Genomic DNA, 143,379 nt, shown 5'->3' with positions numbered 1-143,379 from the left:
GCAAATTTCAGTACTTAGCTCTATGCAACCAATCCTAACTCTTCTGTGCACAGAGCGAGGCTTTCCCTGGGCGCCAACGAGCAGGACAGGGAGACACCAACAGGCCCTCCCACAGCGCGGCTGTCTGCTCCTCTGCCCCTCGGTCGACACAGCTCTCAGAGAGCTGCAAACTTGGGATAGACATTTTAAAGACGCACTTCGGAGCATGCCATTCGGGTGACACACACACCTTCAGGATGGGTGCAGACGGCACATGACAAAAATCACAGTCCGCGTGGAGTTCTGTGTGGAGAGCGCACATCCGTGTGCCAAGTGAGCAAAACAGGTCAAGGAGTGGAAAAACATACAGCCGGGCCCCCACAGCCGGGCCCGGAGGCCTCTACACAAGGAACATTCCTTGAGCAGCTGGGGTGACCAGAGGCTGACACAGCAGAGTCTGCAAACCGAGGTGACAGCTTGGCGTGGAGAGTGGGCCACACAGTGGAATGTTCCGCACAGAGAACCCGTACCTGCGAGGGACCAGCGGAGACTGGCTCCCTTACCTCCTACGTTTCTTAAAACGTCAGTATCTCCCAGTCCTCCAGTCAAGAAGAGTCGCAAAGATTCTAAAACACATTCTCCTCCTTGCTAGTTTGTTTGTTTTAAAGCAATTTTTTATAGCTCCATTTTCCAAAGAAACGTGAGGAGGGAGCCCACAGCGATGTGTGTAAACCCTCGCAGGAAAACACTTTTGCCCCTTAAACGTTCCCGCGGAAGGCAGGCGAGGCGGCCGTCGTGGGACGTGTTGGCTGTGTCAGCTTGCTTGTTTAGCAAACGATTCCGAGTCTGACAGGTCACTCGGCCTTTAAAGACTCAGGGAGTTCATAAAAACCCACGGAGAGAACCCCAAAACCTTCCACGAGGAATATCTCTGTTTCTTCCAAGTCAGGCGATCGAGTTCAGGCCCTTTCCCAGCCGCCCACATGGACTGGCGGCGGCCGGTGCTCGGGTTCTGGGAGCACCGCCGCCCCCCGGAGCCGGGTCCGACTCCCGCCCCAGCCGCGAAGCGCGTTCGCCGCCGGCAGCCGTGCTCCGGGTCGGGGCCGAGCGACTCTGCTGTCCCCGTGCGCCTCGCGACTCTTCCGACACACGCTGGCGCGAGATCACGGACAAAAGCTGCCGCTTTGATCCCCATTTGTTACGAGGAAAACGGAGAATTAAAGAAAAATGAGGAAAGTTTAATATTATAGGGAAAGTGATTGATAACATTGTGTCACGTTCTGAGTTTTAATATTATAAACTGAGTTTTATGTTAATCTCTTATAACCGTGACATATTTAACATTTAAGATGGGCTATAATAACTTTACGGGGTAAAATGGATATTATTAGCTGATTATACCATAGTGCTTTGTCAAATTCTTGTATGTTAAGTATAAAAAAAAAATACGATAAACACAAGAGGAAATTCTGCAGGGATGTGCGTCGTGTCCTGTCCGTGGCATCGGAGAAAAGCCGAGACTTGTATTTTATCCCCAGAAATAATGTAAAGCCATTTGTTGCGGCTGCCGTGGCCCTGCCTGTTTCATTCTCCGGCGCCCCGTCCTCCAACCCTTGCTCCCCCCGGGCACGCGGTTTCAAGGCGACCTGGAGTCAGAGTCTCGGAACAGGCGCCCGCGGCCGGCTCAGGCGGGGCTGGCGGCGACAGCAGCAGGCGCTGGGGTGTCGGCGGCTTCAACCTCTGTGGAGATGCGAAAGAAATAAGGGGAAGGGGTCAGATTGGGGGACAGTCCAGCGCTTGGGCCCAAGCAGGGAAGACACAGGGAGGGTGTGGGTGTGAGCGCGAGGTCAAGGGCAAGGCTCAGACTGTTTCTGACTCCAGGCGTGGCCACGCCTCGTCCCCTGCAGCACCCGGTGCGGAGCTGAGCACCTCGGCCCACGTCCGCCGTCTCACCGTGTTTTTAAAGGAAGCGCCGACATCATCGCGTCGTAGGTTAATGAGACTCTGTCCTCTCCCCTTCCTTCTTGGCACCCGGGCTTCTGCTCCCTGCTCCCACGGGGCGCGAGTATCACCACATGAAGGGCTGTCTTCGGCTCAATGAGCCTGGGCGAGACGAGAGACATTCAGTCCTTTTCCTTTCCTTCTACTTTTTCAGCAAGAAGCTGCTTACAAAGAGGAGGGGAGATTAAGAAGGTGAGGACGCAGGAATAAAAACCGAAAACGAAACAGGGTCCTGCAACCCCTCATCTCCCAGGAGCTTACGATGTGGCACAAGCTTCGGGCTTGGCAGGAACAGGCCCCAAGAAGTAAGCGGAGCTGTGTTATCACAGGGTGGCGGCCCTTGGTTCACTTGGATGAAGGCACTGAGAAGTCCTGCTTGCCACCACCTCAGGAAGGAACAGGGCTGGGCCACGGAACGGTGCAGACAGAGAATCGCAAAGATCTTCCACACCCAGAATTCACAGAACATCCAGAGTTCACAGCCGTCAATCCTGAAGCCAGTAAAAGGGACATGCGACAATGTACCTTCCCTTTCAGATGCGTCCTAACCATCTTGTTACTTTTCTCCTCATTTTCTTCTATTGTCAAACGTATGTTCCATATCTGTGTCCCATGGATACAGAGTGACACAGGCCCAGGTCCAGACACAAGAACAAGTCCCAGTGTAGACAGAGACGCAGACGCAGGCTGTACGCAGGCATGGGCTGATGCTCTGTTGGCTGCAAGCTTTAGGCATCTGTGGCCACAGTGGCAGCCTAGTAAAGAGACAATCCAGCAGAAATCTGTCCGACACTAAGCACACCCACCTTGGGGCTGCTTGGGTCACATTACGTTTCCTGGGACCCTTTCAGAAGGAAAGTAGGCCCAGCGATGAGCCAAGAACGGCCCGTTGGACTGTTGGCCCCATAACGCACAGCGCAGACACGCAGCCACAGTCAAGTCTACGTGACGAAATTCACATCAGCAGCTGGACACGTTGACCCTCATTTCAGGGGCAAATGATAGATTTTGAGTGTGATTTATTACTTTGATAATTCAAGTTCTCTCATTCGCCTGACCAGAACTTAAAGGAACCCAGGCAGCCTTGCGGGACTCACGCCCAGAGCCTCGTGAAAATCCAACACTGAAATTAAAAGATGGTATGCGACCCCCTCGCCTTTTCTGTGTCGTATTTTGTTTCGACGAGGTCATGCCGGAGCGGTCCACATCGCCCCTCAAGACGGGCGTCTTTCTCCTGTTGGGGTGACGGTAGGAAGTGTGAGCTCAGAGGCAGGCATTTGCCTCCACTGCGCACTCAGGATCGAAGGGTAACCAGCGGGGATCAAACCTGACCCAGGGCAGCAAAACATCCGCACAGCGGCCTTACTTGAAAATTGCTCGGAAGGCTGTACGTCTGTGTTTTACACCCTCAAGTTTTGCCAGTGGAGAACTCTTCTCTTACTATTACGGGAAAAGGGTAACCAGGATGGAGCCAGCTCAAGGATCCTATATTAATGCCAGAGTTTTGACCACAGCATCAAGAAAGACGTGGGCTTGACGAAGAGTGTATTCCCAGGGCTCCCTTGTTGAAGAAGAGCCTTCGGTCCACCAGACAAAGACAGACGTGGACTCAGAACTTTGCATACTGTCCCCCTAACTCGGGAGCAGCCAAATGCATAAATCAATTAATAACAAAATTGAAGCAACTCGTTGATAATGGCACAATAACAGCAGGGGACTTGAAGACCCCACCCCCTGCACCGGACAGATCATCCCAGCAGAAGATCAGCAAGCAAGCACGGGCTCTGGGGGACACGTCGGGCCAGGGGACCGCACAGACACATGCAGAGCATTTCCTCCTAAAGCAACAGAGCACAGCTCTTCTCGGGAGCACACAGAACATTCTCCAAAATAGATCCCATTCTGGGCCACAAATCAGGTCTCAACGGATACAAAAAAACCTTTGCTCAAATACTTCTGTTGATATTTTCTAAAGATTCAAACTGTTGGACCTCTCAGTTACCCAGGCCTACTCAAAGTGGAATGATTTGAAGCTTCTAAATGGCTACATTTAGTAATATGAGTAAATGACTTTGCATTTGTGCACTGGCTTAGGATTTCCAGAAAATGCCCCATCAGAGGCTCAGACCCACCTTTTGGGAGGGGTAGGTTCTACAAGGTGACCCTCATTTTCTCTTCCTTCCTTTTTCTGCTCTTTTTATGGCTTTCCGAAATCATGGAGCGAGATGGAAAGAGCGGGAATACCCCATACAGAACCCTTCCTCTCGTCCTGCTCTGCCCAACTTCATCAGGACCCCTCGCACCCAGCTTTCTGGGGCCACTTCTCGGGAAGCCCCATTAGGCAGGCTTCCCATCCGTCCACCTCCCACCTTCCCAACCATTCCAGGGTCACAGCATGGACGAAGGACAGGTCCGCCTGTCCCTGCTGTTCTGGACTCTGGGCTCCTGGAGTCAGAAACCACAGCTGTCTTGTCTCTGTGCCAGCATCTTACGGGATGGCTGAGGCCACCTGCATGTACCCGACGCCCTGTGTCCATGTGACGCTCCGCATGTAGCGGGTGGCAGGTGCGCAGAGCCCACCAGCAAAACGAACAGTAAAGTGACAAGGCTAATGATGGTTGCATTGATTAACAACGCCTTTGATTTCCAAAAAAGCAATATTCACATTGTTTGCGACGGTTCCCTGTGAGCAGCCAGGCACCCTACAACACTGGCAAGACCGAGGTCTCTAAGCTCTTGTCCAGCCTGGGGCACCCGGAGCGTCACAGCTGCAAAGTGCTTCCGCGAAGACAATTCAGACAGACCCAAGTTCAAGTTCTGTTTCTGCCTCTTGTTAAATTGGGTAAATTTTGGCACGTTTGCTAACCTCTCTAAACCTCAGAGTGGTGATACTAGAATCTCTGAATCTCCTAAGTGTAAGTAATAGAATCATGCTCAAGAGGTAGATAAAAGCAAGATGGGTATACGAAGTGCACAATATGTTTAAGACCAAAATAGCTCATTAAAATGCCACAAGAAGCACGGGTGAGTGGGAAAGGGACAGAATGAAAAGTCAACTCCAAACTTGGTGAGGAAAAAAAAATATCAGAAGACGTTTAGTGATCTAACTGCACTATTATTAATGTTATTATTTATAAAAGCATGTTAAGTGAGTAAGACATTCTACCAAACACAGACAATAATATGGTCTCTATTTTTACTTAACAATTTCAAAGACATAAAACAAGCCTCCCAATGGTCTGGCCGAGTCAGATGTTTCGATGGCGCTTTAAAGCCAATGAAGAGCCCCATTCCTGCTGTTCGCGTGCCACGGGTGTGTGTCCGCGAAGTCAGTGAGTTTCCACACCCCTCCGAAGACCCGGAGCCTGTGGGGGCAAAGCGGGTAGGGAGACTTGTGGTTAGCTGAACCTTCGTCCCATGACTTCAAAAACAATACTCCAACTAAAATGTCAAGAAATAGGAAAAAGAATTACTATTCTGGAAGAATTTGGTAGAAATGTAAGTGTATCGTGTGGATGTAAAACCACGTCATGGCCAACGTATGGCGGGTGCAGAGCCTCAAAGCCTTGCTCCCCGCTGAGCCCGTGGGGGGACAGGTCCCCCGACCCGCCTTGGCCAGGCGACCCCATGGGCCCTCACGGACCTTGGGTGCTGTCCTGTCAGACCCATTGTCCCCTCCGCAAGGCTGCCACCTCCACAGCCTGCTGCGGACGGACACCGGCGACTGATCTCGGCTCCTGCCTGTGCTGAAACCTGAAAATATCCATGTCATAAAGGAGGGTGTTTATAGGGAGCACTCGGGTTGAGTTCCGAATTCTCAGAAATGACAAGGTAGCCGTCGCGACCTCGTTGTACCACCGAGCTAATTGCAGGGACCGTTTTATATTGTGACGCATTCGTGCCACAGTGTGATGGGGGCACACGGACCTGTCAAAACAAATAAACTTTCTTTTACTGAACTCTATTGCACAAAGCACTAAAACAAATCATGGGGTAGAGGCGGATGTCTACCACACTATCAGCATTTAATGCCTGGAGACAAACAGCGGAAACTTCTAGGAATTTGATTGAAAATGAATTGAATGCAAACGAAAGTCTTGATCAGGGAGACGAGGTTTTGCGAGAGGGTAGCCCACCCCGCAGGCTCCCGTACAGTTGGGACATCTGGAGTGGCACAGACCATCAGCACACAATTTACAGCTCGGATGGCCAATGACTCTGGGCAGACCCTCGGAAGAAATGTCCAGGCCCCGGGTGGCAAAGAGAAGGGAAGGGGGTAAGTGTCAGATTGTTGGGCTGGATTCACTCGGTCACTAGAATGCAGACATTGCTACAACATTTGAGCTGGTGCCTTCTACGTTTCAACCAACGATGAGAGAACTGGCCCTAAACCAGGGTGGCAATTAGTACTTGTCGTGGCCAATAAAACCCAAATGTCAAAGGATAGACACGAAAGACGGTGTTTGGGGAGAGAGAAGGCACAGGCATCCGGACGGGCCTGAGACACCCGACCCGAGCAGACGGGGCACGGGAGAGCCTTGCTGAAGGACCACCTGACAGGATGTTTGGGCAGCACTTTAAAAACAAGGTCGCCGTTTTGTATCCAGGGAACCTACCGGAGAGAGGACAGGATGGTGCACGGATGGGGGGAGCGAAGGTTCTCCTCGGGGCTCTGCTGAGATTAATCATTTTAAGTCGGATTCAATCTCGAGGCCCTTCAAAACAGAAGTGGGTGCGTGGATAATTGATCCACGACACAAACAGCTTTGCCACGACCAAAAACGATCCTGTAGAGAAAAATCTCTAAGCGTGGAAGACGTTGACATAATAGATGAAATAAACAGGTTGTGAACCCGTATGTAAAATGTCTCCTTTCGGAGAATACAGCGCGTTATATCCCACTGCAGTAGTTACCGCGTCACACTCCAACGGCCCTCGAGTCCCGCGGCTGGAAGCGCTATCGGCCGTCAGCAGGGGCTTTCGGGCTGTTACCTTTTCTCTGCCTTACTTGTCTTTTCTCATTTTTTAAAAACAGTAACCGTTTAGCCTGATGTGAAAGGGAAGCCATTTGGAATAAAAAGTAAACTGGAAAGGAAAACTGGACACTAAAAAAAAAAATAAATTAAAATTTTTAAAAAGGAAAGAAAAACAAAACTGGTTGCAAGTAGTGAAAGCTGAAAACATAAGCAGAAGCAGCAGCAGAGAAAACCAAACCAGCCAACCCCGTCCCCCAGCGGAGGAGGGAAGAGGCACGCAGCGGGGGTCGCTCCAGCGGGCTGTCCTCGTCAGCCTGGGATGGCCCCGGTCCACGCGTTTCCAGAGCCTGACGGTGAGCGCCATTCCTGAACCAAACAGAATAAAAGCCTGTCTGTCTGTCTGTCTGTCCATCAGCCGCCGGGGGACGGGAGAACGTGCCTGGCTTTGGGAAGCGCATCGCAAGGCTTTCAGAGTTCATGGTTGGCCGGGGAAGGGCACACGTAATACTCCACCCACTGGTTATCTTGTTCCTACCAGCTCATCTAGGAGAATACTGTTACTCCGTCTACACTGGGAGGCGACACCACCCGGACTGGAGTGACTCACTGGCCCCGCGGACACTGGCTGCGGTGACGTGTCCTGAAATAACCGGGGGCCTGGGGGAGTGGCGTGAAGGCGGCCACACGTCTACAAGACGGCTGCTGGCCGGCCGGGGGGATGTCCTGGTACCGGAGGCCGGACAGCTCCGTGTCAGAGGGACACCGAGTCACTTCAGTGGCACGGGGCGAAGGGGAGGCGCTCGCGATGGTGGCCTCTCCAACGACGCAGGGTGCCCGTCTCCCGGGGAACCTGGTGGCATCTTGGGAGGAACAGCAGAGGCTCAGAGCCTGCCGGCCCGGGGACAGCGGCCACCCCAGGGACACCTCGCCTGCCGGCCAAGCTCCCTCTGGTCACTGTTGGACCTCATCAGTGTGACGGCCATTTCCATGACATTTCTCCCCGCGAAAAGGATTTCTTTTTTTTTTTTTAGATTTTATTTATTTATTTGACAGAGAGAAATCACAAGTAGATGGAGAGGCAGGCAGAGAGAGAGGGAAGCAGGCTCCCTGCTGAGCAGAGAGCCCGATGCGGGACTCGATCCCAGGACCCTGAGATCATGACCTGAGCCGAAGGCAGCGGCTTAACCCACTGAGCCACCCAGGTGCCCCCGAAAAGGATTTCTTTCATTGACCTCATTTCTCCGTGAATCAAGTCCCCTGGGAGCAGGCGGGTGTGGCGGTGCTTTCGGCTCCGGATTCCTGCAAATGTCCTCCTTTTTTTTCCAAATCACTTGCATGGTTTTGGTGTTGCTGCCAAGACAAACCTATAAAAGGATCATTTTTCAAGAGAGAAAGGACTTGAATGGATGTAGCAGGGACTCGGCTGTGTTCCTGGGTGAGGTCCCTGGAAGCAGGCACCCGCTCCAACCGCTGGGCTGGGGGTCGGCTCTCGCCTTACACACTGGTTGTGCAGACACACGCCCTGTGTCACTCCGTACAACCTGCCTGTGCTCTCATGCACGTTGGCCAGCACCTCCAGCACCCCTGGAAGAATCGGCCTGGCTTCCTCCCGACCCTCACGCCAGGCACTGTTCCTGCCACAAACATGGCACCAAACCTTTTTCATGCAGAGAAACACACACCATGCCACTTAGGACATCATGTAACAGGCACGTACCCTCCAATACAGAGAGCAGAAGAGTTGTATCCATTGCTTTGCCCCTGACTTTTTACTTATCTAGAGTGTGTATCGGTGAGTGCCTCACAAGGAAGGACACACCATCTCAAAAGAATCGCAGATATCATGCAACGGTTTCTGGACAGCATCGCTTTCTATGGCGTGCCATCTCCCTCCCTGCGGAGGCACAGGGGAGAGCGTGTCTGTGGGTAGAGGGCGACCTGAGCGCTAACGGCAGGTGAACACGTGTCCGCTTCCCGGTGGGGGCTGCAGACAATGGGACCCTCCTCCCTCCTCCCTGAGTCTCACTGCCCCGGCGTCTGTAAGGCCCCAGATGCGGGCAGAGCCTCCCAGCCCACCCTGGAATCCCAGCGGAAATGGCATATTGGCACAGTGACTTCCAGGTCTTTACATAAGAACACAGAGCCCACGAGAGCCCAGTGTCACTGTCCACCCAGCCCCTGCTGGGTGCACCCCAGCTGAGGCGCACCCGGCAGCTTCCTCCTTCGGGGACCCCCTGCTCAGAAAGTGGCCCTTTGAGGAGTCAGCCTCGCACGTCCCTCAGCCAGGTCCCCATCCGTTACAGAATCTTGCCGTATCTGCCTCCCGAACGCATGGCCACACTGGCCGCCTCCTGCTCCTTCAGTCTCCTCTTATGCTAACGTGCCGGCTCAGGTCATGATCCCAGGATCTTGGGATGAGCCCTACATCCGGCTCTCTGCTCAGCGGGGAGCCTGCTTCTTCCTCTCTCTCTGCCTGCCTCTCTGCCAGCTTGTGATCTCTCTGTGTGTCAAATAAATAAATAAAATCTTTTTAAATAAAAAGTATATTCTGTACGAACAAATATGTAACACACAAAGAGGTCTCAGTCCTCCTAACGTCCAGCTCAGAGGGGCCAGATACCTTCCTGCCGTCCCGATATACAATGCCTCACCATTCTCCCTTGATTAATTTTTTTAAGTTTTCAAAGGGGGAAAAGCAGTTAGACTCACGATGCTTGTTTCAACAGTTTTATTTACTCATCAGCCATGTCCAGAATCCCGGTCATATGGCAGCTCCAGCGGCGAGGTGGAGATATGGAGGGGCTGTGACGTCGTTCCTCGCAAACTGCCTCCTGTCTCGGGCTCGCAGGCCATTTCTTTAATTACGTCTTCCAGAAGGCTACTCAAGTGTGTGCTCTGTGCGGATCTGCTTCCTCGTTATTTCTGAAAACCTGGAGCAACATTAAACCATTTCCTGGTACTTCCTCCATTTTCTCCCCCCCACTGAGATCACCGACAGTCCTCGGGTCAGCAAGGTGTTTCCGCATCTCCAGACGGAATCGATCTGGTGTAGGGCATGTAAGCACATTTCAGATATCTTCGAGACACTACAATTTCATTTTCCCTCCTTCCCTCCCGCCCCTCCCTACCCCTCCCATCCTTCACCAGGGAGCCCGTCTGCTGTGACGTATCAGACACACACACGGCCCTGCCCTCCAGAAGCTTTTCCCGCCACACTAGCTCATGGTCCTATAACCTATAATTTATCCACAAATAATAAACAAGCTTATCAATGCCAGCCATTTTATATTACAATCACTTACCTATTTTCCTTGCAATTATTTCAGTAAAATCTTTCAGTGACAATATAAAATCATCGCAGTACAACAGGATACATTGTCCTTTGCTTTATTGTGCTTGACAGATAGTGTGTTTTTCAACAAATTGAAGGTTTGTGGCAACCGTGCACTGAGCAAGTCTACTGGTGCCTCATCTTCTAAGAGTGCTTGCTCACTTGGTGTCTCTGTGTCACAGTTTGGTAATTCCTGCAATATTTCAAATATTTTCCTTTTGTAAATTAATTAATTAATTATTTGACAGAAAGAGATCACAAGTAGGCAGAGAAGCAGGTAGAGAGGGGGAAACAGGCTCCCCACAGAGCAGAGAGCCCGACACGGGCTCGATCCCAGGACCCTAAGATCATGACCTGAGCCAAAGGCAGAGGCTCAGCCCACTGAGCCACCCAGGCGCCCCATTCATACCATTATATGTGTAATCAATGGTATGACTCACGGAAAGCGAGGATGACGGTTAGCATTTTTTTAGTAATAAAGTATTTTTAATTAAGGTATACATACTATTTTTTAGACACGATGCTGTTGGACACTTCATAGACTAGTACTGTAAAAGTAACTTTTATAAGTACTGGGAAACCAGAAAGTTAATGGGACTCATTTTATTGCAATATTCACTTGACTGCAGCAGTCTGCAACAGTATCTCCCAGGTTTGCCTGTGGTTCCTGCAATGAGGTCATACGCCCCCTGCAATCTTACACTGTAACAGATGCTTCTGGGTCATTTCCTAAAGTAGTACGTACTCTGAGAAAAGAATCTGGAAATCTCCGATGGCAACACACTGCCAAGAGACCATTTACAAATCACAGAACTGATCTAAGTGGCTCTAAATGCATCCCTTTAACCGCACAGGTTTACATTCTAAGTTTCCAGCAAACATTGCAGAAGGGGCTCCTTACTTGGGTTCATTACAAGCTCTCAGATGTCCCACCGAGGGCCTGATGTCCAGGCACTGCACGGAGGCGCAAAGGCAGTTGCATGGAGGACATTCTACCACATCTGGGCTGCAGTAGGTGCGCTCCACCTAAGGGCTCGGTCCCCACTGGCCCGCACGATCCCTACCCTCACATCGATGCAGATGGGTCTCCTTGAAAGCACCAGGGCGTCATGGGAGTGGATGTTTGCGCGGGTCTCAGTTCAGCAGGTAATGCTCCCCTCCCTGGCAGCTCGGTCGGAACCTGTTGCCGGCTGCCTTCCTTCACTCCTGTAGGCGAATCGACACCTACTGATACTTTGACCACTTTTTTAACTTTTGTCTTTTTCCTTAGGGAGCTCCCACACTTTCCTGGCCTCAGCCGTGAGGACTCACACACAAAGCTTTACTTTCAATCTTACCTCCTCCCTGAATCTGAGTTCTAATGTTCCAGCTATTTTATTTTCTTTTAGGACACTCATTTACATGGGAGGATGACGGCAGTGATGAGAATGATGGTGGTCATGGTGACGATGGAGATATCATGACGGTGTTGCTGGTGATGGTGGCCGTGGTGGTGATGGTGGGGACGGTGGTGGTCATGGTGACGATGGTGATATCATGACGGTGTTGCTGGTGATGGTGGCCGTGGTGGTGATGGTGGGGACGGTGGTGGTCATGGTGACGATGGAGATATCATGACGGTGTTGCTGGTGATGGTGGCCGTGGTGGTGATGGTGGGGACGGTGGTGGTCATGGTGACGATGGAGATATCATGACGGTGTTGGTGGTGATGGTGGCCGTGGTGGTGATGGTGGGGACGGTGGTGGTCATGGTGACGATGGAGATATCATGACGGTGTTGGTGGTGATGGTGGCCGTGGTGGTGATGGTGGGGACGGTGGTGGTCATGGTGACGATGGAGATATCATGACGGTGTTGCTGGTGATGGTGGCCGTGGTGGTGATGGTGGGGACGGTGGTGGTCATGGTGACGATGGTGATATCATGACGGTGTTGCTGGTGATGGTGGCCGTGGTGGTGATGGTGGGGACGGTGGTGGTCATGGTGACGATGGAGATATCATGACGGTGTTGCTGGTGATGGTGGCCGTGGTGGTGATGGTGGGGACGGTGGTGGTCATGGTGACGATGGAGATATCATGACGGTGTTGGTGGTGATGGTGGCCGTGGTGGTGATGGTGGGGACGGTGGTGGTCATGGTGACGATGGAGATATCATGACGGTGTTGGTGGTGATGGTGGCCGTGGTGGTGATGGTGGGGACGGTGGTGGTCATGGTGACGATGGAGATATCATGACGGTGTTGCTGGTGATGGTGGCCGTGGTGGTGATGGTGGGGACGGTGGTGGTCATGGTGACGATGGAGATATCATGACGGTGTTGCTGGTGATGGTGGCCGTGGTGGTGATGGTGGGGACGGTGGTGGTCATGGTGACGATGGAGATATCATGACGGTGTTGCTGGTGATGGTGGCCGTGGTGGTGATGGTGGGGACGGTGGTGGTCATGGTGACGATGGAGATATCATGACGGTGTTGGTGGTGATGGTGGCCGTGGTGGTGATGGTGGGGACGGTGGTGGTCATGGTGACGATGGTGATATCATGACGGTGTTGCTGGTGATGGTGGCCGTGGTGGTGATGGTGGGGACGGTGGTGGTCATGGTGACGATGGAGATATCATGACGGTGTTGCTGGTGATGGTGGCCGTGGTGGTGATGGTGGGGACGGTGGTGGTCATGGTGACGATGGAGATATCATGACGGTGTTGCTGGTGATGGTGGCCGTGGTGGTGATGGTGGGGACGGTGGTGGTCATGGTGACGATGGTGATATCATGACGGTGTTGCTGGTGATGGTGGCCGTGGTGGTGATGGTGGGGACGGTGGTGGTCATGGTGACGATGGAGATATCATGACGGTGTTGGTGGTGATGGTGGCCGTGGTGGTGATGGTGGGGACGGTGGTGGTCATGGTGACGATGGTGATATCATGACGGTGTTGCTGGTGATGGTGGCCGTGGTGGTGATGGTGGGGACGGTGGTGGTCATGGTGACGATGGAGATATCATGACGGTGTTGCTGGTGATGGTGGCCGTGGTGGTGATGGTGGGGACGGTGGTGGTCATGGTGACGATGGTGATATCATGACGGTGTTGCTGGTGATGGTGGCCGTGGTGGTGATGGTGGGGACGGTGGTGGTCATGGTGACGATGGAGATATCATGACGGTGTTGCTGGTGATGGTGGCCGTGGTGGTGATGGTGGGGACGGTGGTGGTCATGGTGACGATGGAGATATCATGACGGTGTTGCTGGTGATGGTGGCCGTGGTGGTGATGGTGGGGACGGTGGTGGTCATGGTGACGATGGTGATATCATGACGGTGTTGGTGGTGATGGTGGCCGTGGTGGTGATGGTGGGGACGGTGGTGGTCATGGTGACGATGGTGATATCATGACGGTGTTGCTGGTGATGGTGGCCGTGGTGGTGATGGTGGGGACGGTGGTGGTCATGGTGACGATGGAGATATCATGACGGTGTTGCTGGTGATGGTGGCCGTGGTGGTGATGGTGGGGACGGTGGTGGTCATGGTGACGATGGAGATATCATGACGGTGTTGCTGGTGATGGTGGCCGTGGTGGTGATGGTGGGGACGGTGGTGGTCATGGTGACGATGGTGATATCATGACGGTGTTGCTGGTGATGGTGGCCGTGGTGGTGATGGTGGGGACGGTGGTGGTCATGGTGACGATGGAGATATCATGACGGTGTTGCTGGTGATGGTGGCCGTGGTGGTGATGGTGGGGACGGTGGTGGTCATGGTGACGATGGTGATATCATGACGGTGTTGGTGGTGATGGTGGCCGTGGTGGTGATGGTGGGGACGGTGGTGGTCATGGTGACGATGGTGATATCATGACGGTGTTGGTGGTGATGGTGGCCGTGGTGGTGATGGTGGGGACGGTGGTGGTCATGGTGACGATGGAGATATCATGACGGTGTTGCTGGTGATGGTGGCCGTGGTGGTGATGGTGGGGACGGTGGTGGTCATGGTGACGATGGAGATATCATGACGGTGTTGCTGGTGATGGTGGCCGTGGTGGTGATGGTGGGGACGGTGGTGGTCATGGTGACGATGGTGATATCATGACGGTGTTGGTGGTGATGGTGGCCGTGGTGGTGATGGTGGGGACGGTGGTGGTCATGGTGACGATGGTGATATCATGACGGTGTTGGTGGTGATGGTGGCCGTGGTGGTGATGGTGGGGACGGTGGTGGTCATGGTGACGATGGAGATATCATGACGGTGTTGGTGGTGATGGTGGCCGTGGTGGTGATGGTGGGGACGGTGGTGGTCATGGTGACGATGGTGATATCATGACGGTGTTGGTGGTGATGGTGGCCGTGGTGGTGATGGTGGGGACGGTGGTGGTCATGGTGACGATGGAGATATCATGACGGTGTTGGTGGTGATGGTGGCCGTGGTGGTGATGGTGGGGATGGTGGTGGTCATGGTGATGGTGGTAGATGTGATGATGATAATGGTGGTGGTGGTGATGACGGTGATGATAACAGGGCAATGGTGATGACAGTGGTGACGGTGATAGTGATGACGATGGTGATGGTGGTGATGACGAACGTGATAGCAATGATGATGGTGATGGCGGTGATGGCAATGACAACGGTGGTGGTGATGATCAGGACGGTGGTGTTGGCGGTAGTGGATACTGACGGTGGCAGGGGTGAGAGTGGTGACAACGACGGTGACGATGACGAGGACGGTGGTGACGGTGATGAGGAGCATGGAGATGATGATGAGGGAGGTGATGGTGGTGGTGATGGCAAGGGTGGGGGGACCACCAGGACCTCTCTCTCGTGGGAGTGCCTCTGAAGGGGGCATCAGGCCAGGAGCTGACTGCCGTGAGGACACATGCTGAGAAAGATCTAAGGAAAGAAGTTTCCAGAAGCACAAATGTTTTGTCAAGGATAATGTTTATCCACCACAAACAGGTAACATACTTCCCAGGGTATAGATGATGTTTGTTGCATGTTTACTGACGAGGATACGGAAAATAGAGGATTCGTGTTCGGTCACAGCAGGCTGCCCCAGGATCCTGGGTGTCGGCAGAGCCGAGTGCACAGAGCTGGCGGAGGGAGCGTCACGACCCTTGCCTGGCAAGAAGAACCGACGACGTGAGGCCCCGAGCCCCCAGCCTGGTGCCTGCTCCTCTTTGCGATCACTTGTCCTCCATGGCTGGTTCTCACCTTCCACCTTGAAGACAACCCATGAAGACAGGCCCGGCCACTGCCCCCTGTGTCAACTCTGCATTCGGTCAAAGGCGCCCTCACCTGGCTGCCGCAGGTCCTCACATCCCCCTTCGTAAGGCACCAAGAGCCTTTGGCAGAGCTGGTCCTCAGGAGGCCGACTCCAGGGAGGTGAGGGGCGCTGCTTCCGCCTCCCGCCATTTCCCCCGCACCGACCCTGGGTCAGAAGGTCTCACCCCAACTGTGACTGTAACTTGGGATCTTTGCCTGCCTCCCCCACCAGCGGGACTGAGCGGCCGAGCTCTGCACCCCAAGTGGCTGCCCTCCAGCCCTTGGTCCTCCTCTCCCTCAGCCTTGACACCTTCGCGGGGCCCATCTGATGTCTTCTCATGGACGTCATCCTCCCAGACTGGGGGAAACCGAGGCCCTGACAACCCTCCTCTGTTCTCTTCCTCCTGACCCCTGGCCTTTCTCTGCTCATTGCTGTCCTCTCCTTCTGGGGTATGTATGCCTTTGGCGACCATGTTTCCCCAGAAGAACGTAAAAGCCCTGAAGGGACAGGAGCTAAGCCTCTGATGTGCCCCTGCAACCCGGGGGCCAGACCCAAGCGAGACACGCAGCGGGCGCTCACGTCAGACGAAGGCAGGAAGGAACGCCATCCCTGCTCCTGGCCAAGGACCGCGCAGCCCGAGCATCTTTACCTGCCCTCACGTCGGAGCTGCCCGGCCAGCAGCCTGCCCACACTCCGGCACAGGGCGCGCAGGGCACGTTTGCTGCGAACCACGATGAAGGAGGGATGGCTCTGAAATGGGATTATTTTTCGTTCATGTCTGACCACCAGCCACCATCTAGTGGTGGGAGAGGGCAACTTCAGGGCGATTGCTTCTACAGAAGCACCAGGGAGAGGACGGAGGCAGGGCTGTGGCCGCTGGGGAAGGGCTGGGGCTGGGGGGGTTCCAGCACTTGCTCTGTGACCACATCAATTCAGACTCCGGGGTTCGACCCCAGAGCTGCACCCTGCCTGCGACTGAGGGAGAGCAAAGGACAGCTGAGTGGGTACGAAACCCCCGAGAGCCACGTGGATGAGAGCTTCCGGGGCCGTCCGCGTGTTCGCGGGACGTCGGATACGTCAGAGTGACAGTCAGGGGACTTGCATGTGGCTTCTGACGCCATCAGAGATCAGAACGGCACAGAAGCTTTAACTGGAGAACACAGGAATGCTGTGTTTCCAATGGCCTCAGGACACCCCGAGATCACTTGGGGGGAGTTAAAATAAACTGAGAAGAGTGAGGAATGCAAATCTGAGGGGAGAGGCAGGGTAAAAGGCAGTAGAAATGACAAAGACCCCCGAAGCATGAAGCCAGAAAGACCAACACAACACTTACTGCCTAAGATCACAAAACCCAATAAAACGGCAGACCCCCACGGCTGGCAGTCCACAACCCCTCCAGACCGCTCTCCAGCAGGATAAACAAGAACTTTGGACAACACAGGAAGTAAGAGGTTTTTCAACCTTCAAGTTCTTTAAGAGTCTTATTTTAAATTAACTTCAGGCAACTCCCCAACCCAAACCTGAATGTAGCCTCATAACAGGGACTCGGCTTTTCACAGCGTCCTTGAATAAATGTTTGCTTTCTTGCTATAGGGACCATCCCAAACCGGAAGGTGGTGACGGGGACGAGGTGGGACACGGTTCAGGAACGTGCCAGCCTGTACCGAGCTTCGTGAAGACCTAACAGAGCTTCAGCAAAGCTGGAAAACACATGGGGATCTGGGCGGTGGGGGTCCGCGAGCAGGGCTGGCAGGCGACGGGCGGCGAGCTTTCCCGCACAAAGGCGGGCCAGGCCGCGCAAGGTGGCCGCCACGTTGCATCAGACAGACGCGGAGAAGCACTTTCCGCAATGACCCACCCGCCTGTGCATTCGTACATCCCAGGAATCTACCGGACTTCAGGCCACAAAGACCACCATGGGACACGCACCACTTTTATTCTTTGGGAACTTAGCAGGAGGCGGTGGGGGTTCTGAGCTGCCTGCCCTTCCCCCGCATGCCCAGGGCCACGCTCTCAAAGCTGGGCGATCGCTCACCTATGTGCTGGTGCTGGAGCCACAGAGCAGGGCCATCTCCTACAGGTTCCCTGGACGGCCGGCACTCAAAGCCTCTGAGGGCATGAACACAGCCCCCAAGGTCACTTTGGCACCCTCGCCCCCTCGGCCCCTCGGCCGGCCCTTGTCAGCTTGTACGGCCCACCTCGCCCCACAGCCGCTGCTCTCTCCACAGCCCACCCCCAAGCAGAAGCACATCCAGAAAACAGCCACACCTGATGCTCCACAGCCATGTGCACAGAGCCCCCCGGGAGCTGCACCCAGTCTCCCCTGGGACGGCCCAGCCCTTCCTGTCCTTGATAATGAACAAAAAAGCCTTTTCCTAGCGTCTACCACTGTTGCTGAATGACCAAGAACCATCCAAAGTGGTTTGGTTAACGTACAAGCCCTCGTAAGAGCTAGCTCACTTCCGTGTGAAATGTGCAGAAATTAGTTAACCTTCTCCCTTGAGCAGCCCTGTGAAGGGCCTGATGATGGACTGCCCCACAGCAACAGACCGGACGGCGGCCCGGCGGCCCAGCGGTCCTAAAACACGGATCGAAGCCCCGAGACTGTTCACTGGGTGTTCGTGGAGTGGTTTCTGTCTACAGAGACCACAATCAGCTCTTCCTTAATTATCATTTACGAATGTTACTAATAGAATACATTGTTTCATTAAGAGTGTGATCAGCACTTTCACTGGGGTTAACCTTTGTGGCTACAAGGAATCCAGCTATCTTTCGCTGGTCAAAAAACTTTGTGAGCGCGGGAAAGTGACCCACTTTTAAGTGTGTCAAATAAGCAGTGGAAATTTCCTGATGCACAAGGTCAATACCAGGTTTTTTTTGAAAAGCTGGTACATAGAGACCATGTTACTTAATGACGATTTTACAGAACTGGAAAAACACTGCTATGTAAATTGCTTGGAAGTAATTCTGGCGCGCGTTTATGAGTCACATGAGAGGCTAGAGCATGCAACCATCACACCATTTGATGCGGCAGGAGTAGGAGGGAGACGGGACTGAGACCGATCACCCTGCACAGCTGTGGAACTGAGGCACACCCTGTTGGGTACGGGCTGAAGAACTGACCACTGGGGCTCCACCAGGGGACCTGGCTTTAAGGCAGCCCAACTTCTCTGCCTGCCAGCAACTTGGCTCATGGGGAGAGGTGGAGGGGACCTACTGACTCCCAGACGTCACGCTACCTGCGGTGAGGGGATCCCAGCATGCTGCAGGGGACCCGGAGGAGGAGCAGGTGCCCCACCGGGGGATGCGACGGAAGGTACAGGAAGACAGGGTGGGCCCTGCACAGGCTTCCTTAGGGGTGGGAGGAGGTCTTGGAGGAAAGCACAAAGAATGTGCGCAAGAGCCGGCACCTTCAGGAAACGCTAGTCAGTTGGTATTACAGGAGGCTTTCCATGATGGCACACAAAGGAATTCACCCTTTTTCTCAAGGATATAGAAAATTACTGGTGAATTCAATCAGGAGAGTAGAAAGATCTAACACGCATTCCAGAAGATTCCTATGGTGGCCACAGAGGGAGAGTAAACTGGAGGGGAGGTGATCCAAGGCAGAAAGACCAAGGTCATTGTCCCCAGAGCTCAGAGAATAGTGCGGGGGAGACGGTCTGTGGATTCAACAGGTGTGTGACAGAGAGAAAAGTCAGGACAACCCCCTTACTTTTGGCACGGTGACCAGCCGGCAGGTGGCTATGCCATTTACTGAGACGGATTTGTAGGAGGAAGGGCTGAGAGGAGCGAGGGAGCCTGTGAAGTCCCGGCACCCTATTGCCGGCTGAGCCCAGGGCGGCTGAGGCTCCTGGCACGACGCTCACCTTCACTGCCCAGGCAGGAGGCCTGTGTCCCAACCCTCGGTGGGTCCAGGGTAAGAGACGCATACAGGAGCGGGATGCTGGCCAGGAAGACCAGGGTCGCCAGGGCGGGAAACCAAATGCGGAGGTGGAGGGGATCGATTGAAGAAGAAATCCCACGGAAGCATCACGGAGTGCAAAGAACACAACACTCCTGTTTCGTTCGTTGAAAACACATCACTCAGAGATCAAGTAGTCACAGTGCAAGTATCAGGATGTCTGGGAATGTCCTGAAATATTCCAAGAGAAAACAGCCATAATAACAAAGTGAGGTGTAGCAACAAACTTGGCAAAATGTTGTATGTTTTATGAAAAATGTACATGTGTGTTTTTCAAAGGACATTTGAATAACATGTAGAATAAAAGGGGGAAAAATCATGATTCTAACCAGAAAGGTCCTTCATGATCTTAACAGGAGACAATGCAATGAAGTAAATGAAGTAGGTGATGGTCTTCAAAGCTAGAATAGGGAATGGTAGAGGGACCGCGAAGCACCTTTTTTGGAAGACCGGCCTTAAAAGGCAGGACAGGACATACGGGAGGGAAAGGAAGCAGAGGACCAGAGGACCAAAGGTGGTGGGGGTTTTGGGAGCGGTGGTGGGGAATAGGATGTCTCGAGCATGAAGGAAAGAGCCAATAGAGAAGGAAAGACCAAATCTGGGAGAAACTGGCCAATGGATGCCTGTGTTCCACCTAGGACATACCACAAGTCCTACCCAGGCTCTCAGAAATCCCAATCGGTGTTTTCCTCCCTCCGTGTTCGTAACTTCCGGGAAGTCCACCTAGAGACTCTTCGACCCGGAAAGAAGAACTCAGGAGTCCGGAGCGTCTGTTTCTGACCCAGTGGTCGCCTGCCTGCCTGCTGGACACAGGGGCTACTGTCTGCACCCTTAGTTGCAGGATCACCGCCGTGGTCCGCGGGGTAACGGGGATCTCAGAGCTCTGGAAAGCGGGAACAGGTCTTGCAGAGATCATCACGGTTACTCACCCAGCTTCCTTAGGGGTGGGAGGCAGAACACGCCGAGGCAGAACAACAGTAGCCGGCGAGCCCACAGGCCCGGCCCCCAGCGGTGTGTCCGCAAGCTACTGCTTGTGTCACTTTGAGCACGGTGCCCTTCCAGAACCTTCTGTGTTTTTGCCCTTAAACTAGACTTAATGATGCCGGCTTTGAAGGTGCAGGAGACTTGCCGTACGGAATGGCCTTTCCCAGCCCAGAGCCTGTCCTCTCTAACCTCCGCTGCTCCTTGGTTCTGAATCCAGCTCTCCAGACCGAACCAGATCCCACTGAGACCAGTCATGGTGCCAAAGTGCTGACCCAGGTCCTTCTCAACCCTGTTCTGCCTCGGGCTAAGGCCTCCCTCAGTCAACCGCTGGCTTCTCCGGTTCCTCAAACCCGCGCGGTGGCCCATCAGTGACTCGGCACAGACGCGCACGGTTGCTGGCCTGTCACAGCGTCGTGCCCACAGAGACCCCTGCTCTCTCTCTGCCTGACGGCTCACTTGCAGTTAATGTCCCCAGCGATACCTGGCCGTGGCGTCGGTCCCTGTCCTCGATCCAATCTGACAATTCAAAGTCTGTTCTGAAGGTACGGTGGGTATTTCCCGGAATAGTCCTCTTTGGATTGTCGTCACTGAAATTCCCGGGTCACCCTTCTCTCCCGCATCGAAATCTGCTTGGAGGCTACCCAGGTCCACGAAGGTTTGAGATCAGATGCCCATTTTAACTCTAAGTCATCACCCCCACCGTTTTATAAAATTGTTTCTGAAGTTTCAGGTCGGTGCCCCTGGGTCGTGGTAACACAGAAGCGTTTGGCTGGTTTAGAAGATCCTTGTCCTCCTCCCCCGCCCAGCGGGCTCCTGCCTCCTCCACCCACGCCTCGCAGCCCTGACGTGCCCTGCATCAGGTCAGCTCGAGGATGTCCTCCTGTCCCCCTGTGGGACGCAGCCATGGGCAGGCTCGCGTCGCCCGGCTCTCCCACCCGGCACCTGGGGCTGCGCTGTGCGTGGCAGGAGCCCCGGACTTGGGGGATGGATTTATAAAGTCAGAAACGTCCCGTACCATTTCTACAATTTTAAAGCAGTCTGAAATCTTTGGATGAGATGGGCACGCTCTTCTGGTTCCAATTTGCTTCGCTGTGCCTCCCGCCACTGAGAACGGCTCTGAGGGGCAAAGTCCCCATAGGTCTTCACTTGCTCCTTCTCCTGTACATCTCCAAGACCTCACAACCACTCACCTGAGCTGCGTGAAGGTTTTCTTCTTTAAAAGACGCCCCCGAGGCGCCTGGGTGGCTCGGTTGGTTAAGCAACCGCCTTCGGCTCAGGTCACGGTCCCGGAGTCCCGGGATCGAGTCCCACATCAGGCTCCCAGCTCCGTGGGGAGTCTGCTTCTCTCTCTGACCTTCCCGCCTCTCACGCTCTCTCTCTCAAAAAAAAAAAAAAAAAAAAAAAAAAATTTAAAAGACGCCCCCTGTTTTCGATTCCTTGTCCCCTGTCCTGCACATGTTCGAGTTCGAGTTCACCACGCTTTAAAAGGTCATTTCCCGAACTGAAATGAGCCCATCAGGAGATACAGTGAAGCCCCAGGTCAGGTGGGGACAACGTTTCTCCTGCCCTGAGCACGGATCCTCCACTGACAAATCCGGGTCCAGAGAAAGGTGAGTTTCCTTGTCCCCTCTGAAACTCAGAATGCTGGCCACGCGCTCGGGGGTCCGTCTGAGGCCCCCTGCAGAGACCCGGCCTCCCGTCAGGAGAGGCCTTGGGAAGAGACTCCCATACTAGCTTCTTCCGCTGGAAAAAGGGAAAAGACGGTGCTCTCATTACCATCTTCCTTTCACTGTTTCCTCTTCCCTCAGAGGAACCCGGGGGTGTGCCACCTGATGTCCCCTGCTGCCAGGTCCCCGTGGCCCTTCCCCAGCCACGAAGCCCTGCCACAGCCTCGTGTGTCCACGGGCAGGGACTCTCCAGGAACTCATCACAGGGGCCGAGACCAGAGCACGTCCCATTTTCCTTCAGTCCTTCTGCTCATCTCTTGAACGAGAACTCACCTTTTCCAAGTTCCGACGGGGAACACGAACAGCCAGATGAGGCGCACGTCGTTTTCAAACGGCAAGAAATCAGATGCAGGGCAAGAAGGTGCCGTCACAAGCGGCGGGATTTGTTTCTCAAGCATGTGTGTTCTGTGTGGTGTGGGGGGGGTGTGCGTGCACGCGTGTGTGTGAAGCATGGCCACGCCCAGCCCCTGCCTCCAAGGTGCTCCGTGGCAGATGAGAGCGCAGGAGACAGTCATGGCCGTCCTATGCCATCTTCTCCCAGTGGCCAAGGAGCCCCCAGCCCGTGGCTGTCTGCTGTCTGGTGACCAGCAGGGAGACAGAAGGAAAGCACCTTCCTGGAGAAAGGACTGTGGCCACCTGGAGAAAGGCCAGGGCCGGGGAAGGTGTCTGTCCGGGCGTGAAGTTAGGAGCTCCCACGCCCGTGTCCTGTGGAAGGAAGTCCTGCATCGGGGGCACAAGGAGGTCTGGGCCAGGATTTCTGCCGGATACCAGCACGGACTGTCAATTCCCACCTCTTTTTACTGCCAGTGGAGACACAGTTAAAACTTCTCACTTCAAAACACTTCTCAGCTTTAAACTGAAGTTCCCTGAGGGCCTCAGAACCCCACGCTCTTGATCCCGTCACTTCACCTGACTCGGGCTCGCTCTGTGTCCGTCCTGCGCACGCCGCGGGGCTCGGGCGGCGAGAGCAGGGACGGTGTGTGGGTTTGGTGAGGGAACAAAGGGGCGCGCTGTGGGAGAACACGAGCTGTGCGGTCACCTTCCAAAAAAAGAAACCGTGTGTATGCCCTGGAGTCGGCAAAAAAATACAAAAACAAAAACAAAAAGAAGACACTCTGGCCATCCGACATGGTCGTAGATGAGTTATCTCGTGAGTCACGCTAAACCCTTCTGCTTCTAGAAAGAACTCTACACTTGGCTTTGTGTTCTGCCAATGAAAACAGGAAACCGCAGATCGAGACGAAGGTTAGGCACCTCCTGGGACCGGCGAAGAAGGTCTTAACGAGTCTCAGCAACTCCAAGATCTTTTTATTGATTTCAAAGTCCAATAGAATGAATATGTTTTATCTAAATATTTTTTCACATAACTGAAACACTGAATTATTTTTTCAGAAATAGAGTTAAATACATCCATCTAGTTACAAATCTAATATAAAGAGTACAAAATATAATGTTATAAACTGTATTTAAAAAAAAAGAAATACAAACTCTATGGTCTTTTGCATTTTACTGCTTCAGAGTGTAATTAGCGCAGTGGATGAAGAATGAAGCCCCCTCGGTCCCGTCCCACGGGCGTGCAGGGGCCCGGCCTGCACCGAAACCACCTCCGGGAGCCCTGGCCGTGGTTCCCTTTCACTCCGGGGACAGAAGGCTCCGCACCCGGAGCTCAGCGACAAGAGACAAACACGGCCCCGCTCGCTCCGCGCCACGGACACCCTCAGGGCTTGAGAGTCAGCATGTTGGCTTTAGAGCAGGGGCTGGTAAAGGGAATCTGGGCACGAGAATCCCGGAGGCACAGCGTCTCTGGGGCACAGACCAACAGGTGTCGTCCCTGCAGGATCGAGGCGACACCCGTCCCACGGGCTCCGAGCGCTCTGGCTGTCCCGCTGTCAGCCAGCGGCTCCCCGTCCGCGCCGCACTCGAGGCTGCGCCCGTCCGAAAGCGGGGCTTGCTTACCAACTGCTGTGCGCGGGCCCTTGTTCCGGATGTTTCCGGAACATTACGTGACCTGTGACAGAGCGGCCACGTCTGAACGTGGCTCCGGACACAGAGGGCAAGAGCCACGTCCCTCACCCGGCGCAGGGGCCACAGGCCAGGACTACCGCGAGCAGCTTCCCGGGCGCGCTTCTTGGGAAACCGGTGTCTTTCTTGATTTCGAAAATAAATGAGTATCAGAGGAACCGCTCCGAGTATTTCATACTTTTCGAAACTAGAAAGGCAAAATCCCCGAGCCCTGCAGGTCTGCGCTGCGTTCGGACCGGCGGGAGACGGAGCCGTCGGAGAGGCCGAGGGACCCGCCCGGAGCAGGCGGCGGAGCGGCCGAGGCGGGCTGCGTCCTGGGAGGGGCCGGCGGCGGACGCTGCGGAGAACAGACGCTGCCTTCTTCGAGTTAAGGAGTGTGAGTGAGTGACCTGAAACGCTCCTCAGCTCATCGTCACTCTGTGGGACCGGACGGGGACAATGAGGAAAGACGTGAGCGGGGAGGAGAGGGGGCGAGGACAGCCAGACCGACAGCCGCCCCGGAGCAGCGAGGGCGCCGGCGGGGCGGGGAGACACACGGAGAAGCTGCTGCGGTGTAGACAACCAAACCCTTTATTGTCTAAGTTACATCAGACGCCAACACTGTAAAAATCCTGTTAGGAAACAAGGAAACAGCAGGTCGGTAGAGGTAGTAGAAAGAGTCTGTAACAGTCAGAAGATGACTTACAGGAGAGATCACGTGGAAATTACCGTTCGAAAAAAAGCAAATCAAAACATATTGGCTAAATAAATAAGAAAACACAAATCATATTAAATACTATGGTCAAACAGACAACAACGCATGAACAGACCCAACCACACTGCTGACCAGTGAGAAGGAAGCCACAGTCCAGCCCCAGACAGCGTGGCTTGGAGGGCAGCCTCCTCCCCTGCTCCGTGCCGGGGACGCCGCCTTCTGCACGGGGCCAGGCACGCGCTCCCGCAAGCCGACTTGGACTGCGCGCTTTGCCCGCGGGACCCGGGGTGCACCCCTCTCGCCACCTGGCCATTCCGGCCGCTGGCGGGGCTCCGGGGTCGGGGAGGGGGGTGGGGGGAGCTTCCAAAACAGGAAGAAGGGACAGGACAGCTCCGTGTCACTTTGGGGACAGAACTGCTTTTAATCGCTAGAACACAGAGAAAGACAGGACCGGGTCTGGAGCCCCTGTGCGCCCTGACTTGTCACTGTTCACTTTTAGCCGAGAAAATGAAAGCCGGAACTTATCACTGTGGGGAAACTATGGAAATGATCAAACAGAAGTCAACAGAAAGGCATTCTGATTTCTAACAGAGGAATGTGTCTCTGCAACTTTGCTCAAAATACAGAAACAGTCGATCACAGCTGCTCGATACAATCGGCGTGAATGTTCCTAATTACGCCAACACAACAGATCGTTCCGGTACAAACCTGGTGTACGAGGATCCGGAAAAAGTGAGTGAAAACATCGCGTGCACAGGCATACGCGTGTGTACATCCATACGTAAAGAGGAGCTACCCAGTTAGATCCCACTGTTTCCAAGTGCTGCAAAGTAACCGGAACCTCAAGTAACTTAAATTCAGTAACAAGTAGAATCCAGAACCAAACATTAACTAATAACAACATCAACAATAATAATAATATAATAATTCAACAAATCATTAGAACAGGAAAACCACACTTCAGGGTTTGTGTCTGCGCGCGCACAAGTTTAAACAGATCTTTGTATCAGAAGCCCATTTTCTACAAAAAACTGCGCTGATCCATTACTGTATTAAGTAAACTGTTGCTCTCACCAGTATTAAAGGTTAGGATAATTTCTGTACATGTAAAATTATTGCTTTTTTGAAAAATATATTTAGCATGCTCGTTTTTAATCCATTTCCTGCCTTTACAAAATGTCACAATTAAAAAAAACCTAGTAAAGCTTTTGCAAAAAATTTCACAGAACATTGTCATTCAAGGCAGCAACTTTTGATAATGCATAAAATCATATGTGCAAAAATCTGAAACTCTCAGAAATATTACCATCGCACACAGTGCCACGGTAACAGGAAAAGAAAATATTTATATCTGTGGAATACAATTTTAGCTGCGTACACTGCACGGTTTAAGATCCTTTGTTATGGGCCTTAACCCCCCACCACAAAAACTTGCATTTGCGGGACTGAGGAAGAGGTATATGAAGCTGCCCCCACCCAGGGGCCAGGGGACCTCCACGCCCCGGGAATGAAGGGACTCATCCCATGGAGGTCCCCGGGCCCGAGAAGAAAAGACACCTACTAGCTGGGCTGGTGGGGGGGCAGCTGGGAGGGAGGGGAGCACAGGTTTCCAGAGCACCAGGGCCCCCGGATCTGCTCAGGGATGCTCCCGCCATCACTGAAACGGGTCTAGACCGGGGCAGGGAGTTTCAGTGGCTAGAGAATTTACGGGCAGTCTTCCTTGGGGAGCAGTCGCAGAGTGTAGCCCTGTTACAAAAAGGTCCTGAGAATAAACAAAGAAGCCTGCTTGTCTTAGTGTTCAACTAGCTCTTTCCCGAAGCAAATATACGCACTCCCACGGGTGTGGGTCCCCTGCAGGCTCGCTGAGCACAAAGGACGGGAAGGACGGGAAGAGCAAACGGGAAACACCCACGGCCCCCAAAGGCCACCAGTTAGGACCACACCGTGGCCCCACGCCACCGAGCCTGCTTTCCGCAGTGCCCGGCGCTCCCTCCTTCCTCTCTCTCGTGGACGACTTTAAACACCCGCTACGACACAGACGGGCTGCGGCACTAACGCTCCACCAGCCGCCCCACCACGTGTCCTGGCGTTACCCGACTGTCCTCCGAGCGTCAGCAGCTCCCGCCGGCGCCCGGCTCTTCCGTCTCTCTGACACGCACAAGAATCTCTCTCCAGTGTCTCAAACGTGTCTCCAGCAACACAGAGGCCTGTGCTCTGAGCGTACCTGCCAACAGCACGGTTTATGGTAAGAAAATAGGGGACGGCGGTCGATGAGCCCAGAGCTGCCCAGAGTATGTACACGGGATCCTGGAGGAGACCATCTTCGTGTGCTCCGAACCGTTTCCCAAGGCGCAGAAGCATCTCCCTTCGGCCTGCGCTCCAGCACGGCCGCGCCAGGGTCGGGCCAGGGTCGGGCCATCCGGTCGGGGCTCCTGCAGCTTCTCCTCCACGGGGGGTCGGGGTCACTGCCGGGACGTCCGTGGGGGGCTGCGAACGGCTGTCACGGGGCACCAGGGTACGCCGGCAACGAGTCTCTAGGTTCCCTTTCTGAGAGGCACTGCTGGACGGGATTGGGGTTAGAACGGTCTCTCCCCTAGATGAGAAAAAGCAGACAACAGAGAAGCTCATTTCTGCCTTTTGATATCTACGTGCATTTTCCCTATTAATTTTCTTATCAACACCCAAGAGCAGGGCGACCTTGAGGCAGCAACCCCGTCAGGTGCGTGGAGACCCCTGACTGCTGCAGGAAATCACTCTGCTCGAGCAGAAGAGATTTTAAACTTTTTTTTTTTTTTTAAAGATTTTATGTGTTTATTTGAGAGAGAGAGATCACAAGTAAGCAGAGAGGCAGGCAGAGAGAGAGGAAGGGAAGCAGGCTCCCTGCCAAGCAGAGAGCCCGATGCGGGACTCGATCCCAGGACCCTGAGATCATGACCTGAGCCGAAGGCAGCGGCGTAACCCACTGAGCCACCCAGGCGCCCGAGCAGAAGAGATTTTAAATGGGCCTTCCTGCTCTGCGGGGGCAGCTTTAGACAATCATTTGCACGGATTCAGAGAGGGTGGCTGGCCCTCTCTGATTCACATACAAGAAGGCAAACAAGTGTCCAGACCAGCCCTGGAGGTTAAAAGGTGGCAAGATGGAATTGGGGGAGGATTCCCAAAAAAAGGAGAATTTTGTAGCACAACGCGGATTGACAGGTGAGTGACAGCTCCGCGAGATTCAAGCCAAGGCGGAATCCGGGGGCCATACAGACGGTCAAAAAAGGACAGCCCTCACATTGGTCCGTCGGAACCGAGAGTGCTTCCACCGATTTCCATAAATAATCACCACGTCGGGACAACAGAAGGGGTTCTCTAAAGTCAAGTGCACTGCGAGATAAAAATGGGGAAACGTGTGAGCCTGCGGCTTTCAGAGAAGGCTCTCCAGTGACATTCGAAGCATTGCTGTTTGAACAACGGAGTTTACCATCCGAGGACAAAAACAACAGGGCGAGATTAATCTTACTGAACCGCATTAACCTCCAGCTGCAGCCCTGACGAAGAGAGACCGATCACTCGACATTAGCACGCACGCGGACGCTACAGCACTCAGCACGATTCTCACTGGTTTCCCGCTGGGCCTCCGGGAACCCCAGAAATCGTGGGGGGAGGGGCCGGCTGACACCGTGCATTAAGCGCTTCTCTTTAGTCAAGCTTCTGAAAGCTCCTACTTAAAACCAGCCCCACGTGCATGACGTCCATCAGTCAACACTGGAGGCGGCCCAGGAAGACACTGGACAAAAGTTCTGGGGGGGCTGGGGCGGGTACAGTGGCACAGGCAGGAATTTATCGGACGCGTAACAGTAACTCCACATCCTCGGGTAGACGGCGCATTCCCCGCAGCGAGCGGAGAGCGAGGTTTTACATTTTTGCACAGCGACCTCACACCACGGAGGTTCATCAACAGGGCACTTTCCAAACTGCTTCTAGATACATTCAAGAAAGGAAAATGGCCTTTGTGTTTGCCAAGAGAAAAATGAGTTATTGTCAGTGCTTAGGTGAATGGCCTGGAAGTCTCCCCAGAATGACGATATGTAGCAAGTGAACTCGCCAGCGATTCTGAACAGTGTCCACTCTGCACATGCGACAGTGACGGCGCCCCTGACCGCCGCCCGCACCTCATTTCCTTGGGGCCAGAAAACACAAACTTGCACAGGGCAGATTAGAGAGGGAACAGGAGAACGCGCCTCCCTCCATGAAGGACAGAAGTTTTGAACTGCGAAGCTCAGGAAGTTTTAAAAATGATTCAGAAGGACTACAAAATCTGGTAACCCTAGCCACCAGGTTGTTAAATTTAGTCCATAAATCTAGACACAGTAATGTCTATTTTTGGTTTGGAATTGAAGCAATATGTTCAGACAGCATCTCATTCTTTAAGGGAGTCATCAACATTTTATTCCTCAATACAGTGACCTACAGGCTTTTTAGGAAATGAAAGAAATTCATTTGAGAAATCCGCACATGGGAAATGCAGGCTGGGAAGAAAGGAGTCACAGAAATATGCACGTGCACACCTAGGATTTTGAGTGCACACATGCTGCTTTCCCCCCGCTATGAGATAGAATACTCAGATGACGAGAAACATGTTTTTAGAAAATCTGTGGGTTTTCTGCTGCTCTGTGAATTGCGGGCTTTCCAGTAACAGTAACACTAAAGAAAATAATTATCTTCCTTAATGCACTTCAATGTTCTAGGGATGGATACTGACTTCCGGAACTTCATGAGGTCTACTTTTTCTCCCTTTTGTCTTTATAAGGTAAGGGGATGTACGTGTACTCCTGTGGGGAGGGGTGATGACACAAACCCCTCCCCAGGACACACGCGAACCTGTCGGCCTTCAGAGCGAGGGGGACGCGACCACATCCGTCACACGTGGTGTGGTGCTCTAGGCCTGAGGAGGTCACACGCAGCACCTTCCTGACGCGACCTTCACTCACCACGCCGCAGGCGAGGGGCGGCTCTCAGGGCCGTGTGTCACTTTAGACAAAGCACGCAACCTGTTCACAACTTTTCATAGAACGTTTGACTTCAGAGAAAGGCGGGTAACGTGTTTTGAGATGTCTGTTTGGTTTTACCAATACGGAAGCTGCTTAGAGACCTGAGCGGGACTTTGCAATCTGACACGCGACGCTGAGACTCCAACAGTGACCGGACACCAGACTGGGCGGCTCCACGAGGCTCCGTCACCCGCGTCCCAACATCCAGAGCTAAACCAGGCCCAGTTACTTTTTCATTTCCCTTATTTTGATTAATGGAATTATTTCTCTGGCTTAACTACTTTAACATAACATTTAGAACAATAAGAAATAAACTATTAATCATAGTCTTAAAATTTGGCAAGGAATCCAAACACGCTGGGAACACCAGATTTCCTATTTCAGCAAAAGTCAGTCTGGTTTTTTAAATCCAAAAGCCAGGGGACGGCACGGAGAGAGGGTCCATTTTTCTTGGTTCTAAATACCATTTCAATTTCTAACGTTTAAACACATAACAGAAAAAAAAAAATTTCTTCACAACACACAGACAAAGCCACCTAGAATTCCCCCCCCAACACCAGTAGGACAACGATACCCATACTTCAGCCTATTATTTTTAAAAAATCTTGCTGATGATGAATACCGGTAATGACTAGGAACTAAACATTTACTCAGTCCTGCTGAATCTATGACAAAGCATCTTGGAAATGACAACATGCAGGAAGCCCTCCTTTCATTTAGAATTTAGCTTCGAGCATCAGCTACCCTCACGACTGGACTTGGTGCGCTTACGCGAAGCACAAACAGTGGGGCCTTCATTCCTGAGGGTGGGGACAGTTCGCCCAGAGCCATGGCCATGCCTCCCGCGGGATGACGCTCCTCCCCTCCAGCACCCATGTCCTGCGAGAGTAGACACTGCAGAACACATGCCGTGACCACGACTCTCCTTCTAGAAGCTCGACCACGGAATCCACGCCTGTAACTGGTAAGGGTTCGGCGACCCTGTCCACTCCAGCTGTGGGAGGAATGCCTGCTGACCAGCGTACGTACGGAGAAGAGAGCGCAGCCACAGCACACAACCGAAGAGAATCACTTCACTTCTCCAAGTTGCTTTCATTCTGACCTAACAGAAGCAGATCCATTTTGGCTCTGGGCCTGGACCCCGTGCCTGATGGACTGTCTCACCCGGAGACCCGGGACATCATGATCTGTCTGAATTAGCTAACGCACAGACTCTGGATGCTAATTCGGCAAGTCAGGGGGCTGCTGCGTGGTCGCCGGCGTGACACGGCAGAGAACCAAGGCCCCGGGTCTCGGCAACAAAAGGCACAGTGCTGGGCTCTGGCAGCACCAGGATGCCCAGGAAAAAGAACGGCCATCGGGGATGGTTGGCTCATTCAGTCTGGGAGCAGCATCCTGCCTCCACATGTGCCTGGATCCCAGCGGTCACGGCCGGCAGCGGCAGACTCATCCCAGAACGCGTATGCGGCCCACGGTGTCTTCACGGCGAGGGTACGACGTGCTCCTGGGGTTACTACAGACGCGGGCACCAGCAGAAAGTCCCACACCCCAGGCAGGGCGGGGGGGTGGGCAGCTTCCTACTCAGGAACCCAGGGTCTCAACAGTTCAAAAGCGGACCTCGCTCACTCTCTCAAATAAATAAAACTTTAAAAAAAAAAAAAAAAAAAAGCTACTTTAAATGTAACAAAGGACAAGAAGCACGACCAGGGGCCATGACCTCCACCTAGGAATTAAGCAAACCAGCAGCTCCAGTGGGAGGGGCCGGTAATCCAGCACAACGCCAGGGTCACAGGTCTGAGCGAGCGTGTCCCAGGGTGGACAGAAGGACAGCTGACCCACGGAGGGCCTGGCTCCGAGAGCGAACGGCGGCTTAGAGCACGTAACGTGCATCCCTGCGGACAAGAAGCCCACAGGTCAGTCGGTTAAGGACAAAACTGCAGAACTTGAGTCCACAGGCCCAGAGAAACATAAACCATCTTTTCTCGGTCACAGCCCAGCACGGGTACCAACCGTGACGAAACCCCAACTAAGTACCGTAACAAAGCCACAGCGTGAGACACAGCCTGTGACGAGGCTCGCTGACCGGCGTGTCCTGCGACAGGGGCACCCGTGACAGGAGGCGGGGCGGAAGGAGCGCGGCGCCAACACCGGACGCGCGGCCCCGAAGGACCTCGCCACGTCCTGGGGGTCCGCCGGGCCTCGGCCGCGACACCGAATACTCTCTGCGGAAAGCCACGCCCTAGGGAGATGCAAGGGTCGCCTGCGGGCACGGACGCTCTGCCCCGACGCCAGCTGGGACCTCCAGCCCCGGTGCAAGCGCGTTACCACGTCCCGCAAACGCCGCAGCGAGTCCCGCCGCGAGGGCGTCCTCGCCCGTGGGAAACGGCGGTGCCCAGGCCACGTCTGGGCCGAGATCTGTTAACTCCGCATCCGGAGAGACGTTACTTAGTCCCAAACGGTCACAGCACCGCCAGGTAAGTTCTTTCTATGCTAAAACAGCCCGTTTCACGGACAGACAGAAACCGCTGACTGGAAAACGCTACCACACAACGGGGCGTTCGGTCGGTGACATGAAGATCAGGCTTTCTAGCAGCCGGCAGACGCTCTAAAATCGCAGTAAGACACAAGCACCAAGTGCAGGACAGGCCACTCTGGGCGAAGGTCCACCCCGTGTGGCAGTGGCCACTCCCCCGACGGCTTTGCGGCGAAGCTTCCCTTCTCGAGACACACACCGGGGCTGACGTCACCGTCCCCACCCTCGGCAGCCCAGAGTCCCGAGGACGGTTACGCTGGTCAGATGGGACCCACGAGCGTGCGCTGACCCCGTGACAGGGCCCGGACACGTGCCCCGGCTGCAGAGACGCCGCTCCCTTTACAAAGGGGACAGCCAGCAGCTACAGAATCCCGTCAGAAAGCGAGAATGTCAGCGGAAAGTGCCCGTGGGAGGAGAGGGCACAGGGATGTTCTGTGCGGGGACAGGAGCGGGGAGAGCCCTTAGCCCAGGACGACCCGCAAGGCCACTGAGGACGGTGCGTGTCCTGAGACAGGAGCTCACACTGAACCCCGCCGACGGCGCAGCACGCTGTGGGGATGCGGAGCGGTGAACACACGCAGGCCACACGCACTGGCCACACACGTCAGGCCATGCCCACAGTGCCCGTGCACAGTGGCCATGCCAGCGAGGGTGCCAGGCAGGGAACCAGATCCTGGCGCAAACACCGCCGCCTGCGCCACAGCCCGCCTGGTGCTTCTCACGGAGGAGGACCAACACGCCAGGACAAAGATGGCAGAACTCGTTCCCGAACAAACCTGTGCAAGAACAGCCCGGGGGGGAGAGCAGGCGTCTCTGGCATGGGGAGGCGCGGCCACGCCCAGACCCCAGCAAGAACGAGAGCCGCGGCCACACCTGCCCGCCGCATCCTTGTCGCTCGGGGCCGCGACGGCCATTGGGCTTTGTCGAGTGCCCCAGACTGCCCTGAGGGGCAGCTCCCCACCAAAGCAATGCAGTTCTCTGCGCGTCTGGGGATCGGAAAACGGCCGGGGGCTGTTGTGCTGAGCACCACGGCGCGTCTCTTCCCCGCGCCACAGTAAAGCCCGGCGTCCAGTTAACCGGAAGACCGGCTTGTTCCGGGCGTCTGCGGAGGGGGCGTGGGTCCGTTCAGCACCTCGGGGGTCAGGACTCCAGCACCGCTGTGGGAACACGGGGTGCACTAGTGCAGCGCGAGCGGCCCCCACATGACCCCGTGCCGAGCAAGGCCATTACAGACAAAGCCCTTGCACAAAAAAGATGCCAGCGCCGAGCCCGTGGCCGGAAAATCCCAATTTGCACCCACACTTACTGTAAGGGATGGGGCTGGGGGAGCGCCCGGAGCCACGACTGTTTGTACTAAAGACCGCGCTGCCCAAGAAAGCCGTCGCTGGCAGCGTTAATTACCGGCGTCCGCGTGCAGGGACGCTCCTCCCGCGTTACTCACCGTGTGGCCTCTGTCGCTGTGCGTCCCGCGGCCGCCGCACGCGTGCTCCCGTGCCCACACGGCGCCCCCCCACCCCCAACCCCCGCTCCCCGCCCACGGCTCTCGGCCCGCACCGTCACGGGCGAGCTCCGCACACACAGGCCAAGGGCTTCTGCCACTGGCACAGGCCCGTGCGGGGGGCCCCGTGAAATTTGTGTGGTTGTAGGGAGGGTCTTCTGAGGCAGAAATCCCGCTCAGGCTCCAGGAAGACAGAGTCCTAGATCAGAGTGGGGCCCGCAGTTGGGAGACGCAAGGCTGGCCCTGAGGGCAGAGGTGAGAAATCCTGCCCCCATCCACGTATCCTGTGGGGAGTAGAGGACGGCCACCCCAGGAGCCTTCTCTTCCCCAGATAATCTCATTTTAGCTCCATGCAGCCAGCCCCTCTTACACTCGGAGCAGCAAGGGACAAGCTCGCTCCCAGCACTGAGGGTGTGTGTTCAGCCCCAGGGCACTGAAGGGGCCTTCTCACCAGCACCCCCTTCCCCTTCTGGGGGATGGGTAGAGTGTGGCTGTGGGCAGGGGGACCCTGCACTTAGGGTGGGAGGCTCCACACACAAGGGGTCTCCCCGGCAGGCGTGTGTCCAGAGCGGCCCTGGGCGGCGGTGGCCGTGGGTGGTGTGCAGGTGGGAAGCGGCAGGACCGGGGCCAGAGGAAAACGTCCTGACTGTGTCTAGTGGGGTGACGGGAGCACCTGCAGGCCTGGGGGGCGACCAGGACCCCTCCCCCCAGGCTCTGCCAACAGCCGGCACACGTGAGACGGTGAGGGAGTGTCAACCACAGTGAGCTAAAACCCGCGCCACGGCCCGGGGTGGGGGGTGGCTCTGTGGGGACGGCCAGGTGCGGGGGCAGGGAGGCCGCGGCCTGGCCACCAGTCCCCACCACACCCCCAACACCGCCCAGGTACCTGGCTCCTTACCTGTGTGCCCACGCACCCTCTGGGGCACAGACGGGAGACCAGGGAGTCGGGCCAGGTTGAAGGCCCTACCTGTGTTCGCTTCGGCGAGAACGGCGGAGCACATGGCCCTCACCTACCTGCCCCCGGCCTGCTCTGGGGCGTCCTTCTGAAGAAAGGCTAAGGCTCACATACGGGGAGCAGCTCCAGAGGCCTCCCCGAGCCCCACTCTCACAGCTGGGCACAACCGGAACTCAGCGGAAACACAGCACAGAAACACCAACCAGAGCAAGTTCTGCCTGGAGCAGCGCGCTTAAGTGAGGCTCACGGGGCTGAGTGTGTCCCAAACATCGGGTCCGCGAGTGTAAACGGCAAACAGAAAGGATGACAAAGTCTCTGTCAAAGTAGCTGAAACCCAATTCTTGTCCGAATTCAGCGTACATTGACAGATGGAAAGAATATACAATTGCTTCGACACTGCAGACAGTGTATGGACACAATCATCCGAAACACGCATGTGACGGACGGCAGAACTCGTCCGAATCCTCACCGGGCGAGCCTCGAACGCGCGTCTTAGAGAAACCGCAGAACTCACCCACAAGGCCCTGCATTTCCCACCGCCTCGTTCAGGAGGACTGAGGACGAGCAAGACCCTTTCTAACCCACGCGCGCCACTGTCCCCAATGAGACAGCGGGACTGAGGCGGGCAGAGTGCCCAGGCACTGAACGGGGAAGGCACACTCAGCCAGCGTCCTTGGCGTAGGCCTCACCGCCGCCATATGCGTCCCCAAGCACTGCGGGGACAGGAGGCCTGGCAGCCTGGCCATGACGGCTGCGCACGGCACGGGCCCCACACCTCCTGGTTCTGAGCACACATTCCCAGCGTGGCAGCTTCTGCCAAGAGCCACCTAATCACGTCTTTAAGGAACATCTTTCCTTCCTCTGAGTCTGGCCCGGGAAGATCTCAGCTTCTAAAGCGTTTCTGTTGCCTGTTGAAGCACAACCCAGGCTCATCCTATGAGAACCTCCCTGGCAATCGCCTGGGCTGTGCGGGTTCTCCCGGGGGTACGGGACGGCTCGCCCACGTGGATTCTAGAGGGGCCCACGCGGGACACCCGCTAAGGACCCTGAGGAAACATGGCACTAGGGTCCTCACACACTACGTCGCTTCGGTAGTCTCGTAGGGAGCTCCTTCAGCTGCCTGTTGCCCATCCAAAGTGGCAGCAGGAAAACGCAGCACTTCCGTTGAGCCGACGGCACGGCCTTGGATCAAGTATGCGCCGGCACGCACACGCACGGACACACAGACACACGCTGTTCTCCTGTGCATTTTGCCACATCGTTTTCTCTTTACTCTCTGAGAAAAGACCGTTGCCCTTCACGGTCAGTAATATCGGGCCCGAGCTACCCGGAATTCCGAGCTCAACATGAAGGTTACAAACTTCATTTGAGCCGAAGACTGGCTGGGGACAAAGCGCTCTAACTCTCTGACCTGGACACTAGAGTTGTGCGGCAAGGAGGCCCAGTGAAGGGCAGGGGCCTCCCCGAGGCAGGTGCAGACGCTCCCCAGCCCCGCACACTAACGTGACCCGATCATGCCGCAACACACGTGCCCGTCCGCAAGGGGAAGAGGAGCCCAGACACCTGCGGGGACCCCCGACGGAGCCCGGCGAAGGAAGCCCACACCTCGCATCCCCGTCACATCGAGTGTCTGTGTGGCGGCAGCGGGGCTGGGCGGGATGCGCCCCTGCACGGCCCGGGGCGGGACGGGTCTCGGGCTTGTCCTCGGACAAGGGACTCTGTCAAGTCCCAACAACAGAGACCTTACATCTCATTCTATCTAAAATCATCTCGTCCTGTTACCTTCAAGCTTCATTCTGAAGCCCATACTCTCACCTAACATAGGCTGACCACGAAGCGTGAAAACCCAGGTAATGTATTATTTTTCTATTCCATCAACAGAACAGTCCTACTCTACGGATGGAAGTTTCCAGACTCGCCAGCCACAGAGCAGACCCTGTGTTTCAGGCTTCAAGGGTGGTGGTCGCAGTCCCTCCAGGAAGCGACGGTCTCACGCCACAGAACGTCCTTCCTCCCCTGGCAGGGCCTCCCCACAAACATCATTCCGTCGCAACACGTGGGGAGACGGCCTCGGGGAACTCTCCGCCCCGACGTCTGGAAGGACCCGATGTCTCCGAGGCACCGCCCGACGGCAGGGCCTCTGTGTGAGCAGAACACGAGCCCCGACAGAGTCGCACTGGCCCCCACAAACACTGCACGTGGCACAGACGGCCGCTCTTCTCAGAAGGTTCCCTTCGGCAGCCTCTGCCTCCCCCGCAACAGCGCGAGGCCGGGAGGTGCGTTCCCGCGGCCCGCGTGGAGGAGTTGAGACCTTTACCCTACAGGGACACCCCCGAGAGGAGGCTCGCGTCCGATCCGAGAGGAGGGGGATCTGACCACGGGATGGGAGCCGACCAGCACGGGCCGACCCATCAGTGGCGCAGGCCAGAAAGATGACTTGGAACCGAAAGAACTTAATTTTCTAGATGCATGATGTGAAATTCAACTGCGTAGCACACCAAAGCCACGGACGCCTGGCCAGTGGAAGACAAAGACCTCGGGAATCTGCGTCAGTGGCACCTTCAGAAACGCATCAGGGCGGCGATCTAGGGCCACTCGCAGCTGCCGGCGGCACAACGGCCGAGGGCCTCCCTACAAGAACCGTCAGCCCCCACTCTCCTCTCGGCCAGGCCACGCCTGCCACGTCTCCTTCCTATGCAACACCTCAAGGGCCATCCAGAAACATCCCAAGAAGGAGAAAGGAACCAGCAAAGGTCCCGGAGGGGCGGCCACAGACGGGACACGTGGGCAGGGCGCGGACAAGCCGAGGAGTTTGAGGAGTCCACAGGCGTTCCCACGGGACAGCCCAGGCCCGGCCCCAAAGTCGAGCCCAGAGCCCAAGGGGGGCCACAGAGGGGAGGGCCATGCAGGGGGCGTCCCGTCCAAGTGCACGGCCACCACACAGACAGCAGCCAAGTGACCGAGAGAAACCGATCTCTGCTCTTCCCTAAACCCGGGAAACCATGGTTCTAGAAACACACTTAGTATATTACAGCTGAAAAGTTGAGGATCTGCCCTTAAGGAACCCAAGTCGGCGTGAATTTAAACGCCCTAAACGCCATTAATCCACGGAGCTGTTATGTCCATGTGTACACGGGCAGACGACCCAAGAGAAGCACATGCGTGTGAGGCACGATTCAGCGTTTCTCACATGTAGAGTGTGGAACCTCTCTTAAGCCACGCGCACGCACACACGTGCACGCACACACACAGACACGCACACTAAACCCTGAGAACCATTTACAATTCTTAAGGAAAAGGAGAACATTTCCGGCTACTGCGTACTTCCAAGCTGTCATGTGAAATTCTCAACTCTGAACTTAAAACGGACTTCTACTTTTTGGGGGCAAAAGCAATGACAGCAACGGCAGCGCGACGGGCCGTCCCAAAGGAGGGTCGCTGTGACGTCCCAGGTCTGGGCGCTAACCAGAAGCCACGGACACAGTGACAGGCGTCCCGGGTCTGGGCACCCGAGGCCACGGTCACCGGAAGGAGTGGACAGCGGGTCACGGCTGCTGGGCACACGGGTACCCACGGAAACTTGCCCACTGTCAGTGGCCTATGACTTCTCGGCTTTGAGACCCACGGAAACCAAACCTAGAGCGACGGGGCTGCCCCCAGGTCTAAAGGGCGCCCACGCACTGTGACTCGTCTCCCAGCAAATAATCTGCATGCCTGGAAACGTCCCTGAGACGTGCAAAACTCACAGAACTAACTGAAACCTGAACGTGTGAACACACCAGGCCACGTGCCGGCTGCCTTCTACCACCCGCCACAGCCTGGCGCAGCGCCCCCGGCCCGAGGGCAGGCGTCGTGGACACAGGGCCTTCCAGCCTTGCCTCCCAGCACCTCGGTGATGGCGCGTCTCAGCGACCTCTGGGCTTCCGTGCCTTTAGCTTCATTCTAGAAAGTTCCCAGGAAGGGTGGGCTCTAAGCAAAAAGGAACAGATGCCAGCCTCGAATGAGGACCCCACTGGCAAAAGTTCCGAGACTGTGGGACCCCGAGCGTTTCCCACCGTAGTGTTCCCGGGAGCCAAAGGCACCGCGAGCCACGCCAGGACGGCTCCAGCGTGCCCAAGGTTCCGAAGTCCCTGCGAACGTGGACCGAGACCCGCCTTCTCGGCGAGGCACCCACAGCCACACCACGGGTGTGGGACGCCTCGCCGTTCACCCAACTGCCGCCAAACCATGAACCACGTTCCCCAAAAGTGCCTCCACCTTGCTGGAATTTGAGGGGCCTGAAGGCAAAGGTCACTTCTGACGGTGACCTGCTGTAGCAACAGGTGTGTGAACACTTGAGACCAGAGAACGGCAATGGACAGAGAGAGCACCGCAGGGTCTCCAGCTGCTTGATCTTTGGTTTTTAACAGCAAATCCTTCGCTCTCCTTGTGCTCTGTTAAGGGAGAGCCCCCACAATTCACGCCCAAGGAGGAGGGCGTCCTATCCGGCGTGTGCCTTCCCTCGCGGGTCCTCGCAACAAGGTGTCGATACCCAGACACCGGCAGAAATTGGCCACTAACGGTCTGTCTTTTCTCAAATGGCGGCACAAGCCAGTCCCCCAGTCGTCCTATGATACATCCATACTCCGCAGGGTTTGCTCACTAACACCACTGAACTACGCGCTTTTCAATTACGTACGTACAGAAACAAAACACTTGCTTCTTCAAGTGAACATTCCCACCTATTGAGAGAAAAGGGACCATGAACATCTACTGATTCTATGTTTAAAATGACAAAGGAAAGGGCACCCAGCTGGCTCCGTCAGGAGAGCCTGTGACTCCTGATCTTGGGGCATGAGTTTGACCCCTATGCTGGGCAAAGAACTTACCTAAAAAATTTTTTAAAAATTAAAAAACATAAAAAAACAAAGGACGTGAGGGGCGTCAAGGCTGCCCGCTCCCGTGAAACGTCCGCATTCCCGAATTAACAGCCCCAGGAGGGAAGGCCTGCGGGGCCAGCAGGCTCCCGCCCACGCCCCAGCCCTGGGCACCCGAACCCTGGCAGGCAGAGCTGGGGGGCAGGAGGGTGCACGGGCCCCGCGCTCTCCGCTCGGTGCTCAGACGCACGGCTGGCCGCCGGCAGCTGCCGCACCCCGTGGTGCCCGTGGGGAGAGGCTGCCGCGGGGCCTGCAGAGGACCGTTGTGCCAGTGCCCGCAGGGCAGGGTGGGGGCCGCCCGTCTTACCTCTGTGCTCGAGTGCAGGGCCGCTGGCACCCCAGCTCTGGTACAGAGAAGCGAAGTCCTTTGGAATGTACGTCTTAAAGACACTGAGGATGTCCAGGCGTTTCTCGCGGCCGTCCGCTGCGGGCTCCGGCTTGCTGGCCTGCACGGCCGAGCTCCCCCTGGGGCCCGCTCCGCAGCTGGTGGGCAGCCGCAGCTCCTGGCCGGCCTTGGAGGGGGGCTCGCGAGGAGGTAGAGGGGGGCCCCCATCGCCTTTCCCGTGCGGCGGACCCTGAGGATGAGGGCTGAATTTGGCTTTCGGAGGGTCTGGGGCACTGTGCTTCTGCGGGGGGCCGAGGCTGGCCTCCGTGGGAGGGATGACATACTTGTCCCCCGGCCTGCTACCTGTGGGGGGCTGGGCTCCTGCTCGGGCGATGACGGAGGGCGTGGGGGTGGCACATCGGCTGAAGCCACCGCCGCTTGCCGCGGGCCCCGCTCTCGGGCCAGCCTCCTGCCTGGGCTTCGGCAGGGACGGCGGTGCGGGGGCACCATGTGGCTCGGGGCCGTGGCCGGCTTTGGCCTGTTGGGGCCCGTCAGGGCCGGCTACCCAAAGCGCACAAGGGCCCCCGGAGTGGCTGTCCTTGCTCTTAGGCAGGCTGGCGGCTTTCGTGGCCACGCCCAGGGGGGAGGGGCCGCCTTTGGGCCCCGGCACCCCACCTGGCACCTGAGTGCGTGTGAACCGGGCGATGGGCAGCGGCTGGCACTCTTTGCCCCCGAGGGCAGGCGGGGGGCCCGTGCGTCCGCTCCGGGCAAGGAAAACCAAGTTGTTCCTGATGCTCCTGTAGCCATTGGGCTGGATCCACTGGGGGGCCACGGAGCTGCAGCTGACCCTGTGCCACACGCGCTCGTGCATCCACAGGACCTCGGGGTAGTAGGTCTTGTGGTTGCAGTAAGGACACGGGTGAACGGCCAGCGCGGCCTGCAGAGACGAGGCCAGCTCCTTGTGGCTGGGGTCGTCCCGGCTCGATCTCTCGCTGAGGTCCAGGGGCGCCAGGTCTGGGGCCGGCCCCCTCCGGCCCCCTGCAGCGTGCTCCTTCATGTGCAAGTCAGACGGCTTCTCCTTCAGGGGCTGAGCCGGGCTCGTGGACAAGAGCGGCAGGTCGGCTCCTTCGGGGAAAGACTGATCTGAATGGAAAGGGAAGTCGGCGGCGTCCCTGGAGACCACAGCCTCCTGCTTCGGGTGAAACGCCGGCATTTTGACGCCCACGGAAAACCGGGGCTGCTCTGCTCTCTTGGAAGCGTCTTGGCTCCTGCTTCCGAGTGCGGACGCAGAGGCTGCGCTCCCCACTCCGGGCTCCCCGGTGTCGGTGTGTGACGCGGCAGTCCGGGGCGCGCGACCCTGGTCTCCGCTGGCGAGCGCGGTCGAGGCTGCCTCTTCAGAAAAGCGGAAGTGGAGAGGCTTTCCCCCTGGAGGGTCAAACGTAAAACGTGAAGTTACCACTTCTCATCAGAACAGAAGACGCACAGCAGCACACCCCAAGGCACTGTGGCCCTCGCGCGCAGAGGGTGCACAGGTCCTCGGGAAACAACGGGGTCTCGCCACAACACCCTCAAAAGCGGGCCAGCTTTAAGGGCAGAAGGATGGTATTGGGGTGGGGTTTCTTTCTTCGGTTGATTAACTCAACAAACTGTCAGGAGAAATAAAATCTAGCTGCCTGCAACCCTGCGGTTACTCGTGAACAGAGGGTAATTAGTTGTATCAGACACCAAGAAACACTTGCTCCGTACTAGCACAAGCTTCCCATGCCTTTCCGAGAACTCTCTAAATGCAGCACAGTTAGGGACCCCGGGGACGTAAGCCAAGAGGACTGCAGGACCGTGACACGCAGCCCGCGGTCACACAGAGGCTGGGCCTGAAAATGGCTCACTTTGCCCAGGGGATCCCGTGACTGCCGCAGAAGTGTCTGGGCTACAGGTCAGCTTCAGACTGATCCAGAAAGGGTCCCGAGTGACACTCTGTCTCAAGGTCCACTCCTCCGGTCCAAAGCCTCGACACGGGAAGATTCCCTTCAGAGGCATGGGAGGTAAGTGAGGCCACGCATCCCTGCCCTTCCCCAGAGGGGTGTCTGGGACGGGGACCCTGAATGCTGCCCCTGCGGTTCCCGCCCGCAGTGCTCCTGCAAGAGACACCCGCGTGCGCCCGGAGGCCCTGCCCCAGGGAGGCCGGCCTCTGCCCAAGCCACGCTGCGTGGAGTGCTCAGCGGCCGGTGGGAGCGAGGCTCCCTGCCCTTCAGGCCCGACAGGCGAAAGCCTCCGCAGCCAGGCCAGACCACACCCCAAGGGGATGAGCACAACCTGAGAGAAAGTGCACTTCGCACTCGCACGGATGAGCTCGGGTGCAGCGAGCCCAACAGCGGGAAGGTGTGCGATCCTTTCTGGATGTCTCAGAACTTTCCAACACAGGTTCTTCATTGTGAACACCCGCCGGACGCCCCTGCGACCGCTGCCGGGTCAAAGTGTCGGGTGCCCACTGACGGCAAGGCCCAGTACTGCTGGTCTTTAAGGATAGTCACACCCTTAAATATCTGCAGTGAAACGTAGGTACCTATTTATAAAAAAATGTTCTTTAAAATTATTCTAAGTATATTTTGGGGGGTTAAGTGTCAGAAATCCCATCAAATAGGTTTTTTTTTTTTTAATGTATTCCAAAGGGATCTCCATGAAGGCAGGAGGGCAGCCTTCAGAGAACGGGTTTTGACAGAGATCAGAAGGAGCACAGTAACAAATGTGCAGTTTCCATTAGTAGGTAGTGAGCCACTCTCATGCAATTTTAAGGGCTTATGACTCACATAATACGTGACCAGCATGTAGTGATGGGCAGGATGGGTGAGGAGATAAGAAGACGCAGAAAGGATAAATATTCCTGTCTGCACCAAAATGCTAACATGTGAGCCACTCTGGGGTATGTGTCTGTCCTAAGTACAACGTCCTGTTCCCCGGAAGGCACACTGAGCAACCCGGGGAACTTCTGCTGACAAGAGGGTACCTGACCTGGGACTAAACACGTGGAAACCTCGGGGCCTTTGTTCAATTCCCACTGATGCTCAGAATGTCATAGTCACTTTTAAACTATCCAGAGAAAGAAACACCGGGGGCTGGGGGCCTCGTCTTTCCTGTATTAAAGGAATATGGATTTATGAAAACACATGCCAGAGACTAGGAGTTGAATTCCGAAACTGAAAGAGAGAACCGCGTAACCTGACACTGCACATCTGTGGAGGTTTCAAAGCAATCTGTCCAAGGCCCCACATCTTATGCTCCCAGAAAGGATTTTAAAACATCACAGCGTGACTTCAATACCCCTGACCATGACACTAAATCACAAGATGAGACGTGACACGGGGTCATCAGAGCCATCGATAGCACGGCAGAGCTGGGGTCACAGGAAGCTGGTTGGGAGAAAAAGGAGGGACTCCTTCCCAGAGGCCGTCTGACTCCTGGAGGACAGCTCAGGAGGAGACGCCAACAATCCACCATCAAAGGCGGGACGGGGGTGCTGCTGAGGAACCAGGTGCTTCTTCAAACCCAGAACCTACAGCGCTCACGCCCTGGAGCCCTTTCCTTTGAGAGGTTCCCTACTACGGGTCTGAGGAACCCCAGCTCACCGCAGAGAAGCACCTCCAGCCCGTCCCATGAAGCCAGGGAGCTCACTTGAGGCTGCCAAGCTTCAGGGCAAACAGGCCAAAGCAGGTGCGGAGGGGCCGCCCATGGGCCCCATGCTCCTGGGTTCTTGAGTGCCATTTCCAACTTTGCTGACACGGGCAAGTCACCCACGGGGTAGACTTCAGGCGCACTTCCTCAGCCACCTGCTCCGTGAGCACATGGGGAGCTCATTCCAAGCAACTGATGAGGCTTCAACAAAGGGGTTGCTGAAACCCAACACTGAGTTTGGGGCCTGAGTTACTCTCCAGCAACAAGTGTGGGTGACCCTGGCCACAAGGCTAAGTGTCTGCAGGTAAGACACGGGCTCTGAGAGGCAAAGCAAGTCAGCGTCCCTGCAGGAAGCAGCCGCCGTGCCGTCTGGCCACAGCCCCTACCCCGGAGCCGGTGCCTGGTACAGAGCAGCCAGACCCGCACAGCCCTGGGAACCACAGCTGAGTCACCACCCCACATCTGCACATCCAACAGGGTGATCACCACCACACACGCATGTGTGCACATGGGCGTGTACACAGGAACACACATGTATGCACACGAAAACATGCACATGTGTGTGCACTGGAACATACACGTGGACACATGCACACACAGGAAGCGTGCATACACGTGCGCGCACACAGGTGTGTGTGAGCACACAGGTGTGTGTGCGCAAACACGTGTGTGCACTGGAATTGTGTGTACACACATGGACACCTGTGTGCACTGGAACACGTGTGCACACATGGACATGTGTGTGCACAGTGTGTGCGTGTGATGAGGTGTGGGCGTTTGAAAACATACCTGCACGTGCGTGTGCGTATGGAACCATGCACGTGAGTGCACACATATGTGGGCACACACGTCTTCCATGGCCTGCCTCTCCTTGGCTCGAAGGACAATGTGTGTGAAACCTGTTTCTCCCTCAAGAGGACCATCCTGGCAGCGCTGGGAGGCGTGCGGCGCTGATCCAGTTTCTGCAGCTGACACCTGCCCCACATCTGCAACTGCCCAGGTCACTGTGCATGCACACGTGCCGTCCACGCACACACGCATGCACACACAGCTCCCTGCAGACCCCCAGCCGCCCCAGAAGGCCGGTGGAGGAGGGGACGTCACCATTGGAAATGTCCGCAGCAACCCCGTACACAGACATGCACACACACGTGAACACATGCATGTGTGCGCGCGCGCACACACACACACACACACACACACAACTACCCTGAAACAAGATACAGTGGAAAGGCACTCGGTAAGAAAAATTACTCCCCTTTGACTTTTTCTTTCTCAATTTTTTTACTGTGGTAAGACATCCGTAACAACAAATTCACCGTTTTCACCATCCCTCGTGTCCCCTTCCACCCTGATGACGGATCTGATTTTCACCACACATCCCTGTTTTCATTTTTATACCCACTTTAAGGCACTTAATTCTCTGTGCCTATTACCGCCTCTTTCCCCCTCCCTGCTCCATTAAAAACCCACAACTGAAAAGCAGGCCTGTGTGCTGTTATGTCTCAGAGACGAGCAGGCCTTGGACATGGCCCCATGGTGCCTCGGACTGGGGTGCCATCCTTGCCCCGACACAGGGGTGCTCACCTGGGCGTGTTCAGTGTCTGTGCTCCCACCGTCATTTCTACCAGGGCCCTCAATGAAGAAATGGGACTAGACAAGTTTATCAGATCCAAGACTGACACTCAGCTAGGAGAAACAGCCAAAACCTTCAGTAACAAAACAAAGACTCAAAAGTTTTCAACAAGATATAACAAAGGCTGAAAAATAACGGGAAATCCCATGAGGAAAAACAGAAAGCACAGAAAGTGAAAGGTCTGGCTTAAGAGCTGTGTTGTGAAAAAGACTCCAGGGTCCTAGAGGACCACAAGCCCAGTATGTTAGATCAAGAAAGCGTCCTCAGGCAGACATCTAGCTGGAAGAGCCCAGCCCCGGCTCTGAGCCACACACCAAGAGCAGAGAAGATGAATGGGACCATGTCCAGAATAGGCCTACTGGGGAGAAGCTTCTGGAAACCAAGCCATATGAAAAAGACTTGCAGGATCTTGGACTCCTCTACCTAGACAAGGGGACTGGTGGCTGTATACCTCAGACATTCATTCACTCAGTATGGGATGAACAAGGGGATGACTTCCTCATCAAGGGCAGTGTTCTGATTACACCCTAGAATCACCCAGAAATACGCAAACCATCATGGGTGAGAAATTCCCAAGCCTGGACCAAGAGCCAGTCTTTCAGGGGAGGGGCCTACCCTCAGCCTTTTCTCCAAAAACCTTGGGGTGATTCAAACTGTGGCCAAGACCAGGGAGCAGAGGAGTCAACACAGGGCGAACACCTGGGAGTCACAGAGGACCTGGCGGCCGGGGAGGCCAAGGCGGACATGCAGCCGCTCCTCCTGGGGACAGGCACGTGGAAGCCTGAGTTGGCTCCCAGGAACCAAGTGACCGAGTGTCTGCGAGGCCAAGTGACTGGCACCCAGTGACCTGCACCCAACCACGAGGTTCTATGGGACCCAGTGACAGGGGACCACAAGCTGCTGGTGTCATGTGCTTCTCTGGCACCCCCGTTCCTCTGAAAGAGTCCCTTTTCTGCACACTAAGTGTCAGCAAGGTTCAGGACAGAGCCCCACCTTTTAAAAAAAGCTTTGTCACTGTGTGAGCTGCAACCTGAACCCCGGCGCGTGACGATTTCTCCCAGCATGCACTCGGGGACGGCCGAGTGACAGGGGGACGCGGTGTCTGGGTGGGGCAGAGCGGAGTGACAGCCCCGACTTCTAATCCCCAAGTTCTCCTAGTGGCTGACTCGTGAGCTCGGGCCGCCACACACTCCTCTACTACGGGACTCTGGCTCTTTGCTTCTTTGCAAGTTCTTCATAATTTCTATCTATTCCTTCCTTCCTTCCTTTCTTCCTTCCTTCCTTTCTTTCTTTCTTTATTTTCAGCGTAACAGAATTGGTTTATGCATCACACCCAATGCTCCATGCAATACGTACCCTCCTTAATACCCACCACCTGGCTCCCCCAATCTCCCACCCCCCCGCCCCTTCAAAACCCTCAGGTTGTTTTTCAGAGTCCATAGTCTCTCATGGCTCACCTCCCCTTCCAGTTTCCCTCAACCCCCTTCTCTTCTCCATCTCCCCTTGTCCTCCATGCTATTTGTTATGCTCCACAAATAAGTGAAACCATATGATAATTGACTCTCTCTGCTTGACTGATTTCACTCAGCATAATCTCTTCCAGTCCCGTCCATGTTGCTACAAAAGTTGAGTATTCATCCTTTCTGATGGAGGCATCATACTCCATAGTGTATATGGACCACATCTTCCTTATCCATTCATCCATTGAAGGGCATCTTGGTTCTTTCCATAGTTTGGCGACCGTGGACACTGCTGCTATAGAACATTGGGTACAGATGGCCCTTCTTTTCACTCCATCTGTATCTTTGGGGTAAATACCCAGGAGTGCAATGGCAGGGTCATAGGGAAGCTCCATTTTTAATTTCTTGAGGAATCTCCACACTGTTCTCCAAAGTGGCTGCACCAACTTGCATTCCCACCAACAGTCTAAGAGGGTTCCCCTTTCTCCACATCCTCTCCAACACATGTTGTTTCCTGTCTTGCTAATTTTGGCCATTCTAACTGGTGTAAGGTGGCATCTCAATGTGGTTTTAATTTGAATCTCCCTGATGGCTAGTGATGATGAACATTTTTTCATGTGTCTGATAGCCATTTGTATGTCTTCATTGGAGAAGTGTCTGTTCATGTCTTCTGCCCATTTTTTGATATGATTATCTGTTTTGTGCGTGTTGAGTTTGAGAAGTTCTTTATACATCCTGGATATCAACCTTTTGTCTGTGCTGTCATTTGCAAATATCTTCTCCCATTCCATGGGTTGCCTCTTTGTTTTGTTGACTGTTTCCTTTCCTGTGCAGAAGCTTTTGATCTTGATGAAGTCCCAAAAGTTCATTTTTGCTTTTGTTTCCTTTGCCTTTGGAGACGTATCTTGAAAGAAGTTGCTGTGGCTGATATCGAAGAGGTTGCTGCCTGTGTTCTCCTCTAGGATTCTGATGGATTCCTGTCTCACGTTGAGGTCTTTTATCCATTTCAAGTTTATCTTTGTGTACGGTGTAAGCAAATGGTCAAGTTTCATTCTTCTACATATAGCTGTCCAATTTTCCCAGCACCATTTATTAAAGAGACTGTCTTTTTTCCAATGTATATTTTTTCCTGCTTTGTCGAAGGTTATTTGACCATAGAGTTGAGGGTCCATATCTGGGCTCTCTACTCTGTTCCACTGGTCTATGTGTCTGTTTTTATACCAGTACCATGCTGTCTTGGAGATCACAGCTTTGTAGTATAGCTTGAAATCAGGTAATGTGATGCCCCAGTTTTGTTCTCTTCATAATTTCTCACGTTCCCACTCTTCTGGTTCAAACAAAATAGAAACTTCTCACTGAGCACAAACCCAGGAAAACGCCCCCTGATGGCTGGCCTCCCTCTGCACAAAACAGCCCTGACGGACCCTTCCTGGTGATGCTCTGGGCCCCGCAAGCAGCTGTGTGCTGAGGGCCTTGGCAGATCTCCTGCACACTGACCGGCCCCCATGATCCACAGTCTCCCCTGTGCCTCACCCGAGGGAGCTCGGCCATGAATCCGGAGGACTGGCTCGGAGCCCAACACCAGTGGATCTCACTGGACATTCCCTGCTACCACCATCCGTAACAGAAGCCCACAAGTGGCAGTGTGGCTGCTCTGTCCATGTACCACATCACCGCCCTGCATCAGCAGACTTTCCACGAAGCCACTTCACCCGTGTCGGGGAACCACTGGCAGCCAGGTCAGCTCCTCACGGCCCCCCAGCCAGGCTGCCCTCGGGAACAGGACTAAAGGCGCAGGAAGTGGGCAGTGCCACAACAGGGACAGGACAGGGACACTCTACCTCATGGCAGACCGTGTGTGATCCTTTGCTCTTTGTCCCCAGGAACGAGCAGCAGGACAGAGAAGCAGAGGGTGAGGAACTCCAGGGTCGAGAGGAGACAAAATTGCAGACCATGGGGAAAAGGTCTCGAATCTCTTGGTCAGCAAGACTCTGGGGGGACCCAGGGCTCTTCACGCAGAAGCCAGCCTTCAACAGGTTCAAAGTGGGCTCTGGGGAAAGCAAGCTCCCCTGGGGGCCGTGGAGCACAGGGAGAGCCTACAGCTCTGAGCAGAGAGCTGCCGGTGTCCGGAGGGAGTGCTGATCCACAGCTTTCCACGGTCCAACCACCACGCTTTCCCCCAATAGAGCTACGGGCCATTTGGGGGAACTGAAACTCTATTCCACGTCTGTGTGTCTGAAAGCCTCCCTCCATCCCTTTAACACGTTTCTGCCCTCAAAAAATATGTGAACAAGTGCCCGGTCACCTAAGGCATGGCAGGAATATTTTAGAAAGTACGTAACAAAGTCACTGAGACGGTCTGCAGAACACCTCCTTGGGCCATACTAGAACAAGCATTTGACCGTAGGAGGGAAGCTCTCATCTGGCACGTCCACCACCCGGCGGCGTGGGCTTCCCACACGCCCACAGCCACTGTCCCCCCAGGCCCAGGCTCCACCCCCTCCCTGAGGAGCACGTCCCTGACCACCCTTCATTAAATAACACCCCCTCACACATCCGTTCCCACCTCTTGCTCTGTCTGCTTCGGTGCTGTGTGTGGAGGCACGTCCTCTCCGCCTCTCCCCAAAGCCTCTGAACTCCAAAAACACACAGTAACCAGACACTGTTCTCGCCAGCATCTGGCACATCTGGCACGAGGCAGACGTTCCACGGACACACACCGAATTAACAAACAAGTAAGACAAGTCATTCAATGTGCACGGGTCATGTGTACAAGACGGAGCACAGGAAAGCACCCCAAAAAGTATGAGGTGAATTATGAACCGGTCAGTTCAGCAGATGCTTCTCATGGGTTGGAGAGACGGAAAGTGAAGGCTGTGCGGGTGGTCGCGAGGCCCTGCGGTCCCCGCACCGTGCAGAACCGCCAACACAGTTACCCACCGTGGTAGCAACCCAGTGACCCAGCGCGGGTCGTGGAACTGCTGTGAGGGCCCAGTCACGGCAGTGGGGGCAGGCCCGGCGCTGACACGGCTCACGGCGACGGGGTCCCCGCACTGCTCAGACCTGGGGAGCTCCGAGGGGACCCGCGCTCTGGACTCCTCGGCCCACGAGTGAAATCGGACGCCCGCTCGGACGCTGGCAGGACAGGCCCGGCTGGGGCAACACCCTCCGTCTCACTCTCGCTGAAGCATGAGAACTTCCCATTATTACCGCCGCCCTCCCGCCGCCCGGTTCCCACAGACCCGAGAACGGAACCCTCGCTTGTACCACGGGCCGCCACGCGCCTCGGGCCGGTCCCGCCGCGGACTCCGTCAGCGTCCTCCTCGGGCCGCGAGAGGGCACGGGGCCACCCCAGCCGCCAACCAGCTCCGAGGGCCAACTGCTGAGCAAGCCACTGCCTGCGCCTCTGCTGGTCCCCAAGGCCGCCTCTTTGGAAAAATAAACACCATTTCTGCAGCGAACGTGAGCTGAACGCGGAAGACGGAGCAAGAACGGTCTGTTTCCTGCGTCCGACAGCGGCCGAGGGCAGGTGCACAGGCTGCAGAGCGGCGTGCGGGACCAGGCCGCGCTCGGATGATGCAGCAGGGCGTCCCCGGCCGCCTCCTCGCTGTGGCCGTGCACCTGCTGGAGGAGCAGCAGAGAGACGCCACGCAGGGACAGCTCGGTGTGGCTTCTCCTGGGAAGGAGCCCCATCCAGGCTGGGTGCACTGAGGGCGAAGCACGGGCCTCACACGAGCGGCAAACCTCCACCGCTGTCTACATGGATCCCAGATGCTCTCCAGCCACGTGGTTCTAGGAGAGGAACTTTGTCTCCAAGACAGGCAGCCTGAGCACAGGGCGGTCCAGGAGAACTAACAGTGATCGCACGGAAACACAGGTCAGCCGCGACAGCCCCAGTCTGGGCGGCTGCAGCAAACGGCGGCGGCAGCCCAGCGGGCCTCCTAGGGTCGGTGGGCTGCAGGGACAAGGCCCCACGATAGCCAGCACCTCCCCAGCACTCCCCGGGGTCTGCGCCAGGCGGCCCGGAAAGCAGGAAGAGGCAGCTTCTCCAGGGCCCTCTTCCCACCCGCGGGGAGTCCTGTGCCACCCGAGCATGGGATCCAATCAGCAGCCCCAAGCCCTTCATTAAAATCCAGACGTACCATCTGCAGGGAGGACCCCCACCGGCGGCCGTGCTCAGGCGGACAGCAAGCGCACACGCAGGTGCCCAGCTGGCCCGTCCCAATGGCTGTGACTTAGGAGATCTTCATATCTCACCTATTTGCTCCTCTTTCCTGAAAAGATCTGCAAACTAATTCTACATATGGAGGAATTAGGGGGCACATGGGGGAAGGTTCGTCACTTGAGGCAGAAATAGTTTCTATCCTAAACTGTACTGTGATGTGAGCTTTCCACGGCACATGGCCCTCCTCCGAGGACATCTCAAGCGCTGTGAGCCTGAAGCAGTCTACTGAGAACTATTGGATGAGAAGTAAGTTTAGGGGTGCCTGGGGCTCAGTCAGTGAAGCGTCTGCCTTCGGCTCCCAAGGGATCAACCCCCAAATCTGGCTCCCTGCTCAGGGGAAGCCTGCTTTTCCCTTGGCACAGCCCCCTCAACCTGTAGGCTCGTGTGTGTGTGTGTGTGTGTGTGTAAAACAAATAAAATCTTTTTTTAAAAAAAAGAAGAAAAAGAAAAATAAGTCTAACATATCAGCAGTTAATTTTAGTATTCATGAGTTTCTAGTAACTTTTATAATAAACATCACCAGTTATAAAAACCTTGATGTGACAGCGAGAACGTTGCAGCTCGTAAACGGTTCTCGGCAGGTTCTTCTCTTATCTTCTATTTACGTGTCTTACAACAGGACAGCTGGTCGCCAAAACCAGGCCAGAGGGAAGGGAACACGTCTGGGGAACCACCCGACATGGGGTTCTCGTCGAAGCCTGGGACCTCCTTGACAATGGACGCGCGAACATTAACAAAGAGAAAACGGCACGGTGTCTGAAAAAAAAAAAAAAAAAAGTGCCCTGGAAAGATGTTTCCACGAGAAAAAGCTTGGACACAGGCCACTGATTCTCTGTGAAACGTGATGGCGTAATGACGATCTGGCCCTGGGCCTGAAAGGAGCTCCAAGAGCTTTCCGGCCGTCGAAGGTTTTAGGTCGGACCTACGGGACGCGCAAGACGGCTTTCCGCTCCATTCCCCACGGGGCTTCACCGTTAAAACACACAACTCCGGCATCCTGTGCCAGCGATGCCGAGGGAAGGCAGGAAAACACTGCCACGGGCTGGTTTAACCCGGAAGCTCACCTTCCAGAAAGCGGGAAAATAACCAGGAGCCCGAGACAGAGCTGGAATGTGCGGTCGGCAGAGGGAGGGGAGCAGCGGGGCTGCGGAGACGGGGCAGGACCAAACACGGACGCTGCGGAGACGGGGCAGGACCAAACGCGGAGCTGTGAGGCCATCCAGGACCCTGAGCCTGGGACTGAGCACAGAGCACCAGCGGGGTCCCTCCACTCACCCTGAGACCTCAGTCTGCCGTCTAGCAGGTTCGGTGCGGGGGCCGGAAAACTTCTCCTAAGTGTTCTAAACTCTCTCACGAAGGTCATTACACCCACAACATAAACTACAAAAAGAAGAAGAAAGCCTAAAGATAAGGAAAGTGCCAGTAGCTAAAATAATGGGTAACAGCTAATCATATTTTCCAATTCTTACAAATGAACATGTCAAGTTGCTCGGCTTTTTCTGTGTGAGTACAATATACATTTTCATTTTATTTTTTTTTAAAGATTTTATCTGAGTGAGTGAGAAAGATTGCACAGCCGAGGGGATGGGCAGAGGCAGAGGGAGAAGCAGACTCCCCGCTGAGCAGGGAGCCCGATGGGGGGCTTGATCCCAGGACCCTGGGATCATGACCGGAGCCAAAGGCAGATGCTTAATCAACTGAGCCACCTGGGTGCCCCCAAGTTTTCATTTTAAACAAGTCATCTATTAACATAAACAAACTGCAAAACTAACTAATTTGCATTAATAGAAAAACAGTTAAGAACCTTCGTACTTTGGGAGCCGTACTTTGATTTCTGAAGAAAAAGGGTTACAAGTTAAATACTGGCTTTCTGACTGAACAAATGAACCAGCTCATACGAGAAAACCTAAAGCTTAATATCCGGAAAAGAACTATTTCAAAAGTTTTCTTACTCCTCAACTACAAAATCTGGTTTCCGAGGCTAGTCAGACACCTTGGGTCTCCACAGAGCTTCAGCCCCTGCCCCGCAGTCTGTCCCGCCGTGAACACAACTGCGTTCTCGAAATCTCGAACTCACGAACTGCTTCCTGACTCAACCATGAAAACACAACTCCCCGGTGGCTGCTGTGTATGTAACAAAAACCCCACTGCTGCTGAAGAGAACAGAATCCGGGTCTGTTTTCATAGCAGCGATCCATTTAACACAACCCCCTTCACTCCCAAAACCCAACTGCAAAGGACAACTCATCCATTTGAAAAAACACAAACAAATGCACAAAGAAATCACGGAACAAAGATTTGCAAACCGTGCTCTGAGCAGCAACGAACATTCCCACCCGGCACAACCAGCGGGAAAGTAAATCAAATCTTCCACAAACGGTCAAAGGAACTGCCGGGAAGGTCCTTCGACCACGTCTGGGTCTGGGAATGTCACCACGGGAGGAGAGCGGACGGAAAGGCACAGGACAGCTCAGCACCGGACGCCCTTCCCCATCCCCCTCGGGTGGTCCCGACCTTGCTCACGGGACAGCAGCCTAGAGTCGCTGTCGGGGGCGACCGAGAAAATGCTCCTGAGCTCCCCTGCTCCGTCTCACACCAAGTGTTTCAGGACCCGGGAAGCGGGAAGACCGAGAAGACGGCGGCGTGGCACAGCTCCCGCACGCGAAGGGGACCACACGCACAAGCTCGCAGGCACGCGGTTTAGAAGCTTCCCCCTGCTTCCTTACCCCAAGAATATAAAACCCAAATGCTGGGTATTTCCAAAGAAATTATAATGATCTTGTTTTTAAAAAATCAGATTATCTACTGGCATCATCTTCAGACCTACAGACCGACCTGGGGAGGCAGGCGCTATGCGGGCCGCCCGCCACTAGATGGCGGCTGCTCACAACCGAAACACTCAGGCTCCTGCCGACTCCCTGGGTGGTCCCCGGAGCCCAGAAATGGGACCTAGAGATAGAGACCTCTGAACAACGGAATTTATTAGCAACAGATGCACACCAGGAGCGCGCTTTCAAGTCTGGTCAACATAATCGTGCCTGTTTCTTCTGAAAGGGCTTCATCAGCATTTGGAAGTAGTTCATCAAAAGGTCTTCAAGCATCTTACATCTGCGTGTGTTTGCTCATCAGGACGGGTGGCAGTTAGAATGCAGAGGGCTTTCACCTGCTGATGCACTCGAACGATTTGGCAAACACGAAGTCTAACCAAGTAACGTTTTTCTCTGCCTTGGACTCTGGGGGACTGGACCTGTAAATGTCCAACGTGCTGGAACTTAATAATCTAGTGGCTGATTTGAACGACTTGGGTCCTTAAGAAAATGACTTGAAAATCTTCATCAGCAGATATTTTCACCCTGACTTTGAAGCAGTTCCCTCCAAAGTTAAAACAGAAGCTGTTTCTAGGGGTGCGAGTGCCGGATCTTCTAAGAAGGGGGGAGCGGCTGAGTCATGACCCTCTAGACTCAAGTCTGAAGGCCGAGCTCTAGTTGCAGGATCGCGGCGTCTCTGAAAGATGTTTCCTCATGCAGTGGGAGACCACTCGGCCACCGCCCTCGTTCAGCAGGTAAGGTCTGCACACCTGTCCGTGTCCCACAGTCTGCTCTGTGCTGGACACAAGCTACCGGCGCTGCGAGCCGGAGGATCAGGAATCGTCATTTAACATTGTGTGTAGAAGGGAGGTGATGAACTGGAAGCAACTCTACAGCTGCTTGGTCCTAGTCGGGTCCCCCAATGGGGCTTTCCTGCACCTGCTCAGGTGACCACCACGGAGCACCTGGGAGAACCGTGACCGCACCCGGTGCCATGTGGGACCGGAGCCAAGCCGCCACGTTTCTGGCCTTTCCCCACCCACACTCACTTTCCAGCAGCAGGAGGGCTGTGTGGGCAGCGCTGCAAGGCCAGGTTCGGGGGAACGGCCTGGGGCAGGGGTGGGGGGCACCTGCCATAGGCACCTAGTAAGACGGAAACACTTCAAAGGACAGCATGGTCCCCGGGATGCGTGGCACGGCGGGATCTCCTTTGTCCTTCCACAAACAGAATCTCGTGTCTAAATTAAAATCACTCCCTTCTTTGAGTGATGTCCTATGTATCTTCTGACAAGATGCGCCAATGAGACCTGGGCACGGCTTCTTCCGAGCACTTGCCAGGATTCGCCCTCAAAATGCCCACCAAGTTCAAATGTCACTACTCGTGAAGGTAAATATATAAACTAAGTATCAAGCATTCCTTCTCTCACAGCTTTAGTGGATTCCCGACACAGAGAGCCGCTGCCGAGGACGAAGCAGGACCCACAAGCCAGGAGCAGCGAGGCGGCCGCCAGGAAAGTTAACAAACCGGCCAGAGCCTGTGTGGCCGGCGGTCTCGTCCACATGGGGACGCTCAGCCGGTGACCTGAAGCCGTTCATGGTTACGAATGCATACCTGACAGCCAAACACATACAGCCGTTCTAGCTCGCCCCGAGAGCTCCAACCGTTACGTAAATACTGCATCTCAACAGTCTCACTTCACCAAAGATACTTCGTGGCCAGAACTGTTTCGTGTTTCACGTCATGATTTAGGCAACTCTTCCCCAAGTCCGTCACTGAAGTTTTCTGGGGTCTCAGGCAGGCTGCCGAAGCCCCGGCATGAGTCGTGACCATGGGATCCTAAGGAAAATGTTCTTCGTTAAAATGCAAAAAGGAACAAAAGAGCTCATGTGCATTCCTCCTTTGTGAACTTCTCCATCCCCGACTTTTCGTTTTTTCTCGTTTCTGGTGACAGGCGGGAACTACGCCCCCTCCTATGGCTCTTCAGTTTAGCTCCGGAATGACGGCTCTCGCCAACCTGCACAGTTTTTGAGTCAAGACAGAGTCCCAAGCTTGAGGGAACAACGGCGCTCAGTCGGGGAAGCCCCGATTACTCCATGTATTTTCCTCTACCATTTCAGTCCTACTGCTATTTTGAGAAGAAGTTGCAAAATAGGATTTCTGAGATTGTTTACTAGGAGCTGGGTGACTAAGCCAGCGGCCCGAATCTATGAATTAAAACTTTCTTAAAGCTAAGGAAAGCTTTGCCATCAAATTCTGCTGGCTGAACCCAAAAGGACAGGCCTTGAGCTCTGCCTGTCCCCCACTCTGCCTGGCGTCCCCCCGCAGAGAAGGCCCCGCAGCGGCAGGCTCACACGGGGGCCAGCCCGGACCGTGGCCCAGCGCGGACGCCCACTACTGGGGCCAAGGGCAGGGGCAAGCAGGCCAAGACGCAGAACAGGCTCCGGCTTCTCACCCAGCCAACAGCACACCGCCACTGAGCTGCTCCCACATTCAGGAACACGGCCAGCTCTGCACGGGCACCCAGAAAAGCAGTATTTTGGAGCCCTGCCTCTGTGCAGGCAATTTCCAGATATTGACGACGGCACGCGTGCAGATACATGTGCATGTGTGTGTGTTGTGTGCACGCGTGGGAGCAGAAGGGCAACCGGGGGCTTCTCCGAGGATATCCACTGTGGGCACGGGTCACACCTCAGCTGCGTGCTCCTATTTGCGAGAGACACCGTGGAAGTCAATTCTAAGTAACTAATTTATCTGCTCTTTAAATAAGCAGCTCAGGACTCGCCAGAGATCCCCCACGGACTCAGGAGTGAGCCAAGCACACACCGCTGTCCCTACACAGGCGATGGGAGCTGATCGGATCAAATGGGAACAAACGGGAACTAGCAGCGTAGACGCTGCCCCGATCGGCCGTGATCTGAGTGGCGCTCCAGAGCCTGGAAGGTTCTACCAGCTCCCTGCACTTCACCTGTCCCATGACGTCTATGACCCATGGTCAGGGTCCCGAGTGACCCCCGATGCTCCCACGGGGCCACAGATGCAGCAGAACCAGACCCTCCCCAGGGCACGGCGAGCTGCCAACTGCAAACGCGAACGGACGCGCACATCCCCATCCTGCTGTAGGTCCCCCGAGAACAGCGAGCTCCCACCCCCTCGGCCGCTGTGTCTCCCTGGCCTGGAAAACAGCCTTCTCTGGCTACCATGCCCCCACCCCATTTGTAAGCTCCTTCTCTTTCAAAATGCTGGCAGCTCACAGTTCCATGCAGGCCCGAAAAAGATCCACTGGTCGTGGTGGCAGAATTGAAGCCATAGGGTTGAGAGCCATGAGCCACGTCTAAAAATAGACTGTGTTCACGGACGTTAATTATCCGCAGGCCTGCTGAGTCATCCCTTCGCTACCCTGGAGATCGCCAGGCCCTGCGAGGCCCAGCCGGAGCCAACCTCTCCCCACGGTGTCTGCGTCTGCCTGTCTGTCCTCACCCTGAGCTCCCCACACACATGGTTACAGGGCGACTCGCACACCGCGTGCACGCGCACACATACACACACACACACACACACACACACACACACACACACGACCTCCCATGACAGAACCACAGCGTGCCCGGGTCAGGAGGACCACAGGGGTCAGCAAGTACCCAAACTGATAATTACACCTGCGACCCTGAGTCCTGCGAACATGGACATGTCCCCACAATTACAAAGTCCAAAACTGAAAACCCCACCATTCTTTAAAAGGAGAAAACGTGTGCTGAGGCCATTTTTTAAAAAACTGAGAGCATCAATCCAGCCCCTTAAGGCCATCAGGAGACTGACTGACCTTCAGCGCCACCAGGACCTAAGGGCCCCAAATACAAGGTCGCCTCTCCCCACCTTCGTTCACAGACTTCTGTCTACTTAATGGTTTACAGAACACACCACACCACAACTAAAACACGCAACTGCAAAAAACGAAATGCTTATTTTTAGCATCTGGCTAAAACTCTACTAGTCACATGCAATTGTCCTGTTGCTTTAAAACCACAGCTCCAACCGGCCGGCATCCAGACGGGTCCTGAGCGGCCCTCTGCGCCCTCGCTGGATGGCTTCCACTCCGCGGGACTCACTGGCCACTGGCTCGCAAGTTCCCACACCGGAGCTCACCAGCCCTGGGACAGAAATCACAACGTTTCCACGCTGTGGTCACATTAACGAGGGCCTTGGCCTTCCACGCACCGCCCCCCCGCCCAGGGGCTTCTGCAAAGCACCCAGGGGCCAGATACCAATTTTTGGTGCTGAAGGTAAGTTACTGAAAAGCAGCTGAGCAGATGCAGGAGCGAGGTAAGGGCCACTGAGGCAAGCCGCCCTCCTCCGTCACCACAGAGCCAAGAGCGAGGAAGACAGTTTGGGGGGCCCGGTCCCCCCGTCCTGACTCCCCTCCCTCCAACCACCACCGAGCCCGTGTCTTTGATCGCTGCAGTGTGAGTGTGCGTGCGTGTGTGCATGTGTGTGTGTGCGTGTGCATGGCAGGGGGTGTCCGCGCAGACATGATGGCGTCCAGCAGAGCACAGTCTGGTGAGCCACGGAGAACGCTGCACCCGCCCTCCCAGCGCCCGGGCAGCAAATCCCGGGTCTCTGTGCAGCAAGGAGAGCACACCGGGCCCTGCAAAGGTTCCATACTCACAGCTTGGGCATCCAGGGCAGGAAACACGATCAACAATCCTAACTTTCCTTGAAAGCACCTCCTGCAGTGGCTTCCCTGCACCACGGCACGACACAAGCCAGCAGCTCCCAGGGGACACGGGTCCCACAGAACAGGGTCTGCAGAGGCACGACAGGCCAAAGGACACCTCAAGGCCTGACCCCCACTTGCTGGACAGCCTTTCAGCACGTTCCAACGGGGTCTCAGTGCTGCTGAAACGTGAGCACTTCATCTGCTGAAGGAGTGTGTGTGCACGGGCACTGCCTAATCACGGACACTCTGGGGTTTGGGTACAAATACGAGGTGCTCAAGGAGTCTTCAGAGCGGCAAATGAGATACCTTCCAAGGGAAGAAAGGGCACAGCACAGCGTCCCTTTGCTCCACCTCCTGCCACGCGGTCTGTCTTAAGCTACTACACCCACACGGTGGGTCTCGAGGATGACCCAGCCCCGGAGCCATCTGGCAACATCTGGAGACAGTCTGGGTTGTCTCTGGGGTTGAGGGCTGCTGGCCTCTAGGGCTGCGGACCAGAGACACTGCGGAACACCCCTCCGAGCCCAGGACAGCCACCAGCTCAGAAGTAAACAGCATGAGGCTGAGAAGCCCTCGGCTGGAGCCCAGATCCCCCGGCCAGCGCCTGGGCAGTCCCTGCGGAATAGGAGCCCCCGCAAAGGCTCAAGTGGTCCCAGGCAGGCTGGCCTGCTGATGGGGGACAGGGGGCCCACGAGGCCTCCAAGAGTGGTGAGACACTCTCCAAGCATCCAAGAGTGTGGGCCAACAGCAGACCAGAAGGGGACAGTCCCCGGAGGCATGGAGACCGGGAGGGCAGGCGTGAGGACGGAGGAGGCCGGCAGCCGCAGAGGTGTCCGGACGCGTGGGGCGGGGTCGGCTAGAGGAGCCGGGACAGCCTGACGTCCACGGGCTCTCGGTCCCCTTTTATCTTCCAGACACTCAGGCATGTTGTGATGATCCAACAGCGGGTCTGGGTCGGCACAAACTGGACTTAAAAACCACAGGGAAGGCTTCCTCGGTGACACAGACAAGCCCAGGCATAAACCCCTTTGTGTTTTCACAGAAATCCCGTGTTGGTGTGTGACACATGCATGTCTTACTTTAGTGCCTCGTCCTCACCTGGGCAGGGGACAATGGCGGACCCTCTCCCCGCTCAGCTAGGCTCACAGGACAACGGCCCGTGGTTTGGATGCCCAGCTGTAATCCCAGTGGGGGACGGGCAGCAGAGGGCCGTGTCCATCTGACGGGCCTGGGGTCCATCTGGATGAGTGGCATCCACTCGAGCTGGACAGCATCATGCACTGAAATCTGCTTAGCAGCCCACTCCTATGAGAAGCAGCCAGTGGAAGGTCACCTCTAGCGCAAGCCTACCCGATGCAGGACACTCCTGTCCCTCTGTGCTGGCCCCTCTGTCAGGGCGGGCATCACCCGCACACGTGCAGGAATGGTGACAGCGTCCGTGCCCGTGGATGCCGCCGCCGCCACCTGACTCGAAGCTGTTGCATCCTCCGAAGCCTCCAAAGCACGCCAGAAGCCTGTGCAGACAGCTCTCCCGGCTTGGCTGGCCTTTCCCTTCCGACATGACCCTTCTCGGCTTTGCCAACCCGCCTGCATCCGTCAGGGCTCAGGGTCGGCCGGCAGCTTTCCGTACACCCACGAGACGGGCTAGTTCCCAGGAGACAGTCACATTCCCCTTCACGCGAGTCCCAACAGTTTCACTGATGATCCAGGAACAAACGGGGTCTCCCTCTTAGAGACGGAGGCACAGCGCACACCTGGGAGCGTGCAGACGGCTGTCGGCACCTCCCCCCGCCCGGGTCTCGCACCTGCCCGGGGCAGGCTCAGGTGCAGAAGCCGGCGGTGGGGGTCTCCCGGCTGCAGACACACCCGCCAGAACCCTGGTGCTCTCGGGGCAAGCAAGGAGGGCGGGTTAGTGAACTCTGAGCCCCTCCAGAGAGCAGGTTACAGCCCGCTCTGCCGCGTCAAGAGTAAAATGCAACAGAGCGCGGGACCGCCAGCCCCGCACACAGCCCGGGCCCGTGAATGCCGCCGTCGGGCGGGAAAGGGCACCCCAGGCCGTGCGGCTGTGCCCCCTTCACACTCGCGGCCTCTGGACGGTGAAACAAAGCACGGGCAGGCGCAGAAAATGAAACCAGAGCAGAGTCGAACAAAGTCCTCTGAGGGAGCACGCCTGGGACCCCGCTCGGGTCAGGCAGGCGCCAGCGGCCGAGCCAGGGGCAAAGCAGCACGTCCCCCCGACCTGGTCCCACAGCAACGCACATCCTGGGACCCGTCATTGTGCGTGCCACCCGCCACCGGGGACAACCGAGAGTCCGAGCGCACCTCGCTCCGCACAGCCACACAGCCCCGGCAGCAAGGAGCCGACCCGCGGGACACCCCACGGCGGGAAGCGCACCCGTTCCTGGGCACGAGCAGGAACCGGCAGCACGCTGCCCCCCAGGGTGTGCCCAGCGGTGCCCCCGTGACTCCGGGAGAGCGAGACAGCGGGGTCAGGACACACGGGACACGGAAGCGGGGCCTTTCGAGACTGGCAAATGCACGGGAGTCCCAGGGGACTGTTCTCTGCTCTCTCTCGCGCCCAGGAAGCCGCCACACACGGCGCCGGGATTTCCCGTGAGGCACCAGCGGTGCAAACGTTCCTGACAGGTGCAGGGCGACATCTACAACGCTTGGAAGCGAAGTCAGCCTAAGCTCTGGGCCTCCAGGGGCGCGGGGCCGGCTCAGTCCGTGACACGTGCGACCCTCCATCTCAGGGTCGTGAGTTCAAGCCCCAGGCCGGGCGCGGAGCTGCTCACAAACCCCAACAAAACTGTGGGCCCAGAGACACCGGACAGAGTCCTGCTCAGAGAGGGCTCACCTCCCGGCCACCGGCCAAAGCCAAACCCAGGAGCTCAACACACCGGGCCCACCTCGCTTCAGACGGGAGCGAGAGCTGCGTGACGTGACGCTGACAGAAGGTACCATCTGCGGGACGCACGCAGCCAGTGGACGTGTGTACACGTACACGCTCCCAACACACACACACACACACACACGCGCGCACACGCACGCACACACACGGCCAGGAGACGGGAGCCCAGAGAAACGAGTCCACGAAAATAACGCCGTCCTTACCGTGTTTGTTCCCTGCAGGAGTATGTACTGTAAATTCATGAAAACTCTATACTTTTGTAAGATCAGAAATCCCAGAATGAAACCCTTGGAAGACCAACATTCCACTGTCAAATTTAATTAATGATGAGTATTTCATTATCAAAATTAATAAAATCCTACGACCTTCAACTTGTGCCCAAAAGACCGCAGGGAATCGTACAGTCCACACAACACTTCCACCAAGTGAAATTTAAAAGGAAAAACGAAGACGACTATTTTGAAGCAAACAGTCAAAGCTAATTCTAAGAAACAAAACACGAGGCGCTTGAATTTCACCTTAGGAAAGATGACTGTGCCAGTAGGAACGCTGCCATTCATGCACCGGAATTCATGACAGGGCCAGGAGGACACAGCTGCTCCCAGCGGGGCAGAGACACCTGCTGCTGGCTGTACTGGGAGCAGGGGTCAGCCTCCGTCCACTCCGGGAACACCCGGGCAGCCCAGCGGTGGGGCCGGTGTGTGCCCCCGTCCTCCAGTCAGGGGCCCCGCCTGGGTCTGGAGAGACAGCATGTGGCCGGCTCCATGGGCAGGCCAGCCGGCGAGGACGTGGCGCGTGGGCCCCCACAGCTGGCCCCGTGGCTGTCTCAGGAGTGGCCAGTGGCAGAGTCCCCCGCTCTCAGATCCAGGCACCCATTCCCCTGCGTCCAGGGTTTCAAAAGCAGTTTTAGGACTGGGGATGCTGGCTTCTTTCTGCCAAGGAGACAATTCTGGATGTTCCGCGGGCCACCCCAGGAAGCCTGGCCCGGGCCACCCCAGGATTCCATAAGCCCTGCACTACGTGTGTCTTGCCTGGGACAGGGACGGCAGCTCCTGGGGCCTGAAGCCTGGCAGGTAAAACTGCCTCGCTCCACAGGGGAGGAAAAGCCCGAGTCCTCGGAAAGCTCCAGCTTGCTTGGAGAGAAGGGAAGCTCTCCTGCTCCCGGCCGTGGCTGTCACTCTCCTGGGTGCCGTGTGAGTCAGGACGGGCAGCGAGGAGGGGTTCTCCCCCCGGGGCTCCCGGACAGGCTCGCTCAGCGCCCGGAGCCTACCGACAGCGACGGTGCGGGGCTCACACCCGCGCAGCAGGCCAGACACCCTGCGCCAGCTCCCGCCCGCCTGGCCGCGCTCAGGCCACTGTCCAGCTGCACTCCCGGCCCTCCCAGCGGATCAGCCAGCGGAGCGCGCACAGCTTCCGGCGAACACCAGCTTTCAGGCGCCAAAGCCAGGAGAGCAGCTAGAACCCTAAAAGAGCACCAAGGTCGGCAGGGGGTCGCTGCGATCAATCCGTCCATGGACCGAGAGGCAGATCCTAGGACCAGAGTCAGAGAAAAGTCCCTTTTCCACACAATCACATAGGCACCGGTGAGCTAAGCTCACTTTTCAGAGTTGTGTGAACAAGACAAAGGGCAAGTTTCTAAAACCCCGAACTGTAGGATGACGGGAATTTCTTTTTTTTTTCCTTTTTCTTTTTTTTTTTTTTTTTTTTTTTTGTATTTATGACAGTAATTTCTAACTGCCTTGAGGTCTCCTGTATTTCCTACCATTTTGGAGGCATTCCCAGGTTATTTATCCTTCTGAGTGACACGGGTGTGATTTATCCGCTCAAATACTCCACCCACCCACCTCTCCCGTCCCCACCCTGCTGTCCCCAGACGGGTTTTATGCCCAGAGAGAAAACGCTTCCCCAACCTGACCCACTTCTGGCAGGAGGTCCACGTGACCGGATAAAGCCAGAACTGAAACGGTCTTTAAAGACGGACCCAAGCACACGGTACCGTGCGCAAGCACAAGGCGTCCGGGAATCCCGGGAACAAAAATGTTCCGACACAGTCTTGATGCACTGGGAACCACGGGAGTCGGGCTGTTCACAAGGCTTCATTACCCGGTTTCTCAGACTGATAAAATATTGAAGTTTACAGAACTACCAAATCACTTAAAGAAGTTCACATCAACCTTTATTTCTGAAAAAATGAAACACTGAAACCGGAAGGTTTTTTTTTTGAGAAACTCCCGATGCCATCAAAACCATATTACCCTTTGCCTTTTCTCTGAACAAATGCGCTTTAACATTATTTCTCACAGGGTTGTAAAGACTCACGTGCACATCGACACATATTGCCAAATATTTAAATTAAAGAAGGTAAATCATTCACTCCCTGCTGTCCGGCTGCCAGCACTACGAACAGGGGCTTCCAACCTGCTGTGAAAATCCTACTTGTTCTGGAACCAGCTGCCTCTTTCTGGGATCGCGCACTAGCACGTACTTCAGTGAGATTTCACTGAAAAATCACCTGATTTGAATACTAGCACACTACAGTGATTTTCCTCACTTGGGGAATTTTTTTTAAAGTTTAAGAAAGGTTTTAAAAGTTGGCTGATCGGGGCGTCTGGGTGGCTCAGTGGGTATAAGCCTCTGCCTTCAGCTCAGGTCCTGATCCCAGGGTCCTGGGATCGAGCCCCACATCGGGCTCTCTGCTCGGTGGGGAGCCTGCTTTCTTCTCTCTCTCTGCCTGCCTCTCTGCCTACTTGTGAAAGAAAAAAAAAAAAAAAAAAAAAGTTGGCTGATCCCAGGGCGCCTGGGTGGCTCAGTGGGTTGAGCCGCTGCCTTCGGCCCAGGTCATGATCTCAGGGTCCTGGGATCGAGTCCCGCATCGGGCTCTCTGCTCAGCGGGGAGGCTGCTTCCCCTTCTCTCTCTCTCTGCCTGCCTCTCTGCCTACTTGGGATTTCTCTCTGTCAAATAAATAAATAAAATCTTTAAAAAAAAAAAAAAAAAAAGTTGCCTGATCCCAGAGCCCACCCTCTCCCGCCCTGTCTACCTGCGGACAGCAGAGGCCGGGGGAAGCGCGCCATCAGCCTTCGTGATCTGGTGACCTCGAGAGGGCACAGGGCTTGAGCCGCGACCGACAGCCCAGACTGACGGAGTCTCCCCGACAAAGCTGTCCCTGGGGCTTCTCCGACTTGTCTCACCTGAGAAGGGTCACCTACTTCACAGCACCGAAGCTCTTGAAGGACTTTCCTCCTGCCGAACTGGCTTACTCAGAGTACTTACGTGAAAGGTCGAAGGAGGGAGTGAAGTCTACGTCTGCTCTTAAATCACAACGTTAATTTCTTTTCACCGACGTGTGATGAACGGGACGCTGGGAACCACGGGACTCTTCGTTCCCAGCAAATATTCTGTGCTCAACTACACCACGGGTCAGGCCCTCAATTCAGTCTTCAAGTGAAATGACACGTACGCACACACACATGTACAAACCCGCGTACACATGTATATGGACAGATACATGTACACTTATATGGACAGATAATCACGATCATCTTCACCTGCTGCACATGCACATACACAGGCTCTCACACACACACACAGGAACACACACACAGGCTCTCTCACACACACAGGCTGACACACACACACACACACAGGCTCTGAAACGCTTCACCACCATGGACCACGTTGGTGACCGAGGACCACATGCACTTGAGCTTAGCTAGGTGGGACTTGGACACAGCAAAACTGGCCCCGAGTGGTGAAGGCAGGAGTCTGAGCTGGGAGGGCGGGGTTGGCGCACCCCATGCTCACTGCTTCCCTGATGACAGCAAACCTGTCTGCGGAGGGTCCCATGGGTCCTGGGCCACGGCTCCTGAGGTCTCAGACTCGGAGGAAGGTTTCCATGGCAGGAGTCAGGCCAGTCAAGAAAAGTCGCTGTGAAAGGAAGAGTCTTCTGGACCCTTGGAGCCAGGGACCACCACCTGCCCAGGAAGGAACGCCTCAGGGGGGCGTATCGGGAGCGTACTTCTCTCGTTTCAACTGCACAGAGAACCTGGCCGAAAGGGCCACGGGAACATCCGTTCTCTGTCCCAAAGACCAAGTTCACTTCAGAGTCGCTGACTCGGCCCAGACTCTCCTGACTCGGCCTCCACACCTGAAGCGGAACCTGGATCCTTGAGCAGAAGCGCTTCTGGGAAAGCCAGCATCCTTCCGCCCGAGAAGGTATGCTTTTAGCAGCCGTTTTGGGACCAACCACCGACCGGGTCAGCTTGCAAACGAGTCAGTAACATACCGGCAGCAACCCTCTTCCAGAACTGTAAATTAAATTCACCGATTTATACAAACAGAACAGATTCCTTCCCCCGCGACAGCCTTCCCCAGTCAATGTGGGATTATTCTGAATAAAGGTCACCTTCTAGCGTTGCACACTGAACCGCTACTCCTTCCCGAAAGAGAAGGAGACACTCTGGAAAAAGACGAAGGTCAACGCAGGAGAGTGAAAGGCAGCCCTACAGGACCACCTTCCACGGAAGCAGCAAAACCGTCACAGTAGGAAGCCGCGCCCGAGTCACGCAGAGGTGGCCGGTGTCCCAGGAATAGCATGTTCTCGCAGATCACACCTTAGAAAAGAACCACGCCACTGCTTCTCTGTTTGGGCAAAGCTGTGTGCTGACCCAGATCCATGGTCAAGGGGCGGTGCGTCCAACCCTGGGCACGGCCATCGTGGGGTTCCCTGGGCACGGCTGTCACGGGGTTCCCTGGGCACAGCCATCACGGGGCTCCTGGGCACAGCCGTTGCGGAGGGCTGTGCTTTACCTGGCGTCAGGAGCCATAAACTTCCCTCTCGAAGACCACAGACCAGAACTGCCCATTATCCAGACTTCCTGCTTGCAGGCTTTGGGGTTTTAGTCAATATTCAATCCTGTTTCAAATCCTCAAACATAACCAAGCACCAATGCCAGGTGAAAACATGCACATTAGTTCTCCTGTAGACCTCAAGAAAGAGAAACCAGGCGTTCCCGGATGTGGACCTCACAGAGTCACCTGAAACATCCCAACACCTGAGCGGTAAACAGGAAGCTGTCTTTAATAAGTCATAACCACACACCTGAACCTCTACTGTAACCGAGAAGAAGGTTTAAAGTCTCATACGAACTAGAACTTTATCGTTGAGGGAGGGGGGGGACCTTTGAAAACACGCGTTTCCCTCCTTTTCTCAAATCCTGCCTCCTTCCCAGGTTGCCTGCAAATACACGTACTGGGATCTCGATGCGTCACCCTTGGTTCCTCCACGCTCCCTCCTCCAGAGTAAGGCGGGGTGGGCTGCCATCTCAATTACGGCTGCCAGGAAATCTCCAGCCCTTTTCATGCTTAGCCAACAGCCCGAAAGACCCCATAAATAACTCAGAGAATACAGGCTCGGCACGGTCTGTGATACAGAGAAACACAGATTCTCCCAGCACTGCTCAGTGGAAACCATTTGGCGGGACTTGGGACGTGCTCTCTGCGAGGCGCCTTGGATCTCGGGATGCGTCCCCCGTGGAACAAGTACCGTGTGGTGCGTCTGGTCCCCGTCCCCAATGTCAAAGAGCAGGCTCTCCTTGTCCCCGAAGGGCACCAGTCTGGGGTCACAAATTTAGCCCAAAACCTTTTACGTGAAGCTTCCAGCCCTTTCAACGTCTCACTAACCCGTGAAAACACGGAGACCAGAGCCAAAGGGTGACTCCAGGCACCTCAAAAAACTTTCAAACTCTGAAAACTGTCTTCACAAAAGTATGAAAACAGTGATGACTTTTTGTTGTCACCCAGCAGATCTGCCAATAAAATGGATCAATTTCTCCACCACGTTCTTTGTCCAAATAGTTTAAATATGTGCATAAGAGGATGATGAGTTCATGAAATTATCTTCAGCAATCATCTGAGGTTAGCTGCATTCTGTTACCTCAAGGTTTATCACTGGATTTTTTTGATGCTTTCAGCCAAGAAGTAATAAAACTGGAAATGACTGTTTTCTTTTTTTGATGTAACTAATTATATTAACTTGATAGCCTTCCATTAGAGAGACTACTGCATTAAACAATTTATTAGCCCTAAAAAAAGTTCACAGTTCCTTTTATGGAATTACTGATGTCACTGATTTTCTGCAGACGTATCAAAAACTCCTTGGTCAGAATGTGCACCAGCTCGACCTCTGAGAAGCAGTGACATATAAATACACAAAAGACAAAAGCGTGGTCACCTATTAAATGTGAAATCCTACAGTTCTGCTAGCTATTAAGATGCAAATCAGCCTAACAGTCAAATATGACTGTGAATTCCTAAAATCAAGTTATATATAGTTTCTGGGTATAATAAATGTATCACTAAAATACAGTATTTTAAAATTTTTCTTCTCAGTGCTTTTGGGAGAGGGTTGTCCCCACTATTTCAGCACAGGGCATGTGGTCTTTCACTAACAATAACTCACCCTGATCACGGATTAAAATAAATTCAGATATGAAAAGAAAAGTAGAAACAAGATTATGTTTCCCGGATGCATCTTATACGTGGAAAAAAACCAAGATGGAAACAAAAATCTTCGAACAACAGCTTCATCTGAAATGTAATTTGTCTCCGCTTTCCCCTTGGAAACCTACAGTACAGGCTGAGCAAGACAAAGACGTCAGCTGAGGAGCCCAAAGTGACCAAGCAATGGCAGACCGTTTGCTGGTGAGCGAGGACAGAAGAGCCTTCCTCCCCGCGAGGGACACTGTAAGCACGTGAGCGCGGCAGAGGATGGTGGGGACCCGGACACCCGCTTCCCCAGCCCCCAGCCCAGCGCCTCTCTCAGGGCCTCACGATGAAAGCCCAGCCATCCTCTGGGAGCAGTGGCTGCTCGGTCGCCGCCATCCTGCCCCGCAAACTCGGCCGTCACTCTGTCACTCCGACAAGTGACGTCTCAGCTTCCCGAGACCGCGGGGGTCCCGCGTCCCGCGCTGCACTCTGGGCACAGAAGCTCGTGACGCAGCGAGTTTGAGAAAGGTCTGTAAAACCGTCCTTCTCCAGATGCACGCGGGTGTGAGTGCAGACACAAGCTGCACCACAGGCGGACGAGACAGACCACGGACAGGCCTGGGAAGGAACAGCCAGACCCGAACCGCGAGCCCGATCATCTCTGAGCTGCGGCTTTCTCCTTCCTCATCCGCACCTCCCACACGACTCTGGGTCAGGGACGCCCATGGGGCAAGCACAGTAAAACCATCCGTCCTCCCATACACCCTGACCCGTCCGCCGTCGTTCCTGACCCCATTGCCGGGGCGTCACTGCTGGGCGCCAGGCCCGGTGCACAACGGAGCTGTCGGGGAAGGTCCGGCTGACCGGGGACGGAGACGCAACCCGTCTCCAGGGGCTACGACGGTCTCGTCCATCCTCTGTTCGACCCCTGAATGTGTGCAGCCCCCGCTGCTCCGGGGTCAGTCTTCCTGCTCCACGTCCTGACACGTGCGTGGGCTACAGCTGCGGCACACGTGCTGGGGACGCGGGTCAGCGGCACCCCTCGGCGGCCACGGAGCTCCTGCCGGAGCCCCCGCACCATGGCCCGCCCGCTGCTGCACGGACACAGGCCACACGCCGGAGCTCCAGAAAGGTCGCCTGGAGAGCCTTGAGTGGCGGGAAAGTGCCAGACCCCTGCGGAAGGAACCCGCCCCGTCACGGCCACGCGTGGTTCTCAGTTTCCGTGCAGACGCACCCCTGCGGGGACTGGACGGGGGGCGGGCACGAGCGATCCATCCCATCCTGGAAATCCGCGGACGCCTGCGGCAGTGTCCTGCCCCTGACCGAGGATGGCGAGAACCCGGCCCCAAAGTCAGCTCCTGTGGCTTCAAAGTCTCTGCTTCCGCGGCCTTTACCGCATGTCAGAAGGTGCGTGTAGCCGCGCCTCCCGAACGTGTTATGTTCTTTTCTCAAGAAAGCGTTTACAAGCTAGTTATGCAAAATAAAAATGTGTTTTTTTATCGGAAAATTTTATACCCTGCCGTTGAGTTCCCAGACAAGTCCGCAGACGGATACGTGACCACCCAAAAGTAAACCGACAGACGGCTCCACAGCTCCACAGACGGCAACCTTGTGACAACCCCGGTCGCGGTCACGACACGAGTTCGTTTTTCAAGTGACGAACTGAGAGACGTCAGAAAACCAGCTAAAGCGACTCTCCTCTGTGCGGATCCTTTTAACAAAGCAAAGATAATTCCTTCCTGTGATTGGTTCACGGAGTCTTACCTACTGACAGAAGACAAGACGTCCTCCCACGATCCTACTGACTCCTACCAAATGCCGCACCGCCGGCCGCCTGCAGCCTGCTTCCCGCCGCGAGCACGGGGGCTCTCGGGGAATCCTGGGGGTGGCAGGTGCCCGCCAGCGCGCAGCACCAATGGGACTGGGATCGGTCACAACATGACGCCCGCGACCACATTTCCACGCGGTCTTTCCAAGGGAGGAGATGCCTACGAGTCCCCAGAAGGAAAACAGCTGTGGGATTTTTTTTTTTTACAAGGTCCAAAGGGAAAAGTCGCCCAGAGCAAATGCCGGGACGGCACGCACGTCCCCACTCGTCCCTACGGGTGCGAAACGCAAGGACCTGGGCTCGGACCCCCCGTGCGTGACACGGCGGGACAGAACACAGGGCAGCAGGTAAAACGGCTCGCCTGGAAGGGCCTTCAGGTGACGCGGGGACCAGCCGCCGGCCCACACAGGCCTTATCTCAAAGGAACACCAGCTTCCAGCACCTTCTATTTCAATGACAGACCAACCTTGTAAAACCAACTCCAGATCTCTCTGCATGTTCTGAGAGGCTGGAGGCGTACGAGGAGCCCCTGGTTTTCGTCAAGTTGCCTCTGTGCCCTGGAACCCACGGCTCGTGTCAGTCACTCGTCACCGTTCAATCAGGGACAAGGAATTCCCACGGGAACAGTGATTCGCCATAGATTTCTTTTTCCACACATATTTACTTAGTGTTTGATTAAACCAAAACTAAGAAAGGACAGATCATACACAGATAAAACCAACCGAGAACCAGAAGAAATACGTACCCTAAAAACGCCACAGCGCGCGGATGTCCTCCGACGACACCAGGGGGACAGCGAGTCGATCCTGGCCGTCACTCCCTACTGTGAAGACCACAGCCCAGAGCGCGGGGACCGCTGGGACCACAGAGCAGCCCTCCGTGGGTCAAGCACGATCTAAGGAAGGGGTTCTCGGGTCTCTTTTTATTTTGAATTAATGTGAAGCCCGTCCACGTGACCTCAGGTTCAGCGTTTAGGGCTCGGGTCTTCCAGGAACAATGCACCCCGCACAGGGTTCGCCGACACCCCGAGTCCGGACAGGCTACAGCGCGTACGCCGCCCCAGGGACCCGGACATTCCCCACAACAGTGCCGACATGAGGGATGCCCGTGGGGCCCCAGCTCCGAAATGTCACCTACAAAGTCCTCGACAGGTCAGAACCTCCCAGCTGAGGACGGACGTCCGTGCGGGAGGGGAGGCGGCGGCACCAGATCCTGCAGGGCAGCCCCGCATCCCAGCACACCACACGCCATACTCGGAAGCGGGGGCCTGTCCCGATTCGAGAAACTTGACACAATCGTGCTTGGCAGAGACTGTGCGGTTCATCGAGCGACAGACGAAGGTAGCTTTATTTTCTCCCGAATCCCGTTGTCGGCAAGCACCGCTGCGACCCTCAAGAGTGTGAACACACGAGAAGTCACCGGCGAGCGGGAACTGTGCAGCGCGCACACCCCGCCGAGGGGGCCTCCCTCTCCTCCGCAGCACGTGAGTCCCGGGTGCGCACGGTGGGGGCGAGCAGCGGCCGGGCCTCGAGGGCAGCAGCCGGGGCGCAGGCCGGGAGCCGGGACTCCTCCCATGTGCTGAGGGCGACATCCGCCCCAGGAGACTTAGCCCAGAGCCGCTCTGCAGGAGAAACACGGCGCATCAGGTAACCCTGACTTCAGACACACGACGAGTCATTCTTAGCACAAGGGAGTCTCCAGCACTACACGGGACACATGGAGACCGAAAATGTACCATTCACGGCTTCTCGCAAATGCACGTCGAACAGGTGACCCCTATTTTTACTCACCGAGTCTGGCGACTCGACTTGTTCTCTTATGTGAAACACATGATCTGAGTGAATTACCTCAAAGCAGCACAGAGCGAGTGAGACCCCCGGCCTGGAACAGGTAAGTGATGCAAGAACACGTGAACATCACACATGGAGAGAAAAATTATTTTTCATTTATACGCAGTGTCATTAATTCACGGCCAAGCGGAGACTCTCCACAGCCAGTGGAGGAGAAGCCCGTAATGGCAGGCGGTAACGGGACGGGGCCTCTGGGACCCGGTGCGACTGAAGGCCCCGCACGCGAGCAACCGTCCACCTGCGGGACCCGGCCGGGCTCCCTTCATCCTCCCGGGGCAGGCTGCAGAGAGGTTCTCCCTGAGCCCTGCTCGAGGCCCTCCTGAGGCGGGTGAGGGGTGGGGAGTAGCTGGAGCACAGCGTGGGTATGAAGGGGAAGGTCAGGAATTCTCAGGACTGCCCGGGCGCCAAAGAGAGCTCAGCCGCCGCTCGAGGGTGCACGGCGCACGCCCCATTCTCTCCTCCTCTCCTCTTCCCGGCTTCCCGCCCCGGCTGGACGCTGCAACGGAACGAGCTCTGCCCCAGGACTCACGGGCTGGCTTCGACACGACTGTCGGCACGAAAGTCTCCTGAACCTCGGAACCTTGGAACCTCGTCTGGATGTGAAGAGGAACATGCGCAGCCTTCCGGCGCCCGGAGGAAGACGCCGGCCCACGGCCTGTACGTGGCGAGGCTGCTGTTTCAAATCAGCAGAAATAAGACGCTGAAATAAAATGATGCTGGAAAAACGGGATAGCAATAGTGGAAAAAATTAAAAACACCTCACAGGAGCTGCCAAAAGGGCCACGTGGATTCATGCAACATCGACTAAGCACACGGAATAAAGCAAACTCACTTCATTCAGTGAGAACATCCGAAGAGCGGGGCCGGGAATGCCTAAGTCCTGGGTAAAAACCATGACGGAAAAATGAACAGTTCTGACTTTTGAGAGCTTGTACGCTAGAAGACTTCACAGAGCCCAACACAAAGTGAGAAGAAAGTAAAGCGAACAACAAGATTCATTCCCAAGCTGTACCGAGTTCCTGTTAATTAAGAAAAGGACAAACACCACATTATAAAAATGGACCAAGGGCATGAACAGGTCAATCCCTCGAGAAATGCAAATGGCCAGCGATCCTGCAAACACACTCACTCTCACAGGAGCCAGAAGATGTAAACTACGGCAGAAAAAACATGAAGAACATTCTCTTCCTTCTGGTAGGCGAGTGCAGGAGATTTATGATCCCTGGCACCCTTGAAAGTGTGGGCCGATGGCCATACTCGTGAGCTGCTGGTGGACATGGGGACAATCATGGCCTGCCTGGTGGTACCCACAGAAACAGAACACATGCAAACCCCCAAACCAGCCATCAGGTACCGAAACAGGTCTCGGCAAACTCCCAAGCGTTCTCAACGGCCCGTTACTGGCAGCTACAAGCAACGCTATTTGTAACGAAGCAACTTGAAGGTCCGTCAACAGGCAAATGAATTACGATCGTACTTCACTTTCAGACGGCTCAAGAGTGAAGCAGATTCCTTTATCGACATGGACGATTTCCGAGACATTATATAGAAAAAGAAACTTTCAGAACAGAACAAACAGGATAATCTCATCAGGTGTCCAAACAAGAAAAATGTACAGACGCGGATCTACTGACACATGTAAACACATCTGAAAGGACTGAAGAGGACAAGAACCCAAGTGTCTCCAGCACACGAGGGAGGACAGTCGAGGAGGGCGGTTTCTCACGCGCACGTTCAGACACCGCGGATCAGCTGCACTTGGCTTGCGTTCGTGAGACCTGCTGACTTTCAGGAGGAGAGGGGGCAGAATTTTAAACTCAGCAGCATGGGCCTGCACGGTCTGGCCCAGGCCGTGTGCTGGCTCCTCCTCTGCCACCTCCCACTGCTGGGCCCGTGAGGGACACAGGGCCAGGGAGGCAGCCTCGGGAGGAGGGAGAGCCTGGGGAGTGTGGGGTGAGCGGTTCTAAGGCAAGAAAACCAGGTCCAGGGTCCCTGACCTTGCCCCCAAGACCTTCCTCCCCACCAAGGGCACCAGGAGGAGCAGAGACGTGAGGAGCTCATCTTGCATCCAGGGCAGAGGGACGGGCTCTCCCAGGAGGAGGCTCAAAGGGCGCTCCATTCCTGGAGTTTCTATGGCCAGTGGCTGCAACCTGGGATCCTGTCTCAGCCCCGGGACAGAAGAAAGAAGGCAAGCACAGGTGTCCTCCGCGATCAGACCCAAAGCCCCAGGGTCCACTGCTCCCCAACACCATGACTTACCGTGTGGGGTACGTATTTGATGTTATGTGATGCCCTGTTTCCACACTACCCTTCACCCGCCCGACTGGAAGGGGAGGGAAGAAAGGAGCAAAGAGCTCGAAGGGAAGGAGACGAGCAGCAGCGGGCCGGTGGGCGACAGGAAGTTCCCCCCAGTGCCCCATCCCCACCCAGATGTGCTCCGCCCCTCACAGGTGTGCCACAGGTCTGAAAACTGCTGCCAGCAGCCACAGCAAACACCCCCCCTTAAAATTGGATCTCAAAATTTGAAGGAAAAAATCTTTAACTCAAGATTGGGGGAGAAGGAAGCAAGCAAGGAAGACAGGCAGGTAGGTTGGCTATTCAATCCTGACCTAGAATGGAAAAGCAATGTTCAGAGCACAGGCTATTGAAAGGTACAAGACTCTAAGGTCCGCCAAGGGTGGCGGGCTCGCAAGGCAGTTCTGCAAAAGCAATTTTATCTATTCGTAACTAACTTGCAAGCATGATGCCCTTTTATAACTGGGTTTCGAAACAGTATCAAGAATTTGTTTCTAAGCTGTGTGTGTGTAGGCTTATCACCATGGAAACTGCAGACACTCTGCAGAGAACCTAACCAGAACCTTCCTGTTCAGAGTTCCCAAAATCTGCTGTCAGAACTTCACAATTCCTTTCACACCTAAACCTCAGGAACCCCGCACGTCGTCTCTTGGTGACACACTGAACGGCTCCCTGAGGCTCTCACCAGTAACTTCACCACCCGTGAAGGAGGTTCACCATAACAACTCCTAAGTGTTTACGCCTTGTTTCCAAGTGCCGACCCTTCTAGCACACTGCATCATTTTTGAAAACACGGTACCTGACGTCTCCTTAAAATGGAAATGTTCAAGCCACCCCACTACTATCAATTTCGAATCTGAGGCCAAAACCGTCTGCAGAAGTCCTATGCCATGAACTGTGTTGTCATCAATGTTTCAAAAACCAGCAATATCATAAACGAGTCTTCTATCAAAGGAACTACGGTAACTAGAAAGGACAACTGGAAATGATCATCCTTTCCGTATCACAACGTTCTCCAGGTGTCCAATCCAATTAACAAGCTGAGCCCACGCCGCTCACGCGCCGAACAGCCTCATCTTGTGACCCAGGAGGAAGCTGACAGCCCCTGGGCCTGTGTCACAGGCACGCACGCGCCAGATCCTGGGAGGAGGGCCGACCCCACCAGAGGGGACCACTCAGTGATCCCTTTACATGGGGGATCTGAAGAACCGGTGAGGTAACAGACGGTGCTGGAAGTAAGTATTTTGCAGAAGAAAGAAGACGATTAAGACTCGGATGGGGCACGCTTTCACAAGACTGGAAGCCCAAATGCCTTACTAATCTCTGAAAATACTCGTCTCAAATCAACGCCTGCCTTTGTAAATACAACAGGAGCCGAGACATCCTGCAAATGGAAAGGACTGCCCTCGCCTCCCGCAGAATCAAGTAGGACCCCAGGAAGGAAGCTGTGACCTTCTGACCATCCGGAGAAGACCATGCCTCACTTTTTAATTCTAGTAAAATACAGATCTTAAAAAAAAAAAAAAAAAAAAATCTAAAACCGAAGTCTGTCTGAAGACCCAAAGGCTTATGCAAATCGGGTATGCAAATCCTGATGCTACCAGCAGCCCACAAAGGTTTCACCCAGAACCGGCCTCAGATTAGGTCCAGCACACAGGCTATTAAGGAACATCAAAAAGAAAGAAAAAACTAAACTTATAAATGAAATGTTATGATTCTGTGCCAGAGAGGGGCACACAAAACAATCACCAAATGAAGGCTCAGTGCTTGGAGAAGGAGAGGCTAACTCACTGAGGAATTCAGCTTGCCCGCCGCGCTCAGACCGCCGAGGAGGAGGCTGAACAGGAGAACCCAGGGCCCACGGGCAGGCTCCCCGCCACGGGCTCTGGGCCGTCCTCTTCCCGGGCCTTCCAGACAACCGGGGCTCCCTGGTGGAACCATGGGGGATCGGGAGGGCCCTGCCTGTCCCGGGCCACACGGGTGAGCAGTGTTTTGACGAGTCACCACCTGCACGCACAGGATGGCCCCGGGAAGGGCCGGGCTGAGGGCGCCAAGCCCACCAACTGTGCTGACTGGCAACTGCTGGGGACACAAGCAGGGAGGTGGGAACCACATGGTGACCTCAGTCCCTGCTTCCTGAGATGCTGGGTCGGGGGAGCATGGGCTGTGTGTCCTCCGGCACTGGGGATGGGACAGGCCCAGTCCACTTCTGCTCCCCTGCACACAAGCGACTCCCAGGAGTCCTGAGAGACACAAAGTCCCAAGCTGATCCCAAGTCTGGCACTGGCTGGCTACGACTGGCAGTAGCCCCAGAAACAGCCAACTCCTGCCGTGCCACGAGGCCAGTGTGCTGGGCCGTGTGCACAGGATTCTAAAGCTCAGGCACAGGATGATATGAGTATCCGCTCTCACCCGAGCCCCACTGTCCGTCCACACCACCATCATGGGCCACGGGCCTCTTGAAGCCGGCAAGCACACGCTCCCCCACGGGAGTCAGATCTCAGCAAGGCTCACTGCAAACCCGAGGTGCTCCTGCTCCGTCCCAGGGCGGCTGGCAGCCATGGCTGGAGTCGTGCAGGCCATGGCGCAGCAGGGCTGAACGAGGCAAAACCTTACCCTCAGTGAGATCACAACAGCGGCAGGCGCGGGAGGTAAAGAGGACAAGTGGTACAGGAGGGTCCTGGTACGGAGCGGGAGTGACGCGCGCGGGCTCCGGGATGACCCAGCAGGGAGGACAGGACTGGCCACGGGGCCGAGAGGGGCTTCCCAGGTCCAGGGCACACTCAGGCCACACAGAGGGCACGTGGGGGTTCTAGACGAGGCCTGCGGGGTGTGGCGAAGGAGCACCAGCGGACCGTGGTCCCAGAAGGCCTGCACAAGGAACGGCGTGCCTCCACTCGCTACCTAACGGGTGCCCGGCCTCCAACAAATACCTGGAAACCGTGTGAAGAAGGGGACGCGGTGACAGGTGCCACATCACCGCCTCAGAGGATAAGCAACTGGCAGGTGTGCAGACGCAGCAGGGATGCCTGGCCCACGTCTAGGACGGCCCTGCGACAGGCAACATCTTCAGGGCGATGCCACGCCCGCAGATGCCACCCCCACTGACTGGGTGAGCCCCTCCTACAGAGCTGACCTGGAACTACCTTACCCCAACGAGCAAATGCGGATTGTCCAGAAGCAAAACCAGGTCAGCCTGCTCAGCAGATACTCCCAGAGCGGACAGGAGCCAGGCCTCCCCGCGGACCCCCTGTGGACGCTCCCAGACCTGGTGAGACCCAGGCCTCCCCGCGGACCACCACCCACAGGGCTTGGGTTGGAGAACCGGACGGACTTCTATCCCGTCGATGCACAGAATCCATAAAGAGGGCCCCTTCCACGTCACGTCAGGAGGAACAAGCTCAAGTCGGAAGCGGAGAAGACCAAGAGCCCTTCTTTGTGACAAAATGACAAAGAGGACACTGAAACCCAGGATGATGCCAGAAACCACGGCCAGCATCATGCCTACAGCAGGGCGAGAAAAACTGCATCCAGCAGGACAAGGACTGAAACAACAGAATTCAGGACGTGAACCAAAGGCAGAGGAGGTGGAAAAGCGGTTACACATCAGCTAAGACTCTCTACAGACCCAGCGCGTCCATGTTCATTAGGATGCAGGGACGCAGATCATTCTGCCGGGAGAGGACGCCCTCTGAGTGCCCACCCCAAACAGGCTCCCGCGTGACAGACGCCCGGCCTCCACCCCTCGGAGCCAGCCTCCAGTCAGAACTGGGGATCCAGAACCCCGCATGGGGTCTAGGCCACCTCGTGCCTCGAGCGACAGGGCAGCACAGGGACCCTCTCCAAGGCTGGAAACCAGATGCTGAGGCCCCAGCTCGGATCAAGAGCCGACAAGAGCTGTGCCCACAGGACACCGACCACAGGCCAGGCACCCGAGGAGCGCGGCAAGGACAGCCTGAGCAGGGACATCGCGGCCCCCATGGCCACTGGGGGACTGGACACTTGTGGAGCTCCAGAGTGAACACCACGCTGCCCCTCAGTGCAAAGGTGACTTGCGACCTGGCATCTGCTGACCGGGCTGCCCTCCGCAACGCACGCTGCCCGCTTCTGGAAAACCAGAATAATTCCTATAACCCAGTCCCTGCCCTGATGAAACCGGGACAGACTCCTTTCCGACTCTAAAATCCTGCAATCCTGTCTTGTATGACGAAGTAAAAGGAGAGAGATCAAACAGAGCGCGTGAATGATGCCAGCAAACCCAACGTTTGCCGGGGCCTGGTGCATGGTTCTGGGAACCAGAGCCCATATGTGAGTCTCGGTGAAAGGAAGAAAACCCCAGCATCTCGTCTCCAGAGTCTGACGCCGTTCGTGCTGCAGTATATTCGCTCTGGAGGTCAGGGGACGCGTCATTCTGCTCAAGCGGACATCAGCCTGCAGGCCATGCATAGACACCCACATCGGAAAAATCAAAATACCAACAAACATACTCTCGTCGTAACTCAACGTCCTCCAGTAATTCAGAGCGCGTAGCGGGATGCTGGCTGCGCGGGGGCAGGCCCCCTCGTGGGTGGACGTGTCACCAACACTGATGCATGCAGGTCCCGGCCGCTAAGACGCGGGCTGAGACCACAGGGCGCTCTGCTTCCGACGGCCAAGTACACCTGAGCTGCTTTTCCGAAGACCTGCCCTGCGTGTTCCCACCAGACAGGACATGACGCGGCGGTTTTCCAGCTCCACCTCCGTTCTCTGACTCCAACGGCGAGAGCTGCCTCTGCTCCACGGAGCTGGAACGGCCGGGCGTTCCAGGACACTCTTCTGGAACCCGGAACAGCCCGGCTCTGCCATCGTCTCCGGCTCCAGGGAGAAGGGAACGACCCGGCACTGCTGGGAACAGGGCCTGGCACCCGCCACGCGGCCGAGCGCGTCCCAGGTTTCCGGCCTGGCACCTGACATCCCCGGCGGGGCGTGCCCCCGGGCCCTCCCGACCGGGCATCGGCCCGTGTGGACGTTCATTTGGTACTGCTGAGGGCGACCCCCAGGTCGCTGGAGCGGCAGAGAACCTGGACAAGGCAAGCCGAGCAACCTGCCCGCAGCTCAGGAGCCGGACCGGAGGAGTCCTGTTACCAGTTCCGCGGGCTCACCGAGGACAGAGGGTGCCGACCAGCCAGGCCCCCGCTCAGAAGGACCACCTGCTGTAGCCCCGTCGGGCAAGGCTGTGGTGCTGGGATGGAAGCGTCCCCAGACATACTGGCTGTCCCTCCCCGCAGGGGCAAACAATAACCTGTCGCCGGTCTGCACCTGGGGCTCCCGTCCACCCTCCTTTCTCCCTTTTCCCTTCCACACCCCCACCCCGGACACACCGGCTCATGCTCAGCCCCTGGGTGGGGCCGATGCCACGGTCCCTCCCGCTCACTCCGTCCGTGTGGTGGCCAGAAAACACAGGGTCTGCGACACGGGTCCCAGCTTCGCCACTCAGGACACGCATCTCGAGTGGATCTGGCCAGAAGCGCAGTGAGTTCCTTCTGCTCTGCACTGAAGCAAACCCTGAGACAAGCGATCGTCAGAGCTCCCCGTCTCGGCAGGCCCAGCTGCCCCGGACCAGCACCGGTTTGCTAGGTTCTCCTGGAACCCAGGGACAACGGGCGGACGGCCGAGAACATGCTCTCCCCGAGCCGTCCTGAGGATCGTCTGAGCTCTGAGAAGCGGAAAGAACGCCTGCTGGACCTCCGCGGCCCTGCCCCAGCACGGCAGGCCCTCCTCCCCCGCCCCTCCCCGAGCACCGGGGCCTCCTCCCCCGCCCCGGCAGCACCGCGGCCGCCAGTCGCACAGTCTCGGGGCGTGCGTGCAGGAGAGACGGGGCATCCTCCTGCGTAAGATGGACAGGAGAGAGCCGTGATGCACGAGGCTGTTGGCCTGCGGGGCGGGGGGGCAGGGGTTGACAAGCAGAGTGAGCCCGGCACCGGGGCTTCCAGAAGGAAATCCCGTTCTTCTTCCCATTCCCTGATGATACCGTTCAGTGCTGGAAACGCTCTCCTTAATTCCCCAACCTGCGTATCACACCGTGGCCCTTGTTCTAAGACCCCATTCCTCTCTGTGTGCAGCAGACACTTTAGTGGGCCGGAAGCAAGGATCTGCGCTCTCGCAGGACTTCATCTAGAACTCGTGGTTCTGCCACCGTCCAGCCGCACTGAGCACGCAAAGACGTACAGAGAGGCAGGCGCACCGGAAGCTGGGCTCGGAGTGACAGCCGTGCGGAGAACACCCAGTGGTCCAAACCGAGGCAGTCACGTAAGTCTTTGCAGAAACTAGACGCAAATGGTGGGAATGCGGTCCTTGGCATTTTGCCCGAAGGCAGGAAGACACAGCGTGATGGCCCCAGATAGGGGAGGCCACCCAAAGGTGCTCCTCACGATGGCTCGGCTTGTGAACCAGCCTGTGCAAGACACGCTCAACAGAGGTCCCTCATTCTGGAACTGCCCACAAGCTCTTTGGGCAGAACCCATGTGGGTTTATTGGTCAGCACTTCTTCATCCCCACGGTGACCTCTGCGTGCCCGGACTCTGCTTTGTGTTGGAAACGCTCGTTTTATAAACCTGAACTGCATCCCCTCTCAACACTTCTCTCTTCCCTAACTCAAAGGTTTCCTTTTTTCGTGAGCTCCAAAAGTGCCCCTTCTCTGCCAGGGCTACACCACCGTCTCAGTGGAGGGCTGAGATCCAGCTCAGGAACACATTCGATACTTGATTTCTATTCACAGGTTGCTCTTCTACCATTTTTAGTCAGTAAGGAGGGCTGCCTGGACCCAGTTTTCCATGGAAATAAAGGGAATGTGACAGAGCTTTTCAAACAAGCACATGGCTTTCATGGCGGGGGGGGGGTTCTTTTAATTAATCTGATAATGCAAAGTTTCTCCAGGGCCAAAAGCAGCATTCAAATCCATTCCTGGTTGTCAAAAAAATGTCTGGGTAAAATTATGGCACAGTGGGGACTTGCTGCGCAGGGTCCCAAAGACGGAACTGTACTGTCGACTTTGCTTCCACCAGAAGGCACATTCGTCTCGTGTGACCTACTGTGTGTGGCTCTGATCTCACGCTCCACATATTTCCTCTAACAATTCTGGCCGGGCACCCCACCCAAGTTCTTCAGAATGGTAAGGTGCCTGTATGTGTAAGATGTAATTCCTCTGTTAGGAGTAGCAGAGGCACACTGCAGATCGAGAAATGGGATTCAAAATACTCGTCTGCTTTTCCAAAGTCTTTAGCCAAACCCCGAGAACGGAGTGTCTGTGGGGTTCCCGTGGACTGTAACGCACGTCTCACTCCTCAAAGAACACCCATGAAGCTGTGGTTTACTGCCCACACTGGACCACGGAGGGCCTGCTGTGCTTCCCAAGTCTGTAGTCTTTGGAGGAAAGAGTCTGCTCCTCAGAGCCACAAAAGGTACCCATGCAGACCCACAATGTTCTTCAATACTTTATGCCACTGTCATGACCTAAATTTCCGTTTCTGGTCTCTCAAGGAGCTAGAATATTCTGTCGATTCTACTGTGAACTTGCTGAACTAGGACATGAACACATGAACTTGTTACAGAAACATCTGATATATCAGGTTTCTCAAAAAAAAAAAAAAAGATCACATATAGAAAATACATATAATGTCATTACGAGGGAAACAATGATCTCAAAGTTAATGAATCTAAGATGAAAAAAGTGAATTCCAATGTATAGTGATAATCACTCAATCTTTTCAACATTTTCAAAGTACTATTGAATTAGATTATTAATCATTTGACCAACATCACCACAGATGAGAGAAAGGCTCAAGAGCTTTTTTAAATATTAAAAATACCAACCTCCAAAAAAAAAGACTTAGTTGTAACCTAGTATTATCCAACGCACTCCAAAAACAGTTATAGTGCTATTGGAATATCATCAGTAAAATCATAATTTTCAAAACTTTTAAAAGAGAAAAACCAAGAATTAATCTTCAAAAACCCCAACCAAAGGTCGCAGCTGGGTGGCCCAGGTTTTAGGACGACTTGGAGAAGGAGCGGTGGTTTGTTTTCAGAGAGGAGCGTGTTCTGCTCCTCCCCACAGGTTAGTAAGAAATGAAACGGGAAGCAAGGGTCAGTGTGCAGTGTGCCACTGCTCGTCTTGGACGGATCCTTAAAAGGTATATGCAGGGGTCAGCACGGGCTTCTCTACAGGACTCGAGAAACAACTCTCTTCCACACTGTTCCTCAGTACATCTGAGGAGAACACACTCTCATATGACACACAGATAAACCTATAATGAACCCTGTGCCAGAGAACGGGCTAGGCCCCTCAGAAGGAAAAAAAGGACGCAGATTTTGCTTTGGAGGAATGCACGCGTGTTGTTTTCTTCACTACCAATCGTAAAGAGCCCTCCTGAAGCTCCTGGGTTTCTACACCACAGGCCTTTCAGGTACAAGCAACATCCACGAGCCAGTTTCCAGGGAGAAGAGAAAAACACTCCCAGTGATGCAGGGAAAGTTATAAGTTCTGTCACTGGAACAACCCTTTCCACTAAAAAGAATTACCCAAAACAAAAAATAATAATTAAAATATCAAAACGCTTAAGATGTCTAAAAAGTAGGAAAATGACGAAAACAAAGTCAGCAAAGCATCTTTAAATATTTACCTAGCTGCTGTTTGGAAAGTCATCTGTTCCAGTGAGCCGTCCCTAAACCCACAGGGTTACTTGAACCCGAGGAGATTAATTAGAAGAGCACACCGATTGGAAGTTACTCCTTTACTCGGCTGTCTGGTGCAAAGGAGAAAGGCAGAGGCAGGGGTGTGCGTGTGTGTGTGTGTGTGTGTGCGCGTGCGTGCGTGCGCACACATGCGCGTGCCGCCTGGGGAGGGCCAGGCTCTGGGACTGCGGAGAAAGAGAAGGGCACGCCGTGGACGTGTCCCATCACCTGTTAATTGCTCAGAAATGACTGATGTCCCAGAGAAACCATGAATTCAACAGACCAACGTTGTTAATTAATGCAAACACATCTGGGCAAATTAGCGAGAAAGGAGCGTGAAGTGGCGCGGACAGGCACCTGTGCCTGCACCCAGCAGCCCGAGCTCCAAGTATGTACCGGCTGCCTGACGCCTCGCGGGGGCCACCCGGCCGGCAGGGTCTACCCGGGCCTGGGAAACCAGACCCCCAGGGTGCAGGGCTGAGCCTGGGCCTGGGTTCTGTGGGTACTACCCGGACCCAAGGCCACCCCCTGCCAGTCTGCTGGGCCTGGGCCGCCTGGGCTGAGGGCTACCGGTCAGAGGGCCGCCAGGGCCCCTATGCAGGCACGGGTTCCCTGGGCACTGTTCAGGGTTACTTTGGGAAGGGCTAAGGGCGCACAGAGCTACCTGGACCTGTGTTCCCTGGTTGTGGGGCTCCCGGGGCTGGGATCCCCGGGCTCTGGGACATCCGGACATGGACCACTTGGGCACAGGGCTCCCGAGCCGGGGCTACCTGGGCGCCGGTCACCCAGGTACAGAGCTCCCTGGGCCCTCACTCTCTGAGCCCAGGTGCACGTGCTCACCTGCCGCAGGGTCCGCCGCCCCGTCCTCTCCACTCTCGTCCGCAGCCTCCTCAGCCAGGCCCGAGCCCGGGGAGTCAGCGGCGGCTCCGCAGGCCGAGCCGGGGCTGCTGGGCTGCGAGGCCGAGTCGCCCTCGCTGAGCGAGCCGCAGCGCGCCCGGGGCGCGCGCTCCCCAGGGCCGTGGCGGTCTCGGCGCGCGCGGCGGTGCACCCGCGAGTGCAGGACCATCTGGTGGTACGTGCGGAAGATCTTGCAGCACTCGAAGCACTCGGACGACTTGCCGTGGCCCGCGGGGGCGGCGGTGCGGCGGCTGGGGCGGGCAGCCGGCCTGGGGTCCAGGGGCCCGGGCAGGGGGTCCCCGGGCACGCCCGCCCGCTTGCGCGGGGGCCCCTGCGCGCCCGGCTCCGGCTCGCGCTTGCGCTTCTCCTGGCTCACCAGGATGTACTCGCGACGCTCCTTGTCGAAGGCCACGTCCCCGGCCAGCGCCTCGTCCCACGCCCCGTACTTGAGGTACTCGGCGGGCTCGGCCACCTTGCCCCGCGTGGCCAGCTGCCAGGCCTGGTAGCTGTTGACCGGGTCTAGCTCGGCCACACGACGCCCCGCCTGCCCGCGGGCGGGCGCGCCGGCCACCGCAGGCCGCAGGTTGAGGCACCGAAGGAAGAGCTGCTGGGGGTCTGGGGCGCCGCCATGCACCGCGCCCTCCCCCGCCGGGGCCCGCGAGCGGCCGGCTTCCACCCTGCGGTGGATGGCGTTGTGCGCGTTCAAGCTGTCCAGGTTTGTAAACAGGTTCCCGCACTTGGTGCAGACTTCGTAGAGGGACAGGCCAGCCACGATCATCTCCTCCTGCACCACGTTGTTGATGGTGGCGATGGGGTCGGGCTCGCTCCTGGGTTTGTTCTTGCTCCCGGTCTTAGGCCCGTGCGCCTTCATGTGGTTCTTGAGGAACCACGGCTCCTTGAATCTCCGGCCACATATGTGGCAGCCGTGGTCAAAGGAGCCCCTGTGCTTCTTCATGTGAGCCTTCAGGAACCAGGTCTGGCTGAAGGCCTGGCCGCACACCTCGCAGGGGAACTCCCCGGGGGTCAGCTCGGGCTTGCCGTTCTCCACGTAGGACTCCGCCCCGCTGGGCACCTGCGCGGTGATGTGGTCCTTCTCGATGTGGCTCAGCAGGGACTCCTCCCGCAACGTCATGTAGCTGCACAGCCGGCACCGGAAGGGCTTGTGGGCCTGGTGCACATGCTGCTCCAGGTCCTTCTTGCGCTCAAACTTGCACTTGCAGAAGGAGCACTGGGCGGCCGCCTTGCCCTCGTCCGGGGCGCTGGCGGCCCCCTCGGCCTCCTTCTTGCTGCTACGCAGCAGGATCTTGCTGTCGTCCACAGGGGCGGCCCCATTGAGGATCTTGTTGCAGGCGGAGGTGCTCTTGGTGGGGCTGGTGCAGCCGTCCAGGCCCTCGGACGCACGCAGCTCCCCGGCCTCAGGCTCGCGGCCCTGGGTCAGGGAGCCCGTGCGGTGGCTGCGGACGTGGATCTTGAGGTTGCCCTTCTGGGAAGCCCTGTGGTCACAGTAGGGACACTTGTAGGGCTTCTCCCCTGTGTGCTTGCGCATGTGCTGTGACAGGGAGCTCTGGAAGGGGAAGGTCTTGCCACAGATGCAGCAGCTGTGGCTCAGGGCCTTGTCTCCGTCCACCTCGGGGCTCCTGCTGGCCCCGGTGGGGCTCGGGCCCCTTCTCAGCTCCACCTCGGCCGCACGGGTGCGATCCATCTCCAGGACCAGGGCTCCCCAGCCAGGGCAGGCGCGGTGTTCTGTCACACGGGCCGGACCTCGTCTTATCTCTCCATTTTCAGATGAGGCTTCTGCTTCCCAGCTGCAGAGACACACCTGCCAGGGCAACCTGCATGTCCTACCTGGAAGCCATGGCAGGCAGCGGAGAGCACCTAGAACAGAAAAGACACGAGAGATCTTAGGAACGAGGTTGCCTGCACCCACGGGGACCCGGCAACATCCACGGAGAGTGACGGGCCCGCTCCTGAAAAAGAGCCAGCCAGTCCCAAAGGAGACACCAACACAAATCCAAGTACGCGTACCAGCAGCTGCTTTCCTCTGAAAGAGAGATAATTAAACAATTATTGATAACTGTATGCTAAATCGTTACAATAAATACTTTACGCGATCGTATGCTAGAGTCCTTCTTTTCAGAAAGGTCCCACATCTGCAGGGAGACCGTGAGGAGAAGAGGTTGTGGCAGCGTGAGCAGCACAGACCACGGAGGGCGGGTGCGAATGAGGAGCACAGGGAAGGGACCAGGGAGAGGGTGGCAAGGGACACAGAGACACAGCCCGTGCCCAGGACACGTGAGCCCCAAAGGCAGCCGGCAAACATACTGCCGTGTGTAGCTGTTGGGGAAACAAGGCTTCGGGACAGAGGCAGATGCACCCCGAGCTCGTGCAAGGTCTGTGGCCGGAACCCGCTGCTCAGGACCGGCTGCCAGCACGGGGGCCCCCGCGGACACCGCCTGCCGGCGCCCAGGGCCACAGAACCACCACCTCTTAGAAGAGCCCCGACCCTCCCACCACCACCCGTCCCCGTCCCACGCTTCTGCTCCTCCAACACCACCGCAGCCCTACCCCCAAAGGGCACCGAGGCTCCGGCCGGAGGGCCCCAGGGCAGAGCAGCCTCTAGACCCCGGGTGTCACGCAGTCACCCCCAACCCCTCTGCACAGGTCACACACCCATGGTGCCTTCCCAGGGAGGCTGGCTACACCTCTCCCTGGCGACAGCAGGTGTCACAGTGCACCGTCACTGTCACGTTCATGCCCATCCCAACCTCCAGAGACGAGGGGCGGGCCCTGTCGGAGCCACTCCTCCAGGTGGCTGGCTGCTTCCGGCACCCTGTGCACAGGCAGAGACAAACCAGACAAGGGAGGTGCCCAGCACCGAGCCAGGCACAGGCAGGCAATCACCCATGCGTCGGGAAAGCCAACGGCAATGCCTGGCAGCCGCCGGAGAGGCCCAAGACGATACACACCAGAAAGCAATTATCGGCAGTAAAAACAAGAATTTCCATCTGACTTGTGATAAGCAGAATAAGCAAAACAGTGAGCCAATGAGAAAGGATGGGAGAGAGGGCATCTCCCAGAACAGCATTCTGACGGGTCAGAAAGGGAGCAACCGGCACCACAGCTTCCCTGGGACATGGTCTACTGAGCCTTCTTACCTCTGAGCATTAGAAACTGAGACGGGATTGTGAGGGTCTTCTTGGGGGATGGGGCGGGGGGAGGAATTCAGACTTGCACCGAGAGGCACCCAGATAGGCTGATTTTCTTTAAAAATACCCCTGACATACATAAAGGAAGCCCTGTTTTTACAAACTCACAACCTCACACACATTAAGAACCTGTACTATAAAATTTATAAAACATGAAGAAGCTATAGGTTTCTGGTTTTGAAGCAGTGTACTAATACACATTTTCTGCTCCCAAATGGAAGGTTCTCTCCCAAAAGACCCTGGGTGGCAACTCCTTGTCTGCTCCGGGTTCTGCAGCCTGACATGCCTTTGCTGGAAGAGTCACAGAGAAGGGTGCTGACAACGGGACAGGGGAGTGAACAACGCAGGAGAACCCGCCCTCCAGGAGGGGTTCAGAGGCAGGGGTGCGGAAGCCATCTGTGACAGATGCCCTCTGGACAGATGACACACCTGCTTCCTCCAAACACCTCCTCCCGCAGAAGAAGAAATCTTGTTTAGTAGAAAGAAATCTTGTTTAGCAGAAATCTTATTTAAAATTATAAATTTTGGAACACCTTTTGATAAAGCCCCGTGGTCGTGGGGTTATGGGGCACCGGAAGAAACCAATACGATCAGAGCAGCCAAGTCTGGAAACGGGCGGAAAGCAGAGCCACGCGCAGGTAACCCTTCTCCTCGAGGCTAACAGGTGCACAGGGTATCCCCTGCCGAGAGAGCCCCCCAAAACCAACGACTCCAGTAAAGTACCTAAATAAAAACTGCCTGTAAAATTGGACAAACGAGGTTAACAAGAACACCTCCTGACGACTGAAGCTAATTTAAATCATCTTTCCAAGGTGTTTTGGTCGCAGCACAACCTCTGGAAGGCTGCATGTGTTGCTATACACGGGTTACACGGCAAGTGATCCGCGTGCATCCCCTCTACCCCGGGGTTATGTCATCCCCTCAAGACGCTGAATGTGCAACACTGTAGAGAGGTCGGAACGAAACCTAGTATTCCTATTTCGCTCAAGGATCTAATCTGGGTATAAAGATCTTAGAGTTCAAAGAATCATAAATAACTTAACGAAGAAAAAAACCACTGGAAATTGGAGGCTCCGGAGTAACCAGAGCGTCCACTGGCCTTCCCGGCGGTCGGCGAAGCCCGCCAGAGTCGGCAGCTCCGCAGCCCGAGGGGCTCAGAGCCGCGAAGCCGCCACCAGGCGAGGGCCCACGGAGCGCCGGTGGTCGACCAGGTGGGGCGGCAGGTGGCAGCTCACAGTCACCGGCAAACGAAGGCAGCCCCTCCAGGGGAGACTCGCTCAGACCCCACTCCGCGGCCGCTGCACCCCTCGCGCTCCACGACCGCGAGCTCAGCACCCCCAGGCGCCGAGGGCGGGGTGTGGCAGGTCAGGGGTCTGCGCTCCAGCACGAGCCCGGGGTGACACCCCGTTAGGAGCCCTGGTCCCCCGTCAGCCAGCCAGGTGGCTCTCGGGGGGCGACCCTCCCAGCCCAGGCTCCTCTCCTCATAGCCAGGAGGCCAGGGTCAGGGAAGCGGCCCCCAGACCCATGCGGCCGTCCGCACACCGCACACTGCTGCCCGGTCCAGGCCTCGCGTGTGACACCAGCCGGCGCCGTCCCTGTGGCCCGCGGGCCCCGGCGAGCTGCCCAGAGAGGAGCAGGCGCGGGCACCACCGGGGCCCGCGGGCAGGAGGAAGGGGCTCGGGGGTCCCGGGTGTGCAGAGCGCTCGGCCGCGAGGCTGCCCGTCCACGGGGAGGGGACCGCGCTCCCCTTTCTCTCCAGGGGCTGCTCCGGCCTCTGCACACGGAGCACAGCCACCCCCGGGCAGGCTGAGCAGGCCGCGCCCCTGCTCACAACCCCGACTCCTGGGGGCCCCGGTTCCCGCACTCCTCCAGCCCGGGCGCAGGCCTGGGCGCCTTCCCTCAAGAACCCAAAAACCAGACCATGCAGGTCTCCGTCTCAGGCTCCCTCCAACAGCAGCGGAAAGCCTTCACCCAAGCCGACAGGCCCCGGCCGTGCCCGGGCAGTTCTCAGGCAAGGACGCGGACAGGCCGTCAGCAGAACAGGCTCCGTTTCTCTTTTGTTTTCCACGTCTCGGCCCAGCCCCATCGTTCAAAACTCAGCCCTGCTCCCGGTCCCGGGGAGAGCCGCACAGCCATCACCAAGGAGAAAACACATCAACACAGAAACGGGGGAAATGCCCTAACAGTAGTAACTATTTAAGCCCTGAACGCCGCTATCTTAAGGAAATCCTAACGTCAACGAAACGGTCTCCACTTGAGAAAGTTCCACGAAGCGGCCCCTTCTGGGCACCCACGGTCCACTAACGGGGTTTCCTGCGAACCTCTAAAGCCACGGTCCGGGAGTGAGTCCCAGCCACTGGCTCTCCTTCATCTGCGGCCCCGTAACGGAGCTCTGTGATCTTCTTAGCTGCAGGCAAAAACTGCTATTTAAGACAGGGTCGTTGCTTCTCTTCCAAAAAAGAACAAGAATGCAGTCATCACAGCTCTCAGCTTAAAAACGCGCCCGCGGCCGCCCCAGTGAGGCTGGCGGAGCCGCTGTCGGCCCCCCGGCACCCCTGGCTTGGCAATCGCCTTGAAAAACCTCCGCCCACCCACATCCCTGAGCCCGGAGGGTCTCGGCCGGTCTCTCCACGCTCCTCTCAGTCCCCAGTGGGGAGCGGGTCACGCGCAGACACCACCGTGGGACAAGGCGACAGACTGTTCTGCTCTAGGCAGATGCACTTCTGTCCTGAGCTGCCTTGGACTCTCCCAGAAGCACATACCACGTGGGATTCGCTGTTCCAGCTTTCCCTACAATAACACATCCACCTCAAGATAACTAGTGTTGTAAAATGTGTGAATAAATGTCAGCTCTTTGTGCTGACCAGAGTGGGTCGGGTCCCAGCAGCAGGGGCACGAAGCGGGCAGCGCGTGGGGGGAGCATAACACGCCTGTGCTTTCGCTGACCCAGCACAACACGCCCCCCCACCACGGACATCCGCACGCGACGGCCCCATCTGAACGCAGTTTGCCCATAATGATCCCGTTTTGTTGTCACCGTATCCCAAACTTTGTCCAAGGCTGTAACTGGGAACTTGCCAGACAAGATTATAATTTAATTGTTTATGCATAAAAATGGCTTGCTGATGAGGGTTTTAAAATAGATTTCCAACGGAACGCTCACTATGTGTGCGTGTTTCTCTGGAGAGAACAGTTTGAAGCTACTCTTTAAAAATGCCTTCTACATTTTTTGAGATGTGATTTTGTAAAAGGTAATTTGATCATATCGATAAAAAAGTGGTGAAGGTAAAATGTTTTTAAGAAAATAAAATTGCATATTCATAATGTACAAAATGCATTATAGGGGATATGGGGAAGGGTTTAAGAGGCAATATAAAAGCTGTGAAAATATAATACGAAGCTAAACTTCACAGAGCAATCGTGGGAACACAGAAATAAATGACCCACGAGCTGTAAACACAGAGGTGCGGGGTTGCCGCCACACCTCTCAGACAGTCCCTGTGCCTGCATGCCACAACTTACCGGGTCTGTGACAAATTTACTCTGTGGGTCAATGCTCCAACTCACAAATCCCTTCTCTAAGTGAGGATCCTGGGGTCTGCATCTGTGACCGCATATAAAGCAGGACAGTCACTTCCGGAAGCGCGCCGTGCTGCAGCAGCTCCCTGTGAGAACCTGGGGGCGGGGGGCAAGTCTCCTGCCCTAAGTGAGTCCCGTAGCGGCAAGACCTGGACACCTAACACCCAGGATGGAGAACCAGACTGCCAGACAGCCAGAAAGCCGGACAGCTGGATAGCCAGATAGCTGGACAGTCAGACAGCTAGACAGCCGGACAGCTGGACAGCCAGGTAGCCAGAAGGGAGAGCACAGCCAAGGGATCTAGAAGAACCCACGTGCACCCCTGCATCTCTGCCAGGGAAAGCACCACACAGACAGCCCCACAGGCCAGCAGAGTCTCACTGAATACAGGTTTCATCCCAGTTCCTGAGAGCATATGGGGCACCAGGCCACTTACTGGATCCTAACAACTCAAAGAAACGAAGCAGGCTTGGGCTAGAGAAACCCAGAAGTCACAACGGGAAACATGTCCACACACAGAAAACAATGTCCTGGCAGTGGACCAGCAGAGCAGGAGGATGCTTCCAGAAGCACGAGGAGGCCCGTGCTGACCTTCATCGACGAGAGCGGATTCGGTGTTCCAGGGAGCTCGAGGCTCTGTCGGGAACACGGGGATGTGGCAGAACCCTTGGTCCGCCCGCTTCCCCCGGGGCGGAGACCCAGCCACAAATCCCACTGGTCTCACCCTTGGCTCTCCCCTCCCCCTCCTCAACACCCAGCCCCTTCCCCCACACCCTCAATACTCCTGAATCCACGCACCCTCTATCCCGAGCCGAAGTGGGCATTCCGGACAGAGACCTGGGCCAGCCTGAGACTTCCACCCTTCACAGCCTCCATGCCCTGCAGATGAGGCCCAAACTCCCCTTACAAGGGCCTGAGTCCCTGCGCTGCCGCAGCAGGCGAGTCTCCCGGGCTCCCTCTAGGACCGTGAGCTCTGCTCCATGCCCAGGCAGACACACACTCACTCTTATCTCCTCGCACATGCAGTTCCCACCCCACCCACACACAGGAGGTCTCACCTGACATCTCAGCTGACCCCTAGGAGCTGTGCGACGCGGTCGGGGCTTCCCCCGCCAGCTCTCCGCATGGCCCTGGCCCTACCCTAGCCCACATCTGCACGGCTTCTTCACCTGCCCCTCCTGTGTCGGAGGACCAGCCTTCTCCCCACTGAGTCTCCACACTAGCACAGAGCCGAGCACATGCTGGGCATCACGGTGCTGTGGGAGGTGGTCTGGCCCGTAAGCTTCCAGGTCAGACTCCCCAAGATCAAACCCCAGTTCTGCCACTTGGCTCAGATCAGCTGTGTGACCCCTGTCTTCCCCTCTCTGGTCCCCAGCCCACTGCACTTTTTAAATGTAAATGACGGTTATGATAATTACAGTAGAGTAATTCTGTGAGGTTTAAAGTAACACATTCTAGGTTCAATGTTTAACACACAGGAAATGCTGAAGATGTTATACATTATTATTATTAACTGCTGAATAAGTAAATGAAAGGTCAGTGTAGGACCCAAAGATACCTTACTCACTGAGAATGACAGTAATTTGGTTAAATAAATTCAAAAGGACAAAATAATACAAGTTTAGGAAACTAAATGAGAAATCACTTAGGGACCCTTGTGCGCTCCGTGGGCCCTCACAGGTCCACTACAAAAGGTCATTTAATACAACTATTAAGACTTCAGCAGCTACAAGCTTCCACAGCACACGTGCTCAAACACATTCTAGCTCCCAAACTTTTCACAAAAACTAAACTTTAACACAGGCTAAATATTTGAGAACTGCTATTTTGTTAGGTTGGCAATACAGGAGAATGGCCTTAGTTTTTGAAAATGTGGATGAAGTAATTTGGAGGTGGTTTAAAAAAAAAGGAAAGGCAAAGATATCAAAATGTCCATGACTGCTAGATGTAGACAGCAGATGCAGGTGTGTTTACTTGGTTGATACCAAAACCAGACAAGGACGCCACAAAAAAAAAGAAAATTATAAGCCGATATATTGGATGACCAGCGATCCAAAACTCTTCATCAAAATATTAGCAAACTGAATTCAACGATACATTGAAAGGTTCCTGCACCATGATCAGGTGGGATTTATCCCAGGAATGCCAGGATGGTTCAACGTCCACAAGGCAGTAAGGGTGGTTCACTACGTAGACAAAATGAAGGATAAAAATCACATGATCATCTCAACAGACGCAAAAAGAAGGTTTGACAAAATTCAACATCCATTTATGATAAGACAACAGAGCAGCCATAGAGAGACCATATTTCAACTTATTAAAGGTCACATATGACAAACCCACAACCAACATCACACTCAATGGGAAAGAAGCTAAGAGCTTTTCTCCTAAGATCAAGAACAAAACAAAGACATCCAGCCTCAACACCTTTATTCAACCTACTACTGGAAGGCCTCGCTAGAGCAGTAACAGAAAAAAAACAGAAAATAAACCACTATTTGTAGATGACATGATATCATATACAGAAAACCCTAAACAGTCATCGAGAAACTGGTAGAGTAAAAAAATTCAGGAGTCGTCAAAGGATACAAAATCAACATACAGAGATCTGTGGCATCTCTACACATTAGTAACAAACTACCAGAATTTAAACTGAGACAGCGATCCCAGGGGCTCCCGGGTGGCCCACTCTTGGTTTTGGCTCAGGTCATGCTCTCAAGGGTCATGAGATCGAGCCCCACATTGGGCCTCACACTCACCACAGAGTCTACTTGAGATTCTCTCCCTCTGCCCCCCATCTGTGCATGCGCACGCATGCGCTCCATAAATAAATGAATCTTTAAAAAAAGAGAAAGAAACCAAGGCCATTTGTAATTGCATCAAAAAGAATAAAATACCTAGGAATACATTGACCCAAGAAGACTAAAGACCTGTACATTGAAAATTACAAATGTTTAGACACAAATAAATTAAAACATATCCTGTGCTCACGCATTACAAGAATTAGTATTGCTACAACACCCATATTACCGAAAGCAACCTACAGATTCAACACCATCCCTACCCAACATCCAGTGGCACTGTCCACAGAACTAGAACAAACAACTCTAAAATCTCTACGGCATCCGGAAGACCCCAAAGAGCCAAAGCAAGAAGAACTAGGCCGGAGGCATCAGGCTCTCTGATTTCAGGCTGTACCACAAAGCTACAGTCATCAAAACAGTATGTTGTTGGCATAAAAACAGACACACTGATCAAAGGAACAGAACTGAGAGCCTAGTAATAAACCCACATGTATACGGACCATTAATTCACAACAAAGGGGCCAAGAACACACAATGGTGAAAGCAGTGTCTTCAATAAATGATGTGGGGAAAACTAGGCAGCCACATGCAAGAGAATGGAACAAGCCTCTTATCTTACCATACACAAAACTAACTCAAAATGGATGAAAGACTTGAGTGTGAGACATGAAACCATAAAACTCTTAGAAGAAAACGTAGGTAGAAAGCCTGTGAGTCCTCGGTTTTAACAGTATGTTTGAACCCAACTCAAAAGGCAAGGGAAACAAGAGCAAAAATAAACCAATGAGACTACATCAAACTAAGAAGCTTCTGCACAGTCAAGGAAACCACCATCAAAACAAAAAAGGTAACCTAGCAGGAGAAGATATTTGCAAATCCTATGTCCAATAAAGGGTTATTAATATCCAAAATAAATAGAAGCTCCTACAGCTTGACAAGCCACCCGACTAAAAAAATGGGAGAAGGATCTGAAGCGGCATTTTTCCAAAGACATCCATGTGGACAACAAGCGCGGGAAGCAGTGCCCAACATCACAAATTACTAATAATTATAAATCAAAGCACAATAAGAGATCATCTCACACCAGTCAGAACAGCAATGATCAAAAAGACAAGAAATAACAAGTGTTGATGGAATGTAAAACAGTATGGCGATTCCTCGAAAAACTAAGAACAGAATCACGATATGATGTCCCTGGTTCCACTTCTGGTATCTACCTGAAGAAAACAAAAACACGGTAACACTATTTCCAAATGAGACCTGCACGCCCCCCCCGTTCACGCAGCGTTCCTGACAGTAATCAAGATACGGAAGCAACCTAAGTGTCCGTCAGAGGATGAACGAGCCAAGAGGACGAGGTGTGCAGACACAGACACACACGGTGGAGTACTACACAGCCACAAAGAAGAACGGAATCTTGCCGGAAGTGATGACACAGAGGGACCCTGACAGCGTCAGGCCAAGTGACGTCAGTCAGAGAGACGAAGACAGATACCGTACGATTCCACTCATCTGTGGAATCTGGAAAAAAAAAATATATAGCAGTATTAAAACAAAGTCATAGATAGGGATCAGTGGTTGCTCCAGGGGGAGAGGGTGAGCAAAATGGGGGTCCCTGTGCGCGGACAGGCGGTGTCTGGTCTTTGGTGGCGACCACGGAGTAGCGCATACAGATGTCATATTACACTGCAGCACACCTGCCGCCTGTAGAATGTTACGTACCAAGTGCACCTCATTAAAAAAAACAGAATGTTGGTATGTTATTCAGTCAAAAGGAAGTGAATAAAAATAAATTAATATAAATAAAACCTCAACATTTTTTAATCTTCGTTGCTGAATCTAGATGGTGAGTATATGTATGTCTATCATTCTTCCAATTTTTATGGATTTTGGAAGTCTTTTTACAAAACAAACGACAACAACAACAACAAAAAAAACTCCCATCTGCAGCCTCAGGAAGGAACACAACTCAAAGCAGGGCTCTGGGGAGGCCTGGGGAGGCCTGGGGGGCCCCTCCCCCCTCACCCCACCTCTCCCTCCCCAACCCCCCCCCAGGCCTTGAGGAAGCTCCGAAGGCTCCAAGGAATGTGGTTCAAGAACATCATCTTTTGTTAATTCCAGTCTTCAAAATTCAAAAAAAAAAAAAAAAAGAAAAGAAAAAAGAAAAATCATCTGAATAATAAACCGTTCACATGAGAAGCAGTATTTACGAGACTGCTCACTGCAGAAAAACCCCAGGATCCACTCAGAGCTTGGTCACAGCCTTGCCGCGGGCAGAAGTGGCCTTCTCCAGCCAGAGGAGCCCGCCGGGGCTAGCTCCTGGGGCTCACGGGGACCCCACCTGCAGCTTTCCAAGGGAAAAAACGTGGTCATGCAGTTGAGGTCTCTTTCCCACACTGCAAACAATCATTGTCTAATCAGTTAAATACGGCATCGCCAAGGGGAAAACGTCCTGCGTTTCTGAACAGTCAGCCCATCTCTGCACCTACAGGAAACCTTGCCATTTTCTGCTCTGTGAAGGAAACCAACGCGGAGCAGAAGCCGAGGGACTCTGCTCCTTTCCCCCAAACGGTCAAAGATCATTCTATCGACATCTTCTCCTGCACAAGGAATCCGGAGTAACCCTAATATTTTGAGCAATTTGCCTAACCAAACAAGTCTGCAAGTTTCTTCCAACAGACCCGAACCAGAGTGGGAGAGCCCAGGCCTCTCAGGCTCCCGGGGCTGCGGGAGCACCGGCAGGGGCACTTCCTGCTCCAAGCCCAGTTTTCAGTTTTAGGGAAGCAGAAGCTAAAGCCTGCCCTGTCTGTCAAACAACTCTCCCTGGGGTACTTTTGCAGTTCTGGCTCATTCATTAACCATCTCCCGCTACCAAGAAGTAGGTCTGATTTCCTCAGCAGCTGGGGTGCCTCCTCCTATGTCCCCTGGCCACCTCCTAGGGAGCCCCAGGCTTCAGGGAGGAGGCGGGAGCCACAGGGGCTCCCCCCGCCTATTGTGCATGGCTCTGGCAATGGGAGATCTGCGGAATCTGGAGTCTGGCAGGCCGGGAGGATCCTGTAGGAGACCGCAGCTCTCCGCGGACGGAGGCTGGGCATTACGGGAGGGGTAGGCCTCCAACCGGCAAGTCACAGAACAAAAACACTGAGTCTCCAGCAGGGCCTGGTGGGATACTTCCGAAAGCTTGTCCCCAGAGCAGAGGGGGCTGCCCCCCCCCCAATGATAGGGCATGCCCAGGATCACAGGCCCCGTGGGTGATGGGCCCCGGGGGTGCAGTCACTGTCCGGCTGTCCGCCTGCAGACAATGAAATGGGTTTTGCTTGTTACACTGTAGTATTATGGGCCTGAATTAAAATACATCATTAAGATCCTGCACAGGCTTATCTACTGTGGAGACAAAAAGCCTATTCTTTTAACAAATGGGGAGAAATTCCATAACAACAATGAGGAGTTCCTCTCTGCACACAGCAATCTGCCCCAGATTAACAATCCCAGGCTTATAGTCCGCAGCCCGCCGAGCCACTCCGTGAACTGATGCTTTCACTGCTGGGCGGTTACGGACCGAAGCTGACAAGGCCTCGAGGCTGCCTGGCTCGGGCCAATCAATAATCCATTATGAGCAAACTACATTTCCACTCTAATAAGAAGACATGAATAAAAGGCCACCAGAATCAGCAGCATTCACAAGAAACCCCACCCCACCGCCCCACTGCGCGGAGAAAGCACAGAAACCCACTATCCCAGGGAGGGAGGCGCACACAACCGCCCACGGGCGAGGCAGGCCCGATTTCCAAGCGGGAACACTGGGCTCGGACCATGGTGCGAGGGCACCCGCTTTAAAGGTAAGTCTCGAAAATGCTTTGTTCAGAGCACGAAGTAGAAGAAAAAAACAGCAACGCAACAGTGACAAAATCCCACTTTCTCCAGCAAAGGTTTCCCTTAAGTTCTTCAGCACCCCACGCCCAAAACGTCAAGCGAGGGCCACCACTTCCACGGACCCCAAATGTAACCAACTGTCCCTAATACGGTTTCACTCCGCGAACGGCACGGTTTCTCCGGGCGGGGCTGGCGCAGACCCGCTGCCCTCACGCCTCCGCCCACGGCCGAGGGCCCACGGGAGCAGGCGCCGCTGCGGGAGCTGCGGACCAGGCTCTGCCACACGCCGCCTGAGCTCCTGGTCCCCGAAAGGACAGCCTCCATTTTCACCTCCAGAGAGACGGCGGACACAGAACAGCAACAACTGTACGCCGATGTATTTCCAAGAGAAAATATGAATTAACATCAGTATCAAAGCCGCCTGCACGTCCTTGGACGAAAATAGAACGACCGGGAAGTCAAACCTGCCCCTCCGGGGGGATGAGCAAAGCAGACGAATGCGCCATCCCGTTATCGATCACATCCAGGAACGACCAGGAGTGGCGAGGGAGGATGTGGGAATTTTCCCTCCCCGGTCACTAATAACAGATCCAGAAAAATCCTAAGTAGGCGTGGAGACGTTCACCCAGAAGCCTCCACGTGCAAACAAACAGGGCCGGGTGTTTTCCATCCACAGGAAAGCAGCATCCTGCCACTAGTTTTTCTTTCTTTGCTCTCCAAAATCAGTGCCTCACTCCTGCTGGCCCTTTACCGTTTCCAAGCCTTATACTACAAAGTGATGTTATCAATCTATTTGTTCCTAAAAAAGTGAACTTCTCTAAGCTGGGGGTTAAATAGAAGAAGAAGAATTAGACGGTAAGAGGGGAAAGAAGAAAAGTGAACAGAAGTCAGAGGCTGCTCTGGAATGTTCTGCGGCTAGATTTCCTGCTGGGGCCCCCGGCCAGCCACAAAGAGCGGGGGCCTGGGAGTCCACCCAGCGCCCCTGGAACCGCCCACACAGTTCATGACCTAGTCAATGTCTCCATTAAGAGCCCACGTCCCCCCAGCTGGGCCGCTGGGTGACGTCTGCAGCCCCCAGAGGCTGCCCAGCGTTTTACAGAGAGAGAGAGCAAATCGCTCGCTTCATTACATGAGCCACAAAAGCAGACCAGTTTCACACTGACGGTCTTCCCGTGCTGCATCCAGAGGGGGAAAGCCTAAGTTTCGAATAATCCAGAAATACTGAAAACCCGGAGAACCCCAAAGAAAATCAAGACTCATAAATTTCTACTTTTAAAACAGACATGGGAGATCCGAAGGTTCTAGATAAAGTGCAGGTAAAATCCCATTTACAAGTGGCTGGTAAGTTTTTATCCAGCTTGATCTCCAGAGTGTGCAAATTATCACCAATTCAGTGCCTAATATCAGTGTTTTTAAAGAAACAGTGAAACCAAAATAACCCCATGTAGAAACTCGCCACATTTTCTCGCTGCGTCACACTCCCTGGTCTACTGGACGTACCTTGTTGAGATTTTATTAGTTGATCGTGAAACATATTTCAACAGAAATCCATTTCTACAAATAAGCTCTTTTGCTCCAAGTAAACCAAGAACAAAGGATAGTATTTGCCCCCCAAACCACTAACAGTGACCTCCTTTCCAGACTTTTACCTAAAACCAATATTTTTCTCCCCATGTAAGAATACAGACAGCCGTAAATACCTAAACCTGACATTATCACTTTCCTCTGTGCTTTTCATCAACAGCCTGGAAGTCCCCACCACCAAATAAAGAACTGTGCCCCAAAATACAAAGAGAGATGATTCTGTGCGACAAGCCATGAAACATTCTGTGAAACGTCACCTTCCGAGGCAGGACTGTTGAGCACAGAAGTCAGCCCCCCAAAAATCCCTTCACTAAGAGCACACGAGAAAAATAAACACCTCGGTGATCAATTTTACTGAATTCTAAGTAACTACACACAAAACATTTTCTGTAAAGATACCCTGAATGGAGTTTATTTTGGCAGGACAGTTGAAAAGCATATCATGCAAGAAATCATCGAAGACTTTCTTGGCCCCTATACAAACACCAATCAATACTTAGAGAGGATCAAAATCAGAAAAGGACCGATCTTCCCCAAATGCTTTCATATCTACAGCACATTCAGGACAACCAGTTTAAATGCTCCAGACCCATTACGGCCAGTAACTGCTGCAACGTGACCTAGTTTACCACTCACACACACAACACCTCCCAGACCAGCTGGGTGCTGCAGCCTCTTACGGAGGGCGATCTATCAGAGAATGTTTACAAAGAGCAATTCTTGACAAGAACATGATGTCACATCGCCCCAGGATTTATCCCGCATTGCTTGTCTAAAAATAGATTTTCAACCACACTTAATGACACATCCCTGCAAGTCCTAAGTTTTGCAGATAAAAGACCACGTCTACCTTCCTTGCAAAGAACAAAAACGGATAAACACGCAAAACTCCACTCTCACTCCCCGGAAGAACGTTATTGTGTATCCGGCTGCGAAAGTTAGGGGAACGCTGCGTGTGAAGCGATCGTAAATGATCCCGCAGAAACGAGGGCGGGATGTTTTCTAAGGCAAAATGTCTCACCTGGCAACAGCTCTGAGGGAAAGTGACCGCAAAATACAACACAGCAGGTTTTGGGGTTTCAGAGCTCGCAGGCCCCGCGCCCGCCCCCCAGGCCCGGGGAGGGAATCGGAGACTGTGCATGCAAAAGTGCCCTCCTGCTTTGTTGAAGGAGCGCAGCGCTGCCCGTGGCTCCCAGAGACACAGCAGTCACACCGGCTGCTGCGAACGGTGTCCGAGAACCAGGAGACCCAGACGCGGAGTCGGGGCCCACCTCCAGAACCTCCTGCAAAGCCACAGCGAAACCCAGAGTCAAACCGGCAGCGGGCTGGTGCGATCAGATGTGTGTTAATTCCGTCAGCGCTGTCCCTCCTGCCACCCGGCACGCGGCAGCAGAACGCTCTAGAAGCCCCCTCCATGCGCTCAGCACAAGGCCCGCGAGCGGTCGGGCCGGCATTGCCCGGCGACAGACCAGGGTTCCAAAGGGCCGCGTGGGCCTACGTGGGAGCCCAGGGCATAGCTCGGAGCAGGTGGAGCTAGGGCACCGAGGGCCTGGGGGCTGCTCTTGTGTTCTGGCGACCGTGACATCTGGGGCCACTGGTTCCCGAACACCACTCGGGAGTCCAAGTTTACAGAGACAAACTCCAGAAACGCCTCTTCGGTGAAGGGCAGTTACTCGTAACCATACTGTCCAACACCCACGCGACACCACGGTAACAGGAGTCTGTCGCCAAGATGCCCGGTGACGGTGCACAGGCCTCCGTGGGAGAGAGAAAACGGCGGAACCCACCCCCCCACCCACCCATGTCCTGCAAAAACAAAACACAACTGGTCTGAAGTCTGTTCCAACTCAGCTACTGGAAGGAGCTCCTAGCCCGTCACTGGACGGTCACTATTAGTGGCCAGAGGCCCCCTTTACCTCCGCATCCCCCTGACATGCCCCCTCAAGGGCCACGCCCTGTCTGCGCCCACTGTCCCCTGCTGGAGGAAGGGCAGGGCCCGTCCATCTGCGATGCCGTGACACGCACGTACTCGGAAAAGCCCGCGCTCTGTCCCCACAGATAGGGACAGGGGGCTCTCCTCTCCCCTCACGGGAAACAGCAGATGCTCACTCCAGCTCTGCTGCCTACCACACTCCCTGGGCAGCTGACCCTGGGCATGCACAACCCTCTGTGCCTTTCTGAACCCAGCGGGTACGCACCCGCCCCGCTGGGGGGAACCTGGATTACTGCTGGAGAAACGCAGGCCAAGGAGCGAGCACAGCTGAGCCCTTCCTCGACGAAAGCCCCACAAAGCACGCCTCTCTGGACCCACAGGTAACTAAGAACATTCTGGTCATGCACAAAATCAAACAAGCTTCCCAGTGCAGAGCCCCATCACCTGGCGCCTCCGGGGACAGCACCGCCCCCAGCAGGGGGGAACCGACCCGAAGCTTCTCGACGCGCACCACATAGTCTGCAGACGTCATGATTTCAGGGGACGGCCCACGGCCCAGGAACGTGCACACAGCACATTGTCGCCGGACGCGCGACCAAACCCAAACCCGCAGGTTTGCCCACGTACTGGGACGAAAAGGCACCATCCACTGACCCCCGCGGGGGGTTCGCGACCCCAATCCTCAGTACAAATGTGGTTTCTCCGCTCGGTGCTTCAAGTCAGACCGAGCCACTCACACACACACTTGCTGCAAACTCCTTTTGATTTCCTTATATTTACACCGAGTTTTGTTTTTGACAATTTTCCCAAACTCGGTCTGTTGCCCGGAAGGTGCCCGGTCACAGCGCGGGGAGGCTGGGCGGGTCGTGCCCGTGGTGCTGGCTGCGGACTACGGCGACGCGAGCCAGAGGCAGGGAAAACAGCCGCCCGGGGCTGCACCTCCGTCACGGCACCGAGCGAAGCTGGCAGGGCTCGCGGGAAGCGGGCAGAGGCCCTGCCAGGAAGACCGCACACACGGCAAACAAAACGATGCTTCCGTGGAAGCCCGTGTAGGTAAGCGCGCGTCCCACCAGGTGCGTGGGGCAGAGAACAAAGACCAGCCTGAGTTCCTTGAGTGTTTACCTCCCACCCAGAAAGTCCTCCAAAAAGAGACTGGTCTGTGATCTTGGTCTTTTTCTCCTTAACCTGAACCTGCCTGCATTTCAGATAAGCACACCGGGACCGTCTTTCTCAGGAACGACAGCTTCCTCCAGCCGGTTCTAAAATCTCCTAAGGGAGACCTTTCCGAACTAGGACCAAGAGCCAGTGTTGCTTTCCGGAGAGACGCACACACAGGCTTTGACTCGGGGCCTGCAGTAGAGGCCCTGTGGATCGAGTCTCGCCATCTAACAGGGTAATTCCCACCCGCGTCCACTCTGAAAACACAGCTCCATGAGGAAACACGTGGAAAACACCCCTGTCCTCCCGGGACGGTAAGCTCCTCACCCACTCGGGGGGCTGGCCTGGGCCGGGCGCACACCGCGGTCTCCCGCAGGCACGGGACCGTCGCACGTTCAGCTCCGCTTGTGGTCCCCGCCGTGCCGTGACCGAGCTCTTCCAGAAAAGCCCTCTCGGGAGGAAAAACTGGCAGGAAGAGCCCCTGAGCCACGTTCTTCTAGAAGTTCATGGTTTTCCCACCAGCGCACAGACGGGCGACGCGCTCCAGCTTCCAGGCACAGAGGCTCGGCCCACACAGGCCAGCACCCTAGGAGCCTCTTCTCACAGAGGGGCTCCCCGTGGAGACCCCAGCCCCAAGAACCCTCTGGAGGCGGAGGTGGCCACGGCCCGTGCACGGGTCACGAGACACTCGGGCTGCAGGCGGGGGCTTCGTGCACCGCAGGACAGCAAGCGGAACCAGACACCTGCTCCTGAGGCTGGTTCTGTCTCTCTTTTTCTGGAAGGGACAGGAACCGATTTTTAGAGCCCACCGAAGCATCAGTGACGGCTCACCGCAAGCACAGGGCCAGGGAGACGCGGCTTTCCCAGCGGGACTACGGGCCCCACCACCAGCAGGCCCCAACTCTCTACGCAACAGGCGAACCCGGACAGCATCCTCGGGGGCCTGCCTTCGCGTCCCAGCTCTCCGCGCCCCAGCACACCACCAGCAGGACATCCGCGGGGGCGAGCGGACGAGACCACCCGCAGCCTCCTCACCACCCAGGGGGCCAAGGGCACGTGGGGACCACACTGTTTGAGGGGCCCTGGATCACCCCATGTTCTTGCGGCCATGGAAGATTTAGGGGGAGTCACTGGCCACACACAGTGTCTACAGTTGTCAGAAATGCACCCCTTCTTGCATTCCAAACGTAGAGTGGGAAAATGTACATAAAGTCCTCAGGCCTGTGCTGGTCTCCGGCGGGCACTCAGCGAGGGAGGGTCCCTTCCCCGTGTGGCCCCAATTCCAAGACTCAGTAGTCGTGTCGGGGACCACAAGGAGCCGTGGGAGCCCCAGGCCCACACCGAGGTCGGGTCCCGCACACGGTCGGCAGATGACCGCCAAGCGCCCCCCTCAGGCCGGGCGGCCCACATGCTGCTCACGGCCGGGCAGGTCTCTCGCTGACCCGGGCACCGGCGGCTGCACAGGGAGGGCCTGGCCTCACCCCGCCGGGTGGAGGTGCTGAGGAAAATCCCTCCTCCGACGCTCCGGCCAAAGGATTTTCCCCAGATCCAGAGATAAAAACCTACGGAGCTGTTTTTCTACCCACGTAGCATCAAAATACCTTAAAATCGCATTTCCTATTTTTCTTTGGGCTTTTAAAGTGATTTTCAAAGTGTTTTTGCCCCAGAAGAGCTTTTGGCGTTTCCGAGGTGGGCCTGGGGTCCCCACAGGGGTGGACCTCACAGGCTTCAGTTTTCCAAACCTGGAGGAACTTTCCAGCAAATTTAAATCAAACCATTTCACAACGTGAACCAAAGGACGACCCACAGGATCACCGGAGAAAAGGAAAGAAGAGTCTGTGCTGCAACACGTCTCCTTATAAGGAAGGCGAGCCCAACACTCTCCCGCTTCCAGAACGTCCCCGTAGGTAAAACACGGACACCGCGGGGCCGGAGTCCACGCACGTCCCACACACGGCGGGCAGACAAGGACAGGGACGGGACGGCGCGTGGCAGACCCGCCCAGGGAAAAGGAAACATCGCCCCCCACGGACTCCGACGGCCGCTTCTTCCGCAAGAGGTGGAGGAAAGGAAGGACCGAGCGCAGAGTCCTCCGACGCCCACAGCGGCGCCTCCCGGAAGGGGCCCCGCAGCCGCCCGCCCTCCCCAGCGGGGACGACCCGCGGCCCCGACCACCCGCAGCGGACGCGGTGCAGGCGCGGGCGAGTCCGTCCTGCTCCCGTCACGCGGCGTCCTCCGAGCACCACGGCCCGGAGGGCGCGGCAGAGTGTCCTCCCCACAAGCCCCGCGCAGCCCGGGCGCCGGGAAAAGTCTTGCGAGCTCGCGCTCCGCCTCGCCCTGACCCCCGTCTCCTGACCAACAGTGGCTCTTGTTCACTGACTTTCCGATTTGCCCTCAAAGGCCTGTGACCGGCTCCCTGCTGGGCGGGAAGAGCGACCCAAAGCCGAGGTCAGAGGGAAACTGCTGTTTTCTTAAGCACTTTCAACCCCAGGTCTGCAAAACACAATCCCGAGCATGGAACAGGGAGGCATCCTCGTCGACCCATCTGGCTTCCCCGAGACAGAGTCAGAGAAGCAACCAGACCCGCCGGACGCCCCCCGTTCACCACAGCCCCCCAGGAAAGGAGCTCGAACCCCCCCCGCAGCCCCTCCCAGAGCCCCGAACCCCTCCCAAGCCCCAGTTTCAACGGATCACACGTTTCCCTTTGAGATGTTATTTTTTATTCTTCCCCAGTTTACTTATTGTTGGTTTTTCACTAAGTTTTTTTTTTCAAGTGACACTTTTTTAAAAGTTTGCTATTGCTTTTTAGAAAAAAATTAACTGCTGCAAATGCACAGACACAGATGTTTTCATGAGACCCAACAGCACCCCGGGGCAGCTCGCGGTGGACGCCAGCACGCGGACGGGAGGCTTCTCGCCCTCTCGCGGCAGCCGTCTCCCCGCGGGCCCGGCCGCCCTGGGCACCGACCGGTCAGCCACATCGCCCAAGACCAGCCGCGGGGCTCTCCTGCCGGTGCTCTGCTCTGTCACGGCTCACGCTGCTGGCCACCGAGCGCGGGGCCCCACCGGCGGCTCTGTCTTCTGCCTGGACCATGGATCTGAGGGGCAGGACCTCCACCTCCGCCTGAATTCACGAAACAGACCCTCGGATCGGGGCTGACTGGGACCAGCACACCGACCGGTCCCCGGGCCCGGGAGCAGCCGTGCCCAGCGCTGGAAGCCCATCATCTAAATGTCCGCGTCCTCGGTTCTCGAGCACTTGGCACGGTGCCGCTGCTACCATCCAAGCGGAAAGGTATCCGTATACTGGTACAGTGAGACTTAAAATGACACTTAAAACATCTCTCCAAGCCTAAAACATAATGCATCTGCTGCAGGAGCCACACGCAGTGCATGGACGCCCTTCCTCTCCACCCCAGTGACATGCACTTTACTATGAACGGGAAGACACGGGCAGGGCTGCCCCCGAGTCGGAGCTCAGGCTGGATTTCTCCACGGGGTCACACGACGTGTCTTCACGTCCAGGCTCGGGACCTAGAGCTCCTGCCGGCGTTACGGCACACTCGTGGAGCCCCTGGCCGTGTCTTACGCTGCTAGCTGGGGGCTCTCGAGGAAGGCTAGGAGGTACCAGGTCACTGGGACCAGGAGTGCAGAGCCCCAGCAGGGACCCGGGGCCGGGGCCGGGGCCCGCAAGGCCTCTTCTGCACCCCACGCCCAGTCACTTCACTTACAGAAAGGTTCACAGATTTCCTTTTCTCTTTCCCGTTTTTAAAAAACTATTCAGCAGCGTGTCGTTTAAGGCCTGAGCTGCATCGTGGATCCCCCGGGACACTGGGGCGGGCCCGGGGGTGGACGGGTGGCCGGGCATCAGGTGACCCCAGCACAGGCCAGCCCCGGAGCTCTCCAGGCGCGAGGCTCCCGGCGGACGCCACAGCCCCACGCACAACCTGGGCAACCTCGTGCAAACTGCTGCCGACCGCGGGTCTCCCGCGTTAGGGTTTGTTCACTGAAGCACTAATTTTTTTCTGACTTAGTTTTTCCTTGCCTGAAATGACATTTCACAGTGATGGCGCGGAGAGGCCACTTCCTGCCTCTGGACACCTCGGGCAGAACGAGGAAGAAGAAACAGAAAAGATTTTATTCTTTGGCACCAGTTCCTCAGTGCAGGAAACTCAGAGGAGAAAGAAGCCTTTGAAAAACCCTATTTACCATCCCCTGTGGGCCAAGGACCCCGTGTCCGCCGGAGAAACGCTCTGATGGGGCCCCTTTCCAGACGGCCCACAGGAGAAAAGTTCCAGAACAAACCGTGAGATGCGGGAGGAGACGGAACCCCAAGGGCAGCGCCTTGGAGGGAGCCGCCCCCACCTCCTCATCAAGACTCACTGAAGCCATGAAAGACGAAGGAAGTGGACCTGGAATGACCAACACGCACAGGTCAGTTAGCCCAAGAATGCAGGGTGGACCCAGCAAGCAGAGCCGCTCACGGCCGTGCTTCCTCCCACAGACACACGCACCACGGCACACCCGACCGGGCCTCCGCCGCGCATCCAGGGCAAGGACAACAAGGGACGTCTGTGGGGACCACCCAGCCAGAGGGGGCCTGGGTCCCGGGACAGCAAGAAGCGTGGAGGGACACAGGCGAGGCCTGGGGCGCAGAGACGCTGCCGCACACACGTCCTCCTTCCAGGCCGGACAAACGCTCAGCTCGCGCAGGGGACGCTGCTCCGAGGGGCTGTGGGAACTCCGTCCACGCACACTTACTGCAAAACTACAGTGAAAGGACACAGCCCCGCATCACCCAAACAATACGACGTCAGTGACCTGCTTCTCTAAGAGCCCTTTGCCTTCTTTAAATGAAACAGTGTTGGCCTGTGAAGAATAAGTAAACAAGGGGCGCCTGGTGGCTCAGTCGGTTGAGCATCTGCCTTCGGCTCAGGTCGTGATCTCAGGGTCCTGGGATCGAGCCCCACATCCAGCTCCCTGCTCATCGGGGAGCCTGCTTCTCCCTCTCCCTTTGCCCCCAACTTGTGCTCGCCCTCTCTCAAAAGTAAATAAATAAATAAATAAAGATCTCTAAAAAAGAAAAGAATAAGTAAATGAAATAAAACTACAGAGACAAGGCCAGCATGTGAGGGGCAGAGAGCAGTCCCCAAACAAAGGTACGTGACGCCGTGGAGCCGTCCAGACCAAGAGATGGAGGTGCCCCTGGCCTGGGGACATGCGAGCCCTGGTGGCCTCCCTCCAAAATCTCCCTGCAGTCCCTGGCACCCCTCCAGGCAGCTGTGGCTCAGACACACAGGGAAGCGTGCCCCCCGCGTGCCAGGTGCTGTCCCAAATATATCTGTGAGCCACACGTTTAACGTGCCCCAGTCCCTGGTGCAGGAACCACCCCCACCCTCTCCTCCTAACAAGGAAAAGGGCACAGAGAGGGCAGACGCACTGCTGAATGTCACACAGCACACTGGTGGGCGGGCAGCGGGGTTTAGGGCTCAGCCCCTCTGGCCGATGATGTAGAGTCTGGGTGGGCTTTTGCAGGGCTCCCTTGTCCAGGGAGGACGCAGGGTGGCGCACCACATGTGGGCGTTTCAGACGCCATCCTGCAGAGCAGATGGAGCAGAGTGGGGAAACCCGGCGGCAGGCACAGGCCCGCGGACGATGAGCCGTACCAGAAACACGGGGTCCTCAAGGAGAAAGAAGAGATGCAACGCCCGCTCCCTCGGCCCACGCTCTCCTCTGCTCGCCGCACCACCCAACTCCCACCCGAGAAGGGCACAGGCAGGAACTCTGAGGGTCCAGGCCCTGCGCCCCAGCCCGTGTCCCCAGGGGACCGACTCCCCTTCTGGGTCTCCACAGTCCCGCTGACCAAGCCCTGCCGGAAACTCCCAAGGTCCCACAGGAACAAATACTAACTCCAGCTCCTGAAATCCGTCTTCCCGAGGACGTCGATCCTTTAGTCCTCACTGAGCTATCAGGGCCCCGTGGACACGCCAGCTCAGTCCCAAGGGCTCAGGAGAGGTCGCAGGTGTCGCCGCCCTCCCCCTGCCCGGATGCTGCTGGGTCACTTCGGGAGGCCATAAAAGCACACGTTAGCGCAGGCCCTTCATCCCCTCGGGGTTCGGTGACCTGCTCCCAGGGAGGTCGCCCGTCGCGCAGCCCGGGCCCCATGTGACCGCGTCCGCTGCGGAGGCCTCTCTCCTGCCCGGGATCTGTCCCCGCGTGGGAGGGCGGGCACCGGACACGAACACCGCTGAGGACGCCAATCGCTGCCACACACCAGCACACACAGAGGACCGCTCGGGATCACATGCACCCACGCCGGGTTCCAGGGAAAGGCAGAGGACAATCCACTTGGAGCAGGTTCCAGGACATCCAGGGACAGGGAGGGGGCCAGTCCAGAGGCAGAGCACAGGGAAGGCAGAGGGGACTCTGAATCGGGGGACGGGGCTGGCGAAGATGTCCTTGCAGGGACACGCACCACCCCCTCCAAGCACGCAGGGAGGACGGAAGTCATGAACGGTCAGGGAGACAGGCTAGGGGACAGTCAAACCAGGTGAGCACGAGGAAGGCCATCACTGCCGAGACCACCTTCCATCAGACTCAAAATGACACGGGAAGCCCCCAAAGTCCAGGCATGAGGAGGTGACAAAGAACCAGAAAGCCTGTCCCAGAGCCCCAGAGCAAAGACAGGGACAGGGAGACGTGAGGCAGGGGCTGTGGACCTCAGGCCCTTCCAAGGGAAGCATTACGGACAGAGACTAAGTTCAGGGCCCATGGGACACCTGACACCAGGGGGGTTGGGCAGAGGCCTGGAGCCGGGGCCCCAGGATGTGTGGTCAGCCAGCAGCAGCTCTGGGTCTGGGGATGACCATTTCCCCAAACCTAAGGACAGCTGACCCCACTCCTCCCGCCTCAGAGCACCAGCAAGGTGGCAAAAACAGAGAGGCCATGGCCCAGTCAGGTGACTGCCTCCCTGGCCCCACCGAGACGGTCAGCACCGCAGGGGCAGGAACAGCCGGGTCCTCCCCGGCGGCCGAAGGTGACCCCATGGCTCACAACACACAGGCGGGGAACTGGAGCCCAGGGTGCTGGCCCAAGGCTCGAGCACCCCTCACCGCGATCTGGAGAAAGACACAGCTCGTCGCCTCAATTCAGAGTCTGAGCCCCAAAGCCCTCCTGCACCGTGCCCGGGCAGCCTCGGTTTTGTAGCAGAAGTTTGGCAACTTCCTGCGTTTGCAGACGCGCTCCAACTGTGAGTACATTCAATTCCTGATTCTTCTGTTACCAGATAAATGCATTTCCAAGCAGGAAGGAGCCACATGCCTCCCGGCCTCCCAAGGCGGCCTCAGGGAGGAAAGGCGGGCAGCAGGGGCACATCTCGAACTCGCCCCACGGCGCCGGACAGCCATCCCAAGAGGACGGGCAGGCGGCGCACCCCAAACTCCGGCCCGGAGGCAGCAGCAGCGGGCCCGACGCACACCGCCGGGGGGCCCATGCGGACACACCTGTGTCCCCCACAGGGCAGCCACCACGTCCTCGGACCACGGGGACGCTGCAGCCACGAGACCGTCTGGAGAACGCTCTGGCGGGCCGAAAGCAGAAAGGTCCAGAAACTTCCACAGACACAAGTTTGTCTGAAGTAAGAGGCGGCAGGATGAAGACTGGCAGTGGCCTTCGGCGTCTGGGACGTGGGGCAGGCCCGCGGTCCCTGAGCAAGAAACGCCGTCCTGGGAGCCCCCGCTGCCGTGAGGCCCTCACTCGAGGGGAGGAAGGAACGCGTGGACCCCCCGCCCCGGCCAGTTCTCTGGGGTGGTCCTCCATGAGCAGCCCTGGCTGAACGATCGGGTCACCCCCCCACCCCCGGTGTCTCCCCGGCCACGGGGGTCCTGCAGCCACAGGGAAACGCCGACCGGAGGCGCAGAGGGAGAACATCGCCTCCCACTTCCCACAACGCGCACCGAGGCACTGAAGCTCCCTCTTGAACTTGGGGATCTCGCTGAGGTCCGAGCGCTCCCACAGGTTCAGCCCTAGATACCCGAGTATAAATCCCGGACGTGGTCTACGTCGGCTGTGCTGGGCTTCCAGGCTGTGCCTGGAGAACGTCTCCACCTTCTCCCAGCAAAACGTAAAATTAGGAAACCGTGCAGAGCGGCTAAGTCACTCGCCCAGAGCTACACCCCCACTGACTATTATTACGGATCTGCCGTCCTGCTTTTCGTATGACCGAGAACGCAACACTGTTCTTTCTATTTAGAGGGTTCTTTGAAAATAAGTTTCAGGAAAGATCTATGAATGTGCGTATTGTACCCGGTGGACAGTTACAAGAGAGTACTCATGACTTTTGGTTACATATTTTCCCTTCTACACTGAAATAACCAAAAACCTAGTAATAGTTTCCACAACTGCATTTAGGGTAAAAGTGCGTTCTTTCAGCGTAACAAGAAATTAAATAAAAATTACCAGGTTGGGCCCAGGGAGGACATTCACTCTTCAGATAAACGGAATGGTGGTGCTGGGAGGCCTCTGACCAGAAACCGTAATATTTTTAAAAACATAATTTAATGCTGGGATGGCACGGAGACTTCACGGCCTCTTTTTATCCTCTTCTACTTGAAAGCTCTGGAGTCTGACAGGTTAAGTCACGCTGTCCTCAGAAAACCAGACGCGGTCAACTTAGGTTTCTCTCAACTGATATTAATTATATATAAAAAAACAATGTAGGCACTGAAGTATACACTCAATCATCACTCAAATGCCCATTTTTACATCGGATCTACTTGGCCACAGTCAAAAGTGACAAATAAAAACACAGAGATCATATAAGCCTGAAGTCAGCTACAATGCCTTCATGTTCTATTCCCAGAAAATAAACCACAACACAGAACAGAAGACGATTTACAGGCATCTAATCTACGGTCCTACATGCGTGAATTATATTAATCTTGAAACAGCATTTAGATCCGTAGACTTCTGAGGTCATCACCAGCATCCTGAAAAGAGATTTTTTCCCTACGCGAGGTCAATTCCCGTGTGCCAGATGTGGAACGGGCGGTCCGGGGGGCGCCGCGTCGCCCTCCACGTGCTCTGTCGGCTCTCCGCGCCAGCAAGCTCACAGAAACCCGTGGTTTTTTTTTGTTTCTCCACTTGCAGCTGAGCTCTAGAACACGCCAGGAGTCTCAGTTCTAGGGCACATACAGAACATAAAGGAGAGCTCCGGAGAGGGCTCGTCTCCACCCGTCCACGTGTGTTCCCAGAGCCACACCTGCTGTCACCGCTTGAGAAATTCCGAGTTAGTTCAGACACAGAGTCTAAGCAGCTCCGCCGCCTCCGGACCCGAGCAGCCCTGTTCTCGAGCGGCTTCGGAACGTCCCGCTTCTTCCTGCGAGAAATTCCATGTGGATCCTATCCTGTGCTTTCCAGCTGATTCGGAGAATTTTAATCCATTTTATTTTCTCCTACAAATCTTTCACAGCCAACCGTGGCCAGAAGCGCTCCCGCTCTGAGTTCACATGAAGAATGTCTTACCGATGATTTCCGATCAGTCCTGCGTACTGCCAGGCCGATTCTGCCCGGAAAGTGTTTCTGCAAAGCTCAAGAACCCTGATTTCAGAAGTTCCCTCTACTTCCCTTACTTTTCCGAGCAGTGTCCTTCTTTAAAAGTAATTTTGTAAGCTGGTGAATGAAAAGACAGCTTTCCAAAGCTGTGTCCACCCATGACAAAGATAACGATTTACATTATTCCTAATCAATCTATTGGCCAGAAGAAATAAGAAAGAGGAAAAAGAACACTATTAAAAACTCTCATTAAAGAAAAAGTTAGCAGGACACATGACATACTGTCCGTCCAGACACTGTCACATTCACCAAATCCTCAACCCTCGGGACTGGGAAGGAAGGAGCCCCCGGCCGCCAGCCCGGCCCATGACGAGCTGAGCTGCGTCTCTCCCGTCACGGCTGGCGGGAGCTCTCCCCGGCCCTTACTCCCACGCCCCGGGACTGGACACAGGGCCTCGGACATGTCCTCTGAATCCATGGCCTGTACTGCTCCCGCGGGGACGTGAGCGTCTGGCAACAAAAGGCCTGCAAGGGCTTCCCTGGCTGGACAGCCCGTTCCGTGGGGGCACACGCCAGGCCTCTTCCTGGAACGGCTCCGTGGCCTCACTTCTGTCATTGGACAGATGTTCAAAGCAGAGCCCAACTCCACCAGGGCTTCCCTGAGTCCTGGTCCAGCAGCCGGCACCCCTGCCAGGTGTTGGAGGCTGGATCGTAACCCCCGCCCAGGCGCGGCCTCCACCGGGGCCAACCCAGAATGCCAGGCCCGTGTCTCCCAGCCCCACACTCGCCACACCTACAGAGCCCACAACTCAGCCCGTGGCCTCCTTCAACTGGGCCACCTACCTGGTAAGGGGATCACGTCCCCACAGAGGCACATGGGGATCCGAGGTCCACCCGCCCCCCCCCCGCCTCACAGTATCTAGCACATGGCCAGCTCCCCAGAACCTCACCTTCTAATGGGAACCACTCATTTTCAGCCCCTCTTCCCCCCACCTCTCAGCCTCTGGACTAGCCCCAAGCACCAGCCTCCTTGGATCGGTCCTGAACATGCCCCTCCTCCAGTCTCCGCACTGGGGAACCCCCTGCAGCAGCCACTGAGGGTCATGCAGAACACATCCCACCCACCAATGACAGCGCCTCTAACATCCACTGCCTTTTGCACTGAGCCCAAAGTCTTCCAGACGATCCAGAGTCATGACTAACTGCCCACAATGACCTCGGAAACGGCTACCTGCCGCCCATCACACATGCTTGCACACGCATGCACGCACGGGCATGCTTACACACACACGCACCCATGCTTACACACACACATGCACCCATGCTTACACACCTGTGTGCACCCCTGCTTACACACACATATGCATACACACGCCTGCACACAGGTGCACACATGCACACCTCCAGGCTCCAGCAATACCAAACTTCCCCCAGGCGTGGTTCCTGTCCAGCGCCCTTCCCTGCGCCGGGATGGAGCACCCTCACTAGCAGGTCCTTTACCATCTCCTCGGAAAGGCAACTAGGCCAAGTGAAAGATGACTCCAAGAACTCAGAAAAAACAAGAATGAAAGAAGTCTGACAATTATCACTACACCCAGAAAGCACGGAAGTATAAATATAATCACCCGCGATCTACACAGAAAATAAACATGCAATGCTTGTGCTTCCTGCAGTAAAATATAACGTAAAAATCATAAATGTACGCTAGACTAAAACAATATCCCAAAAAGGAATTGCAAGAGAGCCACGGGGAGAGGGAGGAGATGGAGAAAGAGAGGAAGGTAATAGACGTAACTCATTTCTTCACCGTCCCCAAAGAGGAAGTCAAATTATATGGTTACTGAACCCGATAAATTGAGAAACACGGGTTTAAGCAAAAGCTATAAATATAACCACCAGCATGACTAAAAACACTGGACTTTCTGCAGGCTACCTTCTGACTTCAAAAATTAAAGGAAGCATAATCCATAGATCAATAAACAGAAAATAAAGGGTAAAAGAAAGAAAGCGTAAAGAAAATAAAACTTATTTTTAATTAGGAAAGAGGACATGTGTTTCAGCAAAATTACAAAAGGAACAAATTTAACCAGGAAGACTCCATGATGGGGAAAAACAGACGTCTAGCTGTGGGCTCCCTATAAGAGACCCCGAAAGCTAAGGGACGCACAAAGTCGGGCACGAAGACAAACCACACCAGGAAAATGCAAACAAAAGCAACAGGGAAAAGGAAAAGATGATTAAAAGTTTAACTCACAGTTTAAAAAGCACTACATGGCACAAAAGTCATATTTATAAAGGGTAAAAAAAAAAATCACAAAGAAAACAGTGGTTCTTAAAGCTGTATGTCCAACCACACAGAACAAAACATGTCGAACGCCCATCCCGGTGAGTGGACGGGAAGACCCGCAGGAGAAAACAGATGCAGGAGAGATGACGAAACACTCTAAAACCTGGATCAAAAAGGAAAAATAACAGAGGGCTAGAAGGAGCTCCGAGCCCATGTGCGCCATGATGACACGGTACAGCAGCAAACACTACCGAGAAAGAACAAAACCAAAACTCACAGAAGTTCAGCCACTTGGAAAATGTTAAATTCTCCGTAGCAACGCCTGTGGCAGGTGCAATCAAAGCTCAAACCCAAAACGTCTCCTGCAACTGATCTGTGTCAAAATCTACAGGACAAAGAGAGCTGGAAGGTTAGCTCCAACAACTAAAAATAAAGAAAACATAAATGAAACACTCAATTCAAAAAGTAACAAAGAAACCTCTTAAATCCATTTTTAAAAGTGTCAATAAATAAGAAAAAAAAAAAACAGTAAAACTGATAAATAAAATCACTAACTATCCCTTTGAAAGCCCCAGTGAACGAGTTAAAAGACTAGCCAGCCTAATTTAAACATTTTTTAAAAGGCAGGATTTGGGGGAATTAGGTGTAATGACCAACAAAAGAATGAAAACTAAAATACTGCAATGTTTTTCCAAACTCTGGTTGAATACACTTGATAAGAAATGATGAAAGAAATGATAGATTTTCTAATAAAATATGAATGGTTCAACATTTACTCCAGAATTGACAGGAAAAAGTAACCAGACTAATAATCCCGTAAGAAATCAGATCTGTTGTATTCCTCCAGCGACTGACTCCAATGCGAAAAAGCCACCCAACTCACACATCTTCTGAGAAACGACTCAGATGCAGCCATTTCAATGCTGCCGGAACCGAAGGAATTCACAGAAATTTTAAGCTGTAAACGAGATAAACAAAAAGATACTTGCAGCACCAAACACAAGGCCACTGTCCTAAGAAAGCAACAAAGTACGGGTAACTGGGTGGAAAACTGACCAAGAAAATAAGCAGGCAAGTCACAGGAGAAATGAAATGATCAGCAAACATGAAGAAATGCTTAAATTTTTTAACACAAAGTATTTCCCTGATTCGCTGGCCAAGACTTAAAGGACCAATGAGAGCAAGCGCGGCCGGAGAGAGCGTCACTCCCGTCGACGAAAAACGGCATTCCAATGCTGCTGTTGAGAAATCTGGCTGTATCCATCCGTTAAAACGCCCCCTCCTGGGGTGCCTGGCTGGTTCACTCAGTAGAACACGCGACTCTTGGTCTTGGGGTCGTGAGTTCAAGCCCCAAGGTGGTCAGAGAACTTACTCTAAAGAAAAAAATGAAATACCCCTTCTTGACCAAAATTCCGTCCCAGGGAACTTCTCCCAAAGAAATATTCCCCCCAGTACACAAAACTGTGTATCAGAGAGGTTTGCCACACCCTAGGAAAGAGTGGGAGGGACATAAACGTCCAGCAAGAAGGGAGAGGATGAAGGGGGCCACCTTGCTGGGGCAGACGTCCAGCTGGTGGGTGCTGGCCGCCCCTACTGGCTGCTCAAGCCACAGCCCACTCAGACAGGTCAGAGCTGGGCCACACTGGGTGCTGGGCTTCGGGAAATCATTATAGCGTGTGCAAAACTGCACTTTACACATCCCTTGAAAAGAATAAGTTGTGATGTTTTATACACACACACACACACACACACACACAAAATGAGCAGAAGGGGTGCCTGGGTGACTCAGTCAGGTCATGTTGGAATCGTGATTTCAGCTCAGGTCATCATCTCAGGGTCATGGGACCGAGCCCCACACCCGGCCCGGGGCTGAGCAGGGAGTCTGTATGAATACTCCCTCGCCGTCTGCTTCTGCCCCTCCCCCAGCTTGTGCACACAAGGGCTCTCACTCTCCCTCTCAAATAAGTAAATAAATCTCCAAAAAAATGAGTTGCATAAAAACTCACATATGGCCCCATTTTAATGTTTTGAACTAAAGTTTACATATTAAAAATCTTAACACATTCATTAAGCTCATGTATTTCAATGCCTAAGACAGCGACGGGCACAGAGAAGGCACACTACAAACAGTAACCGGCGTACGCAATAAAATTAACGTGTCTTGTGAAACGTCTAACATATTCTTTTCTCTCAAAATGCAATTTCCTCTTTAAGTTGTAAATACCCTGAAGGCAAAAATGAGGAAAAATCTGTAGTCTCCAAACTATGCATTTTGGGTAATTATCTTCAAAGACATAGTTTAATTTGGGCAAGAACACTACCCTACGTTTTTGGCTCTAACGAAATTGCTCAAACACGTTGTGAGAAATCAAGTAATGTGTTACCTGCTGTGAATTCCACACCGCCCACCCCACGCCCCCTTCACAGCACTAAAGAGAAAGTATGCATTTTCATGCCATTTTGTGGACTTCTCTGTAACTTATTTATTTAAATCTCTGTGCATCTCTTAAAAGCAAAGCACTTTCGTCTCTCTTCACCCCCTAACACAAGAGACATCGGCAGTGTAAGGTACTGGGTACCAGCTGTCAGCATTTCTGTGTGATTAAATAATTAACCTGTGTAGCTTTGTATTAATTCCCTGGAACAGTGACAGATCAAGGCATGGCCAGCAAAGGGACTTCTGCAGTAGAAATTTATCACCATCCCAGGGTTCGAGAAAGGAACTGCACCTGTTCCCAGCGGCTACAGTGCCCAGTAACTGGAAGGATGCAGTCCCGTATCCTTAGCTCTAACCTCAGACTTCTTAAAGTGAATTAAACAAAGTGACTTTCAAATAAATATGAAAGAAACGCTGCCCTCAGTGACTCCATGTGAGCCTACGGTCCTGGCCTCCGAAAGTAGTCAGGGCTCACCCGTGAAAGGGTGTTTCAATCTGAAGGCTTTACCGCGACACTGAGGTCCAACCGGCAGATCCTAAGGCTAGTGAGCCCCGGAAATTCCACGTGGCTGGGCAGAAAGTGTCTAAGCTCTTGAGACCCCCCACCCCCGGATGCGTGGCCAAGAGGGGGCGACCAGCGATGGAGGTTTCAATCCTTTCCGGATAAGGCCCACTTGTACAGTGGAACTCACTGAGACGCACGTGGGTTCGCGAACACTGCGGAGGGTCTCCGGCGCACACGAGCACGCGGTGACCCCGACGGAGACGGCCCGCACTTCCCCGGCCGGCGGAGACGCCCCCTGGCCTGCACCTGCGCCCGCCGCAGGGCCCTGCTGCGGGGCCTCGGGAAGCGGACCCAGGGCACAGGCAGAGTGCGTCGCTACCGCAGCGGGACGGCACGGCCTCGGACTGTCACCCCGCTGACCGCAGGCGTCCTCTGCCCTCAAGTACTGAGTTTTCTAAACTCAGACGCTGCTCCTCACGTGCAGGACGGCGAACAGAACCCCAGTGTGTCAGCAACCCTCAGCCGTCGAGGAGGCATTTCTGTGACTGATGGGACAAGAAATGGAACTTGACCCTCGGTCCAAATAATGAACTTGCGGACCTGCACGTCTGGATTTCCAGGCAGGACAGCAGGTAAGCCACACAGAACAGCACCGGCCCCAGAAGGACAAAGCCATCTAACCGGGCGTCCCCTTGAAAATGCGCCAACACTGAAGACGCAGACGGAACAGCCGTCTCAGGACACCTGGAGAGGAAGACCGGCTCGGCTGTCTCCTCAACACAAGGCCGGCTTCTGTCCCTAAGTGTGGCCCATGACGAGCAGGCCCCCCGCCCCCCGCACTATATGCTTGTCAGCCCCCCCGCTTCTGCCCTCCCCGCCCCCACACGAGGCCCCCGCGAGGCAGTCCCTGAGGCTGGGACGTGACAGGCCTCTCGGCACTCGTCCGCACACCCACGGGCGCGGGCACAGCCCGGCAACCAGACTCCAGAGCCCCGGGGGAGGCCGGGCCAGAAACTCCCCAGGCCGCGTCTCAGCCGCATCCTCTGAGACGAGGTTCCTTTGCTCGAGAGGACGCCGCCGAGCTTCCTTCTGCGGAGCAGCTCTGCGGAGCCGCCGCTGTCACCCATCTCAGGGGGAAACATTCATCTTTATTATTATTCATTCATTCATTCCTTTACTATATTTAAATGACCAATTTAAAAAGGACTAATCAGGTATACTTGTCCCGGATCCATTCCAAAGAAAAAGGCTGCTGCCTCTCCACGAGGCGCCCGACCTCACTTTCCTAAGCTCCAGTGCAAGGTCCCCAGGGCTCGGACCCCTACCCCATCAGGGCCTGGGAGAAGGAAGGGGACACCAGGCAACCAAGGACAACACGACACATGGGCTCCGCCTGGGGTCTCGCTCCCGACGCCCTGTAGGCCCAAGGGGAGAGTCCATGCCACACGCGGTCCATCGGCCTTTTAAACTGCGGGGCCAACAAGACTAACCTGGGGCAGCGTGCGGTAAAACAGGCTTAACTCTTGAAAGGCAATATAAATAATATCTACCTAATTGGAAAAAAATAATTCTTATGTCTTTCCTAGAGAAAAAAAAAAGCAAGGAAAAACAATGGATGATGTTGTTAATGCACAAAAAGTAGGAGAAACCAAGTCGCTCACACAGCTTCTATGTCGGATGTCAAATTATCACTCGATGAGACCGAAAAGGAACTCCAAGCGCCACGATCCTCCTCCGGTCACCGGAAGTCTCCGGGTCAGCGGGGCTCATCCCCTAGTCAGTCCCTCTGTGACGGGCCAGCGGCCGCGGGAGCTGAGCCTGCGCCCCGCTGGCCCTCAGGAAGGCCGGCATCTCGTCCCACTTCCCGGACGACACAGTGAAGGCTCGCCGAGGCTCCGTCCCCGGCCCCAAGTCACTGCTGGGTCCTGGACTCGAGGCCTCACCGCCTCACACTCAAAGTCCTTTCGCCACAACGGTGATGCCAGACTGGCCGGCCCGAGGAGGGCCGGGTCCCGGGGGCGGGGGGGAGGGGTCCTAGCTGCAGGAACACGGCACGATCGCCACACACGGCACATCGCCCCCCGAGAGCACACTCAGTGACACACTGGGAACGACGGAGGCACACGCAGCGGGGCCGGGCTCCTGCCTCCCCCGGGACGCACCGCTCAGCCCCCGGCACCCCCACGCCGCCCGCACCGGCTCCCGGCCCAGGTCTCGCAAGTGCTGACGAACCACCTTTCCTCCTCCCGTTCAACTGCTAACGTCCCACAGAGACGTTCCCAGAGCGTCCTCGTGGGCAAACAGCTGAGCTCTCCCAGGGACGATCTCTGATCACCTCGGTGACAGCCTTGTTTAGGGCGTATCACCTCAACTCCCTACAGCGGCCCCAGCCCGGGTGCAGGCCTAACAGGGACTCGCTGCAAGGGTTAAATCCACACCCGATTTCCAAGACGGGGTGCAGAAGCAGAACAAAAACAAAACCTCAGTAATAATGTTCATGTCATTCACATGTCTGAGTAACAGTCCGGACAGCCCGGGTTACATAAGAAATTCACACGACTTGAACCATTTCTCGCACGGTCACTGGGAACACTCAAGCGACAGATGCGCTCACACTCCGTAGGGCAGAGCTGGCCGAGCCGTGGCGGCCTGGGGGCCGAACCCTGCCCACCACCTGTCTCTGGACGGCTCGGGAGCTAGGAATGTGTTTTACATTCTTAAGTGGTTGGAAAAAAATTACAGAAAAAGAATAACATTTTGTGACACATAAAATTCTATGAATTTCAAGTTTCGGTGTCCATAAATATAGCTGCTTTATTTGCTGACTTGCTGTCTCGGGCGGCTTCCGTGCTATCAGGCAGAGCAGCTGCAACAGAAAGGGCTGGCCCGCGAGGCCGAAATAGTTAGTATCTGGCCCTTCACAGAAAAAGCCCACCGACCCTACAGACCCCTCATTTCCAAAGTTCGGGAGGGTGGGCTCCATCCCCCTCGGGCTCCAGTGGCGCCTCCCTTTCCAAAACCTTCCTGGGGAAGGCCAGGAGCCCAGGGTGGGGCGAGCCCCCCCCCCCGATCTGGCTAGGACCGCTGGGGGCCAAAGTAGGGCCCCCCGCTTCGGATCCTTGGACCACCCTCTACATTTCCCCTTCCTGATGGATGACTCAAAATCCTTGTCCTCAGAGGAGATATGACTACTGACTATCTGCCACGTTCCAGCCCCCAGAGGCTCGGGCAATGGGTTCCCTCTCGGGGGACTGTGCACTGGCTCCCAGCTTCTCTGCGGTGGCTCCTGGGTGACCCCAGCCATCGCGAAGGCAGAGGAGCTTGGAGAGTGGGAAGACGGGTCCTCTACAGTATGATCTCTGCACGGTGATTCAACTCTAGGTGCCCCGACCAGCCCTCCCATTAACTCCACTTTCTAACAACCATGAGGAAGGTCATAAACTCAAGGTGACTGCCCAGAGGAGGTCTATAGAGAGCCCAGCTACAGGGCTTTGACCAAGTCCCCTGCATGGGTCTCAGCATGCTCCCGAGGGCACGGGGGCTAGAAAGGCCTCCCGAGCTCCTAACGGTTAGAAATAGCAAATGGTACCCATATAGAACACAGGCACTGCCATGCTCACCACGGGCGTGGGATCCATGTCTGTGGAAAGGAAAGGAGGGTTGACAGAGCACTTACGAGCTATTTATCTGGGGGCTCATCCAGGCCTTCGCCAATGGGGATTCGGGTCTATAACAAGACATTAGTAACAAAAAGTAAACTTCTAATACAATGGGAAACTGTACGGCAGTCACTTGGTTCACATTTTTAGGGTGATTCAAAAAACCAGGTCTCGGTGCTTTGCACTCTGTTATCATTCACCCCGCTGGTTCTCTGAAACCCTCCCCACGAGAACCACCTTCCAAGAGTCACTATCACCGGCCCGAAGACACTGTTCACGTTAAAACCAGTCGTGACACCCTGTACAGAAACAGCCAGTGTCAGAACCAACGTAAGAACGTCCCCTCTAGTATGTGCTGGAGGCTTTCCTTCCACAGGAGAACTGAGGACTTCTGCCCTCGTCGTCAACTCAACACATGAACGGCAGGTTTCACTCCGTGTTTCCGTCACCAGAAAGCTCAGACTAAATTCTGGTTCGAGTTCGGCCCCCAGGAGGAGTGCTGATAGAGTGTGATCGATCACCCTATTTTCCCCTCGTCACGGTCTATCACTTCATTTCCTCGTCCTTGGTTTTTCTTAATGTTCCGCCCTAACGCGTGACCCCAGCACTCGGCGCCTCGCAGACGGCACGAGATGCGCACAAACCAGCAAACTCGCACTGCGGACACACAGATACCAAGATCTCAATCACCAGACACTCAAGCCTGCAAACACGCACTCGGGATGACGTCCGTAAGTGAGACACCGACCGAACAGATCTACGCAATCCCGAGTTCATGCTGGACGTAGTAGGTCCTGAAAACTTCTAGAACGGCAGCAAACTACCTAGGACAGAGTCATTGGTAAATCATGAAAACACATTCGGTACCATCTTCTCCAGAGAAGGAAAAAGAGATTCTAAATCGGGGTCTCGACGTACTGATTTTTCCTCTGACGTGGAAACCTAGACCGTGGGCCTGTCTGCGCACCCGGAGCAGCGAGCAGGCTCGGCTTTCTGAGCGGCTCTTGTGCAATGAAGCAAAACGCACGGCGTCCTGGCCCAGCTCCCGAGGGAGCCCAGGCGGGCGGAGCAGGCAGAGACCTCCCCACAGACCAGTAACAAGCTGCAGGCGTCCACACGGCAACCCGGAGCCCAGCAACAGCAGCCAGCCAGGGCCAAGGGCAGCCGCGTGTGGCTGCTCGACTGCACGCCCACGGACACGCAGGGAAACGCGGGTCTCCCCAGGTCTGGCTCGCTCCCCGGCCCACCTTCCTTTCTTCGGTGGCCTTGTGGCCCACGTGCACCAAGGACGTGTGGACGGAGAGGGGCGCCACTCCCTGGCCGGTCCCAGCCAGCAGCTCCCCTCCTGGATGTCTGTGGTCCCCCGCCCCCTCTCTCGGAGCACCCACCACACAGAGGCCCGCTCTCCACCGACACCCGCACCCCATCACCCGCTGCGGCTGAGCAGGAACGCCCCGGAGAAACCGCTGCCCTAACAACAACGCTCGTCTGTCTTCTCGACCCCACTCCCTGAAACTTTTCGTGGTGTCTTTTTTTTTCTCTTAGGGCTTTCTATCCCATGCTGGTCATTTACTTCTTATGGTTACTGTCTCATAAGAAGGGTGATCATCGGTACTACCACTGGGTTTCCCAAGAAAATCGATTTCCCAGCCCATGCTGAGCTGGGAATCTGTGCAAACAGCTGCCAGGCCTTCGGTGATCGGGGCTTCCTCGAGTCTCTGGCCGGCAGAGCCGCAGGAACCGTGGGTGGGATAGCTCGTCCGGTTCTCACACTGACGCGATGCCCCACTGAGAGAGGCAAACACGGAGCCCACATTTTTTCTTCTCTCTGGGACTAGAGCTGAGCACCAGAGGGTCAAACTGACGTGGGGCAGTATACTATCCACGTCTTCAATACCCCATCACTTGCAGGGTCTACACGCTGCAGCACACAATGAGCTCTCAGTCAAGGTCACCTTGAAAGTGGGCTTTCTCCCACCTCCCCTTGCTGTGGCATCCAGCATGTGCTGGGAACTGGGAACCCAGAAACCTGTCTGAGCTCTGCTCTGTGGCCGTGGCCTTCACCAAACCACTGAATCCATCTGCCTTTCAACTCCTGAAACAAGTCAGGATTCTCCCCAAACTACCTCCAAGACTTCCATCAGTTATAATACAAATGTAAGCCTCAATCTAAAAGCCCAGACAGAAATAGCATAAATTTACAAAGAAAGGTAAATATAGTCAAAGAGTACACGTTTTCCTTCGCGGTCATTGTAGGGGTGTGACTGAACGCTCCCTGGAAACCCAGAGTGAGGACCCACATTAACTCTGCTCTTGCCAAAAGTTGCGGCTTCAGCGGCCACCAGCCCCTAAGCTTCGACAAGGCCCAGCAGCTCTAGCACTGTTTCCAAGACGGCCTACTCCGTCCGCAGACGGTCGGCAGGCCTCACAGGAGGACAGCGGGAAGCACACGCAGACGACGGCCCCTCTGTAGCCGAACAGCGAACACAGACTGTACCTCATCTCCAATCACAGCCCAAATCCGAGCTGCAGGAACCTCCTTTTTTAACCGATTCCTCCAGATGCTGGAAACTGGGGAGCTGTTAGAAAAATTAACCATCCTTTGACAATTTCAGAGTCTACGCAGCCTGTGCTCTGCCGTCAACCTAGAACCAGTGGAGGAGCCAATCTTCCCATAAAACCATTAACAGATTCTGCTTTTCTGTCACCAGGGTAATTTACTGAGGCCAATTTTAATCCTGCCGCTAAACCACTAATCCCACGACTCTACAGAATTGTCCCCAAGTTTACGTTGCTATGGCGAGGACTTTTATGTGAGGAATTCACGTATTTACTCCTAGTCATGTTTTTTAAGTTGGCTTTAGGAATAAGATCCTCTTCCCTGCCCCTTCCATTAAGAAGTAAAAAGCCATTTTTTGGACTCAGGTCGGCCCCTGAACACCTGGGCTGGGCCGTACTCAGCACAATAACGCTAATGTAAATTACGCAGGGTGTTACTCAAAGGGGCAAATTATCGTCATTATGCTAATGGTCACGCTAAAGACATGAAAAGCTTTGGTAAGATGAATCTAATCCGGTGGGAATATGATTATCAATGTGAATGATGATATTTTCTCAAAGTGGCATAAAAACGTTCTCTCCGTGTCACTGATAATGTCAATATAAATTATGCATCACCAAAAGCGGCATTCGAGCACATCGCTGCGATGTTATGAGACACCCAGGCCCGCCTTCCCGCCCACAGATGCCCCGCACACACGCGCGTGTACGCACACGCGGGGTATAAATGTGTTTACTTCTTCCGCTAAAACAGGAGAACCGGCAGGATGAAGCCACAGAGGCAGATCAAGGAGAGGGGCATGGGGAGACGCCCTGCCTCCCGCCGCGAACAATGGGAGCGCGATCTTCGTGCTGGTCCCTGCTTGTAAATTCCCGGGATGTCGCCTAAGAAGCCACTCTGGTGAATTACACACAAGACCATCCAAAAATTCAAAAGCAGTATACGTAAACAAGGCACTGAGTGAGGGCATCACTGTTCCGCCTCTGCGGGATTCCAGAACAGCACCACAGAAGCTTAAACTGGGAGGTGGGATCATCTGTTTGCTCAGGGATTCGACCGCTCATTTAAAAAAAAAAAAAAAAAAAAAACAGCCACGTCTTTAAGGTGGGAAAAAAACACATTTTTCAGGTCTCGCTTAAAATCACTAAAATAATCGGGAGCTCAACAGGGCCTCTCAGCCTATCCGCAACCCACAGAAGTTTTAACTGCTCGCATTGGGCTCTGTAGTTCCCTGAATTAACACAATCAGTCAACCTTGAGTATCAAACTATTTCCCACCAAAATTCCTGCAGGAAAGAGACAAGTGATGCTTGCTCACTAAGCTGAAGCGTCAGGGGAACAGGAAGCGGCTGGAGCGCGAGCAGCCCCGCCCCCACGCTGGAAGCATTCTTCCCTGTACTAAATTTCAAAGAACATTCTCGAACGCTGAAATCAATCAAAGCCTAACACCATGCCAAGTCAGCTCGAGCAAGATAGGTTAAATAGTGCCATATGGCAAAGGCAGACACATGTTGCCCTTTTCTGAAACAAAGGGAAAAATTCCTAAACAAATATCCTTTACTTCAACACGAGAAGAGCTGAAGACAGGGGTTTCCAAGTGTTACTAAATAATGCTGCAAATTCTATTTTAATCCTTAACCATCTGGGGAAAACTACAGAGTTTTAACACAGAACCTCGATCTTTGAGAGTCTCTCTTTAACGATGTCCTGAAAGCTAACACCACATGTCAGCCTAAGCTCACCATCCCCTAAAAGAGCAAGAAAATAACAGGACAGCTGTATCCAAAGGCCGAGGGGCCATCGGCAACTCCCCGGGGGTACCAGATCCTCAGGAGACCAGTCTACCTGCTTCTGAAGGAATAACACGCCAGATTAATTTGGCCTTGAAATAAAATATATTAAAAATCTCCGCCTGCGTTCAGCACTCCACTGAGGAAGTGTCTGAACTTTACAATCATATATAATACCCATCCCTGAAATTTTGATTAAACAACTTGATTAAATTCTTAACCAAATACACATACACAGCCAGAAAGAAAAAAATCTACCAGAACGAACTCACATTTGAAATAAACAGCAAAATGTATCTAAGCCCAATAGAGTCTCTAAATGATTTATCTTTTCTATTCCCCTGTGCAGTGTCTTATTTATTACTTTACATATATTTACATGTTTACATTCTCAAAGTAGTTGCATCTCTAATTACTCCTGCTCTGTGAGCTCCACACCAGTGGAATCGAAGAATAAAGGCCAGAGCTTTTGGGAAAACTACTTTTAAGGAATGTTGAGAGCCACAAAATTACACTCCTTCACACTGTGCATGTCTGCCGCCGGGACACGTCTCATTCTGGACGTAAATAATGACAGCCAGCTCCAGCTTTGCAAAGAAAGGCTTCAGCTGTTCAAATCACGTGTAGCCAGAAGCAAGGGATAAGGGATACACAAAACGGACAGTTGCAACTGCTCATTTTTACCAGTCCGTCGAAAACATACTTGACACACCCCAGTGGGGGGCACAGATCCCAAATCTAAGTGACACGTTTATAGGGCCTGGAGATGTATCCTCCCACAGGTGTTACAGTCACACCCCAAAAACAGTCCTCTGTCGAAGAAAATTAATTTCAAAATAAACATGCACTTTCAAGAACTGGATGAGACATTTTTAATTCGTAGTGAATGTTTTTCTTTATTCTTCTTCTAAAGTTAAAGTTACTTTTACTAGTAAATTCTTCCTAAACATTTGATGTGATTCTTTCCTTAAAGTGGGCTTGTGACAAGCCACCAATATTCCCGAGAACTCTGAGACAGGCCCAGCTAAAGCTCGATGACGAAGAGGATGTCCCGCACCCCCACCCACCCCAACCCACCCTAAAAGGTGGGGAGGGGAGATCTCAACCCACTCCAGGCAGAGGTCACCCCTCTATCAATGAGAAATGTCCCACACGTCCCACCCCAAACTCCCCTGTTTCTGGGACCAGTGAGAACTAAGAGCAAGGCTTGAATCTGAAAAAGGCCGTCACTCACGTGGCCCCGAGACCCATTCAGACCCGTAACAGGCTGCTGCCAACACACTGCTGGCCGCTGGCCATTGGGTGGAAAGGTTGGTGGTGACAGCCGCAGAGGAGGACAGGACAGGACAGGAGGGAGAAGAGGGTCTCTGTCATACCGGGTGGCCCAGGCCACCAGTTAGCCCTAAGCCAAACACAGAGCGGGAGTCAAAAAATTGCTGGTACCCCAAGTCCTGGGCAAACTGAATGGCGCACAGCCCACAAAGACCCACCTGCAGCCGACATCCCCCCGCCCCGCCTTCTAGACCCCCAGCCTGCCACCCGACCCCGTAACATTCATGGAGAGGCAGGCCGTCTGCTCAGGCCTCACAACCACCTGCACCCCAACTCTGCACTTCACCTAAAAAAAGCAGACCCAGAAGGCACGTCATTCCCGACCCACAGACTCACAGTCCGGGAGCCGAAGCCGGCGACACAATCACTGTGCGCGTTTACACATCACTAGTCTGGAAGCACAGGTCGAAGCAGCCAAGCGGTAAGCAACCCACGGAAGGTCCAAGTACTGGCTGCTGGTTCGGCCGTCAGTTCAAGTACAGAGCAGGAGTCCGCCAAGGGTCAGGGCAAGGCATGGACGCTGGGCTCGGCGAGGGTGGGGCACGGCCCCTGGCTTTCTCTGGACTTGGGTAAGGAAGAGGAGAGCTAATTCAACTTTTGTCACAGACTCTAGAACTTTTGAGGGGTTGGGCTGAGGGCAGTGAAGAGACGCACTTCGGAGAGAAGAGCTCACGGGAGCACTGAGATGCAAAAACACTGCCAGCACCAAAGACCGCTTTCGAGGAAGGAACTTCTATATTCAAATATCTATAACACGGATATGTAATCAAACGAATGGAACTTTCTTTTGCTTTCTTCCATTATGTCCCTGACTTCTGCTTCAATCCATGCCCTTGAAAAAGTCTTGATGTCTCCGGCTACCTTTGGCTTCCAAACACCAGCGAAAAAGCTCTGTTTCCTGCACCTTTAATACAGATGCTTTATTCAGTTAGAAATCAAGTTGCAAACAAAAATACCACTTTTAATTATATAATTAACACCTGCCCTGTTCTTCAAGGTTGAAAATGGAATAAAACCCAAAATAGCACCCTGTCTTAACACTGAAAACAAGCACATTATAAAAGGCAAACGCAGGCCTTCGGACAAGCTCCTCCGCTCAGAGTGTAACCCGCCTCCACTCCAGGGCCCTGTTCCTGGGACAGTAAGGTATAACGCACTTGAAACTCCACACACACTGCCCTGCCAGACTTACAGCCACTCCCACAAAATGCCTGTTTAAAAGATTCCTTCTGGTACATTAGAAACAAGACCAATAGCTATCCTGGAAAATGAATACATAAAAATCCACAACAACCATTTAACTGAGTGCTGGTTTCTCAAGAACAGTGTCCGTGATGAAACGCGACCCAACGTCCTCAGCCACATCACCACTCTTCCCTATTTGGTCAGACTGAAAACACCGTCTGGGAGACAGAGCATACCTCACTGTCCAACATTCTCTAAAGAAGTCTCTCTTCTTTTCCATGTGAGTGCTGGGACACCACATCCACATCAAATTCATCAACCTATAAAACTCAAAACAGCTCCATGTAGGAGCAACTAAGGTCCATGAAAGTGAAGTTCAGTGTATGGACATGAAAACAACATGGTTTCCCCACCGACCAGCTTTCAACAACCTCTCTCTTTCCTCCTTGAAAGTTTCTGGGTCAACATCCTCCAGAGTCAGACACACAGGACCTCAAAGGCCCAGGAACACCTGAATCCCGCACCTGTCCAGCCCCCTTCAAAGGCCATTTACCAGTCACGACGGGACACACAGCGACACACTGAGGTCTTCTCACCCAGGATGAACGGCCGCACACAGGGCAAGTTCCCGCTCTGGTGTTTCAGGAACCGGGCCATTTGGAAAGAGGACTCCGGTGAAGACGTCCAGAAATAAAAACAAGCAAAACTCCCCTCTCTCTGCACTGCTGAGCACTGTGCCTTCGGAAGCATTGCTCTGTTTCCTTCCAGGGAGGCATTCCCACTCTTCCTGGTCATTTTATTACACATCCCGGGGGACCGCGAATATTTTTTAGGATGTTAATGTGCTCGGAATGTTTCAGTATATTCAAATAAGCTAATTTAAGGAAACAAAGTCCTCCTAAGGAACTAAGAAAAACACTAGACTAGACCCACAGGCTTGGGCCTCAGCCCGGCACCATTCTAATTGGAGGACTCGAGTCTCTGAGGCTTGGCTGCTTCTGGCGGGGCCCACGAGATGGCCCGGGAGCCCAGTGAAACTGAAGATGTCCTCCTGGGGCAGCAGCGCCCAGACCCAGGCTCCGGGCCAGCTCGCACCCCTCGGTCCCCGATCTCACCGAGAGGGCAGGCTCCGAGCCTCGCGCGGCAGAGGCCTGCGGTGGGTTTAGTTCCCGCGGGTCTGCGTCCCCAGAACAGCGCGGCTGTTTGGACGCCACAATCAAGAACGTAAGGGAGGAGGAGGAGGAAACAAACGGACGATGAAGCGATAAGGCGGCCTCTCCACGCGGCAGCACAGGGAGCCTAGCGAATAGCACACATGCCTCGGTCCCTAAAGTAGCACTTACATTCCTAAACCAAAATACTCCCGTCATATTAATAGGGCGGCTGAGAGCATCATCTGGACAGGATCCCGCTGGGGGGGCGCCAGCCCTGCTCCCACTCCCGCCCCTACTTCAGTGCCTTTTGCCACAGGGCAGGACGGGAGCCCCCGTTTCTGAATCATCTTGAATCAGGATCACAGACTTAACTGCAGGTTGGGGGGGGCGCCTTCGGGGCATGTTTAATGTTTAATGAAGACCACCACCCTCTAAAGTTCCTTTTGTGACTTGCTGTTGGGTCCCGCAGCCCCTGCCCTTTGTTACGCAGGGGACCCCGCCGGCGGGCCCCACGCCCTCGGGCACATCTGGGCTTCCAGGAACTGCCCCCCGCGTCCACGCGGGCCGCCGCCGGCGGGACGGGCAGAGGCCACGCAGGCAGGACGCCACACCCACGCGCCGCAGCCCCGCGCGCGGCCCGCGGCTCCCCCGCGCGACCCGCGGCTCCCCCGCGCCGCCCACCCGCGCGCCGGCCGGCCCGGATCAGGTGTGAATACTTATGTAATCGTCCTCGGGGCCACGCCTTTGCCCGCGCCCCACCTCCGCCAGAACAAAGTGAAGTTTAAAATAGAAACCAATTACCTGGCCGCGGCCGCGCCTCGGCCCCCGGAGCGCGGCCCGCGCAGCCGCGCAGACCCCCGCCCCCGGCTGCGCGGAGACACGCGCCCCACCGCCCCCCGCCCGGGCCAGACCCCCCATCCCCGCCCCCGGCCCGCGCAGCCCCCCCCCGCGCCGGCCAGGCCCCCCACGCCCCGCGGAGACCCACCCCCCCCACACACACCCACCCCGGCCAGACACCCCCCCACTCCCCGCCCCCACCCGCCAAGACCCCGGCCGTCGGGCCCAGCGGAGACCCCCGCCCCGGGCCAGGCCCCCCCACTCCCCGCCCCCTGCAGACCTCCGCCCCGGCCAGGCCCCCCCACGCCCCAACCCATTCCCTCCAGCCCGCTCCCGCCCCAGCTAGGCCCCCTCCGGCCCGCACGGACCCCCGCCTTTGTTACGGTGCGAAGTTGGGCCGTGGGTCCCCGTCTCTTTCACTTCTTGGGTTACAGTGCAGGCGAGTGACGTCCGCTCCACATGACGGGGGCGGGGGGCGGACGCCGGGGGGCGGGGGCGCGGGCCGGGCCCTCCCCCACCTCGCTGCTCTGCCCGCCCCGCCCACAGCCCGCCCCCTGGCAGCCCAGCAACAAGCGGCCGCGCCCCCGCCCCTGGGGCGGGCAGGTAAATCCCCCCGCCCCCGCCCCGCCCCCGCCCCGCCCCCCCAGCGGCGCCCCGGGCCCGGCGCCGCTCTCTGGGAGATACATAAATAGGAATGATTTAATCCCGCCACACCTCCCCCCTGCTGCCCATTCCTCACTCGGCGAGCTCACCGGGGTGGGGGCCGGGGTGGGGAGCAGAGTCGGGTCGAACTGGTGCCCGAAAATGGCCGGAGCGGGAGGATGGGGTCGGGCACCACCTCGTAACTGAGTTGGATTCTCGCAGGGGGGCACGACGGAGGTCGCCTGGGGCCGCCCGTGGGTCCCCGAGGTAACCCCGGTGCGGCCGGGCAGACGGGCACCCCGCGCGTGGACGAGGGCGGAGCGCGGGATCCCTCCCCGGGGCCTCCCTCGCGGGGTCTCGGGGGCAGGAGGGGCCCCACGTGGGTCCGTGACCGGCGCGCGGCGGCAGCGGCATCCAGCCCGGCACGACGCCGCGCGGCACCGGGCGCCTCGCGACAGAGATGCTGCGTGACCGGGTCCGGCCCGCACGCGTCCACACACCGCGACCGACGTCCCCGGGGCAGCTGGCGCCAGGTCAGGCCGGCACGAAGCGTGGGGCGGCCCGTGACGCGCTCCGCCCGTGAATGTGCCCATTGTGCGGGGGGGACCCGGCGGGCGCTCGGCGCTCCCGACTCGGGTGGGCAGCACAGCCTCCCCCGACCGCGCGCGGGTCGCGCTCCGGAACCCGCCGTGGCCTCGGGGTGAACTTCCAGCGCCACCGCGTCACGAGAAGTTGCGAGGTGCCCGCGTCCGCACTTCGCCACGATTCGCACCCCTTCCCCCAGCGCCCGTTCCGTGCGCTCTGCGCCTGGCGGGCGGGCTCCGTCCCGGACCCCGAGCGCGCGAGGCCGCGCCCGCCGCGTGGGAACGGGACGGAAGGGGCCGCACGGCGCGGTCCCCGCCGCTGGAAGCGGAATCCCATCCCTCCCGTCTCCCTCCCCCTCTGCAGGTTCCGACTGGAATCCGAAAGCGGCTCTCGAACGCCCGTCTTTGCGGGAGGACCTCGGAGGCGGCGAGGCCCCCCTGCGACGGCCGCGTGCCCATCTAGCTGCCCAGACTCAGGTAGAAGCGTGTCCACGTCTACAGCACGGGGCTGTGCACATCAGGCGCTGCGGGCGCGCGGGGCCGGCAGCGCGGCTCGGGGGGCGTCCACATGGGCGCGGGCACGCGCGCGCGCACACGCGCACTCCAAATTACCTCCGGGATGGAGAAAGCCGCTGCGGATTGGCCGACAGAGCCGTCACTCACACCCAGGGGGCAGGGAGACTTCGCAAGGCTGTTTCCTTCTTCTTTTTTTTTTTCTTTTTTTTTTTTTTTTTTTTCCCTTTCCCTCCCTACCGTTTCATTTAATGGTAAAACAACAGCAGAGCCCTGAAAGTTAGCCATCTGCGCGGAGAGTTTGCTTTCTTTAACGACGGGGGCGTCAGACAATATCCATTTAAATATATTTTGTTCCTCCACAATGGCTGAAAAGGGAAATTAGCGATCCGGGGTGGGGGCGGAGAAGGAGCTAGGAGTGAGGAGGAGGGGGTCATCCGGAGGGGTGGACGCGGAGTGAAGAGTTGTTCTCAACGCCCAAAAAAGACTTTGACCTTTATTGATCTCGAAATTAAAAAATGTTTTTCACAGATCAGATTGTAAGAAACGCCGGTCCTAATTTATGCACTCATTATTTTAATTTTATTATTTAAGCTTGCGCCAGCAATCGTGTTTCCTTAAGAAAGAACTGACCTATTTTTGGCTGGAGATAAACGATCATGTTAACAGATGTTAATCTTGTAATCTGTTTTTCCTGTAAGCACTTTACATACCCGGGTTTCAGACCTTAAAAATAACATCTTTTCCAAAAAGACCTGACGTCACAATTCACTCCCTGAAAAATCACACCCCCCCTCCAGTTTTTTTCCTCTGCAATGATTTCAAAGACATTAAATCTTTTTCACTTTATAAATGCTGATTTGTTCTGCCTCAACTCCCACAGGCTTCTATTTGCATTTCAAATTCCACAGGTTACACCAGTCGCCTTTTCAAAAAATGTAAACCAACAATGAAGCAGCAAATGGCTTTTTGTGCATCTGGATTAAATAAGGCGCAGAATGAATATATTTAAAAAGAGGGCTGAGCAAGTTGATCTTTGCACACCCGGAGACCAAGTAATTCTTTATCAGTAAGCCAGCAGAATGAGTAAGATGCAGACACACAAACCCCAGAAGGTCCTGGTCTGATCCCGGTCTGCTGCGGGGAGCTTATTAACGCGGATAATAAATGGGGCTGACTTACAGACCCACATTTTCGGGTAAAAGGCTGGGTCTCTCTGGTCCCTAATTGCAAGGCTCCAGCGGCTTCCCTGCCCACTACCACTGATTGTCAGCCCACACCAACCTCCTCCATAAACCGCTGTTTTCGATATCCAACTCGACTGGCTTTTAACAAACTTATTCATACAAAGTTTCTTTAAAACTTGACGAGGCGGTTTATTCTAAACACTGATCGCAACTATTCGGTGTGTTAGTTCTCCCTGGAAATGGCAGACGAGGCGCTTTTCCAAACACCCCCCACCCAGCAGTCTCCTTTGCTCCTATATCCCCGGGTACATGTCGCGATCGGTGGCTCCCCAACCCCCACTCCGACCCCCGCCAGGCTCGGTGCATCTGCGAGGAGCCCCTGCCACCCTGGGCCCTCTCCCCACCCCTCACGGTCACTGAGAGAACCTTCGCCCCCACCCCCACCCATCCCTAACTTCCCTTCCAGGCGCACTCACTTCTTTAATGTTAGGGTCACTTATATGCCCCCAGCTAATGGGCATGCAGCCAGGGGAGGGAGAGGCAAACCCCCCCCCACAAACACACACACGCCAACACGTACCCGAGGCAGCAGCGCTCCGTGCCCACAGGCATCGATCCCATCAGCCAAACCCTTAATAATTGAAGCGGCTCCTTGGGCTCCGCAGCCCCATCACCCACCTTCACTAGCCGGAGCGTTTTACTTTAAAGTAAGGCAATTTGCTCTTTGTCTCCTAATGGATGGAGAGCGCATCCGAGCTCCCCTCCTCCCGCGTCGCCTTTGACGAAGTGTACAAAGCCAGAGCCTCTTCCGCGCTCCCACCCGGCCCCCACCCCGCCCCTCCACTGCGGTAAAAACCACCTCCCAGCGCTCGCCTCGCCGCCCGAAGTTGCATCTTCCCTCTCCTGGAATCGCCGAGCGGAGCAACTACCCACAGGGAAGCCAAGCCGCCCTCCCCGCGCCCCGGAGTCCCTCCCCGCCCCCCACCCCCGCGGTGCACACCGGGGTCCCGGGCACCGCCAGGCCCCGGACCCCGCGCCCCCCCCTTGCGGGCCCCGCGGCGCCCCCCACCCCACCTCGGCCCCTACCTTGGCGGGAGGCGGCGGGCCCGGGGAAGAGGACGCGCACGCCCCGCGCCTCTGAAGGTGAAGCCGAGCGCCCGAGGCGCGGAGCCGAGCGCTGCACTAGATCGACCGCGCCAGCTGCGCCCGGGCGCGGGGGACGCGCGAGGGCGCGCGGGGCCCGCCACGCGCCCGGCCCCCTCCCCGCGCCGCCCTCGCGCGCCCCGGACGCGCCCGCCCCGCGGAGACCCCGGCGCCGGCCGGGCTCGGGGGGCTGCGCGGCGGGGGGAGGGGGCCGGGACCCCGCGGCCGGGCGCAGGCCCGAGGCTTCCCCCAGCCACGGAATGGTCTGCCCTGTAGGAAACGCACACGCTCCACTATTGTCTCATCAGCACAAAGTTCTACCACACTGCGGGCAAAGTCTGGAGGCTCGCGATGACTCAGACGCAGATAATTCTTCCCCTAAGAGCACTGAATCACGATCCCAGCGGCTAGTTGTCGCCCCTTCTCCTCCAGGACCGACGCTGCCGCAGATCCAGTTACGGGAAGCTGTTTACGCGCGCACACACACGGACACACACGCACGCGTCCATACGTGCAGACGTGTCGGGACGCGTTTTCAGCCGACTGGGCACCTGAGCACCCAGCCAGCAGTCCAGACCTCTACGGGGTGTGCCTGCGGTGGTCCCAGATGCGTGTGCATTCCACGCGGCTCAGGGTGTGCGTTTCACTGAACTTCCTGGTCAGGGTGTTGGGGATCCTCGATAGATCAAGTCCCGGGTCCAGACCAAAGTCGGGAGAGACTTCAGAACGAGGACTGTGCTGTATGGCAATCTAGAAACGACCGTGGGCTTTTATTTTTATTTTTATCCTTGGAAAGTTCAACTCTAATTTTTTTTCTGTTTTTCAACCCATTTCTTCACCCCAGCTGCTCTCCGCGGGCCGTAGTTAATGGCAGCAAGTTAAGTCTGGGAATAGAAATCCCAATTTGACTCCAAGAAGCAATCATGGTACACGGGGCGGGGGGAGGGGGAGGCGCAGACGGGGAAGGGGCGGAGGAACGCGGAGAGGGGAAGAGGAGAAAGAGAAGGGGCGCGCCCCTGAATCAGCGATGACGCAGAGCGAGGGAGTTGGCCTGCGGAGGGGAGCACTGTCTTCTCCCACCAGGCTCCTGGCCATATTGTTCTGCTCTCCTCGTGATAACTCCGCAGTGGAGATGGATTCCGTCCAAGACACCGACGTAGCAGGGCTTCGCCATCAGCGCCGCAGTCCGGCGTCACCGTCCGCCCTGGCAATTTCTCTCTCGGCGCCCAGCACTCGCTCACACTCGACTGCTGATGCAGCTCGGGCCCTCTCCAACTTAGGGCATTTACAACAGAAACTACTAAGGACGAGCTCCAAAGGGAGGAGCTTGTGCCTGCAAAGCTGGACTCAGACACAGGGGCCATTCTGAACATGTGTGCGTGTGTGTGTGTGTGTGTGTGTGTCCGTGGAGGAAGAGGGCAGCAAGAGGGGGTGGACCTTGGCGAGAAGGATCTTTGAATCCTAAAATGTAAGCTCCTTGTGATTAATGGTCTGCTTTAATTAGGATAGCAGGCACAGAGGTAAAGGTCTTTGGCAATTGTTGCAGGTTTGGGGGAAGTGCTTAAATGGCCTGTATTCTTAATCAAATTTACATCGGGTTCACAGAAAAGTATTGAAGGAGCACAACTCATTACAGTACCCTGTGACAATGCACAAATGAAAGTACCCCCCAGTTGAACTAATTCCACGGATATAAATAGTGTATACAGACTTAAAGAAATCCTCATGTGTTATATGTGTGCACACACAAAGATTATAATATGCACACTTGGAATTTTAATAATTGTGTTTGTCATATTTGGGAACGGATTTGAGTCAATGGTAAAAATCTGCTTCGTTAATCTGCATTCTTGGGTCTATTTAAGACTACAGTGTTGCACTAATAACTTCCATGTGTTCAAAATTGACAAGTTAGATCAAGAGACGGTTGATCAGCAAAACTTCCAAACTCCTGCACGTATAATTGTGATTTTCAGGACTTGCCTCCTTTCTGTAGCCTGCTTATCACCCACATGTGCTTTCACTCAGGGCAGAGCCAGTTCTACAATAATACTGTGCTTTTAAAAGATTTCCTTTCTCCCTTTCTCTACAATGCATGCAGAATCTGAGAATGTAATTCGAGAGACAAGCCAGGGTTACATTCTGGAAAAACAGCAGCTTGCCAGCCAGCAGGACTTGATGCTGCTGAGGGTGCCACAGTGCCCAGGGAGATAGTGTTCACATTATTTGTGCACCAAGCCACTGGCCGAGGTCCCTTTGTCAGTGCACGCTTAGCTTGTTCTGGGGGGGGTGGGAGCACGGGGAGGTATAAAAATAAAATATTTAGCAAGGCTTCCCATACTACTCCTACAACATGTTTAGCATTGTTAAAACTTCAAGTATTTAATAATATCTGCAAAGACTTCAAGTAGCTATGAAAGATTAAGGACCCCATTTCCGCACAAAATACAAAGCCCTGAAATCCCTCAAAAGAGGCTCACCTCGTTTGAAATGTTTAATTACAATATTTGGGTGGAGAACCATGATATTACTGGATTACTGGTTGCATACATATTTGGCTATTTACAACTTTATCACGGGCAATAATTCTGCTGAATGAAATAGATGGAGAAGAAAACACATTTTCTCTTGTGATTGTCTAATGAATTATTTGTTCAGCATTTGGGACTCTGCTCCTTCAAGCTAAGGGAAATGGCATTTTAATGCAACAGCGCTCAGTGGCTTGTCTGCAGAGCTTAGGCGGGAACATGACTGGTGAACATTTGGATCAGAAAGGTTCTGGAAGCGTTCCATTAAAGAAGAGCTAAAAGTAAGAGACAAACAAAAAGAAGCCCAGGAAAGGCCTCGTCTGTCTGAAAGCTGGAACTGAAACTCTCTAAAGTATGAAATCCAAGACAAACTAAAAAATATTTATTAAATATGCATGCTTAAAAATTTAAGTGCACTGCCTATTAGTAAATATTTAATGTTAATTCTATCTCTGTGCAAATTTGTACCCTATATTCCAAATTACATCTGAGGAAGGAGAATGACAGTGGCACCTAAGTCTAAGGGTAATTAGCTCTTTGAACTAACTTAAATTTACAGATTTAAGAGTGGACAAGGGAGAAATTTTAGTTAAATTGTCAACAACTACTCCAAGGTACAGACTGTTTTAGGAACAGACTACCTGTTGACCACCTTCATGGTGGTCAGGTGGAGTAGGTAACAATTTCATGTGTAAATGGAAATTGGCTATTTCTTTAATCACTGATGGTTTCATAAATATTGCCCCAATCCTAACCTGATGGGGTTTTTTACCTAAAATCTTAATTTTTTTCACAGAACTTAGAAACTAAGAGAATACACTGCATTTAGAATACGGAGGAAGAGGAATTTAATACAGGGTGATCCCCTGCGGAGGAGGGCAAAGTTGTAATGATATTTTAGTCCTCTACAGAGTGGTTTTAGAGGGTTGAATTTGGAGGTAACCAGCAGAAAGAAGGTCTTTAATCTTGGTGTAGGAAACTATCTTAGTTCTGTTTTTTTAAGCTTTATTCCCTTGAAGGTGATGAACTGTAGCAAAAAAATAGATAATATCCTTTTCTTACACACACACACACACACGTGCACACACACACACACGGACACACGCACACACGCCCCCCTAAGTTGATCTACGCCCAAATCCTCCCATGTTTACTGTAACTTCTAAGTTGTGTCTCTTGTTTGGTCTTTTACGTTCAGGACCATTTGGAGTCAAAGTGGCAGTTTTCTTGTTTTGTTTTGTTTTGTTTTGTTTTTTAAGACTTATTTATCTGGGGTCGCCGTCACGTGCAGGGGGTAGTAACTACATCAGGACTTCCCAGCAGGTAGAGGGCCCTCAGATCTGTTCTTAATTTCAAGCGAAGCAGAAGACTTTGGGCAACAGCTGGCTGCCGGATAGCTGATCCACAGTACCACAGATGTGGTTCTTCATGGGTTGAAGAAGAAAAGGAAGGAGACCATGGAGCAGAATTAATTTAAGGAAAGACAAATTCAAGAAGCAATCCTCTTGGGAAAGATTTCTGTGTCGGCAGAGGGACTGTTTTTCCTGTTACATCTTCTCCTAATCCCTACAGTCTGTTCATTACTTAACAGGTGAGCTGTGACCTCTTAACACCACCTTGTCTTAGGGGAGCAAAACCCTGACTTGGTCCGCCCCACAATCTCATGATGTTTTGTTTTGTTTTTTGTTTTTTGTGTTTTTTTGGGGAAAAGCTACATTTATTTTTCTAGCAGTACAATCTCGTGATGTTTCATGGTGCGTAACTGATTACACGTGCATGGTTATGCAAAGTTTGCTGAGAGAACCAGAATAAAGTAAGGCAAACAGCGAGGCTGCCTACACTGTGGGCCGCAGAGGCTTTGCCCAAGATCGCAAGGGCCTTGCCCCAGTGGCAGTTTGAAGGAAAGGATTTGGCATTTGGGGGTTCGGTGGAGTTGGGAACAGAGCAATACGGAAAGAGGATGTGTCTCAGTCGTCATAAGGAGTTGGTGAGGGAGGCTAGGTACATTTTAGGGGGTGACCATTGCAGTACAATATACGTAACGTAAAACTGACCGTTTTAACCACTGTAAGTGTCCAGTTCAGCACATTCCAGTCCTGTGCGACTGTAATCCCCAGCACTCACGTCCAGAACTCATTCCACCTTGCAAACCTGGAACGCACGCCCATGAGACGACTCCCTGCTCCCCCGCGGCAGGAGACCCCCGTACTTTGTGTGTTTGAATGCCGCTCCCCCAGGGGCCTCCGACAAGCGAGCTTGTCCATTGTGGTGGGCTTATCCCCCCAGAGGGATGCCCTCACGGCCCAAGGCTCTGTGACTAGGTAGTATTTTGTCTTCTTCAAAAAAGACGCTGAGCTTGTATGTGCGTGGAGGCAGGACCTTCACCAAAAATACAGATTAACTAAGCGAGCCTAGTCTCGACAGAAACGACACTCTCCCTTCTCTCCTGTAAAGTGATCTCCTACCTGCCCATCTTTGCTTGTCTTTGCCCCCAAACAGATCCTGAACCAACAGCATTACAGTAAACTCGGGGGGCCCAAATCAATTTTGGAGAGCAGCAAACAGTTCGATCTCCTGTCGAGTCGCTGAATTGTCCTGAGTCCCTGAGAAGCACACGTCCGTGTTCTCTCGCTGGGCGCAGCTCCTGATGCCGACGGCGTGAAGGGGGAACAAGGGCAGGCTGCTGACGCATCTTACACATGAAAACATTTTTACAATATTGCAAATGTTAAAAATAGGGAGGGAGGCACGATTCAAAGGACAAGACGACAGCGGGCACCCCTGGCTCCCCTGGCAGAGCGCGTCTGCTGCGCCCTGCTCAGTCGCCCGCTCACCCACCTTGCACGCTCTGATGCAGGCCGGAGAGTGAGGCCGAACTTCAACAGGAATGTTTCCTATATTCTTCTTGTGTAGGAAACCCTCATGGGGCCTCCACTGTATCTCACTTCACGGGTGCGGGTGCCACTGTTGTCTCATTGCACAGGTGACAAGGGACCAGACAGGCGTGTACCACCCCCCTCCCAGGCCTGATGGGCTGGCGCAGGCCAGGGGCGGGGGACAAAGCCAGCGTTCATGATGGGGGAGCCCTGAGGGCCACCCAGGCCCGCACCACCAACCCTCGTGTCAACGGGCCCTCCAGCCAGACCCCACGGCCTTGGCCTTGGCTGTTTTCAAAGTACTTCTACAGAGAGACAAAACGAAACCTGTCTTTTCTGTTAGTCCTTCTCGGAAGGTGTCACGACCTCTCCATCCAGCTCTCATTCTGTTCATCAGCAGTGTGCCCCTGTGCATGTCACTTCACACCCCCCAGGGTGTCTGCGTCACCCAAGGGGCATTTGTCACTCAGCAACGGACATCGTCGGTCTTCCGTCCACAAAATGTGTGTTCCATATGCGTGCAGGATTACTTCGCACTGGTGGATGCGAGATCTGTCCGGGATCTGTCTTGGTTTCCCAAAGGGAGTGATCCGTTGTTGTTGTTAGTACATAAAATATAGGAAGATAGCATAAGCAGTTGAGGAATTAGGTTGGGGGGGGGTAGAAAAAGATGCAATCAGGGTCCAGAGGAGCTCACCCAGGTTTAAGACAGGCGCACACTGATCCTATGGGTGCTTGGGGGTTGGGGGAGAATCTTCCCCTGAGCTTCCTGGCACCCAGAACAAAGAGGGAAGCACTCCGCTTTCACAAGATCGGCACAACCTATAAAAGTAAAGCACACATTTCCACAGAAAAACAGTACGTCCTAAACCTGGTGCCTCAGTGAGATTTCTCCTGAATGTTCGTGAAAGACGGGAGGGCAGAACGGATGGCATTCCCAACATTATTTTTACCAACAAATACTCAGACGGTGTTCTTCATGGTAGTTTGGAGGCAAAACCATGAACCTACAATACAGTGAGAATTCGCAGGAATGACCTGGTCTGCTAACCAGGAAGAGCGTTATCCAGGACAAGAAGGAGAACGTGAGACCATCCACAGATGCTGCCCGTACGTCCGCGGGGACACACGTCCCTTCTTCTCCTCAGAGACAGGGTCTCCCTCACCATGGACTTGCTGACGGCATCAATGTGAACAATCACATTTTACCTGAACACACCGTTTTCAAGTGTCCGCAGGCATCAGAACTGTTGCTCCAAGTTGTACTCGTTCTCTTGAAATGCGGGCGCATCCAGAACCGTTCGGTTTTTCTTCGCTGGTTTTTACAATTCTGTTTGTTTGCTTAGGATGTCATTGGCATGGTCGAGCCTTGCCGAATCCTGGAGGCACACCCCAAATCAAAGATGTTTAAAAGCTATGTCCATTTAGGATCTGATGCAGATGTTCCCAAGCACGATGTGAAATGTGGGTTGGGATTCTGCTCCCTCTCTCCCCACCAAGCCCCTGCCTGGGTTAGGTTCCCGGGGGCGCCCCTGATCTTCCCCGAGCCACTGGCCCTCCCAGCAGTTCTGGGTTTGCGGAAACTTCTGGGGTGTGGGCATGAAGCGTTCGCAGGGTCTGGACGCACACTTTACTTCTTTATTTCCGACGGCTTAAGCCCTTTGGCTTCTAGAAAGCCTTTATTTAAAATAAATACAGGAAAGATGTGTTACACTGTGAGTTACAATACAATACAATCCTCCACTAAGTACCAAACTCTGTTCAAACAAAGTTCATGGCTGGACTGACAAATTTACAAAAGCCAGGAAATTCAAAGAGGCGGGCCGCCGCTCAGCCGCCCCTCGCCGTGCGGGCTGCCCTGCAAAGCGGCCCAGCAGAAGGAGTGGGCGGGTTTCTTCCGTTTCATCTGCTTTGCTTCTGAGTTACGATACCTCGGTAAATTGAGGGTATAGGTGAAAATAAAGAAATCCTTAAAAGGAAGTCATTTTCTGTATGGTCCTTTTCTTCCAGAAAATAAATTACCCCAGATTTCCAGGACAGAAAACCGATACTGCACGTTCCCTCCCTGTCCCACAGCTCCTGTTTTCTTAGCTGCAACTGAGCTTATCAATTGTTCACGTTGGGGTTTTACCCAGATGGGGCAGGAAAGAAACTTTTAGGCAAACTGATCATAAACTTCAGTTGTAGATCTTGTATTCTTGAGGAAGTAATAAACCACGATTCCACTACTATTTCTAAGAGCAGAAAACATTCCTTTGGAACAACACCAAGGCCACATTTTAAAAAGCCGTATCTGTGAAGTTTTACAGAGACGGCGGCTCCACTCCTCTCCCCTTTTCAGGAAATACCATCTTATTTTTAAACACAATGATGTGCTCACGTGAACCCCCCTAAGAAAATTGTTTATGAAACCTTCTTTCAATCACCTACAATGCAAAAAGGATTACAAAATCTAAACTCTGCTCCAGAAGAACCTCGAACACTATGATTTCCGTTGACTCCCGTCTTTTTGCCGCCCCCCCGGCACTCCCCGTTGTGCGCTCTCAGCCCACCCCTCCTCGCTGTGCGGAATCACAGGGAGCTTCACGGTGCGAATCTCCGGTTCGTTTCAGGGCCACCCTCGCCCGATTAACTCAACGGGAGGAAAAACAGAGCACATTTGGAAGGGGAATGCGAAGAAATTGCTTATCTAACGCTATGAGAAAAAAAAAGACAGAAACCAAGCAAAAAACCTGTTGTTTGGTGACTTCACAGATCCATCCTTTCCAAACTGTGGTGGGAGCTTCGTCTGGAAGGGTTCTCGGCACATTACGTCGGAGCATAAAAGCCATGAAGACACAACTATTCTCTCTGTGTGTAGAGATGCCGCCGTGTCCCAAGTCAGCGGTACTGTGTGGGGAACGCCGTGGATATGAACGAGGTTCGATGAGGTCCAGGTGATTATTTCGAAGTCACAGACTAAACAATCAAAGGAATGCATTAGCTGTGAAACACCTAACTTCCCAAGGGCTGAAGCCCTGTCGTGTGTGTGGGTCTGAGCATTCCTGGGCCAGCTGTGGTCAGAGAAGGTGACCACCAGGCTGCTCCTGAAATACAAGGAGAGGTCTGTGCTGCGGAATCTAATACACACGCTGTGCCTTGAGGCACTTTCTCCTTCGTTTGTTTTAATTCTACTCACGAAAGCAAAGTGAAATTGCTCAGAACTGACTCCATTTAAAAGTTTAAAATTCAGGGCGTGTCTGGCTGGCTCCGTCAGAAGGACATGCTAATCTTGATGTTGGGGTCGTGAGTTCGAGCCCCACGTTGGGTGCAGAGATTAGCAGATAAATAAATAAATAACCTTAGAAATAAAATTAAAAGGTAGTTTAAAATTCATAGCAAAGTTGTTATGTTTCCTCCAGGGGACAGTCGGTTAGAAGCAGAAGTATTTGGAGCTCGTGTCGTGTGTTTAAGAACCACGGGTCCAAGAGGCCGGTTCTTAAAATCCATTTGTCCGTGGTCCTTTGGGTCGCACATGGCTCTATCCTAAGATCTGAAGGTAGAACAGTGTCCTCGCTCTACTCCTACAGCTCCTACCTTCCCTGGTACGGGGACACTAAGAAATCTTAGGAAGGATGATGATTCTTTCTGTAGCCAAGATTGTCTTACAAAATGTAGCAGTCGACGATGAACTGCAAATTTGGGATAGTTCCTGGATAAACTCAACTCTATCAACCAATGTCCATTGTTTGTATGATTATAACCTAACCGTCTTCCAAAATATGAATGATGAGAAGCAATATTTAAGAGGATAAAGGAACACAGGGCACATCTGGCTTTAAGTGCACCTCGTCTCAGTAAAACCAGATGTAAGTCGTAAAGCCCAGCATGCTAACTTTTGACGTATGTCGTCTGGCATCTGACGCTATCACAGGAGTAAGGATATAGCAAACGTGCGAGATGAGCAGAGATAGAGCCCTTCGCTCATTCGCCACATGTGTACTGAGTTCATCACTGGCGTGAGGCATCGGGCGAGGCCCCGGGTCTTCACCGTGAGGCCAGCCCCCAGGTCGCAAGGTGCTTCCCAGGCTTCAGCCCATCTGCGCCTTCTCACAAAGGGTCCTCTTGTGGAGAGAGGGAATCTGGGTGGAGACATGCCTGTCCTCCTTGTCCTGGAGGCCACCACCGAGGGCACCGGCAACACAGGGCAGCAAGGCCGGCCGCCGTCTTCCTCCCTGAGGAGCGGGACATCGAGGCTCGCAGCTCCGGGCTCTGCCGCTCCGCACCCCCCCCCCCGCCTGTGAGCCCCGCCAGCGGCCACGCGCAGGCCTGGGGCAGAGCACCACAGGGGCTGTGAATGGAAGTGGACGGCCGTCAGAGGTCACCATGAGCATCTTCCACAGGAGAAGGACAGGATCAGACTCATTGTTAGAGACTGCTTGGCCTCGGGAAGGAGAATTAAGAGGTCAGACGCCACTGAACCTGATGATCAAAATTCTGAGTATCTCCCGTCCGGGCAGAGGCAGGGAGGTCGCTGTGGGCGGCTGAGGCGGAGCACAGAGAGGCGAGTGGGGAGTGCTGTCCCGGAGGGGAGACACCCACCCGAAGGAGGACGAAGCGGCCGAGGGATGAGATCCCGCAGCACGTCGAGGGATCCAGCAACCGGCTGTGCAGGGACCTCAGGTGAGAAGTTTCCGCGGGACACCTAGGACAGCGGCCAGATGCGGGGGCCTGGACAGTCAGAGGTGAGGTGAGCCGTGGTCAGTGCCTGCTGGAAGGGCCTTGGGGTTGAGGCAGGGGACTCGCTGCCTCAC

General features: G+C 55.0%; 1 protein-coding gene and 1 long non-coding RNA gene across 3 annotated transcripts; both read right to left on the bottom strand.

Annotated features, from left to right (window-relative positions):
- Window positions 1-9,667: 9,667 nt before the first annotated feature.
- On the bottom strand, window positions 9,668-10,493 carry LOC122901889. The gene is made up of 2 exons (XR_006383700.1): window positions 10,259-10,493; window positions 9,668-9,999 (listed from the first exon to the last, which is right to left on the bottom strand). It is a non-coding gene; the product is annotated as an uncharacterized LOC122901889 (long non-coding RNA).
- Window positions 10,494-23,498: 13,005 nt separating this feature from the next.
- On the bottom strand, window positions 23,499-133,252 carry ZNF516 (zinc finger protein 516). 2 transcript variants are annotated; one of them, XM_044242797.1, is made up of 4 exons: window positions 133,126-133,252; window positions 83,622-85,553; window positions 40,172-41,614; window positions 23,499-27,519 (listed from the first exon to the last, which is right to left on the bottom strand). In XM_044242797.1, exons 2-4 carry the CDS (start codon window positions 85,378-85,380, stop codon window positions 27,503-27,505), a joined length of 3,219 nt encoding a protein of 1,072 aa, XP_044098732.1. In that variant the 5' UTR covers window positions 85,381-85,553; window positions 133,126-133,252; the 3' UTR covers window positions 23,499-27,502. The 2 variants fall into 2 exon arrangements, with proteins under 2 accessions (XP_044098732.1, XP_044098733.1); XM_044242798.1 differs by lacking the exon at window positions 133,126-133,252 and adding an exon at window positions 129,482-129,525.
- Between the last annotated feature and the right edge of the window lie 10,127 nt (window positions 133,253-143,379).

This window comes from Neovison vison, chromosome 3 (genome assembly GCF_020171115.1).
Source record: "Neovison vison isolate M4711 chromosome 3, ASM_NN_V1, whole genome shotgun sequence".
NCBI lineage: Eukaryota > Metazoa > Chordata > Mammalia > Carnivora > Mustelidae > Neogale > Neogale vison.
Note: the sequence above shows the minus strand (reverse complement) of the source record. Positions and strands in the feature narration are given on the sequence as shown.

Bases quoted from the DNA above. Each gene is read 5' to 3' on its own strand.
- ZNF516 (XM_044242797.1), bottom strand. From the start codon at position 85,380: ATGGATCGCACCCGTGCGGCCGAGGTGGAGCTGAGAAGGGGCCCGAGC. The intron at 41,615-83,621 runs GTGAGCACGTGC...TTGACCCTCCAG, and splicing joins GGCGGCGGACCCTGCGGCAG to GGGGAAAGCCTCTCCACTTC.